The 115,004-nt window shown below is 41.2% G+C and overlaps 1 protein-coding gene across 1 annotated transcript; it reads left to right on the top strand.

Moving 5' to 3' along the window:
- Positions 1–6,460: 6,460 nt before the first annotated feature.
- Positions 6,461–107,493, top strand: GAREM1 (GRB2 associated regulator of MAPK1 subtype 1). Its single transcript, XM_027750068.2, has 6 exons — positions 6,461–6,839; positions 29,664–29,804; positions 83,209–83,339; positions 92,119–93,297; positions 98,363–98,529; positions 101,940–107,493. Exons 1-6 carry the CDS (start codon positions 6,719–6,721, stop codon positions 102,850–102,852), a joined length of 2,652 nt encoding a protein of 883 aa, XP_027605869.1. The 5' UTR covers positions 6,461–6,718; the 3' UTR covers positions 102,853–107,493.
- The last annotated feature ends 7,511 nt before the right edge of the window (positions 107,494–115,004 follow it).

The following is a 115,004-nucleotide window of genomic DNA, read 5'->3' as shown; positions in this document are numbered from 1 at the left end:
GTTACGCAAAATTCTGTCATGAGCTATCCCAGCGTATCCAAAATAACTAGCTCCACTGGCTTACTGTTCTGGAATGTCACTACACTCCTGAAATATGCCTGCTTCTTTTTTGGGGGGGCTGTTTCTAGATTGTCATAATATCGATTTGTTATTAGAGTTGGTATTGAGACAGGGAGCTCTAGTGGAAAATGCTTTCTGAAGCACATGGGACTGAATGTGCTTGAGCGTACTGCCAGGTTTGTGTGCCACTAGCCCAGTTAGTGTGCTTGCAGAAAGGGTGTGAAAGGATGGGAAGGGCTACATATTTACAGCTGCTCCTGACTACTTACCATGGGCAGTCACTTAAGCCAGCGTTTATTGCAAAATCTGAAAACAAGGAACAAAGGATAATCCCTGCCTTCGTTACAACCATAGCAGAGGAAGGAAATAGTGCTGGAAGGGATTTGGAGAGGCTGTTTAGGTCCTCATCATATCTCAGCCTCTGATCAGCTGCCCCTGCTGTACTGCAGGAACATGGTTAGAGACTTGGAGTGATAGAGATTTCAGGGTGGCTACCGTCCTTACTTAACTGGCTTGGCAGGCACGAAATCTATTACCTAACCGGTACAGAAGGAAAGTAGGTTCTCCCTTTTGCCTTCCCTTCCCAAACCTAACCTTCCCTCCCAAACTTTCCCTTCCCAAACCTTCCCTTCCTAAACCTTCCCAAACCTTCCCTTCCCAAACTTTCCCTTCCTAAACTTTCCCAAACCTTCCCTTCCCAAACCTTCCCTTCTCCTCTTCTCACCAGAGAACTCCTGTCCCTTCTACCTTCCCATTCCAGTCTATCAGAAGATCTTTAACTTACCTATGTGTTTTGCAATCTGTTTCTTCATTTTTCTAGCCTAAGCTCTTAGACTTTTGTTGGTGGTACTAGTAAGTGAAATCACATTTGCCTTCTAAAACTGAAGACTGAGGTTAAAAAAAGGCATTAAGGATACTGGCATCTCAGTATCACTAGTCCTTAAGTGATGATTAAATAGGTTTCCCCCTCTATGGAATAATAGACCAATTTTTTCCTTGGCCTTCTCGCTATGCATCTTATCAACATCCTTGCTGTCTTTTAAATCCAATTTTCTAACATTTTGGGACCTTATCTTTCAGGTTCTGTCTGTACATAGTCTATACATTCATTCATAATTTAGTAATTTGATGAACTTTCTATTTTCCTTCTGGTCAATGAAGATCAGATGATTCAACCAACTTAGTCTTTATTTCACTTCCTCCTCCTCTGTATAGATCAAATTCTGCAGTTTTGCCTTTCTGCTATGGATCTCTGATGAACTTTTAGCTGTCCTGAACTTGCAGAAATTTAGCTACTAGTTCTCTGAGTTTGTCTCCGTTAAATTCCTCCTCCTTTTCCTAACAATGAAAATAGATAAAAAAGGGCTAGACTGATTTGTAATTTTGATTTCTTCTCTTTGTAACTAATGAGAATTTCAACTACAGGAATTTCTTCTTGCAGTGTTTTCTACTTCTTGTGGCTTAGGCATGATCCAGTTACTGGTGCACCTTACCGAGATGCAAATATTCAGGTTTCGCCTAACACTCCAGGTACCATGAGTGTTCTCCTTTTCCCATCTCCTGGAGCAAAACAACTGCCTTTTCTAAGCATATGCATTGTGGATTACATTCAGAGGAACACGCAACTGGGGGAAAACCACCACTCTCACTAGGAGCAGAAAACCTCCTGCCAAACTGGGACATGCTGTGTTTAAAGGCATTCTCGAACTAGAAATAAGGATGTAAGTTGAGAGTATTGTCTTCATTTAGTTCTCTAAAAAGCTGGCTGGATGACAGTGTTGCACAAATTCCCACAGATGGAATTTTTAGCTTCAATAAAGGTTAAATAAGGGATTTGACTGAAAAAAGGAGGACACCTCTTACAGTGAAACGGAAGATAAAAGCTGAATGCTCACACCAGACCCTCAGATATCTTTATAATACCTTGCATGAGCGAAGATTGCCTAGATTTTGCCAGTAATACAGGAATAGTGTTCTTTTTCAAAACATGAGATCTGCAGATATCAACTGTGTCAAATGCATTGTTCTCTTTCCCCTTCCCCCTTTGCCTCAGGATCCCCCTGGATCTGTGGACTGAGGCCAGTTGTATGAGGCCCAATGAGGAGAAGTGCCAGGTCCCGATCTTTGGTCACAACGACCCCCTGCAGCACTACAGGCTTGGGAGAAGAGTGGCTGAAAAGTGGCCCTTCAGAAAAGGACCTGGCAGTGCTGGTCAACAGCAGCTGAACATGAGCCAGCAGTGTGTCCAGGTGGCCAAGAAGGCCAATGGCATCCTGGCCTGTATCGGCAATAGTGTGGCCAGAAAGACTCAGACCACCAAGTCACCCTGTACTCGACACTGGTGAGGCCACACCTCAAGTACTGTGTCCAGTTTTGCGCCCCTCACTCCAAGAAAGACATTGAGGTGCTGGAGTACGTCCAGAGAACAGAGTTGGTGAAGGGTCTAGAGGGTGTGTCCTGTGAGAAGTGGCTGAGGGAGCTGGGGTTGCTTAGCCTGGAGAAAAGGAGGCTCAGGGGTGACCTTATCCCTCTCTACAACTACCTGAAAGGAGATTGTAGCAAAATGGGAGTCAGTCTTCTACCAGGCAACTAGCAACAGGAGAAGAAGACATGGTCTCAAGCTGTGCCAGGGGAGGTTGAGGTTGGACATCAGGAAGAATTTCTTCATGGAAAGGATTGTTAAGCATTGGAATGGGCTGCCCAGGGAAGGTGGTGGAGTCACTAGCCCGGGAAGTGTTCAAGAAATGATTGGACACGGCACTCTGTGCTGTGGTTTACTTGGCATGGTAGTGTTCAGTCAAAGGCTGACTTGAATGATCTTGGAGGTCTTTCCCAGCCTTAATGATCCTATGATTCAGAGAAAGTTAGAGATTTAGGACCTGCTTCTGAAGTGATCGCTGCATCTTCTGTTATATCCCATTGGACTTGTAAATATTTATGAAAATCAGGCCTATAAAGGCAAATCACATGTAGGAAGAAGGAATGCAAATTCATAGGGTTTTTTTAAAGAAATACGAACTGTTATAGCCTCACATGAAACTTACTGTATAAAGCTCAGTTTTATTTGATGCGTGCATACTGCATTGTAAAGCATGTTCCCAGATACATAACTAAAATCAGTTTGTAGTTCTTTTTCAGATGTTAGCATTGGCAGTGGAATAAATATATACTAGAGACTTTACAGCCTGCTGCATAAATGTGTTGTGAAATCAACATGAAAGTCAATTCAAAATGCATTTAAGAATAATTTCAGGAATTATTCTGAGTCCCTCTGCCGCTGCTTATGGTTTTATGGAATGAATTTGCTGTTGATTCATAAATAGTGTCTCTGAACACCACCTGAAAAGCACATGCAGAAGAACTAAGGTGTTGTATAACTGAGGCCCTGGCCCTAAGGTGGACCTGCTCACAGCGATTCCTCTCCAGGTCTGGTGGCTTCATTAGCATTTTGCACCAGTAGGGGACTGGTAAGAGATCACACTCAGGGACTAAGGCATTGCTAGACATCAGAGAAATTTTTATCTCTAAAGTGTTAATTACACATAAGGTGCAGTTAAAACAAGAAATCTTCTGAGGCTCATATGTGCTGATGATTTGAATGGCGTGTATGTAATATTAGAATGTATTTCAAGAAGACAGAACTGTAGTACAGTTAGGACACATAACAAGGTCACTCTAAGAGTAAGAGCAAGATATTTAAATATTAGTAAGCTTTATGATATCTCTGCCGGAAAACAGCTGAATGAAATTCAGATAACATCTAGAAGTTAAATTTTTTTAAAAATGCACCTTGTTCCAGTAAAAAGGCTAAGAGTGGGCTGGATTTCCACTGGTTGGAGAGAACACAAACACTTTTATAGGAAGACAGACTTAAAAGCCATAGGACTTCTAGTACTATCTGAAGAATGAAAAAAGTCTTTCAAGAAAAATCAGCAGTGACTATTTCTGTGCAAAAGATGCTTTTCTTCCCAGATAGCAGAAGTGCATGATGTCCGAGAGAAGCATATGCTGTGAGATGGTATCGGTATCTACCCTGGAATTAATGGTACCCAAGATAGTGTTTAAGAACAATTCTTGCAAGACTAGTGCTTCAAGTCCTGGTGAATCCCAGTCTGACCTGATCTACTTTGCCTTACGCACTGCACCTGGTAACCTCGTCAAACCTGAACGAGTTAAACCCATGCTTTTGCTTTCCATATTTTAGCAATAGTGCTGTTAGCAATAGTGCTGGAGTTTGCTGATGACACATAGCTGGGAGGAGTGGCCAATACCCCAGAGTGCTGTGCAGCCCTTCTGAAGGACCTTGGCAGGTGGGAGGGAAGGGCAGAGAGGAACTGTCTGAAATTCAACAAAGGCGAATGGAGGGTCCTGCCCCTGGGGAAGAATAACCCCTTGCACCAGCACAGACTGTGGGCCAACTCGTGGGAAAGCAGCTCTGTGGAGAAGACCTAGAGGTCCTGGTGGACAACAAACTGTCCGTGAGCCAGCAGAGCCCTCGTGGCCAAGGAGGTGAATGGTATCCTGGGGTGCATTAAGGAGAGCATTGCCAACAGGTTGAGGGAGGTTGATCCCACCCCTCTACTCAGCCCTAGTGAGGCCACTTCTGGAGTGCTGAGTTATGGGCTCCTCAGTAAAAGAGAGGCATGGAGCTCCTGGAGCAGTTCCAGCAGAGGGCTTCAAAGATGATTAAGAGACTGGAGCATAAAGACTGAGGGAGCTGAGCCTGTTGAGCCTTGAGAAGAGACAACTGAGAAGGGACCTCATCAATGTATACAAGTATCTGAAGAGAGGGTGTCAAGAAGATGGAGCCAGGCTCTTTTCAGTGTTGCCAAGCAGTAGGGCAAAGAGGCAACAGGCAAAAACTGATGCACAGGAAGTTCCACCTGAGTATAAGGAAGAAATTCTTTACTGTGTGGGAACCAAGCACTGGAACAGGTTGCCCAGAGAGGTTGTGGAGTCTCCCTCACTGATTCAAGAACTGACTGGACACAATCCTGTGCAATGTGCTCTGGGATGACCGTGCCTGAACAGGGAGGTTGTACCAGACGACCCCTGTGCTTCCTTCTAACTTTACCCATTCCAGGATTCTGTGCATTACTTTGCACTTCCGTAGCTTAATTCACTGAAGTTTTTGGTGAACTTTGTAAAAGGGAAACTACTTTAAAAAGAAGTGTATTTTCAAAGCTAAATTTTTGAAAATTGTTAAAGCTAACTATTCTGGTAGGGAGGATCTAACAGCAGCATGACTGAGTGTAGAGAATGAAGGTTTTTGATAGTGCTGGGAAAACCCAGTGTCCAACTGTATAGCTAAAGCATGGACCCACAGCAGGATGAGGTTCAAACCAACCCAGATCCACTTAAGGCAAGATAACTTGGGTTTTCTGTAATCTTCAGTGCTGACTGGCTACCACAGTCTTTGTTTCATCATGGAGACCATGGATAAATTCCCAGTCTCTGCAGCAGAGCAGAACAAGAGCGTATCTGTCTCAGCCCTCCTTGTGCTGGCAGTGCTGTGGCACGAGCAGTGACAAAGGCACGCAGCAGTGTCTGGCCCTTCATCCAGGGCCTGAGGAAGGGCAAGTGGCAGGAGGGCTCTTTGTACCGCAGTTCTTCCCTGAGCTCTGACATCCCTGATGATCTCAAAGATAGATACTGCAGAAGATGGAGTCTGGAGAGAGATGCTGGCTGTGGATGTTGTCAGTCGTTTTACTAATCACTGCAAGGCACTTTTATGTTTCTAGTCAACAGTACAGCCTTAAATGTAGCCAAGTTTACTGCAGTAAAATAAACAGTTTTGACACAGAAGTGAACAAAATAAACTTAAGCACAGTACAGTTGTAATCACACAGGAGTTAGCTTTTCTGGTTTAATTTCCCAGAGTTTCTGCAGTCTGGCAGTCTGGAGATCAAAATGCATTAAAAAAGGATAACATTAAATATCTTGTGAAGATCATATAAGACTTCATCACACAAGCCACTTTGAAGAGGGAACGAGTAGTTGATTACACATTTTCCCATGGTCTGCAGACCTTTGAATACGCAATATATGCAATACTTGCATGTGCTGTAACAGTGACTTCTGTGCACTGCTCTGTATACATGAATTCACACGGACGTGCATGATTCGCAGGTGGAAACCAAAGGATGCATAGTGGGAGTGCGGGCTGCACGTCGGGCGAGCGGTCGGAGGGTGGAGTGAGAGGGACAGGCAGTGCGACTCCGGCGCTCGGTGTCTCCCGCCCGGCGGGCGGGCGGGCGGGCAGCCCGGCACTTTCCTTTTCGGCGGGGAGGAGCGGCAGCTGCGCAGGCGTTGCTCGCACCCTGTTGATTAGTCAGTGCTGGGATGGCGCTTCCTGGGCCAGGCGCGGCGGCGGCGGCGGGCGGCCCCAGCCGCTCCCGGGGGGCGGCGGGAGCAGCAGCAGCCGCGCAGGCAGCACCAGCCGCCGCCGCAGCGGCAGCGGGCGCCCGGCGGGCCTCCCTCTCTGCCTAGCCCCGCGTGTCCCGGGGCGGCTGGCGCTCAGCGAGCCGGGCTCTCTCCCTCCCTTCCCTGCGTTCCTGCTCCGCCGCCCTCCCGGCTGGCAGCCGCCCCCCCGGGTGGGAGCACCCCGCCGGCGCTGCCTGTCTGGCTGCTCCCTCCCCTCCCTTCCCGGGCCGGGAAGATGGACCCCGGCCCGCCCCTGGGCTGCAGCCTCAAGGACGTGAAGTGGAGCGCGGTGGCCGTGCCCCTGGACCGGCTCGTCAGCACCTACCGGCTGCCCCAGATCGCCCGGCTGGACAGCGGTGCGTGGGGCGGGGAGCGGGGCCGGGCGGGCGGCGGGGTCACTCCCGGGGCGGGCTGCCCGACCCCCTCCCGGGGGCACCCCCTCTCCTCCCGCAGCTCCCGGGAGTGCTCCCGTGCGGTCCTTGAACTTGGCATCTGCCGTCACCGCGTCTCGGTGCGAGGCTTCGGCTTGCGTCGGAATCCGTGCGTTGCTTTGCATTAAAATACCTGGGTAATATACCCCCCTCTGTGTGTAGGGGAGCTCGCTGGAGCCTGTGTGCTGTCAGATGCCTGCCCTACTGAGAGAGGTCCTCGCAGTCCCAAATTAAGCGTAGAAGGGCATTTTCAGCACTGGAGACCCCGTGTTGCGATGAAGTGATGCTACAAGGCCAAATAAAAAGGGATATTAAGTAGCCAAGTGGGCTAAATTCCAAGTGTTACACTGCACTGAGAAAGCCACGGACCTGTAGAAAGGGGAGTAACGTAAGAAGCCGTTACAGTCTCCAGATAACTTTTTTTGTTACAGTTCACTTGGGTCTCACCTGTGGTTTCCAAGTCTGCGGCTTTTTGTTTATTCCAGGAAATAAGAAACAAGCCTGACAGAACAGCTATGACAGCAGCATTTTACTTTTCCTAGATCCGTGTCTTAGAAAGTAATGTGTCTGCACAGAGAATTAGGGAAAGAGGGGGAAATTTTTATGAAGGCTCAGACAGCTGCTTTGTAATAATGTATATGTGCATTGCATGGTAGCTCCGTGAAAACTATCCAACTCTCTAAAGGAATGCAGAAGATAACTCACAAATTGGGAAAAATTTCCAGGCTTTTTAATTCATTAGCTTGTGAACTCACCATGTACTAATGCAATGTAACAGAGCGGTTCTTGATTTATCAAGTTTTATATTCAATTGAAAAGTTAAAAATGAGCACAGGCATTGTCCTCTGTTACTCCCCATATGCAGGTCAAGACTAGGACTGGTTTATTACTTAACTGCAGTGTCCATAATCCAGTGATGATTTTTGACTTTGTCCTTTGATTATGCAGTACCTTTTCCTTTCACTTGTAGTGCTTCCTCAGAGCTGGCACTCTGAGAGCAGGTTAAAGAAAAGCTTTTTGCTTTTTTAACTGCATCTGCCTGTTTTTCGTGCTGTCAAAGGTATGTTGTCCTGTGAGAATGGCAAAGCTGGTATGTTATTACCTCGTGGTAATACCTTCTGTCACTAGACACTGCTAAGATGGCCTCCAGTTACTGCACTTAAGGCTGTCAATTTACTTGAGGTTCCTGGCAGTGATTCAGGCTTTAACAGGATGTATATATTGATGACTTATTAATTTCCTTCTCTGTGTCTCATACTTCCCAATCTCCCCATTCCTATTGTCTTGCTTCATTGGAAGGGACCTGAAAGCTTCGTAGGTGGAGAAAGTTTATGGATTTTGAAGCAAGCAATTTTTAATTTTTTTTTGCGGGGGGGGAGGGGTCTTGGTTTGGACCTGATGATGGGAATATTCCGTATTGTTGAGGAGATGAAGATGGTGCGGATTTTGGGCAAAAGCTTTTTTATCCCGTATGCTACACTTCGAGCATATGCACAGGCAAGTGGATGTAGACAGACCTGAGCTCTTTTGTCCATGCCCTGAGATGGCCAGACAGGAGGCAGATGTTGGTATAGGTGTCCTGCAAGTAGTGGTTCAACCCCACACTAAGCCTTACCAGGAGGCAGGCTCAAGTATAGCTCTGTGTGAAGGGCTTTAACTTGGAGCTGGTTGAGGTCTGACCAGTTGAGTGGCTCTTGAGTCTTGTTTTACCTACTCATGTAGATGTACTTTTAACTTCTGGGACTGCAGACGGCAGACAAATCAATATTTTATAAAGAACGCAGACGCCATGGTCTTGGTGATATGAAGAGAACACTTTTCCTTTTTCCACAGGAGATTGTCTTTCAGTAAGAGAAAGCAACCATGAATCAGTGCATAGTCTTCTCAAGGAGGAAAGTTAGGAATGTTCAATGTTTGTGGAATTGACTGGAGCACGGGCTGTCGATGGATGGTTGCTCTGCATCCCTGCCCTTGTCTTGCAAAGTTAACAAGTGGAGCTCTGTCAGAGAATTTTTTGGTGCAACACTGAAAAAAATAAATGCAGAGTCGAATCCAAATGTGGGTCATCCAATGCTTAGGAACTTTAAGGCTACCTCTGCTAACAAAGTAGCTCTTGTGCCAGTTTTATCAGGGTGCAGCTCTTGTCTCTGGGTCAGGGTTCATTTACACAGGAATGGCCTCGTCTCCTCTTCAGATGCTGGATTTCTCTCCAGATCAGTGGAAACTGCCTGTGTTTTGTGCTGTTGGAAGTCAAACCACCTGTAGATGTCTGTCTTCAGTCACCTTTTGATTCTGTGGTTGGTCTCTGTAGCAGTAAGTTGTTTCTAGGCTGGTTGTTTCAGTTATGAGGTTTTGTGAAAGCCAGAATTTGTTTCTTCTGTTGAATCAGGATGTAGGAGAGGATTGTAGAGCTGGAGTCGTATTTTCTTCCGAAGATGCAAGTCTTACTGTGTTGTTTCTACATTTCTTAATGGACTTTAGCACTAGGTGGGTAATGTTCATAGATGATACCCACATAAGATCCCATTTTTCACTGTTGCTTCACCTTGAAACCTTTCAGTTTGAAAGGGGAGAATGGGTTTGATGAATGCAGTTTTATTCTTTGAACTTGGATGTGAGGCTCCTGGAAAAATGCCCTTAAGTAATTCAGTTTGATTCCTTGACAGGATGAAGTTATGAAATATTTATGTGCACTAAATTTGGTCCTCTGCTAAGAAGGGAGGGTTTTTCTTGATAGTATGAGAGGAAGTAGTCTGTTGTTACATCAAGAAACAGTTGGAAATAGTTAGGCATTGGTGCCTACCTTATCCGTCTAGAAATGATAAATATGTCAATGATAAATATGTTCTCTTTTTTTTGGTATTAAAATTTAAGACTGGTGTTTCAGGTTATGCTTTTGGATACTTTAATTCATAAATCAAATTTTGCTTCTTTTATTCTGTTCATGTGTTTTAACATTTTGCTGGTGAATATTATTCTATTAATTGAACAAATAGACTGAAAAAACCCAAATCTGTCACTCTTGAGATGAAACAAATGGTTTTTATATGGGGTTTTTTTCCAACTTCTATAACAAATATTTCTAGACGATAACTGAAATACGAAACTGCTAAACACCATAACAAAAAATGCATGGGCTTTATTTCACACTTGGAATTCACTGAGTGGGCTCTTTCAGATGAAAAGAAGGAAGACTTTAACAGCAAGAGAGGAGTGAACTTTGTGCTGTGTTTTTCTTGTCCTTTACCCCCCTCCCCCCCTCTGCTCCCAGTCCTGATTTGCATTGTCACAGCTGAATCCCACCCCAGTGAGAGACTTGTGGGTGGGTACTTGTGGGGGAAAAGATTTTGCTGTGGGAACCCTCAGCAGAAAGAGATCTTATCGGAGTGTGGTGATTGCAAGAGGGCAAAAGGTGAGCATCGCTGGTCTGTGAGAACCAGGGGTGCACGTGGGGCTTGGCTTGGCTTGGTTCTCCTTAGACCATCAGTAGAAAAAGCTGATGTCAAAGCTGTGACTGTGTCTTGTTGGTAATGTGGAAACGACGTTGTGCGTGGTTATCTCGGGGCTTTAAATTTCTGGTAATTATTTTTCTAAGGATAATTTTGGAGGGTGAAAGAGAAATGCTATCAAGGTTAAGATCTGGAAAATGCTGCTTTGCATAGAGCTGAGCTTCAGGCCAAGCATTTTTTGTAAGCTCACTGCTCTCTTCAGACTCCCAAGAGTCTGTCATTCTTTTTCTTGGTGGAACTCCCTTTTTCCCAGACAGTCTTGCTGTGTTTCCACAAGTAAAGACCAGCCTTTGCTAGTAGGTAATAGATATGAACTGGAAAAGTTCACAGAAATTCACAGTTTGTGTACAAAGGCTAAAATTTCCGGGAGTAAGAGGGCATGTGGTCCTCTGATTTTTATTTTTTTTATTTTTTTTCACAAGGGATAAATGTATTTATGCATGCTCTTAAAAAAAAAAAAGTTTATGTTATGGAACCTGGTGTTCTTGGGATCAAACATAGTAGCACCACTTCTCAAGTCATAGAGAAATTATTGCCTACTTTGCATGGTGGGAAAATCATGCTGAACTTTCCTGGAAGTGAGATCATGGATTTTGATGAGCCACTGAGACTGAAGGAAATTCTTCCCTATGCATTGCAAATGTGCTGTATGATGAAATGACAGAATTAGTTGCTATAAAGAAAGGAAAAATCTGTAAAATGGGTAACAAATTTAAAAGATGGTTTCTTCTTTCTTACCTCAGGATATCTCTTGTGTGTATCAGCAATGGGTGAATACTGAGTTTGTGCTCCTGTTGCTTCTGGGGACAAAGGGATTTTCTTTATTTATTTTATTTCAATTTCTCTTTTTCATTTCAAAACTTTTTCGTGGTGACCTCTGTCTACCCCAGTCATGTTCAGGGGCCTATTGTTCTGTGCAGCACATTACTGTACAGCTGATTCTAGTTCCAAATATCTGGAAACCGAGGACCCTCACATCTTATCAAAGAACATCATACTCAAGAACAGCGTGGCCGTGTACATAATGAAAATTTTGCATTGCATCACTCCACAAATGCAGGTTATCTGTGAAGTTGAACAATGCTTCGAAACCACAGAGACTTACTCTTTAAAGGTCTGAATGCTGCTGTCTGTGCTTTAATTGTCTTGAATGACCTCCTTCTTTTGAGAAGCTAGTGCAGGGCGTCTCAGTAGTCTGTTACTGAATAAATCTTTAGAAGGCATCGTGTGGGGGTAGGGCGAAGCTTTTAGGTGGACCAAGAAAAAGGTTTCAGATATGCTCAGACCCTGGGCAATGACCATGATCTAATTGCCCACTCTAGGCGTGGCCATCTTGTGTACTGTGGTGTGGTAGGTGACAGTTCTCATATATTGGACAGACAGACAAGTGTCTCTGATTTGAAGGCAAAAATCCTCAAGAGATATTATATCCACATGGCTTGATTTCTTCCTTAAGTGCTGAGAAGCTTTGAAGCACCAGCTGTTTATACTATGTGTTCTGCCATTTAAGTATAATCTCAGAAGCATCTCCTCCTTGGTTCCTCTTCTTTCTTCCTTTGCTGTGCAGTCTGCTGTTTCCATCCAGACGATTGAATGAAAAAAACAATTGTCAGGTTGCCACTAACCACTGATTCTGTTTTTTTGTTTTGGTTGGTTTTGGTTTTTTTCCTTTCTCCCTTGCTGGCAGAGATGTGTTCCAGAAACATTTTAGTGAAAAAGCTTTTAATTCATTTAAAACCTGCAACTACCGAACGTTGTCTGTGAAGATTATAGTGCCCTTCTGGAGATGGAGGCCAGTAACTTGGCAACACCTATTCCCAGGAGTACCACAGACTTCCAGTGAGGTAGATAGAGTTCAGCAGCGTACCCATTTTACCCCCGAAAATCCATGATTTCTTTGAGGTGCTTTCATGGTTGGCAATGATTCAATCTGCAGTAGTGTGTATTCTGCGTTCTTTACCCAGCTGTTTAACCCTTGGTAGTGTGGTAGGGCTGTTAAGATGGAAAACAGTTGCCTTGCTCTTATTTCTTGCCTACTTAATAGATGTTCATGCTCTTTTCTGTCATTAGTGGTGTGAAACTACTAGCTCTTTGTTTCAATTTCTGAAGTTTTGTTTCTGTTAGGTGAAACCTTTGTGTGTGTACCTGGACATTCTGTAGTTTAGGTGTTGGAAGGTGAAACACCATTAGTCTTGTCTTTACTGGAATTCAAATGCTATAACTTTAAATCCATGGGAGTTTTTCTTTCTTCCCTTCCCCTCCATTTCAAATAAGGCACAAGATATACATAAAATCAAAGGTATTAAAGTGCCTTGAACAGTTAGTAAAACCCTTAATCTTAAAACAAATGTGGTGTGATGAATCATATGCTGCTGTTGCAAGGAAAGGTGTAAGTCTAGCATAGGAAAGAAGGGTTTCGTTGTTTTCTGCTTTGTCTGTAAGAGCTGTTCTGGAACTAGGTGTTCCTGGCTTTGGTGATTACATGAATTGGCACTCCCTGTAATGCCCCAGCAAAGACAACTCCAGGGAGTATGCCAAGACAAAGTGCTGGAGGATATTCGACAGCATGGTCTGGTGTTACAGGATTTGATGGAAGTTGTGGGAAGAACTGCAGTGTGTTCCAGTCATTCCAGTGGTGGTTTGTCAGCAGCAAAGGGCATGGGTGTTGCTGTATTTCCTTTTGGCATTAGGAGTAACAAGTTGGTTGAATTAGGGAAGCTTAAGTCTCTCCCCTATAGGAAAATATTATCATCTTAATGTGGATTGCATATGACTCAAAACCAACCTTCATAAAACTCTGTGAGGCAATATTTCAAGTCTGAAATTTTTTGCTTTTAATGGTACTTCTCTTTGGAATGAGTTTTATGTAGCATTTGCGGTCTGCAATTTTCATACCATTGGAGTATGAAAAACTTGTGGAGTGAACTTCACTGTGCCTCCACCTGTAAGCCCTGTCTGCTCATCTAAAGGGCTTAGCACAGAAATGTAAAATTGAGGTGTATAAGCAGATTGAAGAGAGTGTCTTTGCTGAGGATCAGGGCCACATCTACTCTGCAGTCTTGGAGGTGGTGTGCATGTCAGCATAAAACTAATAAATCACAGCTTTGCCAGGGCACCTGCACGCTTGGCTGGGGCTTTGTACCAGCAAGAATAACTGCTCTGTCTCCTGTACTGCTGCTGCGTGGAGTATTTCCCTGCCAGGCTTGGTGCTGCGTGCTGGGGGGGCAGAAGTGTCTTCCTGGTGGCGGGGAGGGTTTGGAGTCTAGCCTCCTCATCCCTCAGATTGCCTGTTGTGCGGAGGGAGATGGTCCTGAGCCTGTAAAAGGCACACCGAGTGGATCAAGCCATGATGAAGATGTGAAGTGCCCAGCAATTGCTGCCAGAGCTGTGGGTTCTGGTGGTGTGAGGAGCCCTGTGCGGGACCGCAGCATCTGCATGATGGACAAGAGCTGATATGTGTTCTCAGCAGAGGAGTGGATGTGATTTTACCAGGAAAAGCAACAAGTCTTGTTGTGGTGGGGAAGGTCACTTGGAGCTTCCTGGAAGTGCAAACCTTCAAGAAATGCAAAATTGCTTGAAAAGTGCCCTTTTTGTTCGTTGAGTTTTTCTTTTTTTGGTGTTATAATCTTATGGTAATCACGGAGAAATTGGATGCACGCATATTTCCCTGGTCTGTGAGAATGTTACTGGGCTCCTAAAGAGAACCAAGGGTAAGGATTTAAATATGGTCTCAGAGGCTGGAAGATGCCCGAGAGCTCAACCTGATGAAGTTGATGCTGGAATTGCTTCATGCCAGGGCTGAACCTTAGTGACTCAAATGTAAATTTTATGTAAAACAAAACATGCTGCAATTCTATTTGTGAAATGGGCAGAGAAAACATTGTGGTGATGACAAGGAAATTGGAGCATTTCTTCTTACAGTGAGAGGTGGGGGAATGGGAAGAAAAGCTGAGTAAGGGACTAAAAGCCTCCTTTGACAGGCCAATGTGTGTGCCATGTGCTGCTTTCCTTGCTGTCTTGGTGCCTTCATGTCAAAACGTCTACTTGGCATGGGTGAGGACATGGCTCTGTGGGTGACCGGTTTCCAGGGACAGGCCGGGGGGCTGCGGCCACTGTCTGGGGGGAGCACCAACCACTGGCCAGGATGCAGTGTTGGGGTATGCATCCTCCAAAGGCAAAGTGCTGGACTTGAGCCTGCATGGGAACAGAGTTCTCCTCTGCAAGAAGGATATGGGCTAGTTGCATGGAGTACAGAGATTAGCTATCCTAAACAGACTGAATAAGTCTTCACTCTGTCCTGAATGTACAGACTGTGTGCCCAAGACTGACCCAAGGGCACAAGTGAAGGAAGCTGTGTGTAACCTAAGCAGTTGTTCCAGAATTGTCCCTCTGACTCCACGTTGTGCAGCCAGGGCTATTGCTGAGCACTGAATGAGCTGGGCTGCTGGACTGAAGCCTTGCAGCTGGGTTTGTAAGAGTCATGCAGACTAAATACTCAAGTTACTAACTTCCAGGAACTATTTCTAAGTAACCCACAAATGCTTGGATACCCCCTCTCCTGTGTTTGTTTTGCTGTTCACAGCTTTTTTGTTGTTGCTGTTCCAGCTTGCAATTTTGCTTATTTGTCCCACAAAAAATGGGCACTGACTCTTCTTTTTGCTTCCTGGCACCTCACCATTTTGGACATGAAAGAGGGAGGATTGGGGTGGGAAGATGAAGGAAAGTTCTCTAAGGAGGGAGAGGAAAAAGGCACATGAACACAGATCATCTCTTCTTGTCCAGCTTTCCTGTTGTGTCTTTCAGTACGTCTCTTCAGGGCAGGTTGGGTTCAAGGAACCTTTGGCTCCAATCTACCTCATTCATTCCATCCCCCAGGCTACTGTCCTGGACTTGTGGGCTTCCAGTAGCTGTTGCAAGGTCATCTGTAGTAGTTTCCAAGGTTGCTGTCAGGTAGAACATTCAGTACTGTCTAGCAGTGGCAGAACAGAGCAGTGCAAGGAGTTGCTTCTATTTTTCTGTTATTCTTTCCTGTCTTTAGCTAGGATAGTCCTTCCTTTCACCTCTTCCATCTGTTGTACTGTGTGTCCTCCAGCTTCTTCCAGTTCCTGTGCAAACTCTGCTTCTCCATCCCTCCATACCCTTACCTTTTTGCTCTGTGCCCTCTTCTTTTCCCTTGACTTGGCGGTAAAAGGTGTTTCTTGGACAGAGGCAGATGTTCTGCAGTGTTCTTCACTGCCGAGGGGATGGTTTTTATCAGCGCACATTAACGTGGGATCTCCGCTCCCTGTGGAGTCTTACACTTTGATGTTGACATGCTGTTTGGTTTAACCTTAGTGAAGGGAGTTTTGCTGGCAGGAGTCAAATGTGAGTTAGTAGGCTTTGCATGTAATGCTCTCTTGTCTCAGCCAGCACTGACTGCTCGACTTAGAGAATGAGAGCGGGGATGCTGTATATTTGTAATAATAATAATCCTTATCCATTTGTTATATGATGTGCTGAGCTGAAAGGAGGATCTTATGTGTATATCCCTGCTGAAAGACTGGTTTCCAAAACATTTAATTATTCCTTCTTCTTTCTTAAGTTTTGTTGAAGCTTCTATTTATTCAAAGGTCAAAATGCCCTGTTTCTTCTATGAAGGAGCCGTAACCACATGCATAGAGTAATATCTGAGATCTTATCTGAGTTGCATTTGTGTAATTTCATTATGGTCAGACTTTTTTTTCTGTCTTAGTCTCTGAATGTGAAGCAGGAAACTCTTAGCAGGAAAATATAGAAAGCATCAGCACATGTGTGACTCAGAGTGGTGATAGGGTTCTGTATGAAAATACGTGTTACTGCAGCCACTGGACTCAGGATGTGGCTTTAGACAAGCAGCAAAGCTGCAACAGCACTGCAGCTGAATGTAGGGCAAGCTGGAGGAGAAGATTTTTCTGTTGCATGTCTTATGGGTTGCAATGTCAAATACCATTTGGATTTCTGTCAATATATAACAAAATATCTTGAGACCAAATTGCCTGTGGGCAAAGATAAATGTGCCCTCAAGGGGCAAGTGAGGCATGATGGGCTTTTTTAATTCACTCTATATTCTGCATGTTGCTTACCAGTAGAAGCTTTCCTATTCACAGGAGGAGTTTTTGTTTTGGGGTTTTTTTGTGCCTTCTTAAGATCATACAAATATTATCAAAGAGCTGTTAAGAGCTGTTATTCATTTGTCCCTTGTGTTTTATTAAAAACAAAGCCATTCTTTTTATACCTTACAATTTAAGTGTAGATTTCTCTGAAACAATGGAAATAAATTGTGGTTAGAATTAAGACTGTTCTTGATCAGAAAAGATGTAGGGGCAGCTTTGATTGCATTCCTCTTGTTAGTATTCCCATATTATTCAGATAATCTTGCTGTTCCAGGATGTAACCAAACCAAACATGTGCCTAATTAAGAGTTGAGGATCCAAAACTTCTGTCCGTATATGCAGTCGGCCCATGTTTGAAGAGGCATTACTCGCCGATTAGCAATATTTGAATTTTTCCAGGTTGAGCAGAAGGGGTAGGATGGACACAGCTGAAATGCAGAGTCAATGGCAGCTCCAACAAGTGGGTACTGTGTGTGCACAATCCTGCTTGGTCTGTGAGGGCATGGGGAGGTGGGCCAGGCCACTGGGCAAGCAGCCAGGTGGCAACCCCACTTCACAGAAGAGCTGAACTTTTGTTCACTTCCAGCTGGTTTTATTCCATCCTTAACACAAGCTGCAAGAAAAATGAGAGGCAAATTAAATTGTAATGCTGAGTTCTCTCAAAGCCAAGGAAAACTATGCTTGAGCAGCTCCTGCATTTGGGCTACTTTATTTTTAATTGGGAGCTTATCCAAAATGCCCCAAGTTCAAACAGGGATCACTGCTGTGCAACACAAAGTGGCATAGTGTCTCTTTAGGACTGGAGATATATAATGAGAGGACAGAGCATGTTTGCTTGGATACTATTTTAAAATATCATCTAATTATAAATAACTGTCAATGGGAGCTCCCCAGATCTCATGCTGTGCCCAGAAAAGGTCTGAATGAATAGGCTGTTTTTCTGTCTGCCAGGGCAATCTAGAATCAAACTCTAGCTCTTAAATCCATGAGGTTAGTAGGTTAAAAATTTTCTCCATTGGCATCCTGAATCTGGGGAGCTTTAGCCAGTCTTCCCTGACCACTACACATGGTGAGAGATGACTGCAGCAGCTAAGGTGTGCAGCTCCCTCCAGTTTGGTCAACTAAAGCAACCATTCTGTGTCTGTGCTTGGAAATAAATAGGAAGTCAGTAACAGCATGCAGTGCAATGCTAAGTGCTGACCTCCCACCTCTTTAAGTATTATGCTTCTCCAGTTAGGCACCTGATGCTAAACAGGCACTTGGAAGTGTATCCTCCAGTGGACCTCACAGTATTTATAGAAACGTCTGAGCAGGAGCTCTCTAGCATGAGGAATGCCTGCCTCTAATGAAAGAAAACCTCAGCTCTCTTAATTAAGTATTTAAAGGAGCTGATTTTGGATGGCAGCAGGCTGCTCAGAGGTCTCATTACTGTGGTATTTTTCTTTTGGTTGGGTAGTGCTGTCGTTCTCTATATCTGTACCTATCAGACTGCTTATGAAAGTTACTCTTTGGATTCCTCATTTCCAGGTCTGGTGCTGTGATTGCAAAGGGCAGATAAATATTTTAATTTTTTTTACCCCCTCAACTTTGGTCATGAGAATTCAAAATGGAAAATAAACTAATCATGAGATCAACATAATTCCTTTCTCTCCCTTTCTACGGTAACAAGGCTGGAACTTCTGTTGCATGCAATGAAAAGTTATTTAGCTTTCTCTTCAATATTTCTTTTCTGTGACCATTTTAAGTGTACTTAAAGCTGGTCATGACTTGCTATTATTCTTAACCCTTCAGATTTGTGGTTTTAGGTGACTTCAAAACCAGAAAGCTTTCTTCCATAACAATCTCAGTTTTTAATGAGTTGAGTGAATCTAAGATTTTTTTTCCAATTTTTTTTCCTTCAAATATAAGATACCATGATTAGCATGTTGAATAGTTGGCACTATTCAACATGTTGCAGGGTATCAGAATAGCTTAAAGAATTACTGAGATTTTCTAGGTGGTTTGTAAGTAACCATGGTGCATGACTGTTTTGTTGAATCAATCTTAGAGCTAAATCTGTCATGAGGATACAGCAAATCTGCAGTTACATCTGATGATACTCAATATTAATAAGAAGAGTAATTATGATAGCAGCAGAAAGTTACTGTGTTTTGGAATGTGAATGTTATGATGTTGTTGTACCGAGTGGTTTTTTCCCCCCTGTGTGGGAGTGGAGAGCAGTCTGTGTTGAAAGATGTGTTTTGGCTTGTTTCGCTTGAATTCATAAAAAGTAAGGTTTCTCATTCTGGGATGTTTGTTATGAAGGCTTGAAATAAACACAAACAAAGCTCAATGAAATCTGTGTTGTTACTACTCTTTCTTTTTTTCTCACTAGTTTTCTTATGAACACAAAGAAAGCAAGATGCCAGGGTTCAAACTGTGAGATTGCTAAAGTCAGCAGGGTGTTTACCATTGGTGGCAGTGGCACTGAAATTCCACTTACTGCTTACTTAAAATATTTGTCCTTCTCTTCCCTGCAGTAGGTCAAACAGGTTTTTTTTGAAGACTCACTGAGATGCCATCTCTGTATTTGTGGCTAGAGAAAACCTTGTCTTGGAACAAACTGAATTTTTCAGTGGATTAATCTGTCCCATAGCTTTGTAATGAGATTATGGTTTATGCTGATTTGTTGCAACAGTACTGGTATATCCAGTCATTCCAATAGCAAAATGCTAATCCTAAAGAAATAAATCAGTCTTCTTGCTGGCAGGCATTAAAAGAATAGGGAGATGGGAGTCTCTGCTCTCTTGTTAGGTATTAGTGGATGATAAGTTCAGGATCAGTTGGATTGAAGCAATTTGATTGTATCAGGCTTTTGCAGAGGGATTGGAAATTGCAGAAATAAAGCCTTATTTCCTTTCTGCTGATTGTGAAATATTTAATGGTCACCCAGAGCAAAGTTTGATCATGGTAGTGTGAGACTGAAGGATTACATCAATACCTGAAGTACCCCAAGTAGTAATATTAGGCAGTCTGAGGGTGATGCTGTCCTTGTTCCTTCCTTGCTAAGCAGGTAGGGTTGGTGAAGCAAACTAGATGTCCTGTGCAGACAACTGAAAATTGTTGCGGTGTAGCCAACAGCAGTTGTGTTTCATCCAAGGGAAGAGGTGTACAGTGGGAAGAGGCTTCATCTTGGACAAAGCATTTTTGGGTAAGTGCATCTTGCCCAGCTCTTCCTGAAGCTGCAAGAATATTCAGTGTCTCTCCCTCCACCATCCAAAGCTGAGACAAGAGTAATTGCTGGTGACAGATCTTGCTGCAGATAAGCAGCTTTTGGGCAGCTGCATGTCTCAGTCTGGGCTCGATGGGGTTGGATGAGTCTCATGGACATTTCCTGCCTTGTCTCTGCAGCGGAGTAACAAAGACGTTGTGTGAAACTCTTGATGAGTTTGAGGCGCAACCTGAACTGGCTTCAATGCCTGGGCTCTCCTGTGGCTCAAATAAAAATATTTTTAAAACTTTAAAAAGCACTTTTTACCTGTTTTGTAGTGTAAAAAGCAACTCTAAAGACCACTGGGTTGAATCTTAATTTGAGAGACAGCACCCAAGATTTTCAAGTAATTTTGTCTGATCTTCCCTCCTTTACTAGCAACTTTTTCCCTTTTCTTGCTTTTGGCAAAAGAAGGAAGCATATAACTCATCTTAAAATCAAAATAAGTATGAATACTTATGCTGTCAAGGGGAACTTGTCATCCACTGGAAGATGTGGATGGTGCAGCTGATGGAAGGTTAAGTCAATATTTGGATTTTTTTTTCTGAGAGAGGGTTGTTAGGTCACAGTTTGAATCATGACAGAACTACTGGTTTATCCAGACAATAGGAAGCAGCACAAATGAATGTGCTGCAGGAATGGAAGTGTTAAATGGAAGCACATATCGAAAACTGCTTGGGAATTTCTTTGAGAAGGAAGACAGGAAACTGAAAAGTGAGGCTGATTATCAACCATCCTAGATATAACTGGAATTTTTATTCCAGATACTTGTGTGGCAAGCTCCAAAGATTCTGTAGCTGGGCACTGAGCCCTCTGCTTTCATCTTTTCCCCTATGCTCAGACACAGTCAGATGAGACCGCTGTCAGGCTTTCCTAATGAATCTGCCTACTTTAAATTAAAAATTTAGTACACTATGTTTTATAGCTCTGAGATGTTTAAATTTTAACAGGGGTTGGGTTTGTTTTGGCTGTTGTTTTATTTTTTATCTTACTCCTAGAAACTACAACATTTGCTCCTAGAAATTACAATATTTATACCCTTTTAACTCACTGGCAGTCTGTATTTAGACTTTGTATGATATACTCCCCTGCAGGTTGTTTTGCTTTTCTTTAAACAAGGAAGTTTGTCTGATCAGCTAGATTTTAATTTTTTTGTATCTGTATGGAATAACAAAGTGAGACTGATAACATGGAGAGGCTTTCAGAGCAGATTTTTCTTCAGTAGCAGTGTTTTCTACAATTGCATGCCCTTTTTACTTCTCTTCCATTAGGCATTTTATGCAAGAGTAACTTTTCCAAGCATCTGTTCAGTCATAGTGACCAAAAAAAAAAGAAAAAAAAATTCAATTCATGTAGGTCTAATGTTGCTACAAGTAGGCTTTATCATGTAACAAAATATTTTCCGGGGTTTTCTTTCCTTCCTTTGAGGGACATTACAGGGATGTGAATTTTTTCCATACAAATTCCCCTTGCTACTTATGGCTGGAAAATTTGGATGTTGTTCTCTACCTAATGAACTTTTTCCACTGACCTACATATAGACCAGTGCTTTTGCGGAAGAAATAGCACTGGCAGGCTGAACAGCTCATGGAGATTTGACTCAGTAACTAAGTACAGTGCCAAAGCTTAAGCAAGCAAACCACCCTAATTTAATATTTATCAGTCTTTGACATTCATTGAGGTATGTCTCCATTGGTAAATACCCAACAGATACTCTGGAGTATGATGCAGCATGCAGAAAACAAAAGGTTTGACTTCCTCCACCCTCCCTCAGAGTTCAGGTAGAAGTTGTCATGAGGAGAGGTTGCATGACCTGCTAAATAATAATAAAATAAAATGATTTGTCCTAATTTGGATATTCAGGCTTAGAAAGAACTTTTTGTTTCTTCTCCCAAAATGTAAATTCCAAACTTCTCCTTATAAAAGAAGAAAACTTTAAGTATTAGTGAAATGGTCTGTAGGAGAAGAGGCAGCTGTTGTGCCTGTGAGATGTGGTAGCAGTAATAGGACTGAGTGCTGGACATGGTGAAGGATCATGTGTTGACAGCCATGTGGAAGTCGGATGGAAGCTGTCCTGCTCACTGTTGCAGTTTCAGTCTGCCTAAAACAGCAAAACCATTCCGACTTCAAATGAAGTCCGTGTTTCTAATGGAAAAAAGGGCATTTGCTCACTTGTTTCTTTCATCTCCTTGATGACAACTGCACTGAGATAGTCATGTATGATGGCAATGCAGGTGTTTGGTTAACAAATAGAATATGCTAGGTCTGTCTTCTACTGAGTTGTCACATACTAATTTATTTTGTTTCTCCTCCATTGCATGTATTAAAACCACAGAGGGTTATTTAGGCATATAGTCTTGTTCCCTAAGTGAAAGAATTCATGCTGCTCTTTGAGTTCAGGCTCCAATGAAAATAGATGCCAAGACTCAAAGAGTTTGGAAAATTGACAACTTGGAGTTCTCTTCCATTGACCTGTTGCCCATGCTAGCAATTTGGGTGGAGCTTTTTGTGTGTGTTTTCAAGAGAACTTGTACTCTTACTACCATGAAAGCAACATACTCAGTGCAGTGATGCTTGAGCACTAGTGGTGCTTCTGTGTGTCCCTGAATCTAAGGAGTCCAAATTGAAATTAACAGTGAACTCTTTGTGATGTAGCCTGACATATATCTTGATCTTTTTTGACTTACTTGTTTTGTGTGGAACAAGAATTTGCTGTCTGTTGTTTTTCTGTGGATCCTTATGCCTTTGTCGTGTTGTATTTCAAGAGATCAGAAGCCCAAACGAATAACTGGCTAAACAAGAACCAAAGTGCTGAGAGCTGTTTGAAGATTATGTAAAGGATGAGTCCGCCAGTGAGACAAAACACAGACTCCCAGATGAGAATGGCTCTGAGTTATGATTGGGGTTTTTTTGTTGTTGGTTTTTGGTTGTTTTTTTTGTTTGTTTGTTTGGTTTGGTTTGGGTTTTTTTGTTTGGTTTTGGTTTTGGTTTCATTTGGGTTTGGTGGGTTGACTGGTTGGTTTGGTTTGGTTTTTTTCTAAAAAAAGACAAAAGGATGTTGTGGTACCTAGCCTGGTATTAGCACCTGGCCACATTGCAAAGTGTACCTTAGAAAGGCTTGCAGGTACCTGTGATGCTCACAGCCCCTCATTGCCAAGGAGGCTGAAGCTGGTGTGTGCAGTGCCTGCAGTTCACAGGTGCTCGCTGTGCACTGCTGGGTGTTTCTGACCTGTGTATGGACTCTTCAGATGTGCTGTCTCATTGGCGCTGGGCCCTGAGCTTCCCATTCTTCAGATGAGGGACCCCTGAACTTTTGTGCTGAAAGGAGGCCTTGGCTTTAGCTTTTACCTACTGTGGATCTTCCAGAACAGTGAAAAGGAATTGAATTCATCTTAAGGTGTTACCATGTGTGTGAGCTATGTGACTAGCTGTCACTTGAGTAGGAACTCAAGTTTGCCTTTCCAAAAACAAGACAGCTTTTATAAGTTTATTAGTGCATGGTGTTGTAGGTTCCTTCTTTTGGCATGGAAAAGCAGCGCTGGCATTTATATTTGTGCTAGCAGTGTGACCTCCCTCTGACCCGAAACATCTCTTTGCACAGTCATGAAGTCTGTCATACTGGTTTTTTTGTTTTTTCTTTTTGCCTTTTCTTTTTTAACAATAGATTGTAACTTCATTTCATACTGGCTGGGGCTGTCCTTTGTTTTTTGTGATGCAGTAGGATAGTTTTAAGGTGTATGTTAATGTATGGCTTGTTTGGTCCTCAACCAGGGTAAGTCCAGTGAAGCTGCATGCCCAGTGGAGCAGATACCGTGTCAGTAGGGCTCCTCGGTGTGGGGACAGCATGATAAATAACAAAGAACCTCACTTGTTTCTTTTTTCCGGCTTCTAATAATTTCATCTCTTAGCTTTCAGTTGTTGCAAAATAAACCTTCTTCCCTTGTAACACTGGCCACATGCTGACAGTTCTGCATAGTTACTGTGCAGCAGACTGCTCACCTGACCAGCCAACCACTTCTTTTTGCAGTTGCACCAATTAACCCTTCATTCCTAATAAATGTTAGTGCAAACTTGAGTGGGGATAAAGTTGAAGTTATTCTCTTGTGTGGTTTTGTAGGTACCTGGCTGAGCACCCACTGAAATGATTTTAATATTGCTGAGATTTTTCTGTTTAATAATATATAATGTGATTGTGGAACATTAAATGGAATAATTAAACTCACCACCTACTTAGCTGACCAAGACAGTCTGGGTGATGCACTTAATTGTACAGCATCTGTTGCCTTGCATGCAGATGGTGTTTAGGCTTAATGAAAACACATGGCCCTAAGTCTTGCTGAGTTTTCCCTGGGGTTTTGTAGGCATCTTCTTCACCACTTATTTCACAAAAGCCATCTTAAGTTTCTTGTGAGCTCTTTTCTGTCAGCCTTTTTGATCCAGGAAGAGAAAATTCAGCATGCTTGAACTGATGTGCAAGGGACAGCATTAAGCTCACTTTTCAGTCTTCTATGATGAATGAGATGAGTGGAATGTCTCCATAACCATCTTCCTGGCAGGAGGAAATGGTATCTAGTTCATCTGGTGTGTGCAAATGGAATCTGTTACGTTACTGGAACCTTGCATGCGACTTCTCTTTCTCTGATTTACCTTGTTACCTACTATTTGAATGTCCCCAGACGCAAAGCTTATGCTTTAAAGCATTGATGCAAACTCTTAGCCATGATGACAGTGTGTGGCATTATAAAGCGTTTATATTCCTGTAGATCAGTGCTTATTTTTAGCAGTGTAGTTTCTGTGAGTGAATGAGTCATATTGGCCTGAATGTTTTGCAGTGACTTGAATGTTAGTTTTTTGATACTAGGAGGAGAACCTTTAAAGTTGGGGCTTGGTTGTTGTTTTTTGGGATTTTTTTCATTTGTTTGATGAATTTTCTTTAGTGGTTGGTGTTGAAAAGTCACCGTTGTCTTTGGCAAGCATAATATGTGGGACCTGTGTGAATTTTCTTTTATGGACTGTAATGGGATATTAGGAAAAGGCTCTTCACTAGGTGGTCGGTCATTGGAACAGGCTTTCCACGGAAGTGGTCAAGGCACCAAACCTGTCAGTTCAAGGAGCATCTTGACAATACTCTTAGTCATATGGTTTAGTCTTAGGCAGTCTTGCGAGAAGTAAAGAGTTGAGTTTATGATCCTTGTGGGTCCCTTCCAATTTGAGATATTCTATGACCCAGAAGGAAGCAAAGAGGAGGTGGGAGTGCTCAAACCCTTCAAAAATGGAGTGGTCTTCAGTTCTACCCCCAAGGCTTTACCCTAGACATTTGGGAATTGTGAAAGGCTAAAATAAATAAAAGTGTATGTCTTTAGAAAGTAAACAGTGGCAACTACTTGCAGGGAGGTCAGTGCTTGCTTCCTTCTGTGCCGCAGCTTTGACATTTATAAATTCAGTCCCTGCACATAGTTGACCTCTGTTTTCTCACTTGGTTCTTAAAAACTGCAAGTGAAAATAGAAATTCATCTCTGAATTTGTAGATCAAGGTGTCCTGCTCCCAGTCTTGCTACAGTTGTTAGCTGTTAATTTGAAATTGGAGTGTTTACAGTGACAGAGCCAAGATTTGCCAAATGTGGATGATCCAGTTTTGGAACTGGAAAGAATTATTAAAGTATGGGTATTTAATGTAGGTGGTATTTAATAAGCATGCAACTCTTGATTAAGAAATTACCTTTTTTTTATAGCTGTATCAACATGCGAACAATTTTCCTTTCCCGGTCAGCATTCCCGCTGCGACTGCCCTTCAACAAGGGTGTTGTTTACAATGTTAGAGGTTTATAGGAATTTCGTGGAAATGGGTCATGTAATTAAAAAATGATAGTGAATCTTGTTTGCAATGAACAATGAACACATGAAGACCTGTTGCAGTGCTGCTTTGGTGGTGCAGGGTGAAGTAGCCCGAATAGTGGTTGTGGTCAGAGTGCTTGTGGGAGGACAGCTTATGACAGAACATACAGGCTAAGTTTTCAGTTCAGAAGCGTGAGGCTTTTAATCTCATGCAAGGATGGGTGTTGACACTTTATTTAGGGTTTAGGCACTGTTAGCGAATCATGGGTTTCTTAGTCTCAGGCATGATTATGAATAAACTTGACTCATATTTGGAAAGAGGTAGACAACTTGGAGTAGGGTGGGGAGTTGCACGTTGTAGTTCTTTGCTTCTCTGACATTTATTTGGGGGGAAGAAAAACAACACAAATATTTGCCTGTAGATTCTTTGTAGTGGTTTAATTATATTACAGGCATGTGGGGCGGCGAGGAGAGGATGAAAAGATAGAGCTAATCCATACTGGATCATAAGAGACAAAACTGCTACTGAAGATGAGTGGCCTGTGTTCTCTGTTTTCTCATGGCATCTTGTTTTTATGTAAGTAGCGGCGTAGGAGTATGTTGAATAGGTGAGAACCGAGTTGCATAGTTGGTGAATGTGAGGATTGCTGAGTTCTCTCCCACGTAGCTGAAATGTGATTAATGGAAGGCTTGCGTAACTTGTGTTACTGAGGTGGGGGGGAAATCAGATTGAATGTGTGTGGCTGTTTTGCAAAGTACCGTTGGCCAAGAAGTGTAAAGGGCTAAGTCTGGGCTGGGTTGGGCTGGGAGCCAAGTTGTGTAGCAAGTGTCAGAGGTGTCTCTTACCTGGAAGAAACCACTTCAAAAGCAGCGAGCAAGTCTTATGGGGGAGACAGACTAGAAGAAAAGGGAAGAAAGAAGAGAGTATGTATTGCCATATTCTGTTGTCCTCAGTCACGTTTTCCTCCTGTAGCATGGAGACCATCATTAGCCAGGTGTTTTTGTGAGTCCATTATTTCCTTGGTGGCAAGGAGCCTCTTCCTATAAAGCAACCCCAGGAATCCGTCTCGCCCATGGTTAGGAAAGATCAGGGCTTGGTAAGAACAGACCTTCCTATTGTGAGGGAGCCAGGGGGAATGTCACCTCCCTGTCACATCTGCTCCACCTTCTCTCCTTGGTTCAGTCTCCTGTGGCAAAGCACAAAATTCGTTTCCTGTGTAATTGGTTGCAGCAAATAATTGTTATAATAAGAATTGTGGTTTCCAAGGTTCTGTTTAAAAAATACAGCTACTTCCAGCTGCAGACTCAATTACGTAGTTAGTCTTGGGCCTGCCTTACTAATCTCTTTTTACACTCACCTGTCCCACCCAGTTTTAGTGGAGTAACCACTTTAACAGATCATGGCATGTGAGCCATGACTGGAAGCACCTTTTCATAATGGGTGTCTTTATTTTCCTGAGAATATGTTTCTCAGACTCTTTGAGAGTGACCCATACTGTAATTATTTCCCTGCAATCCTGGATGTAGAATCCAGCCTTCCTTTAGGTAATGATCTGAAATTATACCTACAGATTGTAAGGCAGAGAAAAAGCATACCAGAGATGCTTTTTATTTTATTCCAAATTTGTTTACTACTGGCAGTGAAACTAGTAAAACACTAATTCTTCCCTTAGGTGTCATTAGTTTGATTTTGTTGTGGGACAAAATAATTACTTGTTGCCACGGATTATAGGAAGCATAAGTGTAACAATCTGAACTGAAACATGAGTAACACCATTTATTATTATTATTACTGTGCTTTCCCTCAAAATTTCAGCCACTGAAGATAATTTTTATACGTATTAGGAGTTTCCCTGTGAGCAGAAAACAGGAGATGCTCAAGGTCTGATAATTTACTAAAATTTAACAGATGCATGACCCCTCCAACAAATATATCTGAATTTCTTTCAAGATATGGTTGGGGCCAAAGAGTTCTCTGGTGCTGTATGGCAGTTTTGCCACTCTTCCCTAGACTTTCCAAGGTCCCTTATGCCAGTGTGGGTGGAGGGGAAGTGCTTCCCAAGGATCAGGAGCTGGTGTTAAGCAGCCTGCCTGTCTGGGTTGCCAAGGGATGTGGTTCAAGGAACACTTGGAAACCAGTTCATGAAACGGCCTGTTTACCTGAAAGCTACCTTCTGTGCTGTGAAAAAGAAGGAAACCTGGAAATTGTACCTTCATGGGAGCAAAAATGACTAGTATTAAGGAACTCTGTATAGCTTTTGATTTTTTAAAATTTTTTTTGTTCCTCTTCTACAATCCCGTAATAGCAGTTTACACACTGTTGCAAGTTAAAGACCCAAATCTGCAAAACAGAAACTTTTTTAAGGTTTAACAGGCCATGAACAGCAGACCCAGGAAAGTCTATCTATTGGAATCTGCAGGTTGGGCCAGGTCTCTCCTTTGTTTAGCCAAATCCAAGTTTCTGGAGAAAACAAGCAAAATCCTGTGGCCAAAGGGTGTTGGAGCAGATGGTCGTAATGGTCTCTTCTGATTTAAGATCTAACAATTCTCATACACGCCAGTTGCTGTGTTTTGAATCGTGTAGGAGGATGTTTTCTGATAGAATGGGAGCATGAAATCAGGCAGGAATGGGGTGTGTAGTAGCTGTTGCCTACGGTGGAAAAGAGTGCCTGTTGTGGGCAAATAAAAATCTCAGTGGGAAGTAGCTCTCCTCTGCAGAGATTGAATAAGGGAAATGTCTTCTGCCCCAGGCTGAGGAAATTCTCATTCTTCCACTGACTTTTAGGAATATCAGAGGACAGTGAGGAGAAGTGCAGTTTGTTGTAGTAGCTGAAGGGGATGGGTTTTGTCCAAACTTGATTTCAGGGCTAAACTACTTGCGTTATTTTTGGCTGTAGCTGCAGAGGGCTGGTGGGAGAGAAGGGAAATGAAATTTAAAGCTCCATTATTCTTGGCCCGTGTTTAGAGTCTACTGAGTGTTCTTGAGAGTTCAAATGACTGCTTTAAAGACACCTTGAGAAAGGCTGGGTTTTTTGTGTTTAATGCAGAAGCATGGTGGGCAGGATTGCAGGTGTGTAAGAGCAGTCTGCTATGATACATCCTGCTCTGTGAAATTTTTTCGTATATCGTGCTTCAGATGTATAGCTGGAATTTTGAGTGGTCTGTCTAAAACCAAGCAATGCACTCTAGTCCTGATCTGGTGCTGTAAACTGTAGAGAAGGGGAGAATACTCTGCAGAAATGAAGAGAAATTGGTAGGGACAGGGGAAGAAAGGAGAGCTGTATCTCTGACTGTGTTTGGGATTGATTTGACAGACACCAGAGTATGAGAGAGGCCCTTACAAAGATGAGCTACACATTGTCTGGGGGGGCTTCTGGTAGAATTTCTCTTTGGGAGGGGACTTTGGTGTGCGTTGAATTTTTACTTATTTATTTGTCCTCATTAAGTGATAGGATTAAGTTTACAGACCTATGAATGGCTAATTAGGCAGTGACTTGCAAAGGCATAGAATGACAAAGATGATATCTCTGTACCTGCAAGTGTGATATCCAGTTACTTCATAGTAATGAACAAGACTTGGCTTCAGGTGGCTGTAGGATGGTGCGATGCTGATCTTTTAACATATGAATATGTTGGGGTTTTCCCTTTATTTAAAAATTAAAAGACCTCTCAAGCATTTGTATGAAGTGTGATAGGCAGACAGAAATAGAAATATGAAAAGTCTGTTTATGCAGTAAGCTGAAAAAGGAGCCCCAGAGCCACTACTGAGTAATCTGAATTGCGTCTCTATATTATTGTATGCATGCTCTGAGTTGTTCTGTTTTATGTTTGTTTTCTGGATGGTAAAGTGCTTACACTGCAAAATCAAATACTCTCTAGAATTGAAATCTGTTTAACTGGATTTTTAAATATCAAAAGTCTGGAAAAAATAAGGACCAATGAGAATAAAATGCTTGTGAAGTTTTCCTAATTCTTCATGCAATAAGTCTGTTTTTTTTAAAAAAACCCTACATCTGTTTTGCAGGAGAAACTGTAGAAGGTCTTCGGGAGAGCGATCATCTTCTGATTCATTCATGTCGACAGTGGACAACAATTACAGCTCACAGTCTGGAGGAGGGTCACTACGTCATAGGGCCAAAGATAGAAATCCCTGTACATTATGCAGGTAAAGCTATTGTTGACCTGAAATGCAAATTCAAGAAGAATGAATTGCCTACCACTTACAATGATCACTTCATTTGACAGAGTGAAGCTCAACCTCTGATGCCACTGTCTGTGACTTAACTTTTTAGTAGTGTTGCAGAGCACAAGAGATACTGATTTGCTCCCAGGGCTACTAAATATATGTATTTCATTGAGCAACATATTAACAGAACATGTAGCTATGTAGAGGAATTGATTTCAATTTGAGCATAAGGAGTTGCCAGCACTTCTCATCTGTGAATGTGGAGACACAAGGGCGAAAGCTTGAAAATGCCTTGAAATGTTTGGACAAAGATGGAACAGGTTTTACACTTCGTTGCATACTCAAACTGGGGGGGTATTTTTTTAGTATTTCCATGGTAAAAGCCAGGGACCCTTTGTAATAATACCATAGTTTTTAAACTAACACTCCTCAGTAGTTCCTTGTCACTGTCAGCCTTTTTGGATGATGTAGTAAATACTGTTGTTCCAAGTAGCTATGATGCAACTAATCCATATTTATTTTATGATTTCAAATTACTTTTACTTTCCCAGGAAATTATTTTTAATACTGTTCCCTGCTGTTTAATGTCCTTATTCACAAGCTGAATAGAACAATACTATGTGAGTAGGAAATGCTTATCTTAAAGCTGGAAAGTGTGAACTGAAAGAGCCATGGCTACAAAGCAAAGACAGGGGCTTAGTGTTTTACTTGGTCTTCTGTATAAATACTTGTCAATTGAGTAATGTACTCAGCTCTGTTACAGTCTCCTTTAAAACACTGGTGCAGTGAGAGTGTGCTGAGGTGTACAAGACCTGGCTGAAATGCTTTCTGTCAATCACACCACTGCTGTAACTGCTGTGGTGCACCCTATTTCAGACATGAAACTTGCACCACTTGCCTTCTTATGTACTGTTTGTCCTTGGAGTTTGCTTCTGGAAGGTTAATTTTTTTTTTTAAGATGCATGTAAAAACTGGGTCTGATGGCATATAGACATCATAATAGATGTGGCTTTAAAACTTTCTGAATTTAACTTTCTTAGTATAAACAGCTTCTAGTGCTTATGCTTAGTAACACTGACTTTTTTATTTTACGTGTCCTGGCTGCATAAGCTCCAGTGCTGTGGACAGATAAACATTTCTCTTCCTTCAAACTGAATGCCGCATTTTAAAATCCTCACAGATTCCTGGAAGAAAGAGAACAGAAAATAAAATGGTTATTGGCATGAAAGAAGATTGACTCTTTAAAGGTTTTCTGAAGTTGGTCCTTCATTTTTCAAGTTAACAAAGTTCTGCTAAGCAGGGTTTCCTGACTCTCCATATTTCCATTCATTAGTAGCTTAAATTTACACAGACACCAGCAAAATCAAAATCTGTCCCCTAAGATACTACAAAAATGTTAATGAGCTTTTCTTTCTGGCTTGTGTTAATGCAGAAAAAGAGCGTGTGTTTAGTTGGCAGACTACATTTTGCTGTCAATTTCCAGAAAGTTCCCTGCCACAAAACCTTTGTTAATGAGATGAAAATACTTGAAAGTTCAAAAACTGCCACGTACTGAGGGCACTTACTGAATATGTGATGGACTCTGATGCTGCCAAAGGAACTTCACAAAAATGGTCAGTGCTAACTTGCAGAATCAGAGCATGTCTGATGGGCTTGCCTACATGAAAGGAGAGAGGAATCTAAGCATACGAAGGATTAGTTAGGAAAGCGCTGCAGTCTGGCGCTTGGATGCATTTAGAGATGTCTTCCATACCCTAGAGTTACCTTGTGCTGCTGTGGAGTACTGTACAGAGATCTACAGGCTAACACTGAGTGTGCATTCAGTGCTGTGCTGTGTAGTGCCTTATGTTCACTGCTCTCAGGATCCAGAACCCTGCACTAAAAAGGCCAAGTTTAATTGCTGGGCTTGGTGCTGACCTGACACAGTTATGCAGCTGGCTCTGGAGCGAGCTGGGACTCTGCTCCGCACTGATCTCTGAGAAGGCTGGGAGGTGGCAGGTGCTCCAGAATCATTACCTTTCTGAGAAGGACTTGCAACTACCAAAAGGTAGTGCCGTCAGATGATGATTGCTGTGTGAGCTGGCTGGCACAGCTCTCTGTTTGCATGTGAGAGCTTTCTGTCTTTGCAGAAAGCACAGCTAGAACAGTTGGCAGAATGTTGATATGGGGCTCAGCCATTAGTTTTTGGTTTTAGAGGAGGGATTTTATGTCCTTGTAGGCAAATGTTTGTAAACTGTAATGCTATATAAATTTTGGATTATAGGACTGACTTTTTGCATGCTTAAATTTTAAACTTCTGTCAAGTAAGATGTACTACTTACCAGAATGACCCTCAGAGAGGGAACGTAAGAGCTCAGTACTTTCTAGGTTTGTTTTTACTTTAGTGGAATACCTTTTTTTAAGTCACAAATTGCAGCATGATTTTGGTTGCAACAGTTGAGCAGGAAGAGAAGTTGAAACTGTTGTTATTCTCCTGAGATTGTGGCCTTAAGTACCACAAAGTCATCATTCACATGTAAAAATATGAGGATGAAGTAAATCTTATTTTGCTACGTGCGTAATCAGATTCTGATACACTTATTAAACAATGCAATACAACAAATACAATAAAGCCTTGTTAAAGAAGGAAAATTATGTGTTTCACATTTAAGTGAAATTTCATTAACAGAAACCAAGTTCTTCAGTCTTGCTGATGGTCCTTTCCTTACTGGGAAACTGCTGTCCTGGTCATTTCTGTTGGGGATGGCAAATATGGTTAATTTTTGCATTTGCTGTTAAAGAACGTCATATATGACAGCTTTTAGTCTAACCATTCCATCTTGAATACTCTCTCCAGTCTGCTTCTCTTTAGAGTAAAAATTAATATAGTATTGAGTTCAATTTTTATGTAATTTAAACCAAATGACTAATGTGTTTCTGGCTCCTAAAGCAACAGAAGTTTTCATGTACATATAGAATGGAGAGCATATCAAAATTAATGTCCTGATAGTGCTCTGCCTTGGCATGAAAGAGTGGGCTTCACAATAGTCCAAGGTAAACCATCGGAGCAAATGGACATTGCTTTGGTGTCCTTTGCTTTCCTCAGGTACACAATTCATACTTGATACTTATAGGAAGGTCTTATCAGCTCTCTGTCTGAACTAGTTTTGTTTTGTTCCTGGTACTGTGATATCCTTAATACTGAATTTCTGCTCTAAAAGCGAGCAATGTATCACCAATACCCTCCAGTTGATGTTAAATGTTACAGTTACTTTTTTTCTTAGGCAGCACTGTAATCTTTAACTTGATAAATGAGATGAAAATACTTGAAAGTTCAGAAACTGCCACGTACTGAGGGTTAGCCTCTGGAAAATACTGGTTTATGATCTGAATTTGGAAGATGTTGGTATCTGGCAGAATTACGCTTTGCTCTGCTGCTGCTCACACAGGACAGCCTCTCATTCCTCTGCAGAGGTATCTGAGTAGGAAAATGTGTCCCAGAGTGCTGATGACCACATCTCCAATGTATTTTGTGATAACTGAAAGGCATTGAAGACACTGTCTGAGAGTTTTTAGTACTCTGCCCCTCAGTTGTTGTCTGACTCTTCTTTCATTACTTTCCAGGGCTCTACAGCTCAAAACTATCAAAAGCTTTTTCGAGGACTCATCAAGCCACAGAGGTGGTCTGCTCTGATTGTAAATGGCTTGGGTTCAGTCCATTTTAAACACCTGTACTACATGGCCACAATTCTTTATGTGTGCAGATTATTGATGTGAAAGTTGATGATCAAGTTGGATGTAGTTGCCTAAAACTTGCTGTACAGGAAAAGCGGCACAGACGGCTGTGGAGTGTGTGCACACCCCCACCTACACAGACAGCCTTTTCTTCCACAGATCGTGCTAGTTTTGGTGAGGGCATGCAATGGAAGAAAAAATACTTTGGGATGGGTTGGCAGCATCTAGGTTATTCTGCCCTTAATACTCACTCCCACATTTAATCAAATCATAACAGGACTTTTACTGTTGTTTTTTTTAGGGCCTTATCTCTGTTGTTGCAACTGAGGGTTCATTTTCTCTACTGTCTGTTTGAGGTTTTTTTCCATTCTGAGAGCAAAGCTGTTCCTTTGAGATGATGTTTTAAAAAAGACAAACATACAAACATAAAAGTCCTTTTCTTTTTCTTTAAGCTTCTACTCAGCTTTACCCAGGGTCTGGAGGAGACCTCTTGTGTCTCTGCTGCCGTCTGTGTGGTCACAGGAGGCAACTGATGACGAAAGGTGTTAGAAAGTAACACCCTATTCCAGGGTGTGCCACACTATGATGCATCCGGAGTGCTGGAAATATTCCTGTCAACTCACACCTCCCCACCACAGAGTGAAGGTGTGCGATTGCTAATACAGAGTAATCACTGATGCCCTGTCCAGTTGCATACCTAAGTGTGCTGATAGCTCTCTTAATGTCATTTAAATGAGGAAATATAAAACCCTGTCATGTGAGCCTTCCCCAGGTGGGGTGTCAGGTGGGAATGAGTCAGAAGTCCCTTCTCTGGTGTTGGAATTGGTGTACAACAAACGTCCTTCTGAAACCTGTTTCTACAGGTTTGATTTGTTAATCATGGAGTGCTGCCTGATGAGCCTGTTCCTCATGGTGTCCTGCTAACACAGAGGAAGACACTCTCTGCAGGTCTTCTCAGGAGTGAGCTTGCCTTGGCAGTGGTGGAGCAGGATAGAGCAAAATCCCTGAGATTTTACAATGTGCAGCTGCAGAAGCTTCTCAGATCCAAAGGCATGGCTGCCTCTAAGGCACAGTTTTGCTGTCCCTGCAGGCCTGCTGCTGCCTGCTCTGGGAGAGCTGGCCATTGGGCACTGAGGGAGGAAAGCACTGGAGTGTGGTGTGAGTTAGGCATCTCCTAATTGTCTTGATGGTGGCAGCAGCTGCTATTTCTCAGTACCCACCCTGAACCTGATGCATCCAAGGTCTGGAAGACCTCTGATTTTTGCTTTGGTGATGCTGAACACTCTTAGATGACTGTAGTATGTTGGATCTTCTGTAAGTGTGCTCTCTTCCCAACCCTGGATAGAAGAGAAAACATTAGACTGGCACACATCCTTTGCTCATTGGCATTATGGCATTTGCTGCCAACTTGTGCTGACTTTGGGGGCAGAGGGGGAGCCTCCTCGTCTTACATTCAGTTTAGACTCTCCACTGCCTCAGGTGCAATTTGATGGTGTTTGCTGGTCAAGGAAGGTGATGTTGGACAAAGAGCTCTTTGTCTGGGCTGTTGCCTCCCTGGGAAGAGCAGGTGGTGCCAGGGAGAGCTATGCCTGTTCTTCTGTGGGAGTTGAGCAGTACAGCTCTGATGGGGTAATTTTAAGTTCAAAGAGGTGGGTGAGATCTAAGACAGGGAGGGACACTGTTCTGGAATAGAGAACTTAAGTGAGTCCTTTCTAGCCAACAGGTACACCACTCCCTGATACAAAATGTGTTTTGCATTTTAATTTGTGTTTTGCTTTGAACTTAACTTGGCACCCAGCTATCACATAGTTCTCCTGGGGCTTTTGTGCTCTACAACTGAATATCACTTTCTGGAGAACAGGGCCCAAATTCAGTGCTTCTGAGAGAGGCAGGCTGCCATGTGTCTGTGGGCTGGTAAATGATTAATGAATGGATGTCCTCAGAAGAAAAGCAAGGAAACAATCTACTCATGTGTTTAACCCCCCTGGTACCCAAGTTTTGTTTTGTTTTGGTTTGTTTTTTTTTTTCTTGAAAAGAGTTGTACAGTCTGAAAAGCAACTGGAGGCTTGAAAGCTTTTCTTCACAGGTACTGCTCCTAAAGGAAAGCATTGCACCAGCATTTAGTCTTTGTGTTTTTAAAAGAGATGTGACTTCTGTAGCTCTGAACACTTGACTGTGTGAAGTTTCCTGAGAACTGCAACCCTTTAATCTCAATAAACATACAGAAGTAAGTCTGTTTGGTATTCATCTAGAAGTCTGATTGTAGAGTAGTGCCTGGGTATTGCAAAAAGAGAGGACATTCATTTTCCTGAGCAGTGCTTGCATCTTCAGCTCTAAGCTGGAGATCAGTAGTGTCTGAAACACCTGTAACTCCTTATAAGGCATAATTCCATGCTTTTCTGTCAGGGACATGATTATGCCTTAAAATATATTTATTGACTTGATTTTAGTTTAGTTGCTACCTCATTTTTCCCCACCAAAGACTTAGTTTTTCTATTTTAGGAAATCACAGCTTTGTAGTCTAGAAGCTCTTTTTATTCATGGATTTTTCAAACCTGTCACCTTGAAATAATGGATGAGCTGTTCTGAGCAAATATCCATATTCTTTTTTTTTTTTTTTCAAAGAGTTACCTTCAACAAGTTTAGTTGCTGTCAGACTTTCCCATGGTCCTGTCTGTCTGTTATTCCACTTTTCTGTGCCCATTTAAATTTTGGAAAACACTTCTCCATTGATCTACAGTGCAATATCACATCACAGAATCAAAATGAAGTCAATAAAATTGCTGGCAAAAATTGCTTATTCCTTTTGTATTTGTGGGTGCACTTCTTCTTCCTGTTTTTTTCATGTCCCCCCACTAACCAGTCTGGCCAAGTAGCAGCTTTTTACCTAATTTTAATGAAATATTCCCTTTTTATCGTACCATCTGTGTTAGAGAATCTCTTCTACTTGGCATTTTGTTTTATAACAGTTAAGGAATGTATATGTATGGGGGCTTCCCTTTTATTTTTTTTTTATTTGTTTGCTTGAAAAGTTACCATCTTCATAAATTAAACTCGGGAGACTGTGAGACTGTTTCTGTCTTTGTGCATATACAGCCTTATGCCTATGAGATTCCTGATGTCCCCTACAGAACTTGTAGAATTTGCTTGATGCTCAGTTTGGTGGGTGGATATATCAAAGTTTGTATTCAGCTTTTTAGTGAAACCACATTCAACTCTCTTTTATTTCCAAATCTACCTTTCAGATATTTCAGATGGACCAGGCAGCAAAACTGGAACTGCTGTAGCATTTGCAGCTCTCAAAGGCTGCTGCTCTTTGATGTAACAAGAGCAGTAGGGTTAGTTTACAGGGTAGTAGTATTCCAAGTGATAGAGGAAAAGTCTGATTATGTCCCAGAAGTTCATGGAAAGAAAATACTTGCATTTTCTCTATTTCTAACCTGGATTTAAGAGTCTGTGGTTTGTAGACACCAGTTTGTACTATAAAATGTGTTTGGTTTCATGGGATTTTGCTTAGTGTCTTAAAGGGACCAAAAGCTTGTAACAAGCGATATTTTTCAATACTATTATAGTTGAGGTACTAGGTGGAAAGAGGTGCACACTTTTAGATACAGCTGTCTTTCTCTCTTCTGACTTCAACACAAGTAACATCTTACCCTTGCTTAAAAAAAAACAAAAACCTAAGAGTTACCTCAGTGTTGAACTTTTTGTTTTATTTGTGAGAAAAGGAGTAGGAGGAGAGAGTGAAAACTTGAAGCTTTTACAACTGATGATTCCAAGTATAACATGTTCCTCTCAGACTTCCACAGTTCTTGGCTGTTACTCAAAGTCTGCAAACTTGAAACTTGCTGAAATTCAGCTCTGACCTTACAAGCATTCACTGTAAGGTGGTGGGGGTTTTTTTGTTTTGTTTTGTTTTCTTGTTTCAGATCTCTGTGGGCAGCAAAGAAGACGGTTGGAGTTGCATCAATTGAGAAAAAGCTCTGGAGGCTTGTACTAAAGAAATTGACTGGGGAGGATGATATTTTGAAAGATTGCAGTTGAGGGGAGGGTAGAATAGCAGCCAGGAAACTGGTTCCCAGAAGACTGGGAGATGGCCTGAATCACACAGGATTTGCTTGGCATTGCTTGAGTTACTTTGCCTTAGCTCTTGGCTGGTACAGTGGAGTGCTGGGCTCACATGATGCTGGAAAGACTTAAGTGCTTGAGAGAAGGGTCTTAAAAGCTGCCTAACTTAACCACTCGGAAGCTGAAACTAAAAGGCTGATCCCTACTGGGAATCAGAGGCTGCACTCAAGGTTTCCGTCTGATCCCACGTTTCTGACCCCTTGAGGCTACCCTAAGAACTAGTCAGAAGGAAATTGGAAATGTGGCTCCTGAGTTCCCGAGAGGCAGCTACTCTCCTCTTTCATGAGGTATAGCCTAAGAATTTAAAAGGGAGGAGGTGGATGAACACAAGCCTACCCAGTTGGTGAGCTCCTGCCAGCAAGGTTTGGAAGGGATGAAGCTCCGTGTTTCTAGGCACTGAAACGAGTAATGAATTAAGTGTGAAACTGCTTCACACCTTTCCTACCCTGAACTAGATGTTCAGGCCCATAGAAAATCATACAGTTAAAAATTTTTAAGGGTAGTTAAGGAGCTCAAAGAGGGTCTGTTAGCCTATAGTCTTTAATTACAATCTGGAACTTCAGTTTTCGTGAAGTAGGAATTTTACAGTTTTAGCACCACCCATCTGACCTCGAAGTTATCCCTTAATGGAAGAAGAGGATAAAGAGAAGGTAGTTGTAAAGGCTATGCTCATTGTTTAATCGGTTAAAAAAAAATATACTTTTCCTTCTGTGCAAATTTGGAGGAAGAATTTTTATTAAATTCTAAAAAATTTTATGTTTTGAGCTGATCTTTCATATGAATAATGAGGCCTTTTGTTAATCTCTTACATAACCCTGCATGAATTTTTCATATAAAGAGAGTACCAGGTGCAGAAGAAATCAAGCACATGTGACTGCTAGGAATGATGCAGTCACCAGTGTAACTATCGCATGAGTCTTACCTGGATCATAGTGCATGCTAGTAGCAGATGAAGACTCTTGCAAAGAAGTACAGTCTTTAACGCTTAAGGAATTTGGTTATGGTCTACTGCATACCTTTTTTTTTTTCTTTTTTTTTCATTTCATCTGGTTGGCTCTTCTACTTTTGGCTTCACTTTGTTGAAGTTCGTCCCCACTTTTTCCTTTGCTGATATTCTGACTTTTTACGTGGACTAAATCTGCATGGGAATTTGCGAGGGAAGAAATTGCCATGAGCTTTCTATAATTAGTCTATGAAATCTCTTTCAGACAGACTGTCCCTTTTGCTTCTGGGGACTGGAGTGGGAACTGTTACAACTGAGCTAACATGGCAAACAAGCAAGGCAAAAATTATTGATGTCTTTCCCTTCTGTAAATACAGAACCCAGCTGGCAGGAATGTAGAGCAGGAGTCTTGATAGGTCATGTGTGTTTGGGGAGGGAGCTTCAGAGAAATCTGTCATGCGGGATGACATCATCTGTGAATTTTTGGATGCTCAAACAGACTTTTTTTTTTTCCCCTGGAGCCAGTATTTGCTGCTCAAAACAACTGATAGGAAGTGCGGTAGGAATTCTTTGGAGCATCCTCCCCATGGAAACCGGCACACTTCACGTCTGGGAACGAGAGCTGGTCACGTCAGTGCTGCCTATTAAAGCAACTGACATCACTGATGTCTTAAGCTTTGACTGAACTACAATTGGTGCCAATAGGAAAATAAAACCCTGCTATTTAAGTCATGTATAACTGTTTATACCTGTGATCCAAGACAGTAATTCTGCTGTGTCAGGGAAAGGCACTTCTGTGAACTTTGAAACTTAAAGAAGTGGAAAAACTCGCTTTTTTTATTGTCATGGGCTGTTGTGCAGATATTTTCTGTTCTTGGTTGGCAGAGGTGAACTTGTTTCAGAAAGCTAGGTAATAGCAAAGGTGACCATACTCAACAGGAGAAACATGGATATTTAACTTCTCACTCTGAAGGACTTACACATTAGAGGGATACTGAAAGCATATGTTAACTTCTTCACAGCTTTACATACAGACATGAAACTTGTTTCTTGCACTCATTCCCTTTACTGCAGGTGAGACTCAACTCTTCTGTTGAACCAGAGTGTGCAGTTTAATCCCAAAGGCAGACAGAGCAGGGGAAAAGAAGGAAATACACCGTACACTGTATAAGGGCTTTCAGGAGTGTCCTCAAACTAGGAATGCCTGGCTGATGAGCCACTTATCACAAAATCTACAACACTGACAGATGCTACTGTCATCTTGGATGGTTGATAGCCTATGTAAAGTAAGAAAATCTTTTAAATCAAAATGCCAATAAGGTTATGTTTTTCAGGGGAGGCACCTTCACAGCACACTCTTTAAATATTTGTCACTGGTTTAACCTTTCTGGTTCATCTCACATGAATTCTGTATTGCAGTAGACTGGGAATAGCCAGCCAAGGCTGGCTGGCTGCATTTGAGTGGCTGAAGTAATTCAAACTGGCTGTGTTTTTTCCTTGTTACGTTGTTTCATGGTACTCACCTGACCCGTCTTTTACTGCCTGTGGACGAGCTCATCGTGTGAAAGCTCCCATTTTCATTATGATGGCTGCACCTGTGCACAAAATGAAAGAGGAACTCGTGATTAGGATGCAAGATCACATCTGAAGGTTTCTGAAGGTCTTCCTCAAAATCATGGGAAGTTCATCTGCTGTCTTCTGCCAGAACTGGCTTCGTTTATTTATATTTTGTTTAATTTTTTTTTCACCATTAATAACCTTTAGAACATAGGCAACTGTGAAGTGTGTGTCTATGGAGGAGAAAGAGCGTTCGGCAGGAAGTACTGATTGGGGAAAACTGTCTCTGATAAAATGCCGTATGAGCCTCTGTGTTTCCAAACTCAAAAAGTAAAAAGTCTGTGTAGGCCAAGTGGGATCACTGTGAAGCTTGATGGGAAGAGTGGAACACTGGTGAGATGGGTGGGCAGGGTGACTTACGTAACCCAGTTCTTTAGCTACTGTGTCCCTGCTAAATTAATTACTAGGGTTTAAAGAATGTGGGGGGAATTAAGACATTTGCTACACAAATGGCATCCCAAAAATAGAAGAAAAACAAAGTAGTGCTGCAATACAGATTCATGGATCTGAGTTGAGGGATTCTTATGAATGTGACTTAGAAACCCAGAGTCAACTGCTGGGAAGGATGCATCCCTCAGAGTCAGTATAGGGGAAAGGTTACAGCATATCCTGAGTGTAGTGGTTTGAACCTTGTTCTCCCCAGAGGCTAAGAGAAGTGGTAGACCCCAAGGGGTGGAAACCCCTGGAAGTTTTGAAGTTCTGCCCAATGGGCGCTCCTGCAGAAATGTAAACATACCACAACCAGACTTGTAGTCCATGTTGTATAGGGGCTCTGAAAGGGACCTGGAACAGCATAAAGCTGGGCTAGGTGCCTGTAGTTATGCCGGGAGATGTTTTCTCCATGGGCACAGAGCTGACCAGAGAAACGGTGGCAGAGAGCCAGAGATAAGACCTGAACTGATGTTGGAAAGGGAGAGAGAGAGAACCAGCAGCTGAGAGACAGAGTTTGGGGTAAGACTGTACCAGTCAGTACATGGACTCCTATTATGGAGAGCAGTTTTGGACATGTAGCACTAGAGAGAGAGAGGAGCTGAGAAGCTCAGAGCGTCCCGGAGCTGGACCGGGACGGCCAGATGGAATTTGACCTTGGCTCCCCCCCTCGCACTGCTGCCACGGTGGCAGCCTGAGAGACAGGGCACAGAGGCCCTGAAGAGATACCCCGTCACGAAGAGTCTTCGTGATATGACGTGGTGAAACGACCTTGTCTGGGGTTATCGGTTGTGAGTAAGCTTGAATACCTCCCTCGTGGACGCTGGCAGAAAGCCAGCTATCAGCTGCTGCATGATGAGAAGAAACCTGCTAGAAGATGCTGCTGTTCAGAGACTGGAAGGGATCTGTCCTTCTTTCCCTCCTGGACTTTTATTTGGAGGGGAGAAGAGATCTGAATTGTAAATACATATGTCATGCATGTGTATAATGTGATACAGTCATTGTAATATATGAGTCTGGTGTGTTTTGTCTGGAAAAACCCATCTCACATTAGGTTGAGATGTGGGAGGGGGAATGGAGCTAGGGAATTGGATGTTGGGGCTATCTCAAACCATGACACTGAGGTATGGGATGAGAAATACTCTGAATAGGAATGGAGTCGCTGTATCATATTAAATCAGCTTTACCTTTCACTAGACCTTGTGGGATGTTGGATGGGGGAGATGGTCAGTACTTCTAATTGTTCATAGTATCAGATTTTTCCTGTGCAGTGCTGTTGAACCCTCCAAGAGAACAGTTGCTATAGTAACATAACACGTGAATTTAGACAAACTTTCTAAATAAAATTAAGCGAGAACCTGAATTTGAGTTCACAATGGTAGTGCCTTAAAGCGGTATGTAAATAGAAGAGAGACTGATATTTATAAAAAGATCTAGTATGCATATGTTCCTATCTGAAAAACTGCTTTCTCTGATTCTAAAAAAGAGGCTGAGATACACTTGAAATCCTTTGGGGTTGAGGTTGGTTGGTTGTTTTCCTTTCTTGTCACTTTGATTCCCCTGACTGACTGCTAGTCCACTGCAGGAAGCCTGTGGGTGACTGTGGGTTACCTGTGCTTGTGTACTGGTGTGGTAGTACACATGCTGTTAAAGATACGCCAAGGTGTCAAAGAATCCTATGGATCCAATGGATGCGAAGGTCTGCAAGAGATATTCTAGGTAGATGGCTGGGAGCAGATGTGCTTGTGCTGCCTCCCTAAGCTGGGAGCACAGTGCACAGACTTCTCAATGGCAGACAGGTTTGGCTGATCTTGTCAGCTTATACTCCTGTAGTCATCCCGCTGGGTGTGGGAATGTTAGGGCAGTAGTAGGGAGGGAGAGGAATGAGAGGAAATTGGTGGTGGAGGGAGGAAGGAGGAGACAATAGCAGCAGCCTGGGTGGTGGTGGATGGCAGGAGCAGAAAGAGATGGAGGGACAAAGGCTCCCCACTGGGAGGTTGGGAAATGCTGGCCTTGCAACGATGAGGTACTCTGCCAACCCTGCTTTGGGATCAGGGCTCCCATGTCAAACCGGGAACTTGCTCTGAGCACCAAGTGGTTCTCAATACTCTGCTTATGAAAATTTCTGGTGCCATTTTAGCCGAAAGTTGCTTTGCTAATCTGCATTTCTGGTTAAAATTCTAATGACTAGAATTAGTCTGTCTAGAAGAAAGAGACATATGGCAAGCAAATGGCCCTTTTTAATGAGCCTCCCACTCAGCAGTTGGCTGCTCATCCAGTTTGTGTGTGGCGCAGTCTTAGAGCAGCATCTTCTTGCCAGGAAAAAAAAAGTAAAAATCTTGCAACCTTTTGGTGGGTTTTCTTTCAGGAAGGGGAGCGGAAAACCGATCATAATATAAGTATTGGAGAAAGACAAAACCTTAAAGTAGCTTCTTCAACGATTTGTTACCAAAACTATAAGAAAATGTTCCAGAACCTAGTTTAGAAAGCTGGAAAGCACACAGTTCTTTCCTTTTCAATGGTGGCTGGGTGCCATATGTACTTTTTTACAGCATGTAGAGTTTTCTAATGGTAAATAAAATAAATAACATAATGTCTGACTTCTGAAAGTTGCGGTAGTCTGAAAGGCCATGATAAGTGATTGTAGCTGGTCTATAAAATCCTATTAAAATTAATTTCATTAAATATTTGATGGAAAATACTGTATTTGGTAGCCAGTAGTGGGTCTGGAGGATTGATAGGACCATTGTTCTTAAACTGTAGGTGCTACCAGTATGGGAGTATAAAATTTATGATGGCCAGTCTCTGCTGTTAGTAGCAGCTGTGTGACTGATCTAAGAGAAATCCATTGCCAAGGTGTAGCTGTGTAAGGATTCATGCAAGTAAAAACTTACTTATTTGTGCCCAGCTTCCTCATTCAGCCTTATGACTTTAGATGAACTTGTAGCAAGGTCAGCCTGTCCTTCAACACTTAACCTTGCCTGCTGAAGAATATTCTGTGCTATGGCAATGACTTTTAATATTGGATCTGATGTTAGCATTTTTTCTCATGTTGGAATTAATTTGTGTATAGGAAATGGAGAATACCTTGCACTCCGTCATCTTGCTATTAACCCCTTCTAAAGCTCTGCCTCACCTGATGTGCAGTAGTGCTGCTTTTCCTTCTTGCTCATGTTTCTAACACTTCTCCTGGCCACTCAGTGATTGTTTTGAAAGTGCAAAGTGCTTTGCATTTGTGTGCATTTGGGACTACCCAGCCCTCAGCTAAAAAGAGAAGGCTGCTGTGTATTCCTCTGCCTTGAGCACTGCCACAACATGATGGTTTAGTTGGATCCTCTCTCACTGTAAGAAAGAGGCTGAGTAAGTATTTCTACAAGAAAAAAGAGAGATGTGGTTCAAACCTGTTTCAGCAGGACTACCTGTGAAAAGAATGGGAGGTACTGGAGTTTCCTAGGGTGGTAGCAGCAGCAGTGTGCACTGAACTCTTCAGCTGGTACTATTTACTCTGCCTTTAGTTGCCATGATTAAAATACTTGTTGCTCTTTCAGAGGAGGAGGGGAAGCTATTTAGCAGCAACGATTGTGCTCATCTAGCTCTTTTGATAAGGTATGAACTAGTAATTGCGACTTAAAATAACTTCTCCCAGTCCATCCCTTAGCTGCACAGTTGTTATCTAAGCAGCCTGGAAACAGAGCTATGCTAGTAGCCTCAGGCACTGCCAGGTCTAGTGTCTGACAGACTGGTTTGAAATCTGGGGACGAGATTTTCAGGTGACCAACATAGTCTGGGTGTTTTGTTTTTTTTGTAGACTGTTAATCTGCAGTCTTGCAGGCTTTCTTCCAACTGTGTGTGTCTAGCAGGGACTCCTGCAAAGTTCTCCGTCCCCAGGCCTTGTCTGGATGCATGCCAGCTGAGTGCATATGTACAAACCTTTTCTATGTCAAATTGCTGGTGACCAATTATAGCAGCACAATATGGAGGGGAGGAGAGGGGAGGCATTTGACCCTCTCTATTTGCCAAGTCATATTATCATAGCAAGGTGTGAGTAATAGCTTCCCTCTCTCCCTCTCTCCCTCTCTTCCTCCCTCCCTCTCTCTCTCCTTCTCTCTCCTTCTCTCTCCCTTCCCCTCCCTCTTCCTCTCCCTCCCTCCCTCCCTCCCTCTCTCTCTCTCTCTCTCATTCTCTCTCTCTCTATCTCTTTATATATATATATATATACACAGAAATATTAGAACTTGCTTCAATTTGATTTCCAAGGTATCTTTCCACATTTCATTGTGTATGCCAAAAGCAGATTACTCCCAGATACTTTTTATGTGTGAGCAGTAAAAAACATTCAGTGTGAGGAGCTTGAACTTTTTTGGGGGGGGAAAGTAAATATGTTTTAAAGAAGGTGTGATCTGGTGGGTAAGTAACTATAAAAGCAATGCAGCAAAATTGCCTAATTTTACCAATGTGACTGGGCTAAACTGTGTTCTTTGCTGTTGGGATGCACATAGGGGGATTTTTTTTTTTAATCTAGTTTTTCTATTGTAAAGCATAAAGGGTGTGTATATTCTTTAGCATGGTGAATTAAATAGGATCAATCAGGAGCTGGTAGGTCTGCTAACTGGCTATGCAGTACATGATACAAAGTTTTTGCAGTGACTTGTTTCCTATTTGGGAATAAACTAATAAGGTGTTTGGTTTATTTTCACTGTCTTAAATTCATCTGAAAAAGGGTAAGGCTTTTGTATTTTCTATCTCTGGTTGCTCAAAAAATAGTGACAAGAATACTTTCATATGGAGTTTTCAACAAAATACAGTACATTAATGTATTTCAGTATTTCATTTAGTTCCAAGTATCTAATGTCACAAATTTTAAGAACACAGAATAAAGTAAGTTAATGTGTTTGAAGGAGATGGTGAAAGAAGCCTGGGATGCTGTGAAATTCCTGTATGACAGGTTGCCATAGCTTTTATACAACTGAGTGGGTGTGCAAGGAAGTCAATGTTTCCATTAGAAAGTTTCTGCAGAAGAAGGTTGCAGCCTATCCTTTCCATTTTGAAAAAGCTCTTAAGGGAACTGGAAAGGGGGGTTGAGTCCTAGAGTTAGAAACCTAGTAAGTGTTTAAGGCCTATGAAAGTTAAATTTCTCTTCTGCAAGTTTTGAAAACCAAGCCACTATATGAATGCTTCTGAGAGGATTGCTCTGCGCAAATCAATGGCACAAATTAGCTGCTGCCTTGCTTAGTTCAAGGTTACTTTTTCAGGATAAGAACATTTTCAGCTTTAAATGCCTGTTGTTCTCATAAGCTGCTGTGATGGATAGGAGCTGTACTGCCTGTAAATAGAGACCCTCACTTTGAAGGGCCTGTATCGTAGGAACCATATGCGTGATTTATGTGCATATTTCTAGAGTTTGCATTGCGTGTGGTGATAGTGGGTATTGATTGTTTTTCATAGTTCATAGTTACTGGTCCAGTCCCAGTGATATTTAGATGCATTTATAAAATAAAGTGGAGGAGAAAATAAGCATTATTGCCTGGGGCCTCGCCTTGAGCAGTAGTAAGCCTTGTTCTTCCAAATCCGAATCAAAAGTTTCAACTGTTGCATTTTGAAAGGCGGCACTTGAGTAATACTTATCTCTTGTTCATAGTTTAGTTGGATCAGTTTAAAACATACTGTCTTTGTAAATGCTTAGTTGTTTATAAAGCTCAAAACCTTGTGCAGAAAACTAAATTTGGAAAACTAAAATGTGGGACCTGGTTGATTAGCATATGCCCAAGGCTTCAATATCATTGACTTCAAAAGAAATCAACAATAGAAACAACTTGGGCTGGTTTTGGCGGATGAGGCTTTTTTGTTTCTTGCTTTCCTTAGTTAGAGGAATGATCTTGGGAGTGGAGACAGAATACTTTGACTAGCATTGTTATAAATATTAGTATCTCCTGCAGGAATTCTCTGTACTAAACAAATAAACAAAACTGTTTTAAAAGTTTGTTCTTTCATGTGAGGAACCATTAAAATGACTACAAACACCATTTTACCTATGTTCTCAGACAGTTTCTCTGAAATGGATTTAAAAATAACTTTGTGTGTTGTCTTTTTACATTTAGGGTCTGCTTGTGGTATGCAGCCACAACTCCATGTTGTTGCATGCTAAAGCATGTCATATGGCTTCTTAGGCCAGATGAGTTTCACAATTGTGCTGAAAATTTACAAATGCTATAACTCAGAAATTTGTTTTGAGTGATTGGTTTTGTTGTTCTAGGGCTTAGTAGCCCTCATCAGGGAATTCTTCACCAAGTATAGTCTTTATTTGAAATGCTCATCAGTTGTTTCTCTTAGTAATTCCTCACTGGAGGAAAAAATCTTCTTTCTCTGCTGTAGGAAGAGAGTGGTTATGGCATGTGGGTGATATCAGAACTTTTGGGTAATGTTTGGAATAAGTGAAAAGGCAAACAGCATCAGAGACCTCTCTGATAAAACTTAACTGGCCACTCAGGTCAGCGGAAAACTCTAAAAGTGATTTTACAGAAGTACTTAACATCTCCTGAGTTGAGCCATCGATTTATTGTTTTATTTATTTTTTATTCAAGAGAGTGATAAAAGTCCCAGTAATTCCAATGGGAACAGAACTGGATTACTAATAAGGGCCCTTGAGAAGAGCCTACTTCTGAGTATTTGAAAGTACTTGTATTCTCTCTGGTATTGTAATGATGCTACTGTGTTTCAAACAGTGAGAAATATAAGAAAGCAGTGGGGGTGGCTTCTAGTTATTTGTACACAGTGCCCTGGACCCAGAGGTTCGCTTCAGTGAGAGGAGGTGGAGGCTACAGATGGCAAAGTTTTCAACTCTTACTCAGAGACGACTAAAGTTCAAAAGCTTAATCTATTGGCTCTAAAAGTGTCCATCTATATTTGTACAGAAATAAATGATAGTAAAACCAGTTTAATGCCCAAGGATGGATGGAGGTAATACAGATAGGAGGGTGCATATATTTGTTTACCTGATCTCATAATTAATGTAGTTCAGATGTAATGGCAGTAACAACAAAAATGTGATTCCACTTTAAATTTAGTTTCATTGTAATATCAGCAACAACGTGTCCTTACAAACTCAGAGCCTGTAAGTACAATTACTAATTTTAAGTGCGCTGAATTAGTCACTCCCAACCACCCACAGCAATGGATTTATGGGTGTTGTGTTTTGGAGCACGTTCTAGGTTCCTTACTCTTGGCTACTGTGGCTCAGAAACATTGTAGGAGTGAAGAACAGTATAAATGTGGTTTTCACTGAAAAGAGCAGGTGCAAGATCATAGACAAAGGACTTGTATTATTTAATAAGAGTACCTCTTCTTGTAAGAGTTGGGCTGCAGAGTCTTTGAACCATATCCAATCAAATATTTGGAAACAGATGCCCTCAACTGTTGTTTCTCCTCTCTTCCCTTCCAGTGGATATAATTGCAAATATTAAAAGTAGCTGATAAAGATTAATTCTGTATGATAACTTTTTAGTTTAAAAAAGCACAACAATGACAAAAAAAAAAACCACACCCAAACTGTAGTAGTCAAATCTACTTGTTTTTGTGGCCATGTACATTTATAGGATTTTTCCTCATGAATGGAACATATACCATGGAGAAGTCAGTAACACAGTAAATGTAAAATCCCCTAGTAATGTTTCCATGGATGTCTTTCAGTCTGCTGGTAGATATTTCCTTTCTCCCTTTTTTACATGGGAGTTATCACTTAGGATTTGTGGAGACCTAATAACTTCAATGTTTGACTACTCCAGACAGTCTGACTAATAGAGATGACAAAATTTTGTCTGTGAACAGTTACAGAAGAAAGAGTTCAGACCAACATGAAAATCAAACTTTTTGTGTCGACACCAGTAATTCTTCTAAATAGTGTAAACAACCAGACAGATTATTCTTAGCAATGATTTACAAACCCGCCAGAGATTTGATTGCATCCAGATTATAATGCAACATTTCCCTCTGAGCTGCAAAATCAGAGTTATTTTGTCAGTAGAGGTTGTTAGATTGCCACTGTTTTTTCCTTGCTATCATTTTGAACCTGTGTCTGGTATCACCTTAATATTTTTGACTGCTCAACATTCTCCCAGTAATAAAATCAAAGTAAACATGTGAAGAACAGCTAAGAGATCACTAAACTTGTGTAGAGATTTGGTAAATTACCCCAAAAGAAAGCAAGCATTTCTTCTGTGCCTGGCAAATACTTTTATTGGAATTTTTTTTCCCTTCTGTTATCAGACTGCTTTCTGTTGGTTTATTTATTTATTTACTTTTTTTTTTTCCTGCAGATATACTGGCTTCAGGCATTGGCGAATAACCTGAGTTATATTTGTGGAGTTGATGTCCGTATTGTATTGATTGTGCTATTCCTAAATATAGCAAAGTCACTTTTAGACTGTTCTCTCCCTCTTGTTTTGCAGTCGTTCAGAGATGCATGTTCTTCTGTGAGCTGTTAAGCACCACTATCCTGCAAGTTCAATACCTTAGCATTTAGGTTTTGAGTAAAAGCTTTGTGATCTTGAGATCTGTGAAAAGCAGTAGTGGAAAAAACATTGTTATGCTGTTGATTGACAAGCAGAAGTTTGTAATGATCTTTTTGAATAGTTGTTAACTGTGAGGGTAGATTTTAGACCATTAAAAAGAAAAAGCCTAAACATTCCCCTCTTTCATTGTGCAGTTAGCAGGACCTACATATTACTTGGTAAAAGTCATTATTACTTTTCCAAAAAGTTACTGGTATAGAGTCTTAAAGGCTGCTTTGTATTAGAATAAATCTTGCTCAGATCCAGAATGGTAGCAGTAGGTTTTCTATGGTTTCTATGGTTCTGTAAAGCCTTCCAGTAAGAGGTTACTCATTGTTGTAGTCTTACAAGGACAAGACAGTGGGGCAATCCCAGTGGTTATTTGTGAGATTAGTTGCATTCTTGACCACAAACATGCTGTTGAAGGTCTTGTTCTGGATGCATTTAGGCCCAACCAGGAGAAAAGAACTTCCCAAGTGCATCAGGGAGGTGGATGAGACTGAAGTTCCCTAGGCTGGACACAGAGCAAGAAGGAGTCATAACCCATGTCTAGATAAGCCGCTCCTCTAAGATGAGAGACTGTATTTTTATTTATCAGATGGTACAGGCTGAGATGATGGAAAATGAAGGGGAATTCCTGGCTCTGGGCTGAAGTATTTGTGTGGGCTTGTGTAATAGAGACCCTGAATTAAGAATAGTAACTGAACTAGCCTGATCCCGACCAGAGACCAGCTTTAAAAGTACTTGGTATCTGGCTAGAGAGGAATATTTGTGAGAACAGTTGTAATTTGGCACGGAGTTGCAGTGTATTCATGAACACAGATGCAAAACTAGAAGTTTCATGTAATTCCAATGGAAAATGTCTGTCCAGCCACTGACATCTCAAAAGTAGCAGCAGCAGCTTTTGGTTACATCGTGCTGGAGTCTGGATTGGAGTTCCATTCATGTGCCCCAGCTGTGCCTCAACTCTAGTTGTCCTGTGGGCTGGAGCATTGGCTCCACAGAGGTGCCCCACCTCTGGCATGTGGCTGGTGGTGGCAGAGTGGGACACTGTTGCAGCAGAGCAAAGTGGGACACCTGCTACAAACTCCTTGCATGCTATTTATGTTTGCTAAACAGAATGTAAAGCACTAGAGAATGTAGTAAAGACAATAATTTATAATCTCTTAAATTCATGATATTATCAGGACGCTTACAAGAGCGGATTTTGTAACCATCTTTCCTGTTTTATTTGTATTACCTTGTATTGCAAAACTCTTCCTATTATCAGAACTGTTTGTAGGTATGTTTATTCCTAGGGCCTGGGACTTCTCTTTCATCCACAAACTGAACTGTTAATGTCTGGTGTATTTACGTTACACCCATTTGCCATTTCTGAGTTCTTGAAAGATTCCTGTCTGTAGTTTAGCATTCTCCACTGACCATATAGTATTAGAACTGTTTTGAATCTGATTTATATGACCTTTTTCTTTCAAAGGAACAACCAATCTGGACAGTCCATTTCCTCTAAAAATGCCTAATTTCAAACACTTTTGCAGTTCTTTCTTCATCCTGCTGAAACTAACTAGTAAAAATCCCTTCATTTGGTCTGTATGTTAACTGCACATAAATATGTATTTGACAAAGCAGTTAGTTGTATCCTGCTTTATGTCTAACATATTGACAAAGGTTTTAAACAGGACTGAAATCTGGCTAGCAAGGGCTTGAATCATACAGCTGAAGGATATGAATGCAAATTTATCAAGTGTTGGCAGCCATAATATCTAAATGGTCCACTAAAAAAAGCAGTTGCTGCTTTCTTGACAAGATTTTCTTCAGGAGTTTTTTGTTTCTATTTCTTTAACAGAGGTGGAAAAGGTGCTTGGGCTGGATTTTCTTTTTTCCCTCATCTTGGAACCTAATACACCCAGAAGTACAAAAGTGTAATTCCAGCAAATTGTCTTCAAAAATGTAGCATTTAGAAAAAATTCTAACCTTGTGCTCAGAACATTGTATACACCCAAAAAACATGCTAGTATAACTTCAGAAACCTTTTACTGGAATTGAGCTGTGACTGATCTTAAGCCATACTTCCTGGATACTTCCAAATTAAATACTACTTGCACAAGATGGACAGAACATGGAGCCATGAAACCATTTTTTATTTCATGCCTAGTTCTTGCATGCCGACACAATTGCAAGAAACATACTTCCATGTGTCTGTACATTTGTATATGTACATAGTAATATCCATGATTAGTCATCAGACTACAGCTCATTTTCTTAGATCTAACTCCTTTTCAAAGAAAAATGAGTATCTGCATGACATGTTCAATTTCAAACTCGGTTTAACTAGTTAGAGAGCTTGACAATCCTTTATCCTTGTAGAGCAGCCATAAGATCTGAAGCACCATGCACATACATAGGCAAATAGTCCTTGTGGTGGAAAATTTTCCTCCTTTTTAAAGGCAAGGAACAGAGGAGAGATGAAGAGGTGGCAACAGAGTATATATAACATTTAGGGTATATGCAGGCAACTCTTTGAACTGCACAGGTCTTCGAATGGCCGTACGATTTTTTAATTTTTTTTTTAAAATCTGGCAACCTCTTCCGCAACTGAGTGATGCTTCCTGCCTCTCTTTCTTGGTAGGCAGCCTGCGTGTTCTGCCAGAAAGCAGCTGTCACTTGACACAATCTGTTCTGTGCTCCCGCGTAGGCTGGCTGCTCAAAGGGGAGCTCTGTTGATTCTTACACATTAGGAGATTAGAGAGTGACTTCAACCTCCCTTGGTTATTAGGGCTTAAAGACCAGCTGCAGAATGAAATATTTGGAGCCTGTTTCATTAGCTTTCCTCAGTGAAGTGGGTCAGGGTTATGAGAGTGTTGGAGAGGTATGCTATTCCAGCATCTACAGATGCTTTAAGTGTAGATGCTGAAAAGGGGAAATAGGAGGGGAAAAAATTAAGAGTTTATGAGGTGGGATTTTTGGTTTTGTTTTTTTCTTTGCAGAGAATGATAGGTAAGATCCATGTTTTTAAAATTTATATGTCTATATTTATACGTTTATACTCATTTGCTCATGCATATACAAATATATATAGCACACACATCTGTCTGTCTGTCTATATGAAACTGTGATTGCTGATTACTGCTACTTTTTTTTTAGTGGCTGTTAGCCATTCAGAGCCGTATGATGCTGTTTCTGAAGGCCAAGTTCTTGTTATGAAGAACAGAAGAATAACAGGGTAGTAATACCAAGCTTACTTAACAGTAGTAAGTGAAGGAAAAAATACTTCCGCAGGACAATTAAGCCTGTTTGGAAGGTAATGAGCTCCAGGGTCACATACCAAGGCCTAGTTGCAAGGAGTTTCTGTGTTACAAGAGGCACAACTGTGCGTGATCACACTACGCTGTCATTAATAATTGGCAGTACATTGAATTTCACCATCTACTAAGTCATCTGAGAGTCCTGTCTAAAATTTTTCCTCAATACAACTTCGAAAGAACCAGTATTACCCTATGTAATTATTTTACCTAATGCTCTGTTTCTGAGATTGCTCTCCAGTCTGATATGAAAGTAACACCTTTTGGGGTATATTAACTAAATTTAACTGAAAGGCAACATAGCTGAAGAATATAAGATCTGATTATCCGTTCGCATTTTTCTTATTCCTAAATCTGAATGAAGAAAGATAATTTTGTGTAAAATTAAGGCATCCTTACATTTGCAGCATATACAGTCTTAAGAGAATTTGTGACAGACGTATTTTTTTATGCTTAATATTTATGGTTCCATGCAGAGAGAGCACAGTTTAAGTCTACTATCTAAACTACAGTGATTTGAGAAAGTAATGTGAAAACCGAAGCTTTAGTGTATATTTAGGGTTCTATGGTGATATTATAGGCAAGTAGATTGTATACAATTTGATCCATTTATTGTACTAGAAAAACTATTATTGACAATGTGTGAACGACTCCCCATCTTGGAAAAAGATGGGAAATTTATCAAAGAATGCAAATGACTCAATTAAAAAACAAGTTGTCTGTTTAAATACACCCTCATGTTGAAATGACAAACTGTGACACTTTCTTGGTTTCTAAAAGAAGTGGTCATTTTCTCCTTCAAGTTGTGAATTTGCAGTTTGTCAGAAAAATTCAGAAAGTTCATAAGTTCCACAGACATTGCCTGTGAAGTTTTAGCTGTTCAACTTTGTTAGAGATCACGAGATCAAATCCTTCTTGCCTCTCTCTCACCCCTTCCCTCTCTTCTGCCTGTAAAGACTGTTTTGTTTGTATAGTTTCTTGGAACAAAATCCACTGACAGCAGTCTGTGCAGTAGATTTATTAAGCAAATACAGTAGCTCCTTCTGTAGCTTCCTTTCCTGTATCATGCCTGTGACCCCTGGAGCTTTTCCAAGATAATGTCAGTCTTATGCTTCATAGTTGGATACAATAATTATGCTTACGTGGAACTGAGCATCTTAGACTTCATTCATTCATTGCTACTCTTCATAAATCTTGCCAAGTTAACTGATTTCTAGAGGTGTTTGGTTCCAGCAGAAGGCCTTTAGCTTATGGTCTGTGGGATCATAAGTTGGTCTTTGGCGAACTAGCAGAGTGGTGGTGACACTCAGTGGTGCTGCTCCTTGTGTCCAACTTCCACCTAACAGTTGAAAGTTAAAAATCAGGACCACTCCAGAGGCTGCCTTAGTACAGCAAACTCATGCAGACTTGTGGAGTTGGAGACAGTCATTGTAACTTCAATGAAGATGTTGGACCACTTGCCTGCTGTTGAGTTGTCCAGGGTTCTCCTTTTAATGTTATGCCTTTGACCCATTCAAATATTTTTTTCAGTAAAGATTTTGATATTTCTATGACCAATGTAAGCCTAATAACAACAAGAAAAAAAAATCCTGCTTTTCACAATTGCATTAAAAGTAGTCAATGAACCATTAAAAGCCATTACTGCAATAGTAACAAACTTGGAAATCTTCCTCTTCACTCAAAAGCCTCTTCTGTACTGAACTTTGTGTACTCTTAACAGAACTTCTCTAAGCCCCTGTTGGAAAATGTAAGGCAATTGGCAGAAAATTAAATACAAAGCAAAAATCAAGGGTCATGCCTCACTGATTAAACATACTTGAAAAAATTACTTTCTCTTTTAAGTAATATGATCATCAACACATCGTCAAGCCAAGTAAAAGACAGAGGTGTGGTACTTTTCACCCTGTTCTGCTGTTATAGGTGAGCTACTTGATGCTACATGGTCCTGGAAATCTTCCCCAAAGGTGTCCATTTGGTACATGTTCCCTGTACCAAAGTGAGTGATGTATCAAAGTAAGAAGTTAAAATAGAGCGGAAATAGTGATGGAAATGGAGCAAGCCTGGCAATACTAAATGCTGACATCTTTCATGTGATGATGAGGATAGGAAGTACAGCAGAGTAGGAAAACAGAACCAGATTTTGGTTACCAAATATGTTGATTGCTGTCAATTCTCTGCTAGTCTGATTCTTCCCTAGTGGATGAGTTGGATGTACGGGGCTCACTGCTCTTTAGGTTATTTTATATATAAAACCCTCTAGTTCCTGTGCAGGCTGACATGTTCTTGCATCAATCAAAGGTCAAGCTGGTCGAACATAGATGATGGAACTTCTGTTTATGAGGATTCTCGATTGCATATTGACTCAGTTATGTCTAGCTGACTGAGATGACACTGTACCACATTAAAGTGCATTAATTTGCATATTACCTCTGGACTAATCAAGAGTAACTGTAACTACCAAGTACTTGATTTTGTCACATGATTACTCTGAAGCATAAGCTTTCTGTAATGTGTGCGTTACTTTTTTACTTAACAAGAACGGAGAAGGTACATTTCCTAGCTCAGTTATTTTGGAAACTTGATTTGAATGGAATTTTTGCTTAAGATAGTATTTGGGGCTAATGAATTTGCCCCGTTATTTTAAACAAAATCAGAGTCTGTGATAGATGTTGATTACTACCAGTAAAAAGAATTTTTGGGGTCCTGCCAAAACATTCAGTTATATAGCTTTTTCCAGGTGTGTTTTTGTTTGTGAATTCTCCTACTTTACTGAATGCTTCCTAAGGGCTTTCCTGGAGATTCAGATGTTGTCTGTAATCTTATAAAGCAGTTTATAAACACATTTAATTAAAATCTATATGAGGACCTAAGGTTTATGGATAATTATGATTGTCCTGCAGCAAATGAGAAAGATACCTGACAATTTTTTATAGGTGGTTAAATGGAAGTAGGCTGGTTAAAGCATTCAATTGAAGCTTAAACTCTGCTTGTCCTCTGTCTGAATTGAAACTAGAGGCTGGAAATCCTGCACAGATGAACCAAAACAGAGGAATACTCCCCATAGCTAGGAAAACTAGCTTTTGATGGGTGACCACTATGTCCTTGGAACAGTAGAGCTGTTTTTGATCTTCTGTGATCACAGCAGAGGCAGTAGAGACAAATATGACATACTACACATGTGGTAGAAGATGTGTGTGTTAAGATGTCTTACATATAGAGTTGCTTAATACATCTATATAGTGAGAAATACAGCATTATATCTATGTAAGGAAGGGAATGGTTGACCTTTCTAGATTTCTTTCATTAGTCTTTATTGGGAGTAGCAGGCTTAGTAGTATTTAAGCAGACAGCATCCTGAAAAGTCAGATGAGCCAAGAAGTTCTTAAAGCTGCTTGTTGATGGTTAGGGGGTGGAAGGAGCTAATCACTTAATTTTAAAAAATATTGGCTGGACATCTAGAAATATTTCTAGAACTTAAAACATTTTCATATACTGTTTCTAGACAAGACTATTATTGATATATAGATAGTGCTTATCTTGGTAAAAATAACATTGCTTCCATAAAAGACTTTGAAATCTTGACTATAGTTCAGTCCCTTTAATCCTACAGTTGAGAATGGGATCGCACCAAGAAAAACTGGAAAAATTATGTTTTAATAGAAAACTCTGTTTAGTAAAATGTTAAAAATAAAGTTGAAGAAAAGGCTAAACTGTGTTCATTGTCAGAAAATGTGATTCGTGTCTGTTGGTCCCATGTAAATCATTAGTATCTTTCATTATGAATGAGGATGTTTTAATACTATTTACTATGGTTTAAAAGTACATCTTTCTCCTGTCAGATTTGAATGTTGTTGTAAAATGTTGTATCTGGAGATATTCAATAAAATCTACCTTAAGTAGTGATTCAGAAATCAGCCAGGCAGAACTGTTTCTTAAATGATGTTCCCTTCTGTCCATAGGACTAGTGCTATGTAACTGCTAATACTTGAAAGCAGCTTTCAAGATTCAAGTCGGTTTAAGGATGGCCTCTGCACTCAGTGTACAAAATACAGGAGTTGGCTTGCTTAAACTCCTTCATGCTACTCTGGTTTACAGCAATTGAAAAAAAATCCGAGGAATTTTATTTCTTTCTGGAAGGAGGGATATTGCTAGGCCTACAACGGCTTCTAGACTGTGTGTGGATATATGAGGCAAGGAAAATATTAATCATTACTTGGGAGGTACCATCAAGATGTCACATTTTGTAGCTCTTAATTTTATGGCTCATTTCTGCCTTTTATGGTATTACTTCAGTGGTTATTTCTGTAAATTCTTATGTATTCTTAGTGCTTCTTGTGTCTATTTTCCTTTGGAGGGAAAAATAAAAAAAACATGTTTGCCTCACACATTTTAGAAGGAGGATATTCAACAGAAGCTTCTTTTGGGTTTTTTGTTTGAGGAATTCACAACCTATGTCAGTAGACCACCTTAGGAGGTTAGGAGTGAAGACATAAATATAATTGCTTCAAGCAACAGATTGTCATTCACTACCTGTCTGTCCAACAGCATTTTAAAAAAATAGGAATCTTTTTTATGAAAATTCAAGACTTCTACAGTTCCTTCATAGTGTTCATTCCTCTCTGTTCATTAGGAACTATTGAAACTTAAGACATTTACACTTAGATCTGCATGATATATCTGCTACCGATTGCTTCACATATTAAAATGTTTCTTTTGACTCTTCTTCAGCTCACTGCCCATCTCAAACTGCCCTCACTGCTCTTGCACATCAGCTTCCCTTTTGGAAAACTATTGTTTGATATAAACATCATCTATTGGGTCATGTTCTAAAGCAGTACAGTTTGTAGTGCATACTATTTACATGTGTTTCTAAAACATGGGAAGTATATCTGAGGTTACAACAGTTGTTTTTACATGTAAGGAACACAACCTCCCTGAACTCAGGAATGTTTTAGAGGGTTGTAGCCAGTGTTCCCTTCCTGGGTTTTTATAGTCTAATTTGCTATTACTACAAGGACAGAAATCTGTGTATGCTACTGAACACTTTACTTGTTTACCTTAGTGATCATTGCTGGTGCCTCTTTTTCCTAATTGTGATTGAGTTCTCCAAGATGTTCTACCTCACTGAAACTTTAAACAGGGCAAATAAAGAACATGTTTCTTTTCCTGTTCCATGTGACACTTCAGTTTGGGATTTTTGAAGTACTGTATTTGCCATCAGTAGCTCTTTTTCCATGTTCTTTGTTGTTGTTTTAGGAGGGTTTTGTTGGTGTTTTTTTGGTTTTTTGTTTTTCCTTTTTTTTTTTAGTGACAGATTTTCTTTTTCCTGAAGAAGCTAGCAGATATTGTCCATGCTGAGTTGGTACGTTGGAGGGTGGTTGGGTGTAACCAAAATGAAAGCTTGCCCTTTAACCCACACAGACAATTGAGATTCAAGGAAGTAGTATTTATGGTCTGCATCTACTGCTCTGCTATGCTTTTTTATTATTTATTAAGAAAGTGACCTTCTGATATGTTTGAAAATCAACCATCCAAGTTTCCAATTGTTCCAGTTTGAAAATTCTGGACAGCTGGAAAGGGAATCTGCTTTAGAAAGAGGGCATGAAAAAAGGTTAAAGGCAGGCATCGAGCACATTGCTGGCAACAGACATCAAAGATTTTATTTTCAGCTGGATATTTAGAGATGGAAAGCAAATTTAGTAATAGTTTACTTCTGTTTATAAATCTGAACATGAGTCAAACGTGTCATGATGTTGCCTCAAGGAAAGAGGAGGGGTGGAGTGTCTGAGATGAGACTTAGTTTGTAGGATGATATTGTTCTGCTCTCTCAGCTGTTGGTAAGGCATGAGCTGAGCAGCATGTTCACTTTTGACACTGAACATCAAGAAAAATGCAGACAACTGCAAAATCCAGATTGTAGCAGCAAGAATAATCAAGAGCTAGAAAATACAACCTCTGAAGGGAACAGTCCTAGAAAGGGAGGTTTAAATGAGTTATCCCAAGTAACCCAAAAAAACTTCTGAATGTAAGGATGCTACATATTGGCATAAAGTGCCTCGACAGTTTGAGACATCCTGTTCCAGAAGCTTTAAGAGCAGGTCACACATTTGTCAGAATTGGTTTAGAGATAACAAATTCTGCATTGGAAGTGAGAGAAGGGAGAGAAGAGAAAACCTGTGGACATCTACTTTTGTTTCCTATGGCTTAAGGACAGAGTTATTATAAAGCTCTGTTCATACCCATTCTTTCTCAGATGTGTATGTTTTAGTATTTTTATTAATGAATTAAAGGTCTGGGAAACAAAATGTCAGACAGAAGTAGGTAAATGAAGCCAGATTAGATATTATTCTACATTAAAACAGTATTTCATTACAGACAAATATAAAAATAATATACATAGGAACAAAGGCATATAAGTTACTTTTACAGGATAATGAAACATTACATTAAGAAGCACCATTTTTGAAAAGACCTTGGTTATCCACTGTGAGATTTTTTTTGTCTGATTTCTGTGGTAAATGGGCCTCGTGTAACCGATGGGTACATAAAACAGAGGCATATACAAATCTTCTCTCTTTGGGATTGATGTGACTGCAGCTAGAATACAATTTATGTCTGGTTTTCACAGTTGAAGAGATACTGGGGGAAAAGCAGGGTTCCTAGAAGAGGCATGTAAACATGATAGGCTGGAAAATAATATTGCTTGCAAACTCTGGGGGTTTGAAAGGGAAATTAGTTTTATTCAGCTGTAGTCTTGAAGAGCTTTCCCTTATCAAAGCAGTGAAATTAAGCCATGTAATGTTAAAGCGGAAAGAGTCTGCCAGGCCAAGTCACAGCAGAACTGGATTTGAAAGTAAACAAAATGGTAGCAGTCAGCATGAGGAAAGAGATATTAATTTGAGGGTAGAACTTCCTTCCCTGGAAATATTTCAATCAAGATTGACAAAAGAATTTTTTTCTTACTTTTTGGAAAAAGCAAAAACCTATAAGCCTTAACTCAAATAATTCATTGCAATCCTGTGGCTTGTGCTATCAAAGAGATAAAGACTTAGATGATTACATTGGCTCCTTCTGGCTTCATAATTTATTTTGCAAAATGAGGGGGGAGGGAGGACAAGGAAAATGGGAGATTAGCAACTCTTGTGGGAGTGGAAGGAGGGTTTTCCCGTGACTGGCATTTTGTAATCTCTCTCTAAAAGTGGCTCTTTCAGTCTTTGTTCCTGTTCTTTTTAGGTCATTGGTATTTCTACAAATTTTGATATCAGAGGAGTATCTTTTAGCTTTTATTCTTCTCATAGCAGGGAGGGGAGCATTCACTTACCATCAAGGGAATTCCTCTCAGTTCTTGATTTTAGGGTTGTTTTTTTCAGTAATTGTTTGATTTGTTTTTTTGTCTAACACCACAGTTTCTGGAGCCAATAATTACTGGTGCAAGTTTCTTTCATTCTTAGTAAAGAAAAGCTGGAAACTACTATACAAATATATCCTGAAAACTGTAAAATCTGAGAAAAAAGTGGAGCCAAGTAGTTGATGGTGTGGATATTTTTCATGTTAAATATATCATTAATTTATTTTGGGGTACAGGAGGCTTGGCTTACATTTCCAGTATTTGTTAACCATTTGTAGATAAAATTCTGAAACTTCATGTTGAGGGAAATGACAGCAACATACTATATAAAAGGAATGTCAAAGAAGGAAGATTGCTGACTTAAGAACAATCTTACTGACAAGTTTATTTATCTGTGAAGAGCTATCTGCAAATTTTAGTGTATCTGGAATTAGTAATCAACAGCAAAAAGTCACTGAGATGGCTGGGGACTGTAGCACATGGTGTATGAGGAAAGCTGGAGGAAGTTAGGCTTGTTCAGCCCGGAGAAGAGAAATGTGGGGGAGATGACAGTCTCCATGAGCCAAAAGGGGTTTCTGGAAGAGACAAGTGAGACTCTTCTCAGAGGTGCACAATGAAAGAGCAATGTATGCAAGGTCCAATAGGGAAAATTACACTTGGATTCAAGGAGAAGCTTTGTTACCACAATTGTGGTTAAACCTGGGGAAGGGATCACCTAGAGGTACCATAAAGTGTCCATCCTTGGGCACTTTCAAACCCTGATGGAACTGGGTGCTGGGATCCACCTTTCAAGTTAGTCTAGCTTTGAGCAAGCGATTGGACTTGACGACCTCCAGAGGTCCCTGCCAGATTAAATTGTATGGTTCCTGAAGGATATTACAGATTTTTCCTGTAAGGATAGACATACCTTCCCTTTATTTCCTGCTTATTACTAAATGCTGAATCTGTAGTACTGAAACCTTAGTTTAAAATGGGCAGTTTTATTCTGATGTTTGTCTTGTTTTATGAGATGCTGTTAAGAGTTGGATAGTAGCAAGATGAGGAAAGGAATGAACCTGTCTTTATCACCTGCAGTACACTGATGAAATTTCTTTCTGTTGGAAAGGAGGTTCTATGGTATAGTGGTAAGGGTTATAGGCATCTAATTTCTCATGTTTCTCTGGTTCCCTGCTTTCTGAATTATTGCGTGAAATCTGGAGCTGATGTTTTCTCCCTTTCTACTAGGAACTGGGGATGTGTGTGGGAGGCGTTTTGTCCCCCTCCCTTTTCTTCCTTGTATCTCTCCAAAACAGTTCTTTCTAAACTTTACAAATACTGCCAGGAGAAAATTTGGCATGTGCATACCACTTAACTGTTCACTTATTCCTAATTGACAAAAATACGCGTTCAAAAGTACTGAGAATGTTTTCACTTTGGAGTTTGTTGTAAGGTTTATTTTGTATCTAATTTGTGACTAATTGGCTATAGCATATGGTAACACTATTTCAAAATAAGACACTTCCATATTTTTTTCCCAATTTAGTTGATTTAAATGAATTTTTCTGCTTAACTGTTGGTATTTTCTGGACACTTCTATTAATATTTGAGCCTAGTGAGGGCAGGTCTTGAGTTCATAGCAGAGGTTCACTTAACAGATGGTCCTCCTTGGCTAACTTGCCAGTTCTCCTCCCCCTCTCTTCCCTTCTCTGGAGAGAGAATGTCTCTCTGCTCATGGCTGTGAACTTGTGAAAACTGGATCCTACTGGTTTAAGCCCAAGTTGAGAATGCTCATGCTCATCTGAGCGGTTATGCTGATGCACAGAGTTTTCTTCATTCTTCAGCCTCTTTGTTTTCTTGCTCTCACAAAATCTTCCCTGCCCTTCAGGTCACCTCTTTGGCTAATCAAATATACACACACACACAAGGTGACCAACTAGAAGCAGAAACCAAGCTCTGCATTTTAGGAGTTGTTTTGGGTTTTTTTAAGCATAAACAGCCTTTTGCCTGTTTTTCATATCACCTCCCCAAAACTATCTGTGCACTCAAACTTTCTTGCCATCAGATGTAATGACCCCGATATACTTGAGCCTCACTGTTTTCTTTTTCATATATGCGGTTCCAGAATTCCCTCTTAACCAGGGCATGAGTTAGTTCCTTGGAAGCTCATCTTTGTGATCTGGTTTGCTGGGGCTTCAGGCAGGGATGAAAGGTGAAGGCTTAGCAATTCTCTGGGATAGATGCCATATAGCTTCCTCTCAGTCCTCACTTCACCTCTCTTTTGCCCTCATTTCTTGGGACAGAATAGATAACTGTGACACTGTCACAGAGTATTCTGAGTTGGAAGGGACCCACCAGGATCATCGAGTCCAAGTCTTAAGTGAATGGCCTCTACAGGGATCGACATACTGCCACTCTACTAACTAGGGTAGAGTTTCTTTTTGGTAGCTAAAAGACCATGCTTTCTATGCTTCATAATTTTATAATTTTATGTTGCTTATAGAAGATAAAATTAAATCCCTCTCAATGCAGAATTTCCCACAAGAGTGAATCTTGAAGTCCTGCCCCATGTCTCATAGCTCAGTGTAGGTATCCTTAAAAGGTAGGTTGGTCGTATGTTCTCAGCAGCAGGTGCGTGAAGTGCCATTACTCTTTTGGGCATATTTGGGTTCAGAAACCTAAAGCTGAAAAGCACCACTTTAAGATGACAAATTAGTAAATTAAATCTTAGTTCTGGAGGAGTTCACAGGGTGTGCTTGCTTTAGCATGCTTGAACAACTCTTTGCTCCATCACACCTGCTTCTCACACTTGCTTCTCACACCAACATCCAGCTTTGCACCAAATGGCAAAATCTGACATCCTGAATGTTCTTATTGAGCGATGAATTCTGTCCTGTTTTAAGTCCAAAGAGAGGTCTCCTGATCATGTTGGGGGTTTTTTGCTTGAAATTAAGTTGTTTTTTTCTGTTTATTGTACAATACTTGAAAGCAATATTATTTTAGTGAGCCAGCACTCTTAACTATTTTATCCTTTTCCAGCCTGAAGTGCTCTGAACTATTTAACATGAACCAAACCATTTTATTATTTATTTTTTTGTTCTTCATCTGGAAACAAATGTTCTGTTCTCATACCAGGCAAAACTGGAATAGATTCAGTTCAGGCAATACATATTCATTCCTTGAGACTCCTTGACAGTTTTAACTACAGTCATTTCCCTCTCCAGCCCACGCCTTTCACTTCTAACTATGAGAATGGGAATTCCTTCATCTTTTGGGAATTCTGCTTGCATGTCTCTCAGCCTTTATGGATAAAAATCTGTTAAAACTTTATCTACGTGGAACCCTTTTAACATGTGAATTGTGTTCTCAGGTGTTGTGATATAAAAAGATCAGCATTCACCAAAAATGGCTTTTGGCATTTTTTTTTTTCCTGGATTATTGTGGGCACTTTTATCCTTATTTCTGTATTACTAAATTTGTTATGGGAAGTATTAATCTGGGTGAGTCATGGTAGATCAGCAAACTATCCTTGACTATGACCTAAAATGTCACTGATAAAGCCTAAACCCTTTTCCTTACACAAATGAAGTTATCCACTAGTCTGCACTGGATGCCAATTACTCATGTGCAAGCAGCCTTCTTCTGTGATCTTCACCAACTGTCTGATTGAAAATCTGTTCAGCACATCAGCAACTGTCTCACTCTGGAAAGCTGAGAAATACCCATAGGTAATGTTTCTGTAAACTACCAGGTGTGGAAAATATTACATAAAAGCTTTTACTAGCCCTTAAGTTGGGATGTGACATTACACCCAAAGGAGACTCAAATCAGTTATTTGCTTTATTCATTTCAAAATTGTCCTTCTTTCGCCTGTGCACGATTTAAGGGTTCAAGTGGCAGTATAAGAATTCAGAAGGCTGTATTGTACTCAACAAAATGAAGGCTGTTCTCCAAAACCCTGTTCCCTGCTACACAGGGTCCATCTATACTGCAGGAAAAAGAATAAGTAACAACAGATTAGTTGTGCAGGGAATGACAAAACACATTGCCTGTGTGGAAGATTCAGGCATCTTCTCAAAACTGAATTCATCTGCAGCTGAAAAGGTCTCCCCTCCCCCACACCATTGCATGAACTAACACCTTATTTTTTGTTTTTTGTCCTTTATAATGTCTGTTACAGCAGTTTAATGTGTTGGAGGTGGTTGGATATTTTTCTCATTAAATTGTACGTTTTGAATAGTTCCCAGGTCACCAAACTGGCTAAATAAAAACAAGGAGGATTTAGCAGAGCCTGAGCCAACCATTTACAAATAAATCTCCTGGGGTCTCTGATCACTAGCGAATCTTGCCATCACTTTGATTCGAAGGAGATTAAGGATTACAAATATTTTATATATCTATTTTTAGCTTTAGTGATGTTATATGAGAGTGAAGGATTCAGTGCTACTTATTCATCCTTTCTTACCTCCAGCAGCAAACTAGAATCATTTATTTGGATAGACTGAAAAATGTTAAGTGTTTATACTCTGTCTATACCCAGTGCATGAAACAGTGGTCAGTGATGTGGCCAGGAATGCATCAGTGCAGAAGTAAGGAAATTTTGGTATCACAAAATGGGGTGTGAGGGCATGGAAGAGTAGGGGTTGCATGGTAAACTTTTAATTCATACACATCGTGGATGGGTATTTTCAGCTTTCATGGCTCTTTATCTTAAAACACGTCTGAATGCTTGTGCCCTCGTGGCCCCTGAGGAGAGAGTGGCCTCCATAGGATACTCCAAGTCCTTGACACATCATTCCTGACTTGCACTTGTATCTGATAGGGAAACATCCCTTGCTGTAGTTTGCCATCATCCTCTTAGACACAGGGATTTCAAATGATGATAGAAGTTGCCAGGTGAGTCTGTGTAGGAAGAATTAAGTGTTTGGATAGAAGGTGATGGACTTGCCTTCTCCTCCTGTATGTGTGGTTTGCCTTTTCCAAACTTCTGGGTAAATGTGAAGCTTTGCAGGAATTCTGTGAAATTCTGTCACAGAGAAGTCCTGTCCTCAGAGCTGCACAGTCAGCATCCTTTAGTTCCTCAGCACATGACACCTTTTCCTCCATTCCCCTCTTTGTCATGTGCACCAGTTGTTTGAACGATTTTACTCTGCCAGGTAAGTTCAATTCAGCCACAAAGCAAAGTCAGGAGCTGGTGAGGGAAGGCATGATGACTCCCCTTTCTCTGAAATTTTCATAATTTGAGCTTTTTAAATATTAGAAATAAAATCCTGAAATGATACGTAAATGTTAATGAGTCTTAGCTGAGCTAAAGGCGTTGAGATTTGCCTACAAATGCCATCTGGATATCTGTCAGCACAATGTTTGTTCCTTTTATTATTCTTTCAACCTGCTGTAAACAATTTCAATGGCTTCTGGATTTCCCCTTGGTATACAAATGAATCTTCAGTGCTGATCCTCCCTTTGACTCTCTGTATCAGTTCTGATGCCAAATGGAAACAAAACTGCCTTCTGTGTAATAGCTTAACTGCGTCTGTGGTCCCGTGGGACTAGTCCTGACAGGGAAGGAAAGGCAGTCCCAACCCTCTCTCTACCACCAGCCTTCAGGAGAGTTTGACAAGTCAGAAGAGTGCAGGAAGTCAAGGTGGAGACCTGATACTTGAAACCTGTCTCCAAGGCATCAGCTCTGGCACCCCAGGCAAAGGGGAAAAACAAGTCAGAGGGTGAATTGCAGCTTGCCCCTTCCGCTGCTTCGTATAAAGCCTTTGAACCCTTGCCCTAAGGGGAGCCAGGGTGCCCCTGCAAGGCAGGGGGCTTCTAACAATGTACTCCTTGTGCTGGCTGCCTTCTCTGAATGCTGCAGCATCTAGGATTATTCCTGTAAGTTGCTTGGTGAGAAGGAACCCCCCTCTGGTGTAAGAACAATTTCCTACTCTTGGTGATGGATGAAGCCAAAATAAAGCAGTTTAATTTTTAGAAAACTGTTGACCCTGAAAGTATTGGGCTACTATTTTAATTAATGTAATGAGCAAATGCTACTTGGAAATCATTAAAGGAACACAGTTCCAGGTCCTGCTGTATGATATGTATTGATGAAACTTTTCTTGAACCAGGGGAATGCAGGTTAATTTTTTTCTGCTAAATTGACAGCAGTGTGGGCAAGACATTTTGCTGTTGCTTTGTATTGCATTTCCGTCACCAGGAAATTTGTAGTCAAATACAGGCTATTAGTGTAAGTGTGGGTGAATCTTGCAAGTGAACATCCATAATGATCTCTTCATAGCGGTGTGAAACTAGAGTTGGCAGAATTAATTTTCAACTATACCATTTTTTCCTGGGAATGCTGAGCTGTTCAGACTGTTGTAGGACCATGTTGAGTTCAATCTGAAGATTAGTTTGTGGGGGTTTTTTATTGAAAAGCTTCTCAGGTTCACAATGTAAATAGAAAATTGTACCATACAATAACTGCTGATTTAAAGCTTTTCTATGTAACATATAAGGTATGTATGCTCATTCATTTCCTGCCCTGCTGGATTTGAAGCAGTGACTTGAAATTTGCTTCCCACATTCCCAGTTCGTTGACTCTAAGGGTGTATAATCAGCTGCTCTGCCCCAAGGACTGTATTTGGAGCAGGTTTTTTTTCTTTTCCTTTTTTTTCTTTTTTATGTATGTAAAGTTCTGACAGTGGTAGAAAGACTGAATTTGTAGCAGGAATGTGAGAAACGGGATTCAAGTTGATAGCTCAAATGAAACAGAAGAGGGTAGAGTGAACTCAATTGGCTCACCCAGATGCAGGGTTGTCCAACCCTAGCTGATGGCACTGAGTGAGCAGTGCATGCAGGCATCCTTTCTGTGGGCATCCAAGTGCTGGGAAGGTGTCTCAGAATAATTCTGTTGCAGAAAAAAGAAGTAGCTCTAAAACTTCAGATCTGTATGAGGGACAGAAAAGTCCAACTAAGTTTCTGAATACAGAACTCTTCTGTACACTCAGTGAAATAAGTTTTCAGAGAAAGTTCAAGATCCTTTGGAAAGAGGCTGTTGAAAAAAATGGGAAAACAAGTTGCTAACATAAGGTAAAATACAGATGGAATATGCAGGCTTGCATTCTTCCTTCAAAAAAGCGCTTTTTATTGGTGTAACAACTTCGTAAAATTACACCTACAGCAACCATTTTTGGAGATAAATCACTACTTACGTGGTTCTCCTTAGTACAGATCCTCATGATGGGCAGGTTTCTGAAGGTCACCATGTTTCATGTTGCTCAGTGACAGCAGGTGACAGGTGAGGAAGGTGGCAGATGAGCTGATCCAGCAGAAGCATTATGTCATTTCTTTGTCTTTACATGTGCAGTCTTTCTGCAAGGTTTTCTCAAGGAGACAGCCAAAACTATTGAGATAGCACTACACCATGGGAGAAATTGTTTTATGAGGGCTGAGACCCTAGTTAGTTGTAGTCCTAAAGGAAGAAAATGAAGACAATTTAGGATATATTTTTTAGGGAAAAAATTTTGGTTATTCTTGCATTTCCCTCTTGCCTTTACCTGTGAAGAAAGAGTTATTGTATTCTAAGATTTTTAGTATTTCAAGGTTGAACTCTCTATGAAAAGGCTAAATCAGATGACCCAACTCTTGTTCTTTTTCCCCTCACATCTTTCCATCAACGCTGCTTGAGTTTGGCCATGGAGGTGGAATCGGATTTCATGAGGGAAATAAAAATCTCATTTTCAGACAGATGTTGGATATCAAAAACAGACATGTTAAAAAGCTTGATCTGATGAGCTATGCATATGGTTTAATTTTTCAGTAGAAAATGTAATTAAATTGTTTGGTGTTCCTGGATTAGCCTACTGTGCTTAATGCTATAATCTTGCACGAAGATCTCAAGTGTGTGGTTTTGATATTTCTGGTATGTGTAAGCTTTTTTTTTTGTGAAGGATTGGTATCTGGCTCAATATATTTATGAATTAACCTTCCTTTTTCAATAATTGTTAGAATGGTGTGCTATGTGGTCATAGATAAACTCATCCTCTGTTGTTACTCTGGGAAGAATGATTTTTAACTTTCATTTCTCTACTAATACTGTGAGGCTTTTTTTTTAATGGTAGTAGAAAAAAACATTTTGTGTAGGATAGATATCTTTACCGTACATTTCACACATTTACTATGAAATTTGGGTCATATTGATTCCTGGATGTACCCCTTCCTAGAGGAGAATGTAGTGGTTTGAACCTTGTTTTCCCCAGAGGCTAAGAGAAGTGGTAGACCCCAAGGGGTGGAAACCCCTGGAAGTTTTGAAGTTCTGCCCAATGGGCGCTCCTGCAGAAATGTAAACATACCACAACCAGACCGGAAAAGAAGAGTTGTAGTTTGGGGTTGTAGGAGAGGTGGCCATGTTGTAGAGCCACGAGGAAGGGGCTCTGAGCCCCTTGGGGCCTCTGGCCCCCTCCCAGCCCCTGGCTGGGGGGCTGCAGGGACCTGGAACAGCATAAAGCTGGGCTAGGTGCCTGTAGTATGCCGGGAGATGTTTTCTCCATGGGCACAGAGCAGCAGCTGACGCTGACCAGAGAAACGGTGGCAGCCTGAGAGACAGGGCACAGAGGCCCTGCAAGAGATACCAGACCGTCACGAAGACCCCCCTGTGTCTTCGTGACATGACGTGGTGATACGACCTTGTCTGGGGTTACGAAGGCCACGGAAGACCCCTCGGTTGTGAGGCGATGGGGCCGAGAGAGAGAGGCTTGGATACCTCCCTCGTGGAGTGCTGGCAGAAAGCCAGCTATCAGCTGCTGCATGTGTGAGATGAGGAGAAACCTGCTGCCTTAGAAGATGCTGCTGCTTAAAGACTGGAAGGGATCTGTCCTTCTTTCCCTCCTGGACTTTTATTTGGAGGGGAGAAGAGATCTGATCCATTGTAAATACATATGTCATGGTAGAGATAGTTTGTGATCATGTGTATAATGTGATATGGTATTTATTTGTACAGTCATTGTAATATATTCCCTTTTCCCCACTTTGAGTCTGGTGTGTTTTGTCTGGAAAAACCCATCTCACATTAGGTTGAGATGTGGGAGGGGGGATGGAGCTAGGGAATTGGATGTTGGGGCTATCTCAAACCATGACAAGAATCACAGAAGATAATTTTAAACATACTCTTTTGCTTGCTTTTCCTTTTCTTCTGAGGGAAATAATTGTGGGTGAGGGAGAAGGGAAGCATAGAGGAATTGGCACACATGATGTTTGCTTGGGAAAAAGTGAGTAAAATATCAAGGGCCATACTAAGCTTCCGACTCTGAATGAAGATGTGCACAGGCTTCAGGGATCAGCTGCCTGCAAGGCCCAAGACTTTCCCTAGAAAACCTGGAAGTGAGGCATGTAAGGTCTGCCCACGTGCCACCATGGATGTGTAAGATCACAACGTGCACTGCCTTGTCTGTTTAACAATAGCAGGGACAGAGCAGCAGATCAGAATGTGACGGCAACCAAGTTCTGTGTGCTGGGAATCCCTGGAAGGCATCCTGTGCTGCTGAGGATGAAACCTGGTGCTGCCATGTCTGCCTTACTGCTGTCAGGCATGCTGGTTCAAGGAAGCAGAAGTGTGTGATGTGACACTTATATGTGTTCATTCTGTTTGTATGTAGGACTCGTCCTCTACTGTGGAAAATGAAAAATAGCCACCTTTTTACTACAGTGCAGATGTTTGTTGCTTCGTGGTATTTGGCTACTTTAGGGTTCGTTTAATGTGGATCAGATGGAAAGCGTGCAGAGTGTTTTTCTGACTCCTGTCCAAGAAAAATCTTGGGTCAGCTGGCATACAGCTTTCTGAGAGCTGGCTCAGCTGAGTCTTCCTAGAGCTGGCAACTGAGCTGCCTGGTCAGCCGTGAGGAGCCTGCAGCAGGCAGGAGTACAACTCTGGGGTGTCGTATGGTGAAAGGTAACACGTAGATAAGATGTCAAGTAACTGGTATAGCTATTTAGACTCCCAGCCACTTGGACAATTCAGACTATAGAGTGGCTGGGAAGGCCAAAATACTACATGCTCAAAGCATAGAGTGTCACAGCAGGAAAGAAAGGTGAATTGCCCACTTTGTTATCCCTCAACCAGAGAGCCCCCCGCAGACAAAAAGATGTAGATTGTAAAATGGATTGTCTCTGGCTTTGCTGTGACTGTTGGCCAGAGTCTTTCCAGTGGTTTAACTGAATGTGTTTTGTACTGATTTATCTGAGCAGGTATTGAAATTGCATGTTGATAAGCCTGGTAGCTGCATTGCCGTGTGTCTGGACAGAGTAAGCTGTGCCTGTGGCTGCTTTCTGTGAACATAGCACCTGCTGTTGGCCAAGCTTACTGGTGGTCAAGACCTTCACTTTCAGTGGCAGGGCTTTGGCGGGATGGACACTCAGTTCCCTCGAGACAACTCGGCATGGTAGAAGGAGGTGGCAGACTGAAGAGCTAAAAGAAGTGTTGGGGTACCTGCTTCTCTGGGGTAGGTGACCCTCCTCCAAGTGATCTTCTGCAGCAAGGCGATGACTGTGCCACTGTGTGTCTGTGGAGGTTTGCTGGGTGTGAGGCCATGTGTGCTGTTGGGTTTTGCTTCTGCTGGGTATGTAGTAATGCAGTTGAAAAAGGAAGAAAAGGACTTTTTTTAGGAAAATTGTGCTTCAAAGGAGCATAATTCATGTCATTTCAAATGCAGGGTTTTAAACTGTGTCTTTCCTCTCTGCTTCTCGTGTTCAGTAATCTCAACTGAAATAGTAGTTCTCCTGAAAGGAGCATTAGGCTATTGGGAAAACTTTTCCAATACTTTGTAATAACTCTAGCAAAGACTGATTTAATGATGGTTTTTGGTTTTGAGTTGCTTTTAGCTTGGGATTGCCCAGTTTTTCTGGTCTCTAAGCACCATCTGTCTCTCTTTCTAAATATCTACAGTAACCGATTCTAATTGTCTGAAACCCTAATATCCTTTTTTTCCCACCCATGAGCTCTTCATAACCTTAAGTGTGCTAAGACAAACTACCCAGTATTGATTTAGTTCACTATTCAAGGAATAACTCTTTTTTTTTAACCAAAGTATTAATAATATTTTTCCTAACTCCAGCAGTAGACTTAAGATCACCTTATTTTACGACTAAAGTTCTTCTACAGAGATTTAAAGCACAGAATTCCTCTGGAATATTTGCAGCTGCTAATATTAGCTTGTGTACTTAGAAATCAGCATGTAATAACATATCTCATGATAATCTAGCAGCTGGGGAAGTCCGTGTGCATTCAAAGACAAATAGGCAGCCAGCTACTCTGATAATTACCACTTCACAGCCCTTTCTGTGAAAGGCTACTAAGTGAAATTGGTGCAAAAATGCCTTTCACTGGGAGATGCCCCAAACCAATATTAGTGAGAGGTTTTCACTAGAAACACATATAGGATAAAATATTCAACAGTACAACTCTTTAACTCATAAATTTTCATTTAGATGGAGAAAACAAAGTCTCGTAAGTGGTGATATAAAAACACTGTCGAAATTAAACCACCCCATGTGTAGTCTGTAGCATTTATTTTCTGTCGAGCTGTTTTAGGCTATGCTGGCTGCCTCTACAAACTGGTTTCATTTGGCTCTCAGCAAGCTGGCAGGCATCTTACAAGAGGGGAAAATTGGCTGGGCATTCTGTTTCCTTATACCTTTTGGATTCAGCCAAGATAAGTTGAACTGCCAGGGAGATCTTTAGATGGTACCCACCTTATTTAAGGTAGTGAAACAAAATATGTGTGATGGAATGTGTTCAAGAGAACTGAGGCAGATGCATATCTTGCTTAGATCTGCATTTTAGATTTATCATCTCTGTTACCATCTTGAGTAGCAGTGAAAATTAAATGAAGTGGCAGTGCTGAAGCAATGTGCTCTTACTCATCATCTCTATTCACCCACCTTTTCAGCTCATCTCTTTCCTTTTTTTCCTTTTCCTTTTTTTCCTGGTGACACTTCAGCACATGCTGTGAACATATGCCAAAAAACTCATTCTTAAAAGCTGCCTTCATTCATCTTGAGCTGTTATCGAGAGCTCTGTCTGCTTCGTGGATAAATTGCACAACGCTGAATCAATGTCCTCTTGTACTGGAAACCAGACAGACGATTCTGACAAACTCTGTTGCGTTCATGGAGAGTGAGTGAAGAGATGGCTTACCTCATGCAGAATGCGGGTATCAAAACACCTTCTGCTTCTCAACTGAGGCGATGGTACAAACGTGACTGCTGATCCTAAACCAAAAAAATTAAAAATGTTTGCTTGCTGCAAGTTACTTTGTATGCTTGATAGATATTCCAGTTTTATGGATGACAGTTTTTGGAGCATAAGCTACTACGTGTATTTCATCAAGGTGATTTTCATATCGTGTATTCTTTTGGCTCTATACGTGTTTTAAGATCTTAATGTAATTTTAGCTGTAGCATGAATGTACTTAAAGTTGAATACACTCCTTGACAGGAAATCTCAGATGAATAAACCGTATCTATTGTGTAATTAAGGAGTTTCTTTGAAAATTGGCTTCATTTCAGTTTTAAAAATGTTGTTTAATTTGTTCCAAAAATAAAGTGAACTAGTTCTTCAGAACTTGCTCATCATTGCTGGTGATTAGAGCTATAATAAATTGAATTCCTTCCTAATAAATTGTATTTCTTCCTAATTTAAACACTTTGTAAATCCATAAACTAAGCTACAGTCTGCATTGACAGGCATTTACAATACAAAATGGTAATACCTTTCCAAAGAAAATTTTCTTTTTAATTACTTAGAATAACAGCAATTTTCCGTTGCAGATACACAAATGTTGGGAACTATTTGAGCAACAGGTTCTCCAGTAATTTGAGTACAGTACTTCAGTAGATTTGTTGATGGAGACAGAAAAAGGGGAAAAATGCAGGCTCTGCTAGAAACCACATATATATTCAGCAAGCAAATGGGATACGAGCTTTGAAACAATAAGCTGCTCTATAATACACAGACAGTCTTTCAGGATACCAAGTGCAAGCTCCGAAGTCTCTACACATTGATAAAAATGTCTAACTGAATGAAATAAGTTTATTCTGTCTCATGTAAAGCCCTTTTAAGCTACTGAGAACTGACTGAGCTGCTGACTCAGCCATTGTTCCTGTTTTTTACAACTCCTCCCATTCAGTTAATTAAAAAACCTGTTCCTGAGCAGGAAACAAAAGCACTTTTTATACAGAATTGATCTATGTGCATTTTAAAGATTTCTGCTCCCTGAATGCACTTTTTCTTTAGCTTTGTTTACTGCAGCCCAAGTGCCTGCCAGGGGCAGTACTGTGGATGTGACTGTCCTCCTTGGGTGGAGGACACACCGTCCTACACTTAGGCTGGGGCGTGTGGAGCATGGGACGGGGTCAGAACCTGAGAGGCACAAAAGACTGCTCAGTGAGCAAGAAGGCAGTGAATGGTGCTGAAGTCAGGCCATAGAAATCAGGATACTTAGGTGGGTGTAGCAGGAGGAAAAAGATCTCTTAGCAAAAGAGCAGAAAGCATAAAGGGTGGTGGGTTTACGATTGAAGAAAGTGTCATTGCACTGTGGCAGAGACACTAAGAGCCTGAGTTTTGGTGAGTGTGGACTTTGAAGCTTTTGCAAAAAAAAGGTGTTACTCAGTAAGGCAAAGTTAATGATTAAGCTCAGAGGTTGCTGCTGTTATTTTAGCAAAAGTTTTGATTTGCTAAGAAATAGAAGAATGTGTATGAAGTTGTTTGGAAAAGCTACTTTCATTCTGCCAAATTTATTTCTTGAGAGATGGATACAACTTTTTGGGTTTGGTATCTGAGGTAAATCCACAACTCACTCAGGATTAGAAACTCTTTAGTCCATGTTGTGGTCAAAAATGTACTTCTACGTATCTTAAATTTCTCCCTATAATTGCAATCTCTCCAGTCTTGTAATCAACAAAGTGAAATAATATGATTCAGAGCAGTCCTGGCACAGAGATTGTAACATGCTAGTTTCTAAATTGCAGAAGTTGTATTTCTTCAATACAATTAAATTTTGGTCCTCTAAAATGATTAACCCTCTTTCCAAACTCACCTATTCCTCTAAGAATGAAGCCTCTTCCATCTGTCAGTGTAAGATTTTTTTGTTGCCACAGGTGAACAGGATTTCCTTTATGAATGCTGTCTGGTTTTATCTTAACCTCAAATAAATATCATTTTACTTACATCCACAGGTAATGAGGAGATTACACTACTCTCTGTAAGTGCAGGTTATGTTTAAAATACTTTTATCAGTGCAAAAAATCCTCTTCATCTTTTTGAAAAAAATTTAGGCAATGGCATTAGAAGAATCTGTTCCTCTAGAGCTGCACTGAACTCGGGTCCTTAAATATTGCTGTCCTTAGAAAATATTCCATTTTCTTTCATTGACGCTTCAGTTGCAGAAGCAGCTGAAGTTCACTGTTTAGCAACCAAGGTGGGGAGAGCGAAAGGGAAAAAAGGTTTCATTCTGTGTGGTTTTCCCATGAGGAGGTATCTGCTGAAGCAGGGAAAGGATGGCATTGGGTCTGTGTACTCATTAGGTACTTGGAGTCACGCAGAGTATGGACTACAACTGCAACGTTGCTGGTGGGGGCATCAGCCCACACGGAACAGATTTGTATTACTGTGTTTTCTTCAAACTATAAGCCACAAGTTTTATTTTGAAACAAAAAAATGGGATTTTGCTCTGTCAACACTGAAGAGGAAATCTTACACATTCATAATTTCTACTAAAATCAGTGTTAATGAGGTGAGTAACCCATGGTATAAAGACAGAATATTTGGATGCAGCGGTGATATAAAATCCCAGCACGCTTCGCTAACCTTTAACAGGTATTCTAATGTGTTCTGTTTGAACCTGCTTGGAACTAGTAATATTAATTTCAAATGTTAACCAGGAGTTACTCTGTTACTCTTATCTCGACTTTCTCCTGTGCTTTAATTAAATGTTAATCTATGGTAGACAACAGTGTTCTTTTAATGTATGTATGTATTGGGATGAGTGTATACTGATGATTTGGGAGGAGATCACCTACTTCAGAATAGGTCCAAAGGCAGATTAAGTCTGTGTTGCTTCTTATTTTTATAGGCATGTGATGTCTTTCACTGAAATAGGAAAGTCTACTTGGGCTGACACTCCCCAGGAGAGCCATCCTCCTGCATGTCTTTATATTCACAGTCTTCAACAGGAAACTTACAACAGCTTTTGTTAATAGTTATTAGGAAAGCCAGATGGTGTGGTAGGCATCAGAGTCCTCTGCATGGTCAACTGCCTGTGTGAACTAACATGCTGCCTATGGAACATATTCTTCATGTTTGTTGGAAGCACATGGGAAAGGAATAAAATTATGCTAATTACAAGTTAGATCGATGATAACCCAGTAAGTTAAATCTAGTTAACTTACAGTCCAGACACTCAAAACATGTGACCCTGTGAAATGGAACATTTCATTGCGGTAATCTTGTATTTGTGATGATAATAACTTATGAAACAAAGGTTAGAGGTTAGGCTTGTTTACCCTGTCTGTCTTTTTACATCATCTGTAACCTGAAAGTCCCCCTCATGCAATATCTGTGAGTTAAATCTGCTTTAAACTATTATCAGTCACCATTTGAACTGATTTTTCTTTGTTATGCCGCCAACAGAATCAATCTTTTTTTGTTATGTTACTTAAAAATCATAAGAGTAAGATAAGAGAAAAGAGAATGCTAGGCTGTACCATCCCCTTTGCTTTGCCAGCATAGGATTAGAGGTTTTGATTAGCAAGCATTGCATTGCTGTGTGGGAAACTTGGTTGGATTCCCTTCGTTGATCTCTGAGCTGATGTCTATGCATACGCACAGGTGATGTGTCAGTGGGCTGATGCTTCAACATGTCTCTCCAGGTTGTGATACCTGACTCATTCTATCTTGGTTGAATGGGTGTTTGTGCTGCAGACACAGTGAGGAATAAAGGCCTTTAAGGCTTCAAAATCTTCATAATACTTCTGAGAAGTAAAACTATTCATTCTGAAGGGCTCCTTCCCCATGAAATGTTGCACAATCTCTACTGACTGAATGTGCCTTTGTGCCTTGCCCTCTGCTTTGCAGTGCCATAAATTTAGCTCCAGTACACTTGATTAATTCTGCTTGTATCATGTTTACTTAGATATGGCTCTAGTTCATATTCCATCTGTTTTTTAACACGTTCCCAAAATTTCCAGAAATTTGGGTATGAATTGGGACACGGGTCCTCTTCTTCACCCCATTCTCAAGAAAAAAATATTGACAGGCAGGTCTTATAAAACAGTAGGAATATTTCAGTTTCTTTAACAGCTATTTCAAGGTGATTATGCAATAAGAATCAATTGTAGCATTTCTAGTTTGTGGCCCAGTTGTCATCTGTTGGAAGCTGTGTACCAGAGATACACTTGTGTATTTTCCTGTTGTGTTCTCCACCCTTTTATAGTTTCCTGTATGTTTTCAGCAGGCTACAATATGAAAATAAACAAAGAAATTCTTAGGAATAACTCTGAAAAATTTCCCTCTCTGCCCCCAAACCGTTTTTTGCATTATTCTCAGATGCTATCAGTGTGGCAGATAAGGATGAACCTGTGCCTCTGGGTTATCTTGCTCTTTTTTTGACTGATGGGATGAACTTAGCATAGCACTGCATCTGTGTTAGTTTAGTGCCAGGTCCCAACCTGAGGTAAAATCAGTATCTCCTTCAATGGAGAGCCCAGGGGTGACAGAGCGTGTGATTCTCTTTCCTGTCTTCTCTGTGGGCAGTGAAGCTTGGAGCCTGTCTGCACTAGTTCATTGGTGGACTACTGTCTGCTCCTGCTGTTAAAAACAGCCTTCTGTAATTCCATTTGTACTTGCACTTTCTCTGTGTGATGAGTCTTTTCCCTCTGCAGTGGGGACCCACCCGCTCTGCTGCTCCAGAGAACCTGAGTGTGCCAGTGGTCTTCTCTCCTCTGGAGAGATGTGGACAAATGCTCAGTTTCGACAAGCTGGAAGATGGCGAAAGTGAAGCAAGGCATTTATTTCCCAGTCATCATCACTTTTGCATGTCTGCCAAACCATTTCACATTTACTTAGTGATAGAACCCTGAAAGAGCTTCAGTATTAATTTTACACCTTGGTTCCAGTTAGTCACGTAATAGCTGTATCAATGATGTGACGGGTTCTTCTTTTGTTCTTCCTTTTCTGAGGTCTAGACAACTACAGCCACCGCTGAGACAACACTTCTTGCTGCAAAATGCCACATGTAGGTTCTATGCAAAGACATAATGGCAAATGTCAGTTTAAATAAAAAGTTGATTTTTAAAAAAAATTGCAGGTATGCTGGAGTGTTATGATTATGTCTTAATCTATTATTTTAGAGTCTTTGATTTGCCATGCTCATTCATGGCTGCCTTCTCTAAGGATTAGGTAGGGTCGAAATAGTTGATGGGCTGGCAGGTGAGCCCATAAACTGAGTTTCCACTGAGGCAAATTTATGTCTGCATTAGACATTGAAGACAGTTGTGTACACAATCGGATAAAGTGTATATGGGTCCTTGTGAGAACCACTACTTTGCAACTCATACAGCTGCATCTCCCTGGTATCTTGCAAGCCACTGCTCTGTGTCCTTCATTGTTGTCTTATTTATGCTTTTGGCTTGCACTCTTCAACCCTTCCCATTTATATCAAGTAATTTGCTCTCAGTTTTATGCACAGGAATGCTGAAAAATGTAGGCAAAAATTGTCTTTTTCCAGAATGGTGTTATTCTGGCAGGTAGAGCCTTTCCTTTTCGAGTCAGCCCTGCTGTTCTTTGAAATACTAAAATGCAGTCAGCAGTCAATAAATATGAAACATAAACCTCTGCAGTACTTTTGGTACCCTGCTGTGCCGTCTGCACATTCTTGGGAAGTGCTGGGCTTTGCATACAGTCTCACATAGAGAGATGTGAGACTTAGTAAATAATCAAAGCTGCTGAAAGACAATAGAGCTCCTGCCTCCTCGGAGAAACGTTTAACAGCTAACGCAATTGAGCAGATGTTTCAGTGACCTTCCATGTTTCCTACTGAAGACATGCTTTTTTTTTTTAATGGAATTTCTTTTTCCAGATTTTCTTTTTGGTACATGAGCATAAAGATGCTCTTATCCTTTTATATCAGTGAAAACTTGACTGTTTGTTCAGCCTGTGAACCCTTGCCATAGATAAGAACTGCCTGGGCCTAGGCACAGTGCAGACACTGTACAGAATGAATGTTTCTGTTTTGGAAGCATTCTGGACTGTTGGAAACTGCTGTGCTGTGAGATGGTAAGGGGTAAATCGCGGTGAGAACCAGAGCATCTTACATTACAGAAATAACCTGTATAAGAGTTATGAATGTGTGTAAACCTACAAGAACCTGAGCAGTGGAAGCAGCAGAAGCTGGAATAGAAAGAGCTGGTTAATGCCCCTGCTCACAGACATTACAATGCCAACCTCTGGCAAGAAGGAAGATCTTCGTACTCCTAGTGGGTTTTAATAAATGCTTTCATAAACTGGAGAATAAGCCCTGATTTAGGTTCTTCCCTGCCTTTTTAACTCTCCAGACTCATTTCCAGCAGTAGTGGATTTACTGTCTTTGCTGTAAGTACCTTCACAGAGAAATAAGAATTCATAATCTACAGAGATAATATATACTAGGATGAAACTGTTCCAATACTGTGCCTGCCAGAGGCCAGACAGAAAGATAAAGAGATAGAAAGCTTGAAGGAGTTTTAATTTCTCCCTTGCATTTGGCTGCGAAGGAAAAGCCACACCTGCTCAGTGGACCATGCAGGTATTTGATCTTTCTGAACCTTCACTGATTTGCTACAGAAACATTTCATTATTCTTTTCATGCTAATGAGAGAGAGAGGGCTGAAATTCTATAAAAGTATAGTTTGGGCTTTATATTTTCTTTATTTTTTGTTAAATTCCTCATTAACACACAATTAAATTGACCTGTGGTTGTTTAAGCTTGCTGTCAGTTCTGTAAAGTCTCCCAATGAAATCGTGCCTCTTGTAAAGTGTCATAAAATTCCACTTCAACTTGCAGTCAAGCCAGACTTATGTCCATTAAACTTGTATTTCAGCTGTGCTGTCTTTTTCCTTTATGGCGACTTGAATAGAGACCGGGGAGAAACATAGTAAGAAATTGTCTCCTTACTCCCCATTAGTTAGTTACTTGACATCTGGCTCAAATGTGTATTGTAGTCTCCTCTTCAGCCCTTCTTTCTCCCCTTCTAATACTTTTACCATGAGGAAATAAATTTTAAAAAACTCTTTATAGGAAATCTCAAGTTATAAACCCGTCTTTTTCAAGGAAGGGGCATTTTAACTTCTAGCCCTGACATCTTCCATGCACAGCATACTTCTTGATTTCATAACAGGCAGAGATTAATGCTGCCCTTCTATTATATGCTTTGGGATCTGTGTGTACTCCTCTGTCGTCAACCTCCTCATGAACTGCTGCTTATTAACAGTGAAGGCACAGACGTCTTTGTGTTTGTGAGGCTCAGCTGAAGGACGGGAAGGATGGCACAGATAGCGACACAGACAGTTCTGAGCATCGCTTTGTACCGAAGCAAAGCTCCAGCTGATGAGTTTTTTCTATTATCTTTTTTTACAGGAACATGTGTAATTGTACAGTAGAGAGCAGACTCTGCTCCCGGTTGCACACAGCCTTAAGTATTTGTTCTGTGCTGAGGAATTTGGGACTTTTTTTGTAGAACTTTGGGTTGCAAGGAGTAACTGGCCTTTTCTTGCCACCAGATTGACTGTTGTTAAATGCATAACAGTCACAGAAAAATAGTATTATTATGCTTCTGAACAGAGTAGCTAGAGAACCTAGAATTAAAGACCACTGTCTCATTCAGAGGGCTGGATGGATATCATTCGTATCATGTATTACTATTCACTGTGTTGTTTTCCTTCCTTGTTCATGTGAATTTGTGCTTTGTTACTGAGTCCAACTCAGTTCCCACTCTGAAGTGAGAATTCTCAATTTCTTTCTGAACTATTATCACTACAGTATATCACAGTTTCAAAAAAATACGTAGCTTCCATGCAGTGTCATATTCAACTCCATTCTGTACATAGGGGGGGAGTGTTAAACCAGAAGAAATCTCAGTGGGTTTAGGTCTGCTGAGGTGATTTAAAATTGCTGTGGTTTGGGCTTTTTTTCTTTGAGGAACTTAAAATATGGCATGTCGTTATAAATTGTAATCACAGCTTGCTTCGAATAGTAACCACAGCTAGGGATCCTGCAAATCAGACCACTGGATCCCAAACTGGGCAATCAGTTAGGGTTACATCTCAGTGGCCGTGTTGGTAGTCAAAGAGGATAGCAATTGAGAAGTAGGCAGGAGGGAACAACAGCCTCAGGTCAGCCCATGGTGAACGAACACTCTGTGACAACTTCTGTTAAATTTAAGAACATCTTACTCTTAATGACTATCTGTGAAATAGAGTTACTGGCTCTGCACTCTAGAGTAGTGGTTTTTCTGAGCTGTCAAATGCTCCCTGATGCAACTCATAGTCCCTGCTGCTGCATGATGTCCTGGCACGTCCTGACTCCACATAGGAGGAGGTCTGACTTTACCCAGCTCCCCCCCCATTCCTGAGTTTCCTTTGCAGGAAAGCAGGGTGCCTGCACAGGAAAGGACCTGTACAGCTGGGGAATGCATCTCCCTCTTGGTTAGGCTGTGGCTGACAGGGAAATCTTGAAATGAGGACTTGCATGGTCTCTATGGGAGACTGGGGATTTAAAAGCACAGTTCTCTCTTCAGCTCTCCATGTCCATGCCTTGACATCTGTCACAACACACTTTACAGCATCAGTTATCTGAGCACCTCCCTGCTAATTGTTCAGATTCCCCTAGCCCAGAGGTGTTGGCTGCCTGACCCCTCCATTGCTTTGCACCAAAGAGGCTCAGAGCTGGCAGGCTGAGAAATTCAGCTTTAGTATGCTGGCATGTTTCTTTTGAGTATGTGAAGCATTTTACCAAATGCTTGTCCACTGTCAGGTTTCCTGTTGCTACTCATAGTGTCTGCCAGGTATAGCTTTATCACTCCTAAAATTTGTACTCTTAATCCCAGAAGTACTGTAAATTCTGGAAGAAGAGTTTGACAAAATTTGTCAAGGTGAGAGGATATGTCTACAATGAAAGTTACCTTCAGTAATTTAACTGGCAATTAAACAAATTTGCAAGGAAGAAAACCTCTGGAGCTCCTAAGCCCAAAGACACCCCTTCCCTGCTTTAGGCATCCTTGAGCCATGAGTTCCTCCTAGAGCTGTGGAGGAGACTCTGGGTGGTATTGCTAATTGTGCTTAAAATCCATCCTCCTTACACAGCTGTCATTTACTCCTGTCTAAGGCAGAACGTTGCACGAGGCAGACCTTTGGTCTGGCCTGGAGGAGCCGTTCCTGTAGTCAGCTGCATTGCTGTATTACACTATAGGAAGGGCTTCAGTGGGTCAGACCAAAGGTCCTGCTGCTTCTACTCTGGTGTTGGTCTTCAAAGGACATGAATTGTGTGTGAATTGTGAGTGACTGGGCATTGGAATGGGCTGCCCAGGGAGGTGGTGGAGTCACCGTCCCTGGAGGTGTTTAAGACAAGACTGGATGTGGCACTTAGTGCCATGGTCAAAGGTTGGACTCAATGATCTCAGAGGTCTTTTCCAACATAGTTGATTCTGTAATTGTCTTGGTTGAACTTCAAATCAACAATCACGTGTGGTGAAGGTTATTAAAACATTTACAAAATACAGTCTTGCAGTGAGAAGTACTGGTATCTGCAATTACCCTGCTAGTAATACTTCCAAGTTACTGTGGTCACTTCAGAAAGACAAAACATATGGAAGGGCATAAAAGGAAGTCTTCTGCCTTACAAGTTGATATTTAGACTTGCAACCACAGCGCTGGAGCATACTGATTAGAAGGGTGTGCCTCTGGCAGCAGAGTGCTGGGGTTGGGCGCAGGAGCTGAGCCTCTTGCTCTTGCACCTCCCCTGGCGTGTGTGGGTGGGTGCACATGTGTGCACACACCTGGCAGGGTGGCGGAACTCATCTTTCTCATGGGGCATCATGGCTCACTGAGTTTGCATTTGTTTCCTCCTCTGCTGTTAGGTGGCCTGAAATAGTTCAGTGTGGGTGAATTCTCTGAACATGTCGCTGAAGTCTCAAGCCTGATGGGATGTAAAGGGGCAGCAGGGTGTTGTGCACAAGAATGCTGAAGGAGTGAGAAAATATTTCTGTAGGTGGCTGACATCCTCATGTATTGGCTGTATTTTAATGAAGCTGAGCACTGTTTGGGAACAATAATCCAGTGGCTGCATGCATTGCTAATTTTAAAATGTGATTTACAGGAACCATGGTAAAATCATAGATTTTACTCTGTCTTTTTCTCATTTTCTGCAGTTGTTTCCTACATCGTTTTGCTGAGACCAGCCTTTAACTTAGTAGTAGTTAACGTTTCTAAATTTGGAAAGATCACTCCACTGATTTTAAGTCACACAAACAGTAAACATGTCTGTCTAAGCTTTTGTTATCTCTGTATTTATAAAATAAAGCTTTTAAACTTTTAGTTCATAGTGCACAGAGGTGATTGACGCACCTGGCTATCCCTGGCAGGTCTGCCCGAGGTGGATCCCTCCATGTTACTTCTTGCCTTTTACAAGACTTAGAAAATAGCCAAGGTTGTCATGCTGGGGGGAGGTAAAGTCAGTAAGAAACACTTCTTTCTTATGCTCTTCTGAAGGCAACCGTCTTCAAAAGGGTTTTAAATGTGTATGGCTTAATATCTTATGTTAACTAAAGGTCTCAAAGGGCTTAGTTTATGATTAAGGAAAGTTAGATGATATTCCACTCTTAGGGAAGCCTGGGGGGAAAAGGGTTTTAGCCTAGCATTTTAATAGCTGTTTGATGATGCTAAAAACAACCCCCAAGCCCTTATGTTTGTTGTTTTGGAGGTTTGTACTAATAGGTGTGTTTTCTTTCTGTAAAACTTTTAATATTAAGGGCCAAAAAGTGCTATCTGTGCAGATGCTATGACACTGAATTATGTACACAAACACTAATGCCGCCATAGTTATTTACTATTTCTAGAGAGCATGTGATAAAATGATCTTTTTAAATTTAACTTTGACTGCCACTGGTTCTTTTCATTCCAACCTGGTGAAATTGGGTGTCTTTCATGGCAGGTTCAGGAGAATCTCTGCAATCTTTCGTCTTCTTGTTTGGTTGCTAATAACCGGAAAAACTGACTGAGAGAAACACTGATGAAGTTGAGCCAGCAGTTGCCACAGTGACAGTTGTCCAATATAAATATCTTACAATTCTTCTGTTTATCATCTGTTTTCAGGGCAGTTTAAGCTGCTGGAACAAGACCGAGATATTAAGGAGCCAGTGCAGTATTTTAACAGTGTGGAGGAGGTGGCTAAAGCATTTCCTGAACGAGTTTACGTCATGGAGGAAATAACATTCAACGTTAAGGTAGTCCCTGAATAAATATTTATCCCTGTCTAAATGATTAACTGTTACAACTTTTATATACATGGCAAGTGAGCAACGGTGCTGTGTGGGAAGTGTGATTTTTGAGACAAACGAGCCTTTAGTGTTCCACATTCGGTGATGGTGCTCTTTGGGATCATTTATGCAGTCTTAAACCAACATGTCCTCTAAGGGCTCTCCTGCCCCATGGCACTTTGGGGAGCAGTCCTGATGATCCATTCGATAATTCATTTAATTAGGATGCTCCTGCCAGATTTTAAACAAATGTTGTTTGTTGCCCCCTTTCACCTCCCCCTCCAGCAGTCTGAATTTCATTCTCTGCTAAGCAGCAGCTGCTCAAATCCCTGTCCAGAAAACCTCATTCTCAGAGAGCACACAGGGTGAAATGATGGGGTTGCTTGTCTCAAAATTACTTCAGCTAAATGACATTGTGAATAAAACAAACAAAAAAAAAAACAACAATAAAAAAAAGACACACTTGTTCTCTGTGTGCATGTGTGTTTGTTTGCATGTGCACGCCTCTTGGGCTCATCAAAAGGTCACTGATCCCACGAGATGGCTTGCTATCACCAAACACACTGCAGTGGCATGAAACAACGAAGACAGAACTTGTTCTTCCTTGTCCTGCCTGTATGTGTGACACTACACGGGGTAGGTCAGCTCTGCCATCAGAACAGAGTGATCTTCAGGCTTGTCTGGTTTGCTTGAGTTGATACATCTCCTCAGACTGGTAGAAGAGCATCCTAGAGCTGGGGTGCACTGGTGTAGATCCACATCGTGTACCCTACAGGGCACACTGGCTGACACTGCTGGTGCAAAACCAGTACACAGTTTCCTGGTCCCATGTGTGGCAAGATGGGGTTTGTATAAAAACCTTTTAATGGCTTTTTCTCTTTCTCACACTGTTACAGATGGGGGACACCAGCTAGTTCACAATTTTGATAGGTGTTGAAGACTGCTGTAAGTGCAAGAGCTCATTGTTTAATTTATTTAGTGACACAGACTCACATCTTTCAAGACAGCAGGTTGTTTTCATTTGTGCTGTCCATTAACCTGAATGTGTAAAAGAGGCTTTCATGAATGAAGGCTACATGAGAAAGTCAGAACACTTTTGTATCTTCAGGACGTAGTTGGGCAATCGAGGTAACAAGAAAATTTCATTTCTGCCCAGAAAAATCAGTGTGACCTTGGGACTGCTAGCCTTCTCCGCTGCTGTGCTGTTATTTCTTGTTTGATCAATGAGCAAATCAAGGGAGTGGCACAGTAAAGTGTGCAGCTTTAATTTTCTAGGGAGAAAAGTATTTGTGTACAGGCTTGTTTAAATGTAAAATACCATATCTTGAGTTTAATATGAGTGTTTTTAAAACTCTTTGTCATATTTAGCAAACTGAGAAATAAGCATAGCTTACTGTTAGATACCAAATCCATTTTTAAAAGGTTTTATAGTGATACTCCTTAATGTAAATAACAGTAGTAATAATCCAGGTTTAACCTAGTTACACAGTTATCTTGGCAGTATTCCTCTTGGCAGTTTTTCCAGTTTCATAGAAGTCTATTCCAAGGTTATCATCTTCCAAAAAATAAATGAACTTAGCAGGATTTATTAAAGTGTTTAATAACCCTTTACATGCAAGAGAATTATGTACACTAAAATTTTAATATAGGAGAGATTCTGTCAAACTGATTAGAGCAAAGGGAGGAATACTAATTATGGTTGATTTCTGTCCAATGCCGTGTGCCCATTTAAATTCAGAAGAGAGTAGCTAATCCGATAAAAAATAAAAAAAAATACCTAAAATATCTGATGAAGCGAAGCACTTAAGATGAGAAGAAACTCTGAAGTCTGGGAATTCTTTCTTGTTCCAAGCACTCGAGTCTTTCACGGATAATTTTTGAAGAAAGAGCCTGTAGATTTACACGGTGCCACCAGACAGTCACTGAATGCTTTTCTCTGCTTGTTGGTCTTGCATGTGCCTGTGCACTGCGGTTATGGATCCACTTGGTGCAAACCTTGTGTGCAAACCTTGCTCCTCTGTGTAAATACTTTGCTGCTCTGGCAGGACTTTACAACAGTGCTGCCACTCAGCAAACTGCCTTCTCTCTGTGATGATGGTCTGTGAGATCTTCTCCAGGGGAGTTACTTTATTTTTGCTTTGTGTATTCATTTTCAAAGAGAAAAATCGACCACCCTATCCTGGAGAGGCAGGGGAGCTGGGTCTCCCTTCCTTCCTCGTGGCTTTGCAGCTGGGCAGTGTGCTGAGACAGAACCTTGGGGACCTGCTGAGTATTTGAAGGATGGCTGTGACACATGCCATCAAGCAGAGCTGGGAGGGGAAGGTGGAGTCACTTTTCACAGAACAGCAAACAAAAATTTTAGATTAAATAAAACTCTTGTAATGGCTAAATCCTCTTACAGTAACTCCTTTGGGCATCTGTACACATCAGTACTGCACTTGGACACCTCTTGGTTGCCTCGGGTACCCAGTGGCCAGCAGCACCTACAGGCACAGCAATTTAGAGTGTTCTGGGGATGAGTTTCACTCAGTCAATAGGTATTTAATCTGCTCCTGATGGAAAATTGGAGGGATTGTGTCCTTTCTTCACTGACCAAATAGGTGGGAACCTTTCTTACATTAATATTCAGTGCATAATTGTAAAGAGTTTTGTTTATGTAACAGCATTATGCTACAAAGATGAGAAATTTTTGATTCTCTACTAGTAGGAGCAAAAATATTAAGAAAGTTGAATTACTGCAGGGCTCTAGCTTTTGCCGAAGCAACAGCAATAGATTTCTGCTGTCCACTGCTCTGGTCCCGTACAGGTGGCAGTCTGTACAAACACCCAAGAAGCTATTTGCACTAAGACTTAAAAACAAACCCAGGAACAAAACCCCCATGTCCTACTGAGCGCAATTCACATGAAGTTCTCTTAAAAAGCAACAATATTGTCTGATAGATTGAACACTGGACCAGCCATGGATTCCTACACTCTAAAAACCAGTCCACTTAGTGTTGCAGGACCCTTCATGTTTTCCAGAAAAACATTTTTGTCTTGAAGACATCACTTGCTCTCCCTGGAGAATCTGTGAAGCTGTTTGCAGGCACCTTCCAGAATGGAGAGATGGGCTAGTGAATTAGCCCTAAATTGATTCTTTTCTTACCTATCAAAGACGTTGTATGACTGGTGTGAACTTTTGATACTGGAATTGTTTATTTTTTTAATACAATTCTCTTTTCATAGTGATTTAACTGTGCTGGCCCATACAGTGTGCATTTTGCCAGAAATAAATTTGTAGTGAAAACTTTGCTCTTTTTTCTTTTCTTTTCTTTTTTTTTTTTTTTTTTTGACAAAAGTTAATGCAGTACAGTAAGGTAAAATTGATCTCCTCATTGTAATTCTAATGCCTCTCATAAACTCACTCTGAGTTTCCATAAAGCACATATATAGGTTGTAACCTACAGTAGCATTTTTAAGTGCTGCAATTGTGACTTTGAAATTACTTGGTGTGTAGGTTTTGGCTCCAAATTTTCTGATGATTCTTAATGCCTCCCCTCAAGAGTTAGTGCTTTCAGTCCCCTCTTTGCCTTGTGACTTGATGCCAGCCTTATGAGGCTGCAAGTCTTGGCTCCAAAAGGTTTTTTTTTTTCCTTCTGTTTCCCCTCTGTCTCCAGTACACACAGGCTCGATGCCTTGGTGTCTTTCACTGGCAGTGCACTGCTGTGGCTGCCTCTTCCCTCCAGGATCTGTGAACGGCTTGAGTGAGAGAGAAGCAGAGAAAGCAGACCTGCTGCTGTGTGCCTGTGTTGATGTACCTGTGAGAAGGTTTCTGCTCTGAAAGGAGCCTGGGTGGTGAGCACCATTGCCTCACAGTGGCTCTCTGAGGTGGCTTTCCTTACATCCCATATGAAAAGATGCTTCATGCTAGAGCTCTGCACTATTACCTGCCACATTTTGGGTCATTTTTAGAACGGTTTGATTTATTTGAGACATCTTTAAAGACCACTGAAGCCATCTTCCAGTATAGCAATCAGGTCAAAGTCCCTCTTAGCCCAGAGGGAAATACATGTATGCTAACATGAAGAGTTGTACTTGCTGATTCTGTCTTGGGTGACAGACATTTAAAAAAGAAAAATGGGATACTGTCTCACTGAATTTAGTCAACTTCCTTGAAAAAGTTCGCTCATTCTTTCTGCTAACAGCTCTTCTGAAGACTCTGTTTTACATTTTAAAAATCTTTTTCCATTTTGTGACTTCTAAAAAAAAATTATACTTAGTATATATTATGTATTAAAGATACATGTAGTGCTATGATTTGTTAGTTGGCTATAATAGTAAACCTTATGCTGTAGCTATGAATCAGAGACCTCACAGTTACAAAGAGCTCTACCAAAAAAAATCCTATTTGTGTTTCTAATGTGAATGCAACGCTCACATTACTCTAATAAAACCTAGCAGGTATAACAAGCAATATGAAGTCACAAAAAATTTTTACAAGGTGTTCATATGTGTCCAAGTGATTAAAGACTTCTACTTCAAACTTTAACAAATTAGAACAATTGGAGTCCAAGACAGGATATTGACTCAGGTGTTATCAAGTCTATTATTCTGAGTTAACCTTTCCTTAAGCAAAAGAAACAGTATACTTCCTAAATAATCATTCTCACTTTCCTAATGCCTGTCTTCTGCAGGCATATAGTTGGCTTCTAAAATTGCATGAGTCTAAAAATTTAAAACATTATAGTGACTTAACCCACTGCTGTTTTGCAGTGTGTTTGATAAGATGTCTGTAAGCCTGTAACCTTTCTGGTCAGCGTCCTAGCATCAAAAGTGAATGGTTAATATGGATCCACATCTGGTGGTAGGGAGGGGGAGGGCAAGTACAGCAGGGACTAAGTTCTGATTCTGGGGGGTCCTGTGCATTAGGAATTGTCCAGTTTGAATATCTACTAGGGATTTCTAGATGGTTTTGGAGTATAGTGTGGCAAGCACTGCCTCTTTCACAAAGCTGGGAGGACTGATTATTCTCGACTATTACTAGGCAGTGAAAACTGGGAGGGAAGGGCAAAAGAGGGGGGCAGGTGAAGTAAAACTTCAGGAGTCATTCTTGCAATGAATGAACCATTATTGTTTCATATGCATAAAGCCCTCCTGGGTATGTGATGCAGCAGAATTAAGGCTTCTCCGGTGCTTTCTGCCTTCTGTAGTGTTACCTGTTTCCCAGAATTATAATGAGATTTTAACAGTTTGCCACAAAAATATGTGATTATTTCTGCATCAGTCTGTGATCTAGACCACCTTAACTCTGCCACTCTGCATTTCTGTCTTCTCTGTCGTATACCAGTGATATGCTGTGTCACATGCAGGGGCTGGGAATTGCCTCTAGCAGGTCCAAGTGTATAAAATAGCATAGGGCTCTGCTACACCCTGCCAGCAATTGCTTAGCAGGAAGCAGAGGGTTTCCAAGGAATGCTCTCAGCGGGGCTGTGGAGGAGCATAGGGGGTGCTTGAAGATGCAAACCCTGCTGGGTCAGTGCTGGAAGCTTAGAGAGTAGAAAGAGATGGGTTTGCTGTGGTGTTACCTGTTCTGCCTTCTAGGAATAATTTATGATATGCACTTTCATGTTGCCTTTAAGTATACTATTTGGCATAGAACCATAGAATCATTTAGGTCAGAAAAGACCTTTGAGATTATCAAGTGACCATTAACCCAGCCCTGCTAAGTTCCACCAGTAAACTATATCCCTAAGCTCCACGTCTACAAATCTTATAAATTCTTCAAGGAATAGTGACTCAACCACTTCCCTGGACAGCCTGTTCCAATGAATGACAACCCTTTCAGTAAAGAAATTTTTCCTGGTATCCAATCTAAACCTTGTCTGGTACAACTTGAGGCCATTTCCTCTTGTCCCATCGGTTCTGAGGAACTGCTGTGCCTGACTCGTTCCTGGGCTTATGGAGGCCCTGTAAAGTTCACCAAAGGCAGTGTAAAGCCCAGCTAAAGTCCATGGCTCTTTGTTGATGTTTTTGTAAGTTTTATGGCTGTTGATAAAGTGAAATGTTTGAGTGAACAAGACAGAGAAAATTTGATTTTCATATGTCATTGCTACAAGGACAAAGCTTGTCAAAGATCATTTAGCTATGTAATCTGAGAAGCAAAAGCTTAGAGGTATCTGTGCATTGCTGTGTGCATTAAGAGATATATATATTATATGTATGGTATATCTCTGTTACTAATATTCTGGAACATGTATTTACCTACCATGTATGCTTTATAATGTTGATTAGTATGTGGTAATGAATGAATTAACCTAACACAAAAGGAGAGGTGTTAATTTTCTTGACTTTCAGAACCTAAATTTTAAAGTATACTTAGCCTGCTGAGATGTATCAGCATTTCTAACATCACCACAACCAGAGTTTAGTGGATAAAGTTGTGTGGTCTTAGACTTTTCATTTCACTTTTTTGGGGTTTTATTACAGTTTTGGATAGCAACTGATACCTTATATTTTTGTTTAGAAGGAAGAGTGCAGAACAGTATTTTTCTCAGAATGTCAAACTAGAACCATGGCATCATCTTTATTTTGTTCCAGCACAGTAAAATTCAGCCTTATTCAACCATTTTTATCCTGCAACTGTATTTTTTAAAAATAAAGAAATTTTTAAAAATAAAGAAAACTTTTTAAAAATAAAGAAGTCTGAAAAACAGACTTCTTTAATTCAGAATAATTTTATCTTTAAACATACCTGTTGAGTCTAAAAGTCCATTTGCTATTTGGCTGGTTGAAATGGATGCCAGTAATAAGTAGCTGCTTTGCGATACCTTCATTGTGAAGCTTGGCCATTCAGTTACCTCTGTGGTTTCACATCTGACCCACCATTTCCTTCTGCAGTGGCTTGTTTGTTTGTGAATCCCCAGGGAATCGCAAGTCGACCAAGCAGGAGCTCCCATGGTTGTAGGTTGTGACACCTTCCTCGCTCCAGATGGTGTCCCACAAGAAGTGAGAAAAAGCTGTAATCGTACTGTATTGAGTGAAAACGTCTGACAGTGTAGCTGGCATTGTCAAAGCAGACATTTGTGTGAACTTGTCGATGCTACAAACCAATATCCTTAGAGAACGTGCCCTCTCAGAAAGAGAACAGGGGATCTCACAGTGCATGCACAGAGCCCTGTGCGTGCTCAGCCCTTATCAGCCCTGCCAAAGGCAGGGCTACACAGCTGCAGCTCAAATACAGCCTTCTGTGGAGGGTTTTGAGGGGAAACAAGCAATGAGCATCACACTGGCGTTATCAGCAAAAAAAAAACTCAAGTGCTTTTCTTTCGTGTTGTGGTGTTTCAAAATGCTGTCAGGCCAGTGGCGCAAACTGTGAATGAGTATTACGTACTATAAATCCTAGTAGTTTCCTGGATTAGACCAATTACTATTTGTTTAGATAATTCAGGGCTTGAATGACTTCCGTTCCGGAAATCCCAAGCCTGAAGTGCTAAGGCAGCACACCTCTCCTGAGCTGCCTGCAATTGTTCTGAGAGGCTTGTGGAAGATAATCACAGTTCTACAAATACTCTCACAAGAGGAAACATTATTCACATTGCTTGTCACTTATTAACGTACTGGAATTACAGCTTTGATTTCATGCAATGGCTATTGAGTGATGAAACCAGAGTTTGAAGCCTGAACTTTGAACTTCACACAGGTCCGTGCAGTCTTTAGGACTGGCAGAGGTGAGGAAAGGATATACAATTTTAGGATATGTTTTCATTTGAAATTTTTTTAGTATGTTCAGTATTCTCAAATATAATGGTCTATAACAGACAAGTAGTTTTTATCTGATGCACCTTCCTTTATGAGTAGGTTGCTGCTGCCACAGAAGAATTGGGTGGGTTCTGTTAGGTCCTTGAAAAGGGCTTTTCATGTTAAACCAGTCAAATATGAAGCAGAGCAATCTTGTCTATAAAGAGTTATTTCAGTCTTAAGGAAATAACTTCAGGAACAAATGAGCCTTGGACATCTGTTTTGTCTTTTTTTTTTTTCCCCTGGTGCAATTTCCATACTAGACCAGCTCACACATGGCTGTGCATATGTTGTTTAATCTCTTAAATTGCAATTATGATCAAAAAATGAGGAAGGAAGTCTATGACTAGGAGAGCAAAGCAAAGGGGGAGTTAGGCATATGGGATAGACCAATATTCTTGACTTCTCCTTCAGGGAATAGATGTCATCTGTCATTCCCTCTAGCCTGGAGAAGATTATAACAAAAGGATATGCTTCATCTGTAATGATGAGATCACCTTTTCTTCTCCTCAGGGAGCTGAAGATGGTAAAAGAAGTTTGTTTCCTTCAAGAGCCTGGCAAATAAGTTCTAACAAACAACAAAAACAAGGGTGCAGGGAAAAGATACCCAAGGGAATCCAGACATGGTCTGTCATAACTGTATGACACAAGTGGCTATTTGAATTGCTGGGATATGTGGATTTGTCCTTTCTTTAAAAAGTGGTTGTGTTTGTTCTCATGCCTTCTTTGGCAGTTTCAAGTGGCTATTTCCTCTCAAGTAAGATGCAGGAACGTGCAGAACAATAAAAAAAGGTTATCTAGCTGAGCTTCGGGTTAAACACCTTGCACTTGACCAGTCAGCTGTTCAAATAGAGTTACTTTCATTTCTCCCCAGTGCATAGTCTTGTAAGTTCAGTCTCAGTAGATTTGATATGATTTGGAGTATTGTCTTCAGTGGGGGAAAACCAAATTTTTTGTTATTATTTTGCAGGTGGCTTCAGGTGAATGCAATGAAGACACTGAAGTTTACAACATTACCCTTAGTACTGGGGATGAGCTTACTTTAATGGGGCAAGCAGAAATCCTTTATGCAAAGTCTTCTAAGGAGAAGTCACGACTTAACACCATCTTCAAAAAAATTGGAAAACTTAATTCAATTAGTAAGCTAGGCAGAGGCAAAATGCCCTGCCTCATCTGCATGAACCACAGGACCAATGAGAGCATCAGTCTCCCTTTCCAGTGTAAGGGCAAGTTTAGCACCCGCAGCCCACTGGAGGTGCAGATGCAAGAAGGTGAGCACACAATTCGCAATATAGTGGAAAAGACCAGGCTGCCCGTTAATGTGACTGTGCCTAGTCCTACACCAAGGAACCCTTATGACCTGCATTTTATCCGCGAAGGGCACAGGTACAAGTTTGTCAACATTCAAACCAAGACTGTAGTGGTTTGTTGTGTGCTTCGTGGAAACAAAATTATTCCCATGCATTTTCCTTTGCACTTGACACTTCCGAAGTTTATTCTACCTGACAGTTTGGTGAAGGGGGAGCTGTGGCACGAGTCCCTCATCCAGCACTGGTTTAACATATGCCAGGAACAGTTTGACATAGATGAGTATTCCCGTGCCGTGCGAGATGTGAAAACTGACTGGAATGAAGACTGCAAGAGCCCGAAGAAGAGCCGATGCACAGGGCACAGCCACGTGCCAAACTCCCTCAGCTACGCGCGGGATGAGCTCACACAGTCCTTCCACCGGCTTTCAGTGTGTGTCTATGGAAACAACTTGCATGGGAATAGTGAGGTGAATCTCCATGGCTGCAGGGACTTGTGTAATGAGTGGGCCCTGTTCTCTCATGATGCTCTTCAGTACCAGGAGTCTGGTGACAGTGGCAGCGATTACCTTTTCCCTGAAGTTAGCGAAGAATCAATGTTTCTGCCTACAAAACCAGAACTTCCTTACGAAGAGCTCTGGTTGGACCAAGGGTCTGGAAAGGGTTGTGACCAGCCTCTCTCTTGCTCACTAAGTGAGAAGAACAAATGTGACAACTACAGAGGGTCTTTCCGATCAAAGTGTGGTACTGCATCTCTTCCTGTGCCTGCAACTGTCGGAGCAACCACAAAGTCTTCAGATGTTTCCCTACCTCCACCTCCAGTGCCTCCCAAATCAGAAGCAGTAAGTCAGGATTATTTATGTTAGTTTGTTTCTTTTTTGAGATGGTGAAGAGTTTGCTTGGAGATATTTTTAGGGAAGACTTGGTAAAGGGGGGAAGGGCACATACGGGGCAAGAATATAGTGAGACATGTGCAACTTCAGTGAGCTTCCTACATGTGTAAGTTATGTCTTAAAAATTACCAGAGTATATTTAACATTACTGATCTAGTAGCTTAGCCTGATACTTTCAGGTGATATTTATTGAGTTTTTTTCCTCACACAAACAAGGTCTAAGAATTGCTGAGTCACTTCCTTCTCTTGCTTTCCACATCATCTCTCCATGTGGTCTCCATGTTTTCTCATGTTTTCTGTGGCCAAAGTGTGTGGTCATGACTCCACTCAGAACTGCCTCAGATGACCTTAGTGCGTGCATCTTCGATTAACAGGCTCTGATAATGAGGACAGCTAGAATTTTTATGGATTTGAAGTGTTTGTTAATGAGAGCTTGTCTTCTCTGAGTCTGTGTCAGATTTTGAAGACTGTTAAGCGTCATTCTTCTCAAGGGAACTTTATCAAACCAGACCTGAACAATTTGCTCTATACTGCTTATTGAAAGAAAATGTGTTTAAATAGGAACTCTGCAGAATTGATAAACGAGCCTTCTAGAGGACTCAGTCTTAAACAGAGCATGTTTCCTGGCCTAGAGTTTCTAATGAAAACTCATGGGAGAAATCGCTTCTCCAAACCTGAAATGTCATGGAGTCTTAAGAGGTGGAAGTACGAATATATTTTAACAGGAGCTTATGTGGACTGGCTGCAGAATCCACCCCTCACATGGTATCTTGACTTAGTCCTAAAAATTAGGGGTTTTTTTTAAAAAGGAAAGAAAAAAATGCTCCCCCAGGAAAGGGTGTCTAAGAGTCTTTAGCAAAATGTAAATTATATATACTTATATAACATGAATCCTGCCAGATATCATTATTTCACAAATTTGTTATGCAGGGTTTTTTCTGGAATTAAAAAAAATATAATTCTACTTGCAAACCCTATGGTAATTTAAAGACCATGGCTGTACAGTAAACTAAGACTAATTTGAGACCAAACCGCAGCAAACCGTGGTGATCTCATACCTTTCTGGCCTTTACATCGTGAGTCAGGTGACAATCTGGTTGAAAACTAAGTTGTATTTGTTCATGCTGGGTTAGCCTGCAGCAAATTGCCATCAGGATTCCTCTTGGCCAGGCTCTGCATCTGCTGGAGAGGTGCAGCAAGGAGAGGGGGGGAGGTCACCATGAAGGCATGAAACACCCAACTGCAACCCTTGCAGTGTGCCACCAAAACTTCCCTGAAAAGCAGATGCAACCGCTTCAGCAGCCAGGAAAGTCAAGACATTGTGTCTTCTTAGCAAAAAGTGTTTACGTGCAGTGTGTAAGTGCAGGGAACCCAAGAGCACTTCCTTGCTTCTGAGGTCAGGTATGCACTGACACTTTGTCCAGACTCTTGGACAAGTTCCCAGCAGCACCATATTGGGATGAGACTCCCTGGCAGCCTACACTGATGTTAACTGGTGTGGGGCTGGTCCCACCCTCCTCCTTCTCTTTTCCCAGCCACATGGTCCTGGCTTCTCTTTTGTGGTGGCTCTGGCACTCCTGTGTTTGGGCAGGCAGCCAGGTCTGGATCTGGAAAATGATTAGTTTCCTGCTAATTTCTGTGAGCTGAACTGCTTCAGCACAGGGTCAAAGGAGTGCTGGAGCCAGCACTGGGGAGTGGGTGGTGGGGGAGGAAGGCAGCCCTTCTGACATGGGGGTGACTGCCTGGATCACCCTGAGGAATGAGTGTCTTGTGTCATGCCTGAGACGTGAACAGTGGGGTGCTAGGAGAGCTGTGAAGCACCTGCACAGCATTTTTGTGGACCCTCATATCTGGGGAATCCTCATGGCATAGTGACTCCCTTTTGGAGGCAGCAGGGTGACATTTGGGATAGATGTGTATGTTGCCTTTTAAAGTTATTTTGGAAAGTGTGCAATTTTGCCATGTGGATCTTACATTACTGAGGTAACGTGTGAATGCTGTCAGCAATTTTAGTATTGCTTTCTAGCCATAGTGGAGAAATAATTTCTGCTAAAGATATTAAGTTGCATTTAGAGGTGGGCAGGGGGTGTAACCCCATTAAAAATAAAACAAAATTAAACCCCTACATTTCCATAGAGCATAATAATTTAGGCTCGCTTTTATGGCTTCCCGGAACACCTTTAGAATGACTATCAGTGACCTACTGAATTCACCCGTGGGCTAGGGCCAAGGAGATGTTTGCATGGTTTCCATGTAGGTATTTATAGAGTAAGTAGATCTTAGGAGTTGCTGATGAACATGTGGTTTAGTCATCACTGCCTCTAGAATGATATTCCATAGTGTTTCTGTGTAAAGGTTGGCTGGCAATTGTATTTTTGCATGCACTAAATTTAAAATGTGTGTCCAGGAGCTGTTTGCAGGAGAGAAAAGGACATCTGGGTATTTCAGAAGCTGTTGTGATTTTCTTCTCTCCAGCAGGATGAAGCATTCTGATATTTCATGTGTATTTTCTAAATACCTTCCAGAAAATCCAAGTAAGGTGAAAGCAGAAGGTAGGAGAGGGGGAAATGACCTCTGAATTAAGGCCCGTAAAATAGTAATTGCTTCAGTCCCCAAACACTAATTTGCATAAAATCAGAGGCTGTTTTCCTGCTTGACATAAAGCACGTCCCCAGTGGAGTGTGCCGGAAGTTCAGGTTCCTGGGGGCAAGGAGCACTGGACTGCTCTGTGTTGCGCTTGCGGTCATGCCAGTGACAGGATGGGTTTTATCCTGCCAGCCTCTGGAGTGGTCACTGAGACAAGTACCTGTGATGCCCAGATTCAGGAGTGACACCCCAGGGCCCAGGGAGTGCAGGCAGGGCTTGGGCTGACAGCAAAGAAAAGGAGCAGAGATCTTAAAATCAACATAGAACCTCATGCCATCAGAAAGGGATCACCATTCCCAGGTCACAGGAAGGAGGGTTGAAGCATGGAAAAGCTCAGACTCAGTGTTGAGTAGAAGTCTCAGGTTGTGCAGTGCAAATGTGTTTTATCTGTATCTGACAGCTGTATGGCATCCAGTGCTTCTGGGACAAGGAGTATTTCCTACTAAGAGCAGCAGCCATTGAGGTGATGGTCATGTTGCACCGTGGCTGTTCCACTCATCTCCCACATTTATTTCATTGCTGTTCTCTTGGACCTAGAGAGGATAACTCTTCTCCTAAACTTTCCCTTGCTCTTATCAGTTTCACCTGCGAAATCTCTCCTTTTTATTCCCCTGCTGGGTTTCCTGGGGTTTTTCACAGGCAGCTGCAATTGTGGTCTTGTGACAGGGACCAGCTGGGACTGCAAACCAGTATTATTTATGGCCTTGTTCTCATCTGCAGTCTAGGTCAGCAGGGGAGTTTGGCATAGTTTGTTATGCCAGCACCTTTGAATGCCAGCAGTCTTCCCAGGAAAGAATCCCTTTAACCCTTTGACCATCTGCTGTGCTCGAAGAGCTCCTGTGAATGGTCTCTCTAGTCCCATGGATATATATTCAATAGCATGCAGTATTAACTTTGCCTAGTTTGACTTGGGGGGGAAAGAAAGTCCTCAGGCATCCTTGTGGCACAGCACTAAAATGGTTGAAGAGTTTTATGTTCGAATTCAATAACAAACATGAATAAAATTGATTCTTCTTTTTTTCTCTTTTCCTTGAAAGAGCAAATAAGAACCCTTAGAACAAGATTTATTTCAGTGTTTTATGCTGTTGGGCATTTCCTGTAATTTTGACTTGTTTTGAATTAGGGAAAAAATGTACTACAGTGTCCTAGTCCCCAATTTTCCATTTCACAAAAGTACTAAAAGGGTTGTCGCATTTTGAAAGCACTGAAATTGATTGCAAAAGGTTCCACATTTATTTTGTTGTTAAATAAATTAAATCACTTTAATTGCTAATTATGTGTTGCAGAACTGCTAAGATAACTTTTAGTTCTGCAGCGTTGTAAAATGTAAAAATAAACTGTAAGTTTCAACCACAGAAATAATTTCCCTTTTCTGATGCATCTAAGACTTTTTTAGACAAGGAGAACATAGAGGTCTCTTCATGCCCAGGGGCAGGTGAGTCATCAAAAATCCTACCTGGCAGCCTAATTCCCAGTAGCCCTGCTCACCTCTAGCCCTACTAAATAAAGTTGCTCTCTGAAATATGTCCTGATGAGATTAAGTTCTTAATTCCATAATTTTTTCTGTGGGGATGGATCTTGACATTTCGCTCCTACCTAGGCAGACCAAACTAAATGTCAGTAAGCAGTGCTACACTTGTGTGTTTTAAGCTGTAAGGTTGCCTGGCTGCACAAAGCAAATGTGTTGGTTGGGGGCATTATTTGAACAGACTCTTCTGCCCACACTTTTCCACTTCTACATTTTGTACAATCTTATCTTGGACTGCTTTGACAGCCACAGAAGGACTGAAGCTTCAAGTTTGAATCCCAGCAGCTGCTACATGTAATATACATGTACTATTCCTGAAGGGGGGAGGCTGGGAATTGTCCTAGAGCTGGGTAGCTGAGTATCACTGGTGAAGTCAGGAAACATTGAAATCTGCTGAGGTCTTTTCATTACATAAGCTTGGTTTATTACATTTTAGTAAATAATACTAATGAAGTTTTGGCCTAATGAATTGCTCCTTACAAAATGTATAATATCAGGAACTGTCTGTCTGATTTGCTATATTACTGGAATGTTCTTTTACATTGTTTCATAGTTGGTACTTTTTAAATGAGTGGATATCAAACTACTGAAATGCACCCTAAAAAAGATTGGTAGTAGCTCTGCTAGTGGCAAAGTGTTCTTTTGGACTTCTTTGACGGGTACATACTGTTGCAATTATAGATACTTTTTCATTTTTCTCTTCTCCCTTTTTTAATTATTTCCTTTCAAAGAGCAAGGCAGAACCACATGTGTTTCGTCTGATTGAGACTGCTGCCTGTTGACTGCTGACTGTTACCCAGATTGTCTTGCTGTTTACTTACAGGTTCTTCTTTTGTACAGGTAAAAGAGGAATGCAGACTCCTGAATGCTCCCCCGGTCCCACCACGGAGTTCAAAGCCGTCCTCCACCAGTCCTTCCATCCCTCCCCGTACAGTCAAACCTGCACGACAGCAGACCCGCTCTCCCAGCCCTACTCTGTCCTACTACTCTTCAGGACTGCACAACATGTATGTGTTAGATCTGTGAGAGCACTGTACTAGCACTTTTTGAGGAAGTTAAATTTAGCAGTAGTCTTTTTGAAGGCACTCATTGCTAAGGCACGGTACCGTGTCAGACTCGCTGACTTGTAAAATGGGCTAACCTGTCAAGTTATTTTTAAAAATTCAAAGGGAAACAAAGCTCCAGCAGAAACTATGTTTTACTAGGTAGGACATAGCAATTTATATTAAATACCTGCACATATTGGTATAGATAATATCACTCTTAAGTGACACAGGCTGTCTAAATGGAAAATCCTGCATTGTTCTGTATGGTTCTTGAAAGGCTTGAGTCTTGAAATCAGACCATCTCGAAACTAGTGTTTTGGGTGTGATTTCAGCACTACATGCATGCAGTGCAGCCAGCTCTGATAAGCAGGGACACAAAAAGAGTGTGGTAATCCAGAAATGTGTTGTGCCAACTATATGTGAACCTACAGGGTGGGTGTGATGTAGGACAGAGAGGCCAGCAGACACCAGACACCACTGAATGCAAAGTGAGGTGTACCAGAAGGGGGCCAGATGACTTCCAGATCAAACACACTTCAGCACAAACCTAACCCACAAACTGGAAAATCCGCTCAGGCTAGTTGAAAGTTGACAGTAAATTCTGAATTATGTGGCTGCATAACTTTTCCAACAATGCAGTGTTCGTCCTTTGACTTTAGAAAATGTATGCAACTTCTGAAGCCTCACCTCCTTTTTGCCTTGGATGTCTTGTTGCTGTTATTTTTGGTACCACTTCAGTGACAAAATCATCTGAAAAACCACTGAAATCATTTCAGCCTGGATGCAGTTGGTATAATATCTTGTGCTGGAATTAGCTTTCTAAGCCATACTGCACATTTGCAGCTTAGTGTTGTGTATCTGGCAATGATCACTCTAGATCAAGGCTGCCTGCTTATTTTTATGAAAGCCTATTGGGTAGTTCTGTCAAGGTCTAGTCCACAGGAGGCTCAGTATAAGACCTCCCAGCATTTGGGGCCCACCAAATGCTGCTTACTCACTTTGTAGCTAAGAATTCATCTGCCTTCCAAGAAACCAGGAAAACAGAAGTGAAGTTTCTCAGGAAGACAGGAGGTTGTAGTGAGGTGGGAGTCAGTCTCTTCCCCCACGTAAGAAGCAGGAGGACAAGAGGAAACAGCCTCAAGTTGCTCCAGGGGAGGTTTATATTCCATATTAGGAAAAATTTCTTCACAGAAAGGTCTGTCAAGCATTAGAATAGGCTGGCTAAGAAAGTGTTGGAGTCACCATCCCTGGAGGTATTTAAAAGACATGCAGATGTGGCACCTCGGGACATGGTTTAGTGGTGGAGTTGGCAGTATTGGGTTAATGGTTGGACTCAGTGATCTTAGAGGTCCTTTCTAACCTAACCAATTCTGTGATTCAGTGATTTGCCTTGAACTTCATAGTATTTGCATGGAATCCATCTCCAGATTGGGTCCAGACTAGATGTCTTCATTTTGGTAAAATGGACCTGGTGCTGCAGAGGAAGCTACTAGAAAGTTAGCAGTGTGTGGAGTAACCAGATTACTGGTGAAGTTCTTTGCCATTTATATCAATGGTCTTATTTTCTGGATTGTGAAAGGTTGCAGCCAATATTTTAAACACAAATAAAGAACAGCATGATTTGTCCTTATCTGTCTATAAAAATGCTTCATATCTGGCTTCAGCTATATTTGGGGTTTCTCTTAAATCCTTTGGCAGTGAGTCCCAGAGAATTAATTTTGGTGACGGACTAATAAGGAAGCACTTTGAAAATGTTATTTTGTCAGTTTTCGGTAATTCTGTTAATCTTTTAAGTCATTACATGTTGCCAGTTCTAATGTTGAATTAGAGAACAGAAACAGCATCAGTTGATTTAATTTGTCTATACAGTTAGTTGCTGACACCACCTCACTGACTGATTCCTCTGAGTTGGGCAGCCTGATGGCTTGGTTTGTGAAAAATGATTTCCACTGTGTATGTTACACCATTTGGTCTTTAAGCAGCCAGAAATGATCAGTTGATGGTGTATCCTTGTTGAGGGGAGAAAAAAACCACATCTCTGCTATTGTAAATGTGCAGCTGCTTTACCTGGCAGACTTGTATTAGTGACATAACAGGAAAAAAGCTTGAAAGGCATGGAGTGGAGACGGAGGGATGGTTAGATAGAGGGAAACTGCATCTGTTGGGGCTGATATTTTCCAGTGATATAGATTAGAGCTGCTTTTACACATCTGCACTTTGTGTTTGACCTGGGCAAGTCCAGGTTGCCTTCCTCTCTTGACTCACTGTAAGCACACAGGGAAGTAATTTTGTGTCAATTCATTCAAAACTATGCTGGTTTTTTGAAAGCTGCTACAGTTCTCAAGCAGTTTTCACTGAGCTGTCATGGCATGACTATTGAGTTTCTTTCTTGAGTAGTTGGTTTTCAGGAGACAGAGGTGAGTAATTAAAACATTTTTTTTTCAACTGTTGGTTTCCATCTGTTGTGTTGAATAAGGATTTATAAGTCTACTAATTTTTTTCCAGTGTTCTCACTTAGTTGGCCAAAATTCCAAAGATCACACAGTCTCTCAGACTTTCTTTTAGAAAGTGGCATAAAAACAGCAAACATTTGCTTTCGAGAACAAGTTGTGTGCTTTTGTTGGCATCTCTGTCTCATGGAAACACCTGGATATAAACCATCAGTTCCCTCAGACAAGCTGAGCTTAGTTCACCACCTGGAAGTAGGTCAGGGTAACTTTCTTTAGGTGCCTTTGAAGAGCATATATTTCTTGTCAAAGCTTTTTAAAGATATGGACACACAAACAAGTTACTGTGGGGTAAGCTTAAAGCCTGATACTTCGACACATACAGCTAAGTCTGCCTACCCTTCCAGGTAAAACTCTGCCTTTGGTAGTAAGCATTAACTTACTCTGTGTCTGTGCACTGGTGCACATGGTCTAGTACAATGGTGACCTGCTCTGATATGAGCTTTTGCATACCATGACACATCTGTGGTATAAAAATAAAAAATACTGGATTAGAATGTCTTCTAGTATAGGTGAAGCTGTTTCTTATCCATGGTGATATCCCTCAGGAATTCAACAGTGGAAAACTGAGTATTTGTGAGATGACACAGAGCTGAATTGAGACATCTACTTTTTAACAAGCTTGAAAAACCAAGACATGAGGCTTTTGGGTATATCAGCATCTTGTCAGGCTTGTAGAAGGGGTAAAAGAACTATCGATGCATTAATTCAAATGTGTTAATTCAAATATGAAAAGCTCTGCCAAAGGAAAGAAAATTCTTTCCTTGTGACAGTCATCCTCTGACTCTGTCAGATGATTTATGAGTTTATTCAAATGCCGCATTTTTTCATACTAACAACATCCTTTCTGCTTTGTTCCTTAAGTAATGTCACAGAGAGCGACCACACCAACCCAACTGAGAGCACACCTGTTTCCTGCTACCCTTGTAACATGATGAAAACTGAATCCAAAGAACCTGAGAGCATGATGCCTTTGGGAAGCCCCTCAGCTGAAGCTCTGCCTTCGAGGTTATCTTGGCCAAACCATTTTTCAGGAACTGCTGAAGCCCTGAATAGGAGTGATTTCCTGCTCGATCCAAGCAGGAGCTACAGTTACCCCAGACAGAAGACTCCAGGTACGCCAAAGAGAAACTGTCCAGCACCTTTGACTTTTGATTTCGATGGGTGTGAGCTGCCAGCAGGGTACTCCCCACTGACTCCAGCAGAGTTCACAAACACCATCTCTAGCTGTCCAAAGTCAGCAAGTTACTCTCTAGACTGCACTGATGAGAAGACTCTGGGAGTCAGCAACACAAAACAGAGCCACTCGTGCCCTGCCTTACCTCCTCGGGCACCGAAGTCAAGTGAAGATAAAACAGTTACAGACATGTGTCCCTTACCACTGAAAATAGATGGTGCCGAGGAGGAGTCAAAAACTGGCTCTCCAGACCTCTTGGAAGATCAGTATCTGGTTAAAAAGGGCATGCAGGATGCGTTCTCTGTGTCTTATCCCTTCTCATCTCCACTCCACCTCCAGTTGGCACCAAGATCTTGTGGGGATGGCTCTCCCTGGCAGCCACCCACGGACCTTTCTGGACTCTCGATAGAGGAAGTGTCTAAATCGTTGAGGTTCATTGGTCTGTCTGAAGATGTCATATCATTTTTTGTTACAGAGAAGATTGATGGCAATTTACTGGTTCAGCTTACAGAAGAAATCCTATCAGAAGACTTCAAGCTAAGCAAATTGCAGGTTAAGAAAATACTACAGTTCATTAATGGCTGGCGGCCCAAGATGTGATGCTGACTAGTTATTAGTGAAACTGTACGAGGTGTGCTCAATACACTTCAGCTAATACATCACTTCCTGTTTTTTGCACTAAAAATTCTTTCTGTAAATAGTAGTAGACAAATTCTTACTATGCAGATAAACATTTTTGAGTGGTGAATGGATTTTTTTTCCTATGTCAATAATAAAGGTAGAGAATCTGCAGAGGTGTGCCTTGTGCATCCCTCAACATTCAACAGCTGCTAAAAACTGGACACTAAGGGAACTTTTACTCCATAGTCTGTTAAGACTTAGTCGTATTTATTACTGAACAATTTGATGCTGAAAGACACACACCAATCCAGTTTACAGTTTTGTGTTAACTGCAAAAAAAATGTATTTCTTACAGGATTATTTCTGTTCAAATAATATTTGGCAACATGCTGTGACTTTTCTTCCGTTTCTGTTAACAAAAAGCATGTTCAGATATACAAAAACATTGATTTTGACACTACATTTGAAAATGTTAAGAACTGCTGTGAAGTGCCACTAATACACTATTCTTGCAGCATTATTTTTATTAACAACATCTTCCTGACTATCTGTAACATGGATGCATTTTCCATGTTACTTTGAGCAAAAAGAGTTAAATGTTTTTAAAACAAGAGTCAGCTCGTTGCCCAGAGGGGAGGGAGAAGGGGGATTTTCTACTGAGCCACTCTGCCCTGGCCAATTAAAAGTTTATGACCTGTAGATTTCAAAAGTTGCTTTTGTAGTCGGATGACTGGAGTAAATAGCATGACTTCTGGTCATGCAGCTTTCTCATGGGAAAGGCAGTTCAGTGCACAGATCTTTTCTCAGCAGATCGTGCTTGCAGCAGTAGCCTGCTAGCAGAGCCCTCGCTGTGGTGAAAGGTAGCAACCCCCTATGTTTCCTCTGCTGCTGTTACTGTCATGTGAAAACTCACTCAGTCTGCTGTCCTATTGCTGAGGTCGGATCTGTGTGGGAAGGTGATAGTGCTCCTGTAGCATGCCTTTGAACTAAAGCATTAGTGAGGTGGGAGGAGGGATCAGAAACACAGCATGGCTGGAGAATGGTCTAAGTGAAGTTTTGGGCCATGCCACGGGAAATGCTTGTCATGTTGTCAGTTCACCTGTCTGGTTTGCAGTGGGTGTCAAATGGGAGGGACTGTAGTATCAAAGGATGGGCTAATTCAGTTGCCCAGCTGCAAAAACTCACTGCAGTAGATGTCACATGGAAGTAGCAGTTTAAAGGGAGCACAGAGATGGTAAGGGGCATTAGTCTACCCCTGGAAATCTCTCAAATTTAACTGCTCAGAACGCTAGAAGTAGGATTAGGTTTTGACAGTCCTTTGCAGATTTCTTGTAGTTGGCAGAGCTCTCTGAAATATGTCTAAATAACCTCGTGATCGCCTACCTTTGTAGACTGGATTCAAGGAACTGTGGAGGTCCTCAGGAAACAATCTGTGGTGTCCCTTCTCAACAAGTGTGCGTGTCCAGGATCCTCAGGTGGTCAGAGCCAGGGATGCTAGAGCAACTTCACCTTTACTTGCTGCTGAGCAGAGCCCTGGCCAGGGGGATACCATCACCTGCCTTTCTTTTTGATGTACAAGAAAAAGAAAAAAGATCTTTCCATTGTAGGGCACATAGTGCCAGCACCAAGAGAAAATACAGAGCAGGAACAAAAATAGGAGACTAATTTTCCCTGTTTTCTCAACCACGGTGACTCATTAAAAAGAATTTATTTGCAAATAGCGTTTTCTGTAGTTGAGACAAATTTCATGTCGTATCTCCATGCCAAAGCCAAGATGCATTATTTGTCTTGCAATAATGCAAACCACCAGTTCCCAACCAGGGAGCAAAGCCTGATTGTTGTGGGTACTAGAAAGCCAACAAATATCCCAATAGAAAAACCTCAGGAGTTCATAATCCTACTCTTTTTTGTAATGTATTGACTTTTAGCAACAGATCGATAGCTTTCTCTGGATGCTTTTGAATTAGCATCCTAAAATATTCTAGCTGCAAGTAATACTAAATCCAGTTAAATACTGTTCAGATATATATGATTGTTGGTAGACACATGGAAGTTGAAATCAATTGCCTTTTTATCCTCACTGTGTCAAATGAGTGTTCAAATTTAAAAGGGCCAAATCTTAAATGTCAGGTACTTTTCTTGTTTTGCTTGGCTTGTTAACTCCAGGTAAAAAACCCTAAAATATCTCAAAGAGAAAAAAAAAAGAGATTGTAGTCTTGGTAATATTAACATTAAATACTGCAAACACCCCCCAGGATAGTAACATCCCTGAGAAAATAGTGTTGTTTGACTATGGATGGACACCTATTCTGTTATCTTTGCTTACCTGCTTGGAGTGGTTATTCTTGCAAACAGCCTGGTGGAATTTGCATTCATGACTATGCTGCATTAACATTGTATATGCATAGACCAAAATGCAACTGGCCACTGAAAGGCCCAGAAATGTGCATTGGTTGCAGAAGCAGAGGCTGTGTGCAGAAGTACAGCTAGAACCTCTAACTGCAAACTTGCTACAGATGTCCTTCCATTTGTCTTGTTCTGGCTTGGCATTGCTTACTTATTTTTATGCATCATATGTTAGCATTTAAACTTTTCTTTTGCCCTTAGCCACTCATCACCTTAATTTTTCAAGCCCTTTTGGGGGATTTAACTGTTCCTAACCTTTGTGTTCTGTGAATTGTATGACTGCAGTGTCAATGTACCTGCTGTGATGCCCAGGCTGGACTGAAGTATCTGCTCTGGTGAAATCAGTAGAGTGATGAGCAAACTGGGCAGCTGGAGTGTGGTGGCTTGGCCTTTTGATCCTGCATTATGGAAAGGGGTACCTTTTGATAGGAAGCCAGGCTATGGCAACTCCCAAGCACAGCTCAGAGGTCAGCTAATGCGGAAAAGCAGTCTGGTTTTGGAGGATAATGGAGTTCAACCATGTTGATGGGAGTTCTGTTGTTTGTCCTTGGGGCCTGACAGAAAGTCTGGCCCATTTTGTCTGCTAACAGAGATGTAGCCATTGAGTTCAGACAACACACGTGTGCCAGAGTGGGCCTAAAATCTCATAGTTTTTTGAGGCAGTCTACTAAAATAGACCAGTCCTAACCTTGGATTTCTCTCCTCAGATTAAATAAATATAAGGTCTTTGGTGCTTATTTGGTTATCAGTGTCTGAGCTGTATGTTATCCTTGGGGTTTTTGTATGTCTGGGGTTTTGGTAGCAAAAAATCTGGCATGTCATTCTGTATGGAGCTGTCTCTTCCTTGCACCAGGGAACACGTCCTTTCTATGCAACAATCATGTGGAGGCACAAGAACTGATGCTGCCTTCAGCGGTGAAAGCTCGATTCTAGCATGGAGGCTTTTCTGGAGGTGGACACAGAATTGGGCAGGGGAGGGATGAAGAGGAAAACTTGAGGGGAAATACTGGTTTCCTTTAAATACTCATTGTGCCTAGGATTAAGAATCTTTGTATTGCTGCCTGCCTGGCTAACCAAAGCTGTATTGAAAGCAACTCAAAGTGCATATTTGCGTTCTTATTCTTGCTGTATTGTAAAAATCGCCTACAGCTAGAAACTTAGACAGAAAACATTTGGTCCATCCAAATTTAGAAGGTCAATGTATTTTGAAGTGTTCTTTGCAGCTAGAAGCAAGGGTTTGAAGTAGCTGTGTATTACACAAGGGTTTTTCTAATACAACAGTTTTACTTGCCACTTTAATGGACTTCACAACAACAGCTTCAAGGGAAACAGCATAAACAGTGAAGCTGTCTCAAAAGGCACTGTGTTTCAAACCTGTCTATAAATAATTGAAGTGTTTTCTCCTATGTTTTCATCTTGAACCAACTCCCTGATTGTCCTCCCGGTAAATAAATTGTGCTGGCACCAGCTACTTGTGTGCTGCCCAGCGTGGTGCCTCCCTGCAACACAGGTCAGCAAAGTCCTGCCTGCCGGCCAGGCGAGGGGTACACCATGCTACTTAAAAGCCAAACACCAGCCCTGTGTGAGAGGACTAGGGCTTAGCCCAGCTCTCCTGGCTCCTCTTTTTCTCTCTCTGAAGTTGCAAGGTTCCCTTATACAAGCCAGAAGGTACAGATGAAATCTTAATCAGCATGAGGGGATCATCCTTTTTATTCGCTGTATTAGGGATGGCAGGGCAATGGGGAAATGCAGGCCCCTTGTTGAGACCTAGCAATAAATGACTCTTCGTTTTGTTATATTTTAAACTCCCAATAGTCCAGGAGTTGTTCAGACTTTACCATTTTTGTGCATAACAACCAAATTTTCAGTGTGAAAATCTGCAGAGTGATTCTCTTGACTTGGACAATCTTCTGAATTATATTAAAAATATGTTAGTTCTTAGCTCTTTAGATTCACTTTGGATATGTCAAAAAAGTAACACTTTGGGAAAAAAAAAGAGAAAACCCCAAAACTTCGGCTTAGTACATTTCCGTTATAAAACGAAGCATGGTTTTTGTGGAATTCTGTGCTGTTTTGGGCTTTTGTGTAAAAGGCTGAAGGCAAATTATTATTTAAACCAGGTGCAAATAAACATCCCTGTAATGTATATGAACAAATTTAAACCGCGTATTGTAAGTATATAAACTGTATATTAAAGACACTATTTTCATGATATTTTGAATGTGTACGGAATTTCTTGTACTAAGTTGGTTGGGTTGCATGAATTATATAAAAGGGTTGGTTTTCACTTAGTAATTTCACTGACTTATCCTCTTGCTTATCTCAATATAATTTGGAAATAAGCACTTCTTAGACAGTGAATTCACGAAGTAAGATTGGGATAATTGAGAGGAGCAGTCAGGCTTTTCCATTTAACCTCTCCAGACACATTACTTTTCCCTGTCTTGTAATTTCACTTGCTTCCCTTCAGCAAGAGTATTGAGCTGTGTTTCCCTGAAGAATTTGTTGCCAGACAGCTTGCCTGTCTCTAGCAGATGTTCACCTAAAACATTATTTTCCCAAGCCCTATTATCTCTGTTTTGGAGAAAAGTATTCAATTATAATCTGGATATGCTTTTAAGTGCAGGACCATGCACAAATATTCCTGCTTTGCAGAAAGTCTCTGAGGCATTTTATTGGGTAGGGAGAAAATTGGAGGTAAAAACAACATTGTGCCGTAGGTTACAGGTTGCCTGTTCCCACTTCCTTCGATACTGGAAAAAGAGGGAAATGTCAGCTCTACAACCATGCACATGTATGCAGATAAGTTGCTGTTATGCCAAATTCTCTTGGGCTGAAGCTTTGTTTTCTGATACTAGGTCAAAGGAAAGTTTACTACAGCACAACAGTAGTTGTGGAGGGTTTTATGGAAGGACTCATTAATATATGTTTATGAGACATAAAGCAGGGCAGAATCTGACATAGCTGTTGCTGTTAGATTTGAAACAGATGGGGTTTACTTGCCTCCAACCCTCACATCCAGGACAGGGAAGAAGCATATCTGGAAGCAGGATGTGCATTACTTGGGGCTGGGGGTGAGGAGGGGTAGAGAGAAACAGAATTATTTTCACCAATTAAGAAAAATCTCATTCACCATGAGCGGGTCCATCTAGGGCACATCTCTGCTCCATACTCCTAAGAGGGGAAAGAAAAATATTTAATTTTTGAATGCTCCAATAAGTTGGCTCCAGCCTGAGCAAAAAGGTCTACAGGATATACAGGATACCATTCACTGTGTAAAGGGGAAGTGAAGGATTATAGTCCATGTAAAACTATGTCCATCTCCCCAGTGGGAAAGTGGTGTTCTAAAGCTCTAAAGCAAGTATACGTATTATATATTTTATATATATATATATACACACACATACATACATATTATGTGTATATTCTAGTAGTCACCAAGCCTGACATAAATCTCCTGTCTGACTAGTCACCATGGCTACCTAAAATTATGAATAAAGAATAGAGGCAGGGGAGGGACCTGAAAACACAGCTCTCCTCTTTGGAAAGTGCAAGCTTAATGCTCTTGGACATGCTGCTCCTCTTGATGTGACACATTCGCTAATTAGAGCTCTCCTAGATTTCTTAGGTGTGTGTGTATATCCTGTTCTCCCTCTCACTGGGGCTCCTGTCCTTGAGGCTAGTTGCTGTGGGATGCAAGGTACTGACAAATCCTGACGTCCTGTCTCGTGTTGCTGGTGACTAATTGCTGAAGTCCTTAGTTGCAGCAGACTGTGCCAGCTCAGGTCGTCACTAGCTCAGGGCACTCCACACCACGCTCTGTTGCCCAGGTATAAACACTCGATGCACACGTCACATGTAACCACTTTCTCCTGTGCACAAGAGTGACTTAAAGCTGCAAACCTGGGTGAAGATCTCATGTTCTCCCTTTTTTCCGTGCCGTGAGCAGATAATGGGATTTGCCATTGCAGAATGAATAGGAAATCTGACCTGCTTGGGCAGTTGCCCTTGGTGATTTTTTCCAGGTCCTCAGTGCTGCTGGAACACCTCCCTTCCATGGCAGTATGATTTTTAGGGATTCCCTTGGCACCCCTTGCTAACCACTACCTCTGCCTGTATGGCACCTGTTGGAATGGCAGCTCCACAAAAACTCACTATTAGTTGTATTCTGTATATAGAATTTTTTTCCCTTTTCTTGCCTGTGATTGCCATGCTGAGTGAAGATCAATTTTTGTTAAAAGCTGACAGTATTTGTATTTTTATTTGGTTGCCTGGACCCAGCATTTCTCTTTTCCCAGGATAAATCATTTATATTCATTTTCACTTGGCATAATGAAGAGCTGCTATGAAGAGTGGCTTTGAGGAGGAGATGTCTTCTCACCATTCTTTCCATCAGATTCCAAAGGTGGAAAGCTAAAGACGGGTAACCAGGCTGCCACAGTGGAGGCAGAGAAATACAACTCAAATCTTTATTTGTTGCTCAACTAGACCTCAAAATGCCCTTGGCTCCTGGGTGGGACAAAAGGAATTTCTTGCCAAACACGCTTGGATTAAATGAAAACCATTCCTCTCAGGGAGTCTGGGGTAGGAGGAAGAAGAATAAAAGGGAAGAAAGGGATAAGGAGAAAACATCTCTAAGGTGCCAAGTCTGAGGAGCTGGCAGTGAAGCAGAGGGACGTGTCCTCTGGCCGTTTGTGGCAATGGCTGCTGTACGTGCCACGCAGTGTCAGACTGGCACACAGCAGCAAAGATGAAACCAGCTGTAGGGGCTGCAGAGGGTGATAAATGGGCCCAGAGATCTCATTAGGACTCCCTGCCAACCCCGTAAAAACTCTGTCATGACAAGGATCTGTTTTAAGTGTGCTGGTGCTATTCCATTATACAGTACCAACAATTATACTTAATGAATATGGGGGTCAATGAGGCAGGTCTCCAGGGCTGGGTTTCCAGTGGATTAGTGCAAACAGAAAGCAGGAGGAAATGCTAATAGGTTGACAATGTAAGACCTGGCAGAAAGTCTGGTAGAGCCCTGAAAAACTGCATATATCTTGGCTAATCTTATTTATTTAACTGCAGCTCTGTAAATGGGAGAAACATATGACAGCTAGAAACTATCCTAAATGTTAGTCCTAGGTTGTAGCCCCTGCTCCTGATGAATGAAGCATATGCCATCCTGGTAACCCAGCCCTCCAGTCTCCTCCTGAAGAATGTGGGTGTTTCTCAAAGAGACTGAAAAGTGGCACTGGATTAGTATTGCATAGAACAATAGAATCGTTTAGGTTGAAATGGACCTTTAAAGGTCATCTCATCCAAACCCCTGCCTTCTACTAGACCAGGTTGCTTAAAGGCCCATCCAGTCTGGCCTTGAGCACTTAAAGAGATGAGGTATCCACAGCTTCTCTGGATAACCTGTTCCGGTGTTCCACCACCCCCATCATAAGAAATTTCTTCCTTACCTCCAAGCTGAATCTACCCTCTTTAAGTTTAAAACCACTGCCCATTGTCCTGTCACTACAGACTGTTGTAAAAAACCTCTCTCCATCTTTCCTGTAAGCCCACTTTTTTGTATTAAAAGGCTGCACTAAAGATGCCCCAGAGCTTGCTCTTTTCCAGGCTAAGCAACCACAACTCTCAGCCTGTCTTAGTAGAGAGGTGTTTCATTTTCATGGCTATGAAATTTGTCCTTTTACTAACAAATCAGTGAAACTGCAGTACACATGGCCACAGCACTTTGTCTGCATCCGTCCCACATAGTCTGCAGTTACTCTCGCCTTATTATTGATTTCTGAAACATTTTTCTTTTCTACTTCCTTTAATAAAAGGCAGTGATATTCAAATTTTTCTCTTACCTATACAGTAAGGTTTCCAATAAACCTTCCTTCCTGATTTAAGGGCACATATTGGTTTCTTTGTCTGATTTTTCTCTGCTACAGCTGGTTTACTGAAAAATGCTACAAATCCAGGTTTCCCAGGCTGACCTACAAACCCAACCCAACATATCCTTTCATTTTGTCACCCTCTTTTGCTACCTTTTGGTCTCCAGAGACTGACTGGGTGCCCCTTCCCATGGGTGATGGTGCGGTTGCAGATGTGGGTGGCTGCCTCTGGTCCCAGATAGAGTCCTCCTGCTATGTCTATGCAAACCAACCCATCCTCTTCCTGTCCTGCTCCTGTTGTCTGCACCCCTTTTGCTCTGAGATCTTTAACCTCTGAGCTTCCATTGCAAATAAACATGATTTTGGCTTCTGCTGTGCCTGCAAATCCTGAAGGAATCAGGTAGGGTGACTAGCGGGTAATATATAAAAGTGGGTAACTAGTGTTTATAAAACACCCCACTGCTTTTGTTCATTGAGTTCAGAGAATTGTTTTGAAGACCACAAAACTTGTGGTGGATAGTTTCTTTCATTCTTCTTCCCTGATTCTTCACATGTGAAATGAACCCATCCCCAAGCCCAGTGCATGGCCTGATATTTCTGCTACTACTGCCCTGAAAGTGGCTGGTTATTTCCCCACTCTAGAGGTTACTGAGGCACCTTCAGCTACTCTCTAGCTGTATGGAGTTCAGTTTTCTAAACATGTATAATGTCACTTAGATTTGCTAGCAGGCAGCTGGAGTCTGATTTTTTGAGCTTATCCAAATGACTTATGCTCATATTTCCTTCGCCTAGTGTTTTTGCAAGAAAATTGAAAAATCTACTTAGAGTGAAACTAGATAGACGATCCATGAAAATTGGTATCATCTTATTCCTATTAATGGGTTTAAAAAGAAATAACAGAGAAGGGCAAAACACAAGGTCTTATATTTAGGCTGCATGTTCTTAACTTAAGCTTGAAATCTCAGGGCTGATCATGAATCTTCCCAGAGCCATGAATTTCCATATACAAGATGCATCTTTGAAACCTTCTTCAAAGTCTTATGTTTGAACTGTGGAAAACCAGAGATGAGAAGGCAGTTTCTGAAGGAGGGAGGAGAGGCCTCTCTGTCGCGCTGCACCTTTCATCTCCAAACACAAAGGACCAATATACAGAAAAAGAGCAAGCATAAGCTGAGCTACAGCAGCTCAGCCCAAGGTTGCAGCCTGGTATCACCTCCCTCGCAGCAGCCCCGAGCAAAGGGCATGGCAAGGGAAAGGGAACAGGAAGCACCAGGATATTTCTTGTGACTGCTTTCCCCATCTCCAGTGATTTACATCTCAGGGGCTTTCAGAGACAGTAGTGGTATTTTGTATTTAAGTCACTGTCTTCACTAATGAGTTTCGAAGTTTCATGCTAAAATGCAAATTTTTACCTGTGGCTCATGTTGGATTTTATTCAGGAGTGCTAAGCAAAAATCCAGGTTATAGGAACAGATGCATTCAAAGACCCCAGTGCCACCATTAAAACAGTATCAGTATGTTGTGTTTGTAAACCATATGTGATTCTGTCTCTGGTATTTCTGTTCTTGCAAGCTTTTCTGAGGTGTTACAACTTTCTGTTGGTACTCACAGAGTTCGAAACTTGTGCAATAATGCACAAAGCACTTTGAATTAGAGGATGCTTGTTTCTGGCTGGGTTAAAAAACCCCTCCCAGTTGTCAAGGGATGCAGTGTGCACTGACTCATTCATTGGGATCTAAAGGATAAGTGCCCAAATAACAAAGAACAAAGAAAATGGACCCCAAACCTCAGTATTTCTCAAGTTCTGTGTGAAACCTTATTGCACGGGTTCCTGCATTTATTTCTCAGACAAAATTTGCCTTGAAATTAAGAAGGACTTTTAAAAGCCCGAGGGGATTCCAGCCAAGAAACTAAGGTAATGTTCATCAGCAAAAATTTGACCCAAGGCATTATTAAGCCTCTTAGGCCTGTGTTCTATATCAGAAAAATTCTTCCCAGAGAGCTGTTCTCCATAACAGCAACTGCTTATTGCTCTCAATTTTGCCATAAGCCAAGATCATAAATGCATTTTTAATTGATGTAATGTAAGACTTGGAACTTTTTTTGGGAAAAAAAGAATTACAATTCCTTCAGTCATGCTGAAATATTTGTGAGATAATTTTAAATAGGTATTTTCTAGAAAGCTTTTCTATTTCTACATTTTTAATACTTACCATAAACTTATTTCAGACAGGAGCTCTTTAAAAGTCAGGGCATCAATAAAAAGTTGTTAAATGCAAGCTAGCTTCCAGTTAGCTAGAATTTTTGCTGAAGCTGTGCTATAAAACTGAATGCAGATGTGAGTATGCACCTGTGTGTCTGTGTATATATTCATGTAACTAACAAAAAGTACATGAATAAAAAAGTCATCTGCTACTTGTCTGCTGCTTACTATACAGCTTAAATGCTTCTGCAATACTGAAAACACAAGTTTTTCTAGCATGTGAGAACAAGCAAGTGAACTTGCCTGACTGACAGGAAGTAAAATCTGCTCGTGAAGACAGACTCATTGTTCAAGTAAAGGGAAATGGGAAAAGGGGTAATCCAGGTTCCCTTTTAAGTTTGTTTAATAATAAGGTTTTCTTCTGAGAGAATCAAAGATTACATTCACACAGGCTTTTTAATTTGATTGTTTTAACCGAGTTTCTGTATGCAATTTTCCATTTGATTTAATTCTATTTAGTATGATAAATGCTGATTAATCTGACTTTTTTTTCTTTTTCATTTTCATGTATGAAAAACAGAGATGAAAGATTAGCTTCTAGTGACCTGCATCAAAATATAATTTGACTGGAAATGAAATGAATTTGGATTTAGCTGTATCTCTTGGATAGGTTTGCTGCAACAACAAATCTATAAAGTTAAGCTGCCTCTGCTTGAGTGGAAGAGGTTTGTTCAGCTGAGCTGTGAGAAGCTCCTACAGTCTCTGCCCTGTGTCTGACTGGGAGTCAGAGCCATCAGATCCTCAAAATGTAAAGGAATTTAGGATTTTTAAGTAAGATTACTGCAGCAGCTTTTCATGGTTTAATTATTTTATATTAGAGACTGCTGAATGATGCGTTTGGTGAGCTGATTGCTTTTCAGAGAGCATTAAAAGATTTACTTGCTCCCTGTTTCAAACATTTGGAAGTTTTTGCACTGGGATGAAGGGAGCTGTGGAGCAAATCGTGTCTGTCCTCAGGTGCTGGCAGCTCGCTTCCTTGGTAGCTTGGGCTGTGTGGAAGGAATTGTGACAAAACATAATTATTTTGGATTTAAGCTTTGTTGTAACTTGGTCTGCGCTTTGTCTCTCAACTGTATAAAAGGCAATAAGCACTGTTGGGTTTCCTTAATCGGTAAGTATTAATGGCAAGTATTAATACAGCATTTCCCCCTGCCCTGCTGATGGCACTGGCCTCACTTGGTGCCCACTGCCTGCTCTGGTCCTGGGCTTGCAGCTGCAGTGGGTAGCTGGTACCCCTCAGGGCAGAGCAAGCAACTCCAGGTGGATGTCCCTTCAGATCCTGGTGTCCTGATTTTCCTCAAGGCATCAGCTGCAGCTCAGGTTGAAGCAGACACTGGAACAAAAATACAGGCAACTTGCATGCCAGGGCATTCTCCTTTCCTCGACGTACCACTGTGTGACTGTAGCTGCTGGAGTCGCCGTCCATCCTCCACCTCAGTGGGGAAATATCCAAATATCGTATGTCCCAAGGGCAAACAGTTCTGCTTACAATATTACAAATATCACATAAACAGTGTTTGCAGAAAAATTGATTTCTTTTGGATAGTGTGCAGGAGGAATAAGCAGTCATAAAACCCTCCATCCAT

This window comes from Pipra filicauda, unplaced genomic scaffold (assembly GCF_003945595.2).
Source record: "Pipra filicauda isolate LSUMZ 115617 unplaced genomic scaffold, ASM394559v2 scaffold240_size1633699_pilon, whole genome shotgun sequence".
NCBI lineage: Eukaryota > Metazoa > Chordata > Aves > Passeriformes > Pipridae > Pipra > Pipra filicauda.
This window is presented reverse-complemented; position numbering and strand designations above follow the sequence as displayed.

What these genes read in the sequence shown, in the direction of transcription:
- GAREM1 (XM_027750068.2), top strand. Translation starts at nt 6,719, where the DNA reads ATGGACCCCGGCCCGCCCCTGGGCTGCAGCCTCAAGGACGTGAAGTGG. An exon ending in GATCGCCCGGCTGGACAGCG is followed by an intron (nt 6,840 to 29,663) that starts GTGCGTGGGGCG and finishes TCTGTTTTGCAG; the next exon opens with GAGAAACTGTAGAAGGTCTT. An exon ending in TCTTCAGGACTGCACAACAT is followed by an intron (nt 98,530 to 101,939) that starts GTATGTGTTAGA and finishes TTGTTCCTTAAG; the next exon opens with TAATGTCACAGAGAGCGACC.